The sequence below is a fragment of the Poecilia reticulata genome, chromosome 3 (assembly GCF_904066995.2).
Source record: "Poecilia reticulata chromosome 3, P_reticulata-male-v2, whole genome shotgun sequence".
Classification (NCBI taxonomy): Eukaryota; Metazoa; Chordata; class Actinopteri; order Cyprinodontiformes; family Poeciliidae; genus Poecilia; species Poecilia reticulata.
Window position 1 is genome coordinate 21826365 of NC_088832.1, and position 126614 is coordinate 21952978.

Below are 126614 nucleotides of genomic sequence, written 5' to 3' on the forward strand. Positions count from 1 at the left end.
AAAACAAGCCACGATGAGCCAGGACAGTCAGCGATCGTCTTGGGGAGTGGAGCGCAATGACCCGTTGAGGAAAGGTGTCAGATTGAATCATGCAGGCGAGTCATAAAAGCGCCTTCTTTAAAATGAAAAATAAATTAAATAAATAAAATGAAACAAAGTAACAAAAAAAAGCACATACCCAGGAAGAGGGTTGGTTTGTTTGTGTTAAAATGAAAAAAACGTACAAAACTCTCCCCATCCTTAGGCGCTCTTCTAGTGACCTGTAAGCAATTGGAACTTTCTGTATTTATTTAAAAAATATTGTTAAGCGGTTTTCATTATTTTAGGAGTTAGGATACAGAGAGTGTGTCTTGTAAGAGCTCACAAAATAGTCACCATTAAACAAATCCTTAAAATACAATTTTAGCCATCCAAAATAGAAAATGTGGAACTGCTGCTGCTTTCAAGCGAGTTTCTTAAAACATAAGAGTTGATTTAAAAAAAAAAAGTATTTTGATTTAATTTATTAATACATTTGTGATTATAAAATAAATTAAGCCATGAAATCAAAACCTGAAACATATTTTTAAATAATTAAAAATATATATATGTGTATATGAAACCAAACATTTGACTATTCATCTAATTAATGCATTAGTAGCAGCAGATATAATTATTTTAACAAAAAATAATAATTATATTTTTTTTGATATGCTGTATTTTCTTCTGTTTGTTCGGCCTGAGTTTGGGCCTTACGTGGACCGGTTGTGTATGAGAATGTAGTGAGCGTAGCGTCCAGCCGCCAGAATAACGCATGCTGAATTAAGACATTGTTGTTCCGGATTACGACAGGGAAAGAAATGCAGATTAGGTCCTAGTTAACCCCCAGGAACAACAACGTTTGAGCTTTCGACCCTAAATAAATGATTAACCACTCGGGCCTTTATAGGAAGCCTGAAAGCTACAGACTAACAGGCAAGCGCATTTATAGGGCGATAGAAAAATAAATAACAACTCAATGAAAACCATTTTATTTATACTGTCTAGAGGCAAAGCACTAAGTTTAAATGAGCACATCTTGAATTGTTAATTGCGTACATGTGCATTTTATTTTTTAACGATTTAGCTGCTGACTGATGAGTAACGTGGGTCAATGTGAAGGAATTTGAATTTGATTAATGACCGAACAGCTTATTTGTTAAAACACGTTATAATCTAAAAGTAATGGTGGCCCCTAGCTGCTTGCGTCTTCCCAATCTAGTCTCGGCCTCTACACGCATGTCTATGAGAGACAAGGACTGTGGAGGGAGCCTCCTTTTTTTATCTCCCCCTTTTCCTCCTTTCTCTTTACACACAACACAGCTCCACATGGAGGGAGAAAATGAAAACTTCAGACTTCTCCCTGGCCTGGCCCCCTTTTTTTTATCTGTTCCCCCCCTCCTCTCTCTTTTTCAATGGCTTCTTTACGGCATTTGTCTTTTCCAATTGAGCGCCCCACTGCGCTGTTGTGTCGTTAAAAAACCGCTTTACAATCCGCACCAGCAGCACCGAACAACCACCAAATATTTATAACAAGAAATTACTTTTTTGAAAAAAAAAAACAACAAAAAACAAAACATTTATATCTCCCCACCCTCATCTATGAGAGCAGGGCAAACAAAACCAGCATTGACGCACCAGCGGCAGCGGGGTCACGGCCGTGTGTGTGTGTGTGTGTGATAGAGCGAGAGAGAGAGGGAGAGGAGTGTGTGTGTGTGTGTGTGTGTGTGTGTGTGTGTGTGTGTGTGTGTGTGTGTGTGTGTGTGTGTGTGTGTGTGTGTGTGTGTGTGTGTGTGTGAATGCTCCCGGAGGGGGTGGATTCATGCCTCCGGCTCTTTGTATTAATCTGAACTTGTTGGTGTGTTTTAGTTGCGTGTTTCTAGTCGCGAAGGCCGAGTTTTCACCCCGGAGTTGGAGGTATACGCAGAGAGGAGGGGACGCAGCATTGTTGGGGTAGACCAGCAGGCTTTGTACACCAGCTCTGTACCCCCTCCTGCTCTGTACTTTTGCAAAGCAATGAGGCGAGGTAGACAACGTGTGTCACTGTACAGTTCCTACATCAAGTCTTTTTTTTTTTTTAAGGGAGGTGGGGATGGTGGGATGGGGGGGTGAGGGGTGTTTAAAGGCCTCTTGCTGGGACGATGAGAGCTGATTTCTTTGTTTAAAGCCCCACAAAATAAAAGCACTGAAAGGAAAAGTGCTGTAAAAAGAGTTATAGGCCCACTGGTGGTTAGTTTGAGTTTATTTTGACAGGTGCTGACATGTATGTTGTCTCACGTCAATTACAAGTCATTTGCTTGGCAACCGGATTTAGATTAATTGTAAATAAAGTTGGGGAGGGGGGGAGAGAGAGAGAAAGAGAGAAGGAGAGAGAGTCAGGGGGGAATGTAGACTGTTAGGTTTGAGCAGATCAGTGTAGCTGCTGCTGTGCTAATGTGTTGTTCTGCTCTGTCCTATAGGGAGACATTAAGTAGTGAAAGCGGCAGATGATTGACTAAATTGTTATAGAGTGGACAGTCAACTCTGTTTCCAGGCAAGTTTAATTAAAATCCACATATATGACTATATAAATATAAACATGCACTTAGGATGTAAAAAAAAAAATTTAAAAAATTATTTATATATACATTATTACTTTTGCATCTGTATTTGTAAAAAAAAAAAGGAAAAAGAAAAGAAAAACATATAAAAGAGAACAAGACAAGGCAGCTGCCAAATTCAAATCGACCAAAAAAAAAAAAATGGGAAAGTTTTTTTTTTTTTAATCCTTTAAAAAAAATCTAGAACGTATAAAAACAAGTGAAATGAACATGTTTATAGGACATTCCTAGATAATCTGATGCTAACCAGATTTGTTATCTTCTTGTGATGCTTAGAATACCACAACCAAGCCACGTGGGAGTCTGGCGTAGCCTCAATGATGCAGAACAGTAAGTTGTTTTCATATATCTCCATGTTATTGTGAAAGTTCTCATTACAGCCGCAGCTTCTTAACGTGGTTGCATGGAAGCAACAGCCGCTGACATGTTTGCACTCTCCAAAAAAAAAAGAAAAAAAAACATCATGTGTGCTTGCAGAAATTTGCATGAGGGAAGAAATGTTTGCTATTTGATGCTCGTTTCATTGCAGTTAATTTATTATTTTTGTTATACCTATTTTGCAATGATATGTATAGGCAAAGTTATTATTGAACAAGTTAATCACACGCCATGCCTCTCTAGAGAGAGAGAGAGAGAGAGAGAGAAATGAGGAGAGAATAGGAGGGGGTGGGTCGAGAGGGAGATTTTTTTTTTTTGTTTCTGCTTGAGTTGGTATTAAATAATTGCACAGCCGTCTGCATTAGCGTTAGAGCTGGCTGCCAGGGCTGCATACGAGATGAGCTTCGCAGGGAAAAGAGCCCCGCATGAAACACGGGGAATGGCAATAATGTCTTATGTAGATTAGTCCATATATTTCTGCAGCACAGACAGCATGAACTAGAAAAGGAAGAAGAAGGGGGGGAAAAAAAGTAGAAACGTTCACATTCTAACCGGTGTAGGCTCAGAGAGGGGATAAATAATAAATAAGAATATTGTCATGGGGGGAGGGAAAAAAAAGCAAAAGATGAAGCTGTTTAAAGTTTTATTCCTGGTGTGTGTGAGTATGTATGTGTGTATGTGTGTGTTGAAACATAAGAAGGATAAACATGAAACATTTTCTCTCTTGCTGCTGGACAAGAGGTGTATGACATCTGTGATGAAGGTGTGTGGAATAATTTTATTACATTATTCTCCATATACCTCGATGTCTGTGCTGTAATCTGTGCGCATTTTAATCCAAACATATTGGATAGCCGAAGTGGTGGGATTGTTTTTATTATGATGATTTATTATTTTTCTATTTTGATTTTTTTTTTTTTTTTTTTTCCCCTTGCTTGTCACTTACAAGAGATGATGGGGTGGAGAGGGGGGCCGGGGGGGTCTTATCAAAACTGTGTACAAACACCCCTGCGCTCCTGCTTTGCTGCGGATTGATGTTAATGGGATGCTCCCCTGGCTTGGCGTGTGATGTCTGCTGCGAATTGCCGAGGAGATATCACTCGGCCCGGCCCTTTGGGTTGTCTAAAGGTCGCGGCGGCCTCGCCGGCTTTTGTGCTAATAACTCCTGGGTGTATATGGTGGGGAGCGTCCAAATTGACACCATATGTTTTCCTATTAGTCGACTTGCAATAGAATACAAGGGCGCGTAATCAGCGCCAGCGGGCGAGATCGACTGCGGCCACTTGAGGGAATTGCCGCCATGATTAAGACTTAACCTCAGACTCACAGAGAGAGTTTGATTTTTATGTGACGTCCTTATCTGAGGGTTTTATTGATCCGGAGGATTTATATGATAGGTATAAATCAGAGGTGATGGAGCGGCGGAGGAGAAGCAGCGCAGCTTAATGTTGGAATGGGCCAATTTCATCGTAAGAAGTCTATTAATTCCACTTAATCCTGGAATTACCAAAAGAGCAAGAGGGATGATAATGGATTTACCATCAATCAGATCCACGCTGGGAGATTATTACACGTTGCGGCCAAAAGGGATATGTTGCTCAGTTAAACAGGTTTGCATCCAGTCAAGTATGAAAGGGATATGTGGGGTTTTTTTTGTTGTTGTTGTTTTTTCCTCATAGCATAAATAAAGTCTGCACTCATTGTCGAGTGGATGTTGCACAGCGCAGAGTAAAGACACCCACCGACTGCACACAACAGGACTGCAGTGGCTGTGAGCATTTGTTGTCAAATACAAACAAGGGGGAGGGAATAATAAAATAAATAAAAAACTGCATGTCACTTTTAATATGTTAAGAATCCAGGCGCGCCCTCGTTTGTGTGACCGCGCGTAGCCCCTGGCCACCTTAAAACGAAGTCTCCCTCGGAGGGTAAACGAGTAGCGTCCAATTTTGTCTGAGTGATATCCAAATGCAGACAGAAAGGGTCGTTTTATCATGCTACTATTTGTCGTGACGATGCGATTTTCAAAAGCGGAGCGGTGTCATAAAGTGACATGCCTGCCACAAGTGCTCCAACTGATCTTTTCAATTAGCCTCCCATGCATGATCCGAGGCGACTTCCGCCCATTTCCAGAAATTAAGCTCAAACTTGACGTGCAGCTAGCTTTATTTTAAAGACAAATGTCAGGCAGGCTCATCATATTTTCCCCCTCTTCTATATTTGGAGCTTATTTATTGCTAAGGAGCCTCTGCTCCCGGAGTCAATGCACCGGGCGGCAGCGCAGGGGAAGGGAGCGGAGAATCAGAGCGCGGCGCAGGCACTCCGGGGAGTCAGCTTTCCCATTTGGCTTCAGGTTTGCGGGTTTATTCTTTGCTTACTTAACAGCAGTGCAATAAAAAAATATTTTAAGATTTTTTTTTTTTAAATACGCTATTTTTTATTTTTATTTTTTTTTAGATATTACAACAACAAAAATGTTATTTTGGAGTTTGCATTTAAATGCTTATCATCTTATTTACGCGTCTTTGTTGTTGCTTTTTTTCGTTTTTTGTTTTTTTTTACAACAAAGATTTCGGATTTATCGCCTCTCGTTTTAAAACAAATGCAGCGTTTTAACTGAATTCAACCATCCCGTCATTTTTAAACGACATTGTGAGGGATGTGGATTATCATTTAGAAGGCTTGATATTGGGTGAAGTGCTGGGTTTTTTGTTTGTTTGTTTGTTTGTTTTTTTTTGTGGCAGGATGGAGAAGTTTGCCGGTTTGATAAGAGGTTGGTTCCATTTCCTGCAGGCAGCTGATCGTGCAAATATGACTTCTGTCACCCAATTAAGATGTTTTGGCTTGGTTTTGTGTGACGCTGGCTGTCCTTTGACTCCTGTTCTGCATGTGTCAGCCGCTGTATAACTGTGAGCTCCGTTTGCTGTCAGAGGAGAGCAGCTCTTGAACACCTCGTGTGGGGAAAGGTTTTCTTTCAGTTTTGACCGTGTGCTGCCTTTATGTTGCATCTTTACCTCGGTTATCCTGAACGCTTTAAGCCACCCTGCTCACCATTACATGAAAATCACTGTGCTTTATTACACAGTTTGTTGTTGTTGTTTACCTGCTTATGTTGCCACGCTGCGCCGTGATGTGATGACTCCGACGCTTTTGTCTCCATGTAGGTCACAGTGGCGTAAACCAGCTTGGTGGTGTGTTTGTTAATGGCAGACCGCTGCCGGATTCCACCAGGCAGAAAATAGTTGAACTTGCTCATAGTGGCGCTCGACCCTGTGACATCTCCAGGATACTGCAGGTGAGATTTTAGTTTTTCTTGTGTTGTTGTATTTTTGTGTGTGTGTGTGTTTTTTTATATATATTTTTTCTAAGTATAAAAATGTATCAAATCTTTATGCAGACTGTGTCCACAGTCTGAAAATGATCTCTTGGAGCAGAATGGAAATGACGCAACTCCTAAAAGATCATTTAAAACGCGATTTTCTGTCCCTTTCAAGGCAATAAAATTCTATAATTTGCTCACTGCAAATGTAATTAGACCGCGAACAACGACAACGACAACATCAACAACAACAAAAGAACAGTACTCTGCCTGCTATTATATAGAAAAATGCCTAATGTACAATTGAAGGCATATTTTCTGTGTTTGTAGACCCATGATGAAGTCCAAGTGCTGGACAGTGAAAAGGTGAAAATTATTTGAGCCATCATAGACATTCCATTAATAGTCATAAATAATGTATGTGAATTGTGTCTTTTGTTCCCCGTCCAGGTGTCCAACGGCTGCGTGAGCAAGATCCTGGGCAGATATTATGAAACTGGCTCCATAAGACCGAGAGCGATAGGCGGCAGCAAGCCCCGTGTCGCCACTCCGGAGGTGGTCGCCAAAATCGCGCAGTACAAGCGGGAGTGTCCGTCGATCTTTGCCTGGGAGATCCGCGACCGGCTGCTGTCGGAGGGGATCTGCACCAACGACAACATACCCAGCGTAAGTGCATTGACTGGAAGTTGCGTGCATGATTTAATTTGCCACATGAAGTGACTTTTTTTCCCATGCAGTGGAGGAAAAAGAGATGGGCATCCAACCATTCAGTCTTTATTAAATACACCGCGTTTTCAAAGTGGAGGGGCAGTACAGTATGAAATCCCCCCTACCCCCCTCCCGCCCCCTCTGACATGCGCCAACCGAGCAGGAGCCATTTGTGCGCGTTTAAAAAGCGCAAATTTTAAGATTAACTCAGTGAACATCTTTTTATTTTTTATTTATTTATTTATTGCATTTCCTCCTCTGACTCGGATCCTCAGTTTGATCATATGTAATTTGTCATTCAGGTGTCATCAATAAACAGAGTCCTCCGCAACCTGGCGAGTGAAAAGCAACAGATGGGCGCAGATGGCATGTATGACAAGCTGAGAATGCTCAACGGTCAGACAGGAACTTGGGGGACCCGGCCAGGCTGGTACCCCGGAACATCAGTGCCAGGGCAGCCCAACCAAGGTGAGCCTCATTATCACGCAGTGGCGATAGAGACACCTTGACGCACGCGGCTTCCGCGACTCCCTCTGATAATTACAACGATAAAGCCGGGGCGCTCCGGCTCTTTATTGATGTGGTCAGTCGCTAATATATTTGATTTGCAGCTTAAAATTAGAACGAGCTGCCATGCCGCTCTGTCTGCAGGCAGGTACTGTAAGCCTGCGCCCTCCCTAACAAGTCCATCAATTAAGGGTTTTCTATTAGAGGAAGCTGAAGGCCATACATGCAGACTGAATGCCTCCACTGTCCCAGACATGGATGTGCGTGACAACGGCTTGTCCTTTCAGCAGAGGTGTCCATCCAACAGCCCTAGACTTCCTCCCCTTTTCCACTGATGAAGAGGCGGAGGCAGAGCCGCGGAGCGGTGTGCGCGGATATCAGTACAAAGGAATGTTTTCCTTCACACGCAATGATTGGTTATGGGAACGGCCCGCACTATGTGTAATTGCTCATTAGAGGGGGGCTTTGTGTCTCATTATGGCAACATGCAGGAGCGTGGAGATGGATGGTGGGGCTGCTGTGGAAATGTTCCACTTCAGAGGGCTTCGGTGCTGTTGGGCCTGCGCATTACGGGCCTAACTTTGTGCAGAAAAGATCAGACGTAACAGATTATGTCTGTAAAAAAAAAAAACTAAACTAAAAAACGAACAAATTAAACAAGGAAGTATTTTATTTGTGTTTGTTTCACATGCACCACAAGGCGGAAATGCAAATGTGGATCTGAGAAAATGCAGAGGAAATTAGAATTTATGTAATGACCATTTCAACACGTGGGGCTGTCAGCACGCAGTAAAACTAGTTACTAAACATTATTATTATGAATATTATTATATTATTATTATTATTTATTATTATTATTATTATTATTATTATTATTATTTAGTAGTAGTTGTATAAATAATAAATAGTATTATGTCATATTGAAAATGACTTGAAATGTTTATGTCAAACGTAAGCATACAATTATGTATAAATATCTACTTATAGATTAGATGTCAATATAAAACTATTACCATCATTATATGCCCAACAATGTAATAATAATAATAATAATAATAATAATAATAATAATAATATAGTACGAATTTTTATATTATTACAATAAGTATTATATAATTATAACATTCTATATAAGATATGGCAATATATTAATTAACCTCACTAATAATAATAATAATAATAATAATAATAATAATAATAATAATAATAATAATAATAATCTATGCCGTTCATATTATCACCGACCCTTCAAGTATTTGTCTCAGGGGAGCTAAAATATGTTTTCCATCAGTCAAGCGGACCGAACACACAGAAAGGTTACATGTAGAGTGACAGGGGCCCCAAACAGAAGACAGCTCTATATCCCAAAGACTGACGAATAAAAACCTCGGTGCCGATCTCCCTCTTTCATCCCTTTCTCCTTCTCCTTCGCTGCCTATATGGCTCCAAATCCCGTCTATAGGATTTAGTCTCTCACTTTCTCTTTCAGTTTTAAGCGGTTTCTCAAGAGTGTTTTGATCCAGCCTGAGCAGCTGAAAGGTGCCGCAATTGGTTCGGTATCTCCCTTTTTTTTATTTTTTTTTTATTCTTCTTCTGCTGCTGCTGCTTTTCCGCCTGACTGGTTGAGACACCGCGATACTAAAGAATGAGTTTATTTCCCAGCGCTTTTATAAAGAAAACAAAATCCCTTCCGAGCGTCAGTGGGTCTGGCAGACGGATAATAGCTGCACATTCGCTCTTTTTTGTGGATTATCCGGAGCGAAGAAACAAATAGCGCGGACACAAACTGTCGGTCTATAGATGAATACCTTGTCCATTATGCAGCAGGGGAAATTGTCAAGTAACATCAGATGTCCTCCACTGACTCACATATTGAAACATTTGCTCTACATTCAGGCCCAAGTGAACACGTCAAAAATTTTTGCTTACAGATAATTTTAAATCCATCATCAAATAGACACATTTTATTTGATGTGGCTTGTGCAGGGATGGATCCACACTTGTTCCAACGTCAGTGCAAATAAAAAAACAAAAACAAAAACAAAAAAAAACAACAACAAAAAAACGCACGTCTTGTCGCCAGAGATCCGTATCGTTGAGATATTACATAAACCTCCCTCCAATGGCTCACCCGCTGCTTAATTTCGCATTAACTTCTCGGTGTGATAATGATGTCCAACAACAAGACAGACATTAGTCGATAAGCCTCGCCCTGCATCTGAAGGGGCCTTTGGGCCCACCGCGGACAAGCAGGGGCAGTGAATAGATTGGCCCTATTTCGGGTTGTTCAGGGGGTTGCATGCTCTCTCCTCACTCATTTGTTTCCAATTGAAGACAGAAATCCTGACTGGCGTGTAGCTGGCCGGGGGACGTGATTAATGATGGTAGTGGATAAGGGTTAACACACTGGACTCAAAGCTCTGTTGACTAGGATCCTCGTAACGCACAATGCCGGAGCACTATAGCCTGCGCGCCTCCACAGAGAGAGGATCCTTTTGTCATCTCCCCCTCCCCCCCCCGCCCCCCACATCCATCCTCCTCCCATATATTACACCCACCGAGGGCTCGCTGGTCGTCCCTGGCTGTGTCCATAGTTTAATGGTTCCCCTTACTCCTGGAGGCATTGTATCATTCTGAAAAGCGTCTTCTCCTATTCAAAAGTTGGTGGTCACCTCAATGGCTCTACCAACGCCCATATGGGAGCGACCATTGAAGCGCTGCTCTGTCCTAGAAAACAGAGGGGATGGGTTGGGGAGGGAGGTGGTGGTGGTGTGTGTGGGGGGGGGGGCGCAGAGTTTTGGGGGTTTAATACATTTCATAGGCTCTGAAAAGAGGCTCGCCACTTCTTGACACATTTCTCTTAACCTTTTGAGAACACAAACCATTGTTGGGAGACGATAAGTGCGCAGGGCCATCCTGTTTTTCCCACAATATTTTATAAACACATTAAAAACGGTTGTTTTTTTTTTTACACTAGCCTATTTCACGTAGGCACTCGTCAGTAATCTGGCAACACTAGGAAGAAATTGCAAATAATTCCTCCAATTTTGAATTAAATTAACCATGATGGAGGGAAAGGGGGGCTTAATTAATGATGTAGCACAGCGCTCTGTACAATTAGCTGTAGGCTCATGCAACAAGATAATTAATTATTCAATTAAATGAATGTATATTTCCATTAACGATTTTTTTTTTCCCCACTCTCCCCTTCTTCCCTCCTCTGCTCTCAGATGGCTGCCAGCAGCAGGACGGCGCAGGAGAAAACACGAACTCCATCAGCTCGAACGGCGAAGACTCGGAGGAGACGCAGATGCGTCTGCAGCTCAAGAGAAAACTGCAGAGGAACCGCACGTCTTTTACGCAGGAGCAAATCGAGGCGCTGGAAAAAGGTCCAAAAATCTGTAAATTATTTAGTCAAACTCCCATCATGTGAAATAATGGCAGCCAATATGTTCATGACGACCATAATTTATTCTGAGGTGAAATACAAATAGTCTTATCTTTTAAAGGCCAAAAAACAGCGTTTTATGAACTAATCTCCACGCACCTTTGTAGTTATTTACTCATGCTTTTTGTGTGATTTGTTCTACTACAGAATTTGAGAGAACGCATTATCCAGATGTTTTCGCACGGGAAAGACTAGCGGCGAAAATCGACCTGCCCGAAGCAAGAATACAAGTATGGCCTCCAAACTCTTGATTTTGTTCACTTGTGAAAGCTTGCACATCAGATTCTTCTTTGGGGTTTATGTATTTTGGGAAGAAAAAAAATAGATAGTAATTTATTTATGTACTTTTTTAAAATTTTTATCTAAGGTATGGTTCTCAAACAGAAGAGCAAAGTGGAGGCGAGAGGAGAAGCTGCGGAACCAGCGTCGACAGGCCAACAACTCCTCCAGTCACATTCCCATCAGCAGCAGCTTCAGCACCAGCGTCTACCAAGCCATCCCTCAGCCCACCACACCGGGTAGGCCCACCACACACATCTTCACACTCTTCAATTTTATAAATATTTTAATATTTACCAGGTGGAGTCTTTTTTTTTTTTTTTTTTTTTACTTTAACCTTGTATTCTGCGCTGTGGTTAAAATTCTGGTATCAAATTACCACCAAAAATGTTCCTGAAGATCCACTTTTTAAAATTCCCAACAATCAATCAATCAATCAATCAATCAATCAATCAATCAATCAATCAATCAATCAATCAATCAATCAATCAATCAATCAATCAAATTTTATATGTATAGCACATTTCAGCAGTAAGGCATTTCAAAGTGCTTTACATAATAATAATAATAATAATAATAAAACAGCATGTGACATTGAATAAACAGTAAGAAACAGCATAAACAGTGAGAAAGAAGAATAAAAAGAAATTAATAAATAGATAAAAAGTAAAGATAAAAACATTAAAAACATCAAAGACATCAAAACCTGCACTCTAACCCTAATTTAACCATAAGCAACTCTAAACAGGTGGGTTTTAAGTTGAGATTTAAAGGCACCCAGTATTTCAGCTGTTTTACAGTTTTCTGGAAGTTTGTTCCAGATTTGTGGTGCATAGAAGCTGAATGCTGCTTCTCCTCGTTTGGTTCTGGTTCTGAGGATGCAGAGCAGAACCAGAACCAGAACCAGAAGATCTGAGGGGTCTAGACGGTTGGTACAGTAATAACAGATCTTTAATGTGTTGTGGTGCTAAACCGTTCAGTGATTTATAAACTAACAACAGTATTTTAAAGTCTATTCTTTGAGCTACAGGGAGCCAGTGTAGGGACTTTAAAACTGGTGTTATGTGCTCTATCTTCCTGGTTTTAGTGAGAACATGAGCAGCAGCATTCTAGATCAGCTGCAGCTGCAAAAAAAGTCTATCAAGGAAAGACTACATTTACATTTGTAATTACATATGGCAGCTGTTTCTGCATGCAAAATTGCCTCATGAAGCTAGTTTTTGGTTAAAAATAAGACTCCTAAAGTTGCGAACAAGGACTATCGCAAAGATGTCCAAACTGGCTGACAGAGTAGTCTTGCTGTCTCTTTAAGCTAAAGTGAAATTATAGTTTTCCAAGAAGTTCATGTAGAACTGACAAGACCACTCCAAAATGTTGGGGTTATTTCCAAAACACATACACACTTATCAAATAAATGTCAAAAAAAACATTTACAGTGACACATTCTACCACTTACTAATACAAACCAGACAAGACCTGCCTGAAATATCACTAAACAGTAAAAGAGTCGCAGTCTGAGTGGACTGCTATAGTAAAGGAGGGTTGTACACTTGAAGAAAAGCTGTGCTTCTCTTTTAATGGATGACTGAGTAAAAGTTCACAGCTGACTGTCCGTGTAATTGCAGAATCAGGCAGGAGAGCACACCAGCAGAGCTGAAGCTCATGCTCAACAGTCAGTCACCTGAGAAGTATTGTACAGTATCTCTCTGGGCCCATCAGCATGTTGAACGAGAACACAGACGAGATGATCTCCGTTGACCAAAGGACTGCATGTGTGTAATGTGAGCACAGTTTCTGTTGTTTTTGACTTTTTTTTTTTCCTCTCTCTCCATCTCCTGACAGTGTCTTTCACCTCGGGGTCAATGCTTGGCAGGCCTGATTCTGCACTAGCAAACACCTACAGTGCGCTGCCCCCCATGCCCAGCTTCACCATGGCCAACAATCTACCTATGCAAGTAAGTGCAGAGGAACTTTCAGTTCAGGTTTTGGGATGATGCAGGTTTGTTGTATGTCTGAAAACAAACACACCTGAAGTAAGTCCAAACAGACACCCTAAAAGTCTTCCTAAGAAAAATAAAAAATAAAAAAAAAGAGCAAGAAAGAATGGCTTTTCTGACAGGGAAATATATCAAACTGCAGCATAAAAGCTATTAGAGACTGCTGAGCTGAAAATATGGTTGGCTAAGCTAATGAATAATTTTCTCCTCGTTTTATAGCCCAGCCAGACCTCCTCTTACTCCTGCATGCTGCCTACCAGTCCGCCTGTGAACGGGCGGAGCTACGAAACATACACGCCCCCTCATATGCAGGCACATATGAACAGCCAATCAATGACCACTTCTGGTACCACCTCAACAGGTAGGCAGAAAGTTTATTGTTTACCAACAAACATCCGTATGGGAGCTAATCGCAGCACTGTGAAATATCTGCCACCTCTCCCGTAATTAGGGGGTACTTCATAGCCGTCTCTGATTCATGATCCGTCGCTGCGGCTTTACCTTCCCATCCCGTCTGTTTGAGAGACTTCCATCCTTTAAACGTCCCGGGGTCAATATAAAATCATTTTCTCTCCCTTGCAGCAGTGTGAGCCCTGTTCATTTCATTGCCACTCTAGGCCATCATGTCAGCCCCACGACTCCGGCACATAGTTTAGTTCCACCCCATTAGGGTGCTGTTTCAGAGGGCCATACATACCGGTTATAGTCATGAAGAGTTAATCATGCATAACCACATTTCCTCTGTGCTAAATTGCTAATTAATTTGATTCATTTGCTGTTGTACTCTCTCTGTTTAAATGCCATCGCCACGGCCTCAATTTATCGAGCTTGCGAGCGTTTCAGAGAGCGGCCGTGTGCAGAGCGTTGTGACTCACCGCAGCCCCCCCACCCCCAAAAGCTTGTCCGCTCATTTTTACAAGCTTTTAAAGTACAACACTCTGTCCCGGTGTCACCTCTGACTGCACACGGTGCATGCACTCAGCTACTTACGACCTTTAAAGTTACTTCACCTCTTTGCTGATGGATTTCTGTATTATGTTTTTTCATTTCTTTCTTTCTCTCTCTCTCTCTTTTTGTCTCTACAGGACTCATCTCTCCTGGAGTGTCTGTCCCTGTCCAAGTCCCAGGGAGCGAGCCTGACATGTCTCAGTACTGGTCAAGACTACAGTAGAGAGAAGAGCTACTTCACCCTGTAAGCACCCACTCCACCATCGCCCTCCGGCAGTGCTCCTCACAAATACATGGCACAGGAGAGAAAGGGGGAAGAAGAAGAAAAAAAGGCGCGAGAGGGTTGAGGAAGAGGCAACAGACAGGAGAGGAAAGAACGAGAGGGACTCTGGGAGAGCCTTGGGACGTCTGGGCTTTGTTTCCCCCCCGCTGGGACAGTGTGCTGTTGTGTAGCTCTAGGCACATTCAAACGAGGACTTGGAAGAGAGAGAGACCAACAGTGGAGAGAGACAGAAAAAAAAATATGGACCTCTGTAAAGTGCCCGGTGTTAAATTTTTATGGAACAAAAACTTATCCGTTCTTTTTCTATTTCCAACTTCAGTCATTGTTTCCCTTTTTTTCTTCTGACGTGTTTGTAAATGGCCATTTGTATGTTAATATGAAAAAAAAAAAGAAAAACAAGATCAAGTACTGATAGACGGACTGCTAGAAAACCATGTTGTTTTTTTTTTTCCTTTTTTTTTTTTGCTAAAGGAGAAGCTGAGAGAATCTGCCATGACTATCTTTTAATCTGCTTATATCGAGACTTTCTACCAGCCTTTTGCATGGTCTCTGGACGCATATCATTAAAGACGAAAAAAGCTGGAGGGAAGACTCTTACTGTGACAGAAAGGAAAAAAAAAGAAGAGAAAACTATTTATTGGTCCTATTTTGTTGCGAACGGATATTCGGTGGAGGAAAACTCCAAGTCGATCCACCCACTGAGGCCGCGGCGGTCTCGGCCTCTGATACAAGGCCTTGCATTTATTAGATTGGGAATCCTATCAACAGCTCCAAGCGTGCAAAGACGGCACAGCTTGCAACACAAGTTGGACCTCCTGCTTCTGTGGTTGGATTGATTCTTTAGATTACCACCGAGAACATTACGCGTGGAAAACAGGTGCAGCAAGACCCCCCCCTCACCACCACCCGTCCCCCTCCACGCCTCCCTTCCCCCCCCAAACACCTGTATTCTGTAAATGGTTGACTGCGTCTTCGATATAATCCAGTTTGTTAATGTCCAAATGTAAAGTACTTGTCTTCCCTTTTTTTTTTTTCGGAAATCTTCCAGAAAGATTTCTCCAATAAAAGTCAATTTCAGTTTTACATTCCCAAGAATATTCTATAAATGTTCCATTGCATCATGAAATACACTTCTTTAGGGTCAGGTACAATTTGTCTCTTAGGTATAGTTGTAATATAGTGTCCTATGGTCATAAAAAAAAAAAGAAAAAGAAAATGTGCAACTAGAAATATTTAATTCCTATAATTATGATTAAACATTGCTTGACAGAGTTTTAAACTTAAGTGTTTGGCAGTTGTTTACAAGTACATATCAGATCTAATCATTGTTGATTGTAAAACAGACCAAAGCCTTTGTATTTCATCTAGAACACAATGTTTCTTTCATTCTGTTTTTTTTTTTTTAAGATATTAGTTTTGTGTTGCAAAATTTTGTAAGCACATTTTGTTCAACTACATTGGCTTCGAAGACTGCAGTCGAACAGTCCTTATTTATAATTAAAGACCATGGGATGGGTTTTATTTTTTTGCTTTCTTTTCTAGCGTCATCTGTCGCCATGCTCTTTTTTGAGTTTTGCATTTTTGTTTCAGTGTGTACGTAGAACATGGACACATACCGGGGTTTACGTCTGAGCTTTGCTTCTGAGATAAAACACGCTGTCTCTTTAAATATTTCAATTTAATTTTATTTAAAATGAAGCTTTCTAAATGTATTTTGTGAAAACTATAAAACATTTTGTACAGTAAAAAAAAGTGTCTTAAAGAAAGCCTTTTTTTTTTTTTTTTAATTTTTGCGTGCATTTTGAAGCATGAATCATTCCTGCATTTATAAATAATTCCTAGCGAGGCAGCTTGTTATACACACCGCAACATTTCAAACTCTCACCAAAACAAAGGTGTCCAGAAATAACAAACCTCTCCTGATGTATGGGGCTGAGCCGAGTCGACACAGTCCACACAACAAAACACCACCACACAATGAGAAAGGTCAAGCAATTCACCATCGCTGGCTCTTGTTTTAGTGGAGTTACGGTGGTATGGAAAAAATACAGAGAAGGAAGCAGAAGGGGGAGAGAGAGAGAGAAAAAGGGGGGAGGGGAAAAAAAAGTTGGGAAATAAAGCAGTCAGAGCCTAGAGCGAGGAAGAGGAGCGATTGTGTGGCAGAGTGAGTTATTTTGCTTCACTTGCTGCCTCAGCAGGGGGGGTTATGTGTGTGTATGCGGGTTTAAACGGGTGTGTGGAGAGTCCATCTCTATAAGGCTAAGATACTCAGGAGACGAACGGGGTCAGATAACACACAGCAATCTGGGGCGCCAAATGTCCCACTACAGCGATTCGCTGAATTTACACGTCTCACTCAGTATTTAATAGTCCAATCAGAAGTTGGAGGATTGGAGGTTAATCAGATTTCTTAGATGATCCCCTTACCCGCCCCCGCCCCACCCTCATAATGCTATTTCTTTATTCATTAAATCCACTTTATCTCAAAAATGGAGGAGCAGTTTGTTCAAGAGCGAGAGCGAGAAGAGAAGGCAGAGCAGAATAGCAAGAACATTAATAATTGCAGAGAAAGAAATGGAAGATGGATTCAAAATGCAAGGTCTGCAATTAGTGGAAATCTAAATAATACACATCTTTGGGATGAAATGGTTGAATTGTAATTCTCACTCATTTGTGAAGTCAGTGAGTTTCTTTAAAAAAAAAAAAGTTCTTGGGCTCTTTGTGCTTTCAGATCCATTCTTTATTGAGGTGCGTTCATTTCCAGAGATCTTAACGCGAGTTCAAACCGCAGAGAACAGAAGGCGGCACTTAAGTTCTCTGCGGTCAGTGGGAGCGAGCACAGCAGACAGTCTGTGTAATAACGTGTTCTTGTTAAATATTACAAGTACATAGGTTGTAGCAAAAAACCTGCTACAAATACATGTGGTTCAGCAAAGCAAAGTTCTCAGAAAAACTTAGTTCGGTTTAGAAATGTCGGACTGTGCGCCTTAAGCCAAAGGAAAGCGAGACCCAACATAAAGCAACTTCTGGAAAACAGATTTGTTAGGAGTCAAAAGGACACGGGCAGCTGCTGTAAGGACACATTCATCACCTATTTGAAACTTTTGTTGCGGTTGCATTTCGAAAGGGGTCTTCTTAAAGCTGTGTCTACTACACACAATCTTACAACTCCAATGTAATTTGTGTAATTATTTTTCTTCACAAAAGTTAAAGCACAATTACAGCTGAGCCCGAGATGAATCATACTTCCAAGAAGATTTAGTTTCTAAATTGCTTTCCACTCACTCAACCAGGAAGTTTGTTGTTGAATAGAAATCAGACAAGCTTCAAATCAAAGGAAAAATGTTTGTAAAATGAAAAGACTACTTATTTGTATAACTAGACCTAAAATACTTTGTGGTTATTGATAACAGAACATATGTGTTACATGTGGTGATCTTGTTTAACCCACTGCTGAGCCCTGGAGGAACCAATCAGGAAAACCTTGAAGCTTTACCCGAAAAAAAAATTGAAATCAACTTTACCCTTTATCATGAATAGCGTGGCCATAAATCCAACACGGCATAATTGAAACCATGACTTCATTTAAAAACACATTTAGACTGTGAATGTGGAAACAAGCAAACTCAATATGAGAGGAACGTACGCAAACTGAATGTTACATTTATTCATTGCGGGGTGAATTACACTTTGAATAGCTGGTTGAAAATTGAGGCAATGTCGCTGTGAAACTGGAGCGCAAACTGCCATAAACTAATTTATAAAAAGTTCAAATTAGCCAATGGCTCGCTTAAGGTTGGGGGAAAATACAAAAAAAAAAGAAACAAGACACATGAAGAATTATGATGACTTTGTCAGTGAAGTTGGGTTGCAGCCACTTAAACGTGATGCCAAATCTTCATCACATCAGATGGTTTACATTTTTTTCCTATTCGTGGATAAAAAAACAGATGATGTTTGTTGATAATCTGAAAATCAAAGAACAGCGACCCAGCACAGAATGTTTTCAGGTCAAACAGTGGACCAAAAAGAAGCAAACATAAAAACATTACAAAATTAATCTATTCTCCTGCAATTCACTTTTAATATGTTTCCATTATATGTTCATCCATGCATTCATTATCTTGCGCGCTTAACCCTGGCGTGGTCGCCAGGGTTCAACAGGCGAGAGGTGGGGTACGTTCTGGACAGTCCATCCCAGTCCTTCAGACGCCATTACCAAAATATTAAACAGAAGTTCCATAAAAGTGACCTGTGTGTCCCACAAGCTGCTCTGAACACCAAGTTTCAACAGGCAAAGAGATTCAAAGTGGTATCAACTTCCAACAAAAGAAAAAAAAAAACCTAAAACATTAAATTTTTCATGGTAGTTTAATTATTTTTTTACATTTTTATTTTGTATGTGACCGTTTGACCTAATTTGATCTTTAAAGCAGCAGCTCATCCATCAAACACAGCACATGAGGTGTGAAGCCTGCGCCCCCTCTGCCCACATTCCTATTGTTTCAGCTCTGCCGAGTGGATGTAGACGCCGCTCACCAGCAACGTCTCTGTGGATTAGACTGGAGCTTTTCTATATAAACCTGAAACCAGTCAGGCAGACCAGAGCGCTGCCATGCAGGACGCTCCTCAGAGTTGAACCGAGATCCAACAGAGAGACCGTGTTGGGTTTCGTACAGTTGTTCTCTTCTTTAATTAATTTCACAAGAGCACATTGTTCTGTCCCGGAGCATAAATTGTATTTGCGGACTGATTTAAATGGTGGAGCAGCACAGCAGATGCCTCTTGTTTGTAAAGAAAGCCAAGAACAGAGATAAATTATTCAACGTTTCCCAGGATGGAGAATCTGTAAAGGCTGTAAAATATTTCATGATTACACCGGCGGCAGAGGCGAGCCTTTTTGTGGGTAACAAAAGTGAAAAAAAAAAAAAAAAAACTTGTCTTGTAATGCAACTTTTTATGAGATTTTATTTAACGTATGGACAAAATCATGACAACTTAATATATTTGTGCAAAATAAAAGATTTAATGCAAACAATAAATGTGTTTGCTATGAGCAGAGGTGTTGTGGATGTTTAGGTCTTCACCTCTGGCTGGCCTGGTTGGCAGGTGGTAACGGCTGGCTGCTTCATCCAAGTTGACGTCACCTGAACGAGGCAACACCCCGGTTGCTGCAGCAAAGAGGGCAACGGCCACGGTGATTAAGTCTTTGGTTTCCTGTCAGAAATCCAGGTTTTTGGTGCCGGAAGCGCCGGAGCCACAGGCAGAAGCCACTCCTACAGGCTCCCCCCTGCTGACACGACTCGCCGTGTCGGACAAGTCCGGAGGCAAGTGCAGTCGCTAGGAGAGAGGCAGAGAGAGAAACGGAGCGTTAGAGCAAAAAAAAAAAAAAACAGTAGAAGTACAGTAGATCAGCATACAGTAGGTGGTACACTCCAGTGGTGCTTATTCACAGAGAGCCATGTTGGGTTGAAATTGCATTAGATGCTTCAGCACTCCCTTTAACACTGGCAGCATCGAGGAAATCTGCTACCTTGCTGCTAAATGCTTCAGAGGGCTTTAGGTCTGTTACACCTCACAGCCATAAAACTGGATGTGTACCAGTGTGTCAGATTTTATAGAACAAAAAAAAGATAAACAGAAAAACAGGAGAGAGGGGAGAAAGTGTGTAATCTGGCATTAAAGGGTAATAAGAAACCAGATGGCTTTTTTTTGTTGTGCTGGTAATGTTTGTGTTGTCTTTAATCTGTTGAGTTCATGCCAAAGTTACCATCAGGTGCTTTAGCCATTTTGCAGCAAAGCTTTTCTTACTCAGAGGTTGAGGAGGTACACTCATTTAAAGCACACAGTGGAAGGGCCACACTTCCAAGCTCTCACCAGAATGAAGTAGAAAGGCCACCAACGGACCACGGCGAGCAGAGTACTGAAGGGCTCTCGAACGCCTGAAAGGAGGTGAAGTATCTTCCAAGTCAAGTGTGCCCCTCTCTCCCACCTCCCCTCCCCCGACAATGGTGTTGAGTAGCACGTTGCTCGAGTGTCTGTCAAGGAAGTTAAATCAGAACGCTGCCATTCTTTGGGACAAGAGAGGTTAAACCCTGTAATTTGCCCTGAAAGAATCTGCTATGACATCTGAAACCCTCTGGTCAAAGCCTGCGCTCTCTCCCACCCAATCCCAACCAGCTAAAGCTTCCCTGCCCGCCACATCCGCATCCCCTCCAGACATCCAGCTTTACAGGAGAGCCCTTCCACTCCCAAAGATACTTATCTTCATTCTAAACGACTAGGTGTTTGGGTACGGGGTTTTACTAAGAGATAAATCACCGCCACGTAATGTTCTTCACCCCTTTAGGGTACGCAACTTCCACCCACTATTCAGTTTTGTTTTTGGAAACACCTGAGTTTGTTGTACTATCACTGATGCTATTGTCTGATATGGATGCTTGAGTTCCTAGTGATGACATTAAACAATGTAGAGATGCTCAAATGGTGCTTTTCTTAAACTACAGCATATTTTTGAAAAAAAAAAAAAAAAAAAGACAAGCTGTCATCTTTGTGTGATTCGGTGTGAACTTCACTGCTGTAATTCCTCTGAGTTGTTCAGATAGATAGTTGGACTCCTGAAAGGTAATTTAATGTAAAGATGGAATAATCCTTGCAGCTAAGGGCAGCTTGGATTAAAATATACAAAAGCCAAACAAATCCTTGGAGTTCAGCCGTGGGTAATTCCTTCAGTACCGGGCTCCGACACATTGCTTCCAAACTCAGATTTATAGACATTTTTCTTTAGCTTTTATAACTTTTCTGGAGATTTGAGTACAATACAATTATCATGATTTTGTTTGCATCTTATTATTACCACAAATAATTCTAAAATGCTGAAATTAGCGGTAATTATTTTAAGTGTGGGGTTATTTAACTGCTTTTGTGGCATCGGGGACAAATTTGGTTCAGGTCTTCATGAAAAACCTCCAACTCTTGAAACTAAAACTGAGCGTCTTAGAGTAAAGGCAGATTCTTTAAGACACAGTTTGGAATGTTTACATTCAAAAATTTCCTAAAAAATATTATTTACTTTTCTGTTTAATAACAAAAGTTCATTTGGACTTGAAATTAAAACTCCCTAGAGAGCAGCGCACTGCATTGAACCCCACTGAAAACCTCCCGGTTATTCCACCAAATATTGATTTCTGACCTCTTCCTGAGTTAAAACATTCGTATTGTTGTTTCTAAATTAATGTGAATTTGTTTTCTTTGCACTGCATTTATTGTTATTTTGACCATTTCTCATTTTCTGCACATAAATACAAAATTTTTGCTTGTAATTTCAGAGGCATGTTGTCAGTAGTTTATAGAATAAAAGAACAACGTTCATTTCACTCAAACATAAACCTATAAAAAGTAAAATCTGAGAAACTGATCATTTTAAGTGATCTCTTAATTTTTTCCAGAGCTGCATATGCAAAGAGAGGGATTTATTTTGGGTTTTGTTTTTTGAGAAGCGTTTTGTGGGGTTAGCAGATAGCCTAAGATAACGTATATTTTTGCCAAAGTAGCTTAGAGATTTGGAGAGAACCTGTAATTTATCTCAAGAAAAAGCCAACAAGTGTAAGGCAAAAAAAAAAAAATGAAGATCTTAGAAAGACAAAGTTTGTCTATGATCTTCCCACCAACTTCATTCCAAATGCACACAAACATCTATGGAGTCATCTGGAAGCCCTGCTTTGCTTCCATCCCTGCCAACCCTCACCTGGGTAACCTTTCGTGTCTTCAGCTCACTCGAGTGTGACTGAAAAAGAAAAACAATGCATTGATCAAGCCTGGACTCAGTCCTGCTTAGTGCACTGCAGCAGAAACATGGCACAGAGAGGAATGGGGGAGAAAAAAAAATCAATCACATATACATCACCCTCACTGGGTGAGTTAAAAAATAAATAAAGAAAAAAAACACTGCTGTCTCTCTGCCACGGGCCTGTCTCTCTTTGGCTCTGGGCTTTGAGAACCCACTGAGCATGTGCAGAGCGAAGGTCAAAGCAATCCAGAAGTGAAGCGCCGCTCCTCTAACCTTTTGAGTTCAGGGGCAGAGGGGAACAATCAATGGCAACATCAAAGTTGGAGGGAGGAGCAGACAAAACCAATCGATCGGTTTGGCACACTGAGAGAACAGGGAGCCTTGCAACAGTCAAAAACCATCACATACATCACTGGCAGCCGATGTTACTATCAGAGATATGAAAACTTATTTTACGCTACCTTCCAATCCAGGTGCATGAATTTAAACACCAGGGAACATGAACAAATTAGCATGATCGTGTTTAGATGTTAACACCAAAACCAGGAAGCGTTTTTAACAGAACTACACATTCCCATAGATATAGATCCAATAGATATAGATGAATGGGGTTTAGCAAAAGGCTCAGAAAGACTTTTTGGTTAGAGGCTCTGAGTCGGCTTTCCTGTGACTTGCACACTCCATGATGTAAACAAGGACATCCGGAAAACCCTCAGAGGCATAGCGGGGTGGATGTTTGTGTGAGATCTTTTCTCTGCTGCCTGGCAACCTTAGCGAGGGTGGAGAAAGAAGGGAGAAAAAGAAAAAAAAATGAGTTGGGGGTGGTGGCGGGGCGACGGTGGGTGTCAGATGGGAGTGGACGGCGGGAAAAAGGACCGCTGGTTGTGCTGCATTGATTGAAAGCATGGGTGGGGTGGGGTGAGGGCAGAGAATGTGAAAATGGATGTGTGCCACAATCTTAGTGTGATTGTGTATGTGGTGTCAGTGCTGCCTCACCGGTGGTGGTCAGGGGTATTTCAGCTCTGCTCCCCGGCCAGAGGGGTTCGAGCCACGCTGGCAACAGGGCGAGGGGCGACAAAGCTCCAAACGAGCGCTAAGCACTTCATATGAGCCTCGAGGGCCGGCCCACAGACTAGCTTAGCCTAAGAGGGTTACTGATATCCACAACATGCAATACTTTAAGAGCATCAAGCATAACAATTTGTTGCATACAACAAATCATTATGCTATTGGTTTCTAATATAGCTCTGTTTGTAACTACGCATGACTTTCTGGGCAGCGAAGGTAAAATATTCAGCTATTTTTCCCAACACGGAGCTACAAAGGAGAATAAAACTCAACACCATCAAAGGCATTCCTCTGACGCTAACAGGTTGCTAATGAATGGAGTATTAGGTGCTAATTTAACGAGTCATTTCTTCCATAGAGTTTTGGCCACACGTTCAAATGGCCCGTGTCACTGTACAGCTTAGAAGTATGGGAAACCCAACACCTTGTTGGAACACATGACCACCGCCGTGGCTGTTCCAATCAGATTAGCCGTGGGTGGAACATGCTCATGGAAGTGACACATTTACCTTCAATGCCACTACAACACAATCCCTGCTGAGATGCAGTCACTATTTTCATAAGCGCCACTGAAGTGAGTAAAAGTTGGTGGATTTACACTAGAAATCGTGAGTAAGTGGTTTGGCTCTACAGTGTGATAAATAAAAGGAGAAATGCCTGACGCTGTCCTGATGTATAGAGCAACACAAAGTACAGAATCCTAAGCAGCTTGATTTTTGCCATTTCTGCTTCCCTGAGCGGCACAGCTGCAGCGCAGCTACTGTAAACTAATATGTCTGACCCCGACATTGGGTCAGCGTCCTCTATTTCAAGCCCCATTTCTACAACCAGCTCAGGGTCAAAACAGCAGCAGAACGTTTCATGGCTAAAAACTGGGTAGATATTTCCCAGACTTGCCTCCCCGTTCATCCGCTAAACCAGCTAAATCACCTCCACAGAACCGTAATCTCCTCACACCTCTAAAGTTACACCGCATTGTGTGGGAAATCATTCGCTAAAGCTATAGAGATCCGCAATGGCATCTCACCCACTATGGCACACAACATAATGAGGTAATGTGATTGTTTATTTAAGACACAAACTGTCATTAAATTTACGCTGGCAATTTCAGAAGATACTTCCGCTGCCCTGCCTGAAAAAAAAAAAAAACAAACAAAACAAAACAAAAAAAACTTGGGACAAATCCCAACACTTCTCTGTAGTAATTCTAACCCACCTGCACTGAACAAAGACTGGAAAAACTCTTTGTGGCAACAAAGAGTGAAACACGACCCTCAGCTGCAGCCAGAGAAAAACCTGTTTATTAGAAAGGTCTTTCTAATTCACACTTCAGTCTAAACTTTCTTTCTGTCATTTATCTATCATCATTTACATAAGTTTTTTTTATGAAGTTATTTCTAACATTTGCCCAGGAGCACTGTTTGTCCCCCACCTGTAATAATACATTAAATTGCCAGCTTTGTAAAAAAACCAACCAGAGAATACTCTTTGTCCATACTGTGCAGAAAGTGGTCATGATTTCTCCAAGAAAAGTGCAAACCGACCCAACATGCCAAGTCCAGTATTATGTTAGACAACACGATCTCTGTCCTGTTGGTGCAGGCAGGTGCGACACACTGAGGAGGAATGTCTCAGCCAACAATGTGATCAAAAACTGAACCATGATGGATCAAGGGAAAAATAAGCATCAGCTTTGGCCAATAGAAAAAAACAAAAAAAAAATGAAACTAAAATATTCTGTTTTATAGAATTCAGTTCCCAAAATCTGGACTGTTGGTGCAAAAGATGCAAAGAGTACAGTGACCATACAAATGCATGCACGACCAGTGATTATGACAGAGAAAACTTCAGTGAAGTGACAATATTATTAGTTTTTCTTTTTTTGCTTATTCAAGCTCTGCATGCTCTTTCATTGCTTAGTTTGAGTCCAAATAAAATGGATTTAAATCCATCTATTCCAGTATTTGCACCTAGGCAACAACTCCACCTCATCATTAAACGTTGACAAATGTCACATCTGTCCTACTATGATTTTTATCCTATTCATTGGTTAGTTTTTTTTTTCTTTTTGCAAAATCAATGCACTTACTGTTCCACTACAATCATAATTGTATTTTACCATACACTGTCTAAGGATACATATAGCAAAATCAGGATTTTTAACACCCAATTATTCTCACAAAAATTATGGTTTAAATTTTTGTGAGAATTTTTGTGAAAATATATTACTATATTTTCACCTCCACAATTTGTTGTTGACAAGCCTACCACACACACATACAGTAGAAGCACTTTAAATGCTTTGCTGTTTGAGTCGAAGGAAGAATTGCACAAAACTGCGCTGCAGCTCTTCTAATATTTCTCTTCGGTAATGCGGTGATAGTCACCTGCCCACCAGGTCACCTGCCGCCTGATCCAGGATAATCTGAGAGGCAGGGCACACAGACAGTCAGGCGGACTGACAGATAGACAGATACAGACACAGGCTCCTCATCTCTTCCGCTTCACGGCCTAATGAATCTGACAGAGTAGGCAGCAGGCAGGCAGAAGGATGAGTAAGCATTTTGGGTGTAATTATATTCCCAAACAGAGAACGAAGGGGAAGGGACTAATAAGTGGCTGAATTTCATTAGAAGTGAGCATGTCCAAACAGGAAATTGATTAGCTGACAATATTTCAAGGTTTTTTTTTTTTTTTAATACCTAATGGAATGTCTGTTCGTGTTGCCTTTATTAGGTAGCTCCTCACTTACCCTTCACGCTCCACAGGCTGATAAAATGCAGCATTTGATATTATCTGTCACGTTACTAAACATGACACGCATGGGAATAGGCAAGCTCTGGGTTGTTTCTGAATAACAAATGGACAAACCAGGGCCAAAGTGTAACTGCACTGTAATACAACAACTTGACTTGTTATCTCAGCCATCAGTGTCTTCAACTAAACACTCCTCTGGGGTCCTCGACTTGGTCCTGTCAAGCGCCTTGACAGGGAAATGCAGCGTGGGGCCATTTTGTCTCTTTTCAGTTCTGTTTTGTTTCTCTTTGCAGGGCGGTGTTGGTACAGACCGTGGGCGTTGAAGGGTGGGGGGGCACGCTGACCCTCACAGCAAAGGATAGTAATAGGAGGGCGGTTAGTTGGCATTTTGGATGTGGGCACAGCCATGGAGTGCTGGTTTGCCCCCCTGGGGTGACACGGCTCCTGGGGAGAAAAGGGAGTGGGGTAGAGGGCGTAGAGTACAAACATATCTAAGTGCTGCCTTCACTAGAGATAGGCCCATAGCAAAGAGCACAGCCGCACGGGTTATGACAGCATGTCTGGGGGACCTTTCGTGCCCTCCACCCCTCAAACACACATTTCGGCCCTCAGACCATGACTCTGTTACAAACGTCCTCAGGTTAAGGCACCGCTGACACTTTGTAACAGGTTTTTTACAGTTTTGCAGATGATGTGCTACAAAAATCACACATATAGCTAATCTACAGCCTAAGGGTTATTTGTAAGATAAATAAATGCTTCTTTGCAGGGTTAATTGACATTTTGCTTGGTTTCAATTTGAACCTAGAGTTGGTAAGCTTAGGTTTTGGGTGATAATCTCACTTTGCCAATTTCTAACGCCATTTTATTGCCATGCATTGCCATTTGGCTCACCCTTTGTTCCATTATGTAGCCTTAAACTGTCTTGCACCAATGTACCTAACAATTGCATGTTTTCCTCTTTTCATATAAAAGCATTTAATAAAAAATCTTAAATCTCATACACATATTAATCTATTTGTATTATTTTTTTAAAAAGTTTTCAATATACCCTAGTTCCATTTCTTGTTATTCTTATTCCCATACAGATGAGATTATTCCAGCAAAATATGGCAAATTATGACCTCTGATTATACCACAACTACAGAGTAGCCTGCAGACAGATATTTATCTTTATTTAATGTATTTCTATATGTAAGGTTATAAACAGATTGTAGAAAACATCTTCAAATCATGGGTTGTTAATAAATGTCTCTGAAGTGTCTATGAAAATCTCTTTCAAACCTAAAAAGATGGGTACGACATGGCAAAATAATTATTTCTCTAATATGTAATGCACATTCGACACAAAAAGCATAGTAATACATGCTGCGGTTCCATAGTGCATTATTTTCAGAACTTTTACCCTAAATGTTAAAATATTCCTTTGAGATACCTTCTGCTGACGTGTTCTGCCACTATTACAGTCACAAAAAAGCAAGAACACTACCAAGAATACCTTGTTCATGCATTATTCAACTTTTCTTCTGCATTCAGTCTACAGTGCACACACTCTTGTAGAAAAAAAAAGACACACACACACACACGCCCATTGCCACTCTCCTTTGCATGTGTCACACAGAGAGGTATTTACAACATGAGTGCACAATGCCGGCTTGTACGTTGAGGATTTCCTAAACCCAGCCTTAGCTCCAGTAGAAAGTCCCATTTTTCACCCATCATTTGTCCTGTGATAGAGTTCACACAGTTTACAGGCATAACATTTGGCAAAGCGAAAGGTCGTCTGGAGGTTATTGTGTCGGGCTGGGTAAGTGGCTGACCGCTTGGGAAGGGTGGGAGGATGGAGCGACTCTCACAGAGGAAGTCTGTTGTGCTAGTAGGAGGCCAGCACAGAATGAGATGAGGCAGGAATAAGACGGCAGCACAACGTGCGCCGTGTAAAAGGCTTCCAGTGTCCTCAATGACAATTTTAAAACCGTCACCACAAATATGTTTCAAATGATACCTTTTTTAACTTCCATCCTGCACAGGGTAGTACTGCGCTGCGAGTAACAAGAAAAACACGACTGCATTCCAGATTTTTTTGTTCCCATGTCCAAAACTAAAACCAACGTTCTTCTTTATGTGTCTGACAACATGAAATGTAGATCAAGACGAGAAAAGTAATTATTTACATGAGTTAGGATTGCATCGGTATTGGCTCAAATGTAGTCTTGTAAAAGCCTTATAAAATAAAAAAAGATATAGAAGAAATTAGGTGCATTTCTAAGTAGATATCCAAATTTACATAAAGTGGCAATAAAACATTTCAATGTAAGTGAGGTTATGAATTAAAATTTAACTGCTGTCGCAATAGTTTTGCTGTCACTGAAGGTGTGCGTCTACTTGTGTGCATCAGTGTCTCTAAGTCTGCAAGAATGAATAAAGGGGGTTGGGAATAATCCATCACTAGTTGATAGTCCTCACAAAAAAAGAAGCCCTTTTGCTAAAAGGAAGGCCCTTGTGCGGACAAAGACCACCATACTTGGGACTTCATAGGACCCAGCTGAAAAGGTGTTGCCCAGAGTAACCTCATTCACATTAACAGGCATGCTGGCCAAAGCCAGTCATTACTGCTGACTTGGACCAGCCGGGCCACACATAGACCAGCCTAAAGCCTCAAAGGCCATTCACTTCTCATCAGCCCACAGGCAAACGGCCTGAACTCTGCCACTGAGGCGCATCAAGAATTGTTACTGACCTATACGGGTGTCTGTCTGAGAGACAGGCATCTTAGAGAATTCAATATGTGCAGTCTTTATGGGAATATACATATATATCATGTTTAAATAGTTGAATTGGGTATGTATGGATATATGAATGGACGGATGGACAGACTTCTCTGCCGTCCCTTGACCGACTCAGCTGACAAAAGTCTCAGAACCCCGTGTTCACCATTTCAGAGAACCAGTGACAAGAATATGATACTGGAATGTTCTACTCAAGGTCTGAGACCTAAACTAGTTCTTAAAAGTGAACACAAGAATCCATCCATTTTCAAAATCTTAGAGCTTTAAATTTATAGGACAATGTCTGAATTCAAACAGCATTTACATTTTATAAAGTATAAATATTTTATTAGATCAAAACCAATGATTTAGGTTTCATCTAAATGTATTTTCAAGATTAGTTTTTGTTCTCATCTTCATACTTCCATATTGGTTCTTGGCTTCCAATTTTCAGAAAGTAATTTTCTATTTACTTTTATTCTATTCCTGTTTTCTTTCTATTGCCTTCTTGTCTTGCACAACCAAACACTTCAATTATTTGTAACACTGCAACTGAAGTCATTTTTGTTGTTTTAGATAAAATTCACATGCAATATAAGGCCTTAAGTTCATAAGGCATTATATTGTTCATAAACAAAATTAAATAAACTTTATTTTTAAAAATACCTTAAATAGGCACATTTAAGTGAAAAAAAATGGTGATCCTTAATTAACCAATGACAGCTTTTTACATTGATTTTATATTTGTCCTTCAAAATAAATTCAATAAGTCAATTTTTTTAAATGACTTTCTGAACAGAGGTTTAGATTGAATATTGTCAGGATACAAACATAAAAACTTTGTGTCCTTTTCAGTTAATGCCAAAAAATATTAAAAAATTCATTTGGCTAAACAAAAAAAAGTGCAAATTATTAATTATAACATCAAATAACTAAAAGCATAGTGGAATTCAAAAAGTTTAAGCTTTCAGGTTTTGTGCTAAACTTAAGGTGCATTTGGTAAATTGCATTAGGATACCAGGAAACATGGCAAAAGTGATGATGAGTCTGTGTTTCGTTTCCAAGAACAAACAAGAGTCAGTTACTGAAGAAAAAAAGATATTACATACTGAAACTTCCAGTAACTAATCTATTTCTATCGTGGTTATGAACCCAGTGTTGTATCTCTGTTACAGCAACATGGTCTGAAAAGGTGTTGCCAAAGAAAGCGGAACCAGGTTCAGCGCAGAACAAATTGACAAGAGCGATCTTTGAGGTAGGCGCCGAGGGTTCACTTCCTGAACTTGAGATGTTTGCAGCACGTGTAAATATTTGCAAATGTTGGATGCTGAGGTACTTTTGACACAAATATAGTATTAATGTGTGTGTCTACGTTAGTGTGTGAAAGCACAGAAAACACGAGAAACCTTTCAAAATGAGAGCCAACATTTTAACATTGCAAAGTAACATTCGAAAAGGTATTTTAAAAATCTGCATTACAAGAACAATAAACGGCACATTATGATGCAAATGTATGTGATTATGGAGGAAATGTGCAAAAAAAAAACAAAAAAAAAAAACAAACAGCATTGTAAAGCAAAAATAAACCAATACGCGCTAAACTTTTCCTGCAAAAGTCGAGCACTAGTTTTGTATTCTGTACACAAATAGCAAAGAGCATTCAAAGTCACCGTGTACATATATTTCTCTCTCTCCACCACATTTACCCTCCCTCTCCTCTCCACCACCTCCACCTCTGTGTTGCTCTCCAGTACAATCCCTGTGGGCAGGTGGTTGTGTAAATTTAGCCACAGCTAGGTGAGGTGCTTCCTGGGCAGACTGTTGGCAAAGCCACCTTTAGGGTGTTCAACATGTCAGAGGGAATGAGACATCACCTCGGCTGCCCTGTCAAAAAATTCACCACCTTCCATTTCCTGCATAACCCCTAGGTCCTCGGAGCAATCGGGGGTGATGGGGGAATTCTTGTTTTGTGTTTTCTAATTTAGCCTGAAACACACCAGCCATTACCTAACCCAGAGCGCTGGCTGAGTGTTAATTGTGAAGCATTACGAAAGCTATTAAAACAGTGAGCCAGGGCCTGGGGAGAATGCACGCTAATGTCAAAAATAAGGGAGCCAGCACTAAATGCATAGTGTACCTTGATTGTGACCCCTTTAAGAGGTAAAACAGTGGAGAATGTTTAAATAAGCTGGAATCACACAAGGATAGTAATAATTCAAATTTAAGTAATACAAGCCTATTGTGAATAGCAACGAGGTATCACATAGCAACAAGTTTTCATTTGCAAATGTGGAAAAAAGTGAATAAAAAAAGTCTAAACATTCAATCTATTTACAAATGTATAAAAATCAAGAATCAGCAGGACTTTTTATGAATGTCACAGTCTGTGTGTTTTGAACTGGCTTCTGTCTCATTATAAACTGATTTGATGCTCAGAAAAGTTTTTGTAATTTTAGTATAAAGACTAGATTCTGAATTAGAAATCTACTAAAAAATCTAATAGAGGTGACAAACGTTTGTTTTTGTGAGAACAATGTTGATTGAAGAAATTATAAAAAGTAATCCCGAGTCACTGCTTTATTTTGTTGCAGAGATTTGGCAAATATTTGTATTTGTAATGCAATTTGTAACACATTTCCAATGTGCAGAACTAATTAAAAATGCAATATATTAAATAAACAGATTATTAAATGAATGAGAGAAACTAAAACCTACGACATAGCTTTTTCCTACATTTAGTGCTTAATTGTAAAGTGGAGGAGTAAAAGAAAGTGTAAGAAAAGAGATGGATACAGAACATTGATGACATGTACAGAATAACAAAACTGGAAAGCGGTTCAAATGTTACCATCAGCTTCTTCCTTCAAGTTGGGCATTTTGCTGGGAAATGGGCGGTCTGCCAGATTGGGGCCAAGTCAGAGTTGTCAGGGGATTACAGTTCTGCCTTGCTCACTGCAGGGGGTTCGGAGTGGGCCTCAATTACCCTGCAGCGGCGTGTTTGATTTGGCCCGGCACATTTGGGGACAGACCAAAAGCTGAATAATGCACCATTAGCAACTCCAAATCCTAGCCCAAAATGAGTCCACTTATGCATCACATACAGTAATTGTGTGTCTATCAAAGGCTGGCAGGTCCACACCAATTACCCCCGACAATAACAACAAGACAATGTACGCGTCATATTATCTACAGAACACCTGTAGGCAACCACACACATGCAAGTCTTCCTGCTTAAAACTTTTGAGCTTCATTCAAGATCTGGCATAAAGAAGTGGCAACTGGGCGCTCAAAGAACCAAAATGACACAGTCTGAAAATATGAGAAATGAAGAAGTGAGGGAGAAAGAGCACGTGGAGAGAAAGAGCCGTGGAGTTCCCCCTTCTTTGGCTACAGCAGAGCTGTGCAATTGAATTTCACAGGGTATAAGGCAGCAAATGGCATGTGAAGGCTGAAGCATCAGACGGTTCCTGCCACACACACGCAGACGGATGAGGGAGGTGTAAGTGACATCATTAGGTAACACTGCAGGATATCGGGGGCAGTCTAGGACTGGCAGGAGGCTATGGGAACCAAAGGTCCTCCTTGAGCTCCTTTGAACAGCCACTGGGTCTGATATACATGCACTCACAAACGCGCAGGGAGAATCACTTCTGCAAACACTGGCTGCAAGACAAACAAGGACTCGAGGAAGAGACAAGAGAACGACCGAGCACTGTTTTCACTCCCCGCCCACAAACACGAGCACATCAGCACACGCAGACGTGCACGCATGTACACAGCACTTCAAACCGCAGACGCCTCATTGAGGTATCAGCCCCAGCAATTGTGTTTGTCCACCTGAGTATGAAAGAGCCATTCTGGCTGGCATTGAGGAGGCAGTAGTGTGGTACCTCTCAAGCCGGAGCCCAGCAAGGCTACGTCTGTCTCAGGCCTCTCAGGGAGGGGAGCAGCCAAGTGTGGATGCACCTCATTACCTCACTCATCCACACACCAATTACCCCTAAATAAATACACCCAGCCCACAGGCAGCAACAATGACATCTAGCCTGAAAGGGAAGAAAGGATGCTGTTCAGAAAGCATTTGCACGCACAGAAAAGTGCTGCTGGATAACGATGAAGAAAAGAAGTAGAGAGAAAGGAAGCAAAAGGAAGAACATGCAGGGGGGCTCCGAGTCTTTTGAAGAGCTCAAAGACGAAAAGTAGAAGGAGAAAGAATGAAACAAACACAGAGCAAGCAGAGTGAAGTGATTCAGAAAATGATAATTTCTTGCTAAATTTCACCCAACACATCCGCAAATTATTGTTGCGGCGGGGGAGGAGCAAAGCTGAATTGTTTTAATGCACACAGCCATGAGATAGCTCTGCAGCAGACTAAAATGGTGATCGCTCTTAGAGTCGACACATATTTACATGCAAGACGGACGGCTTGGGGCAATGGAAAGTGTGATTTGTCCAAATAACCCAGGCTAAAAAGAATGCAAATGGTTTAAAACGAAGGCCATTTAGGAGGCCACGGCAGGTGCTATGAAACAAAAATGCAAACAGTTGCAAACTAAATAAGAAAACTTTGTGTTGTAAATGGGGAGCGAATCCTAGCACCAGAGTGCGAAGGTGATGTTCCTGTAAAGGTTTGTGGCAGAGAAAGAAAGACAGATGTGTTTTCTAGGAAGGGAGGTACAAATGAGGAGAGGAAGCCAAGAGATCCTTCATAGCCCCTACACTTCCCTCCATGTGGGTTCCTTCTGCATGAGTGACTCAGTCATACCTGAGGGACAAAATGGTCTCTCTCTCTCTCTCTCTCTGCTTGTCTCTATCTCTGCCCCAGTTCTACCCTTCTTCTCCCCCATCAGTGCTGTGACTTTTATAAGCTAAGCCTGGCTTTTATGTCTGCCGCCATGTGGAAAACAATTCAGAGACAAGACTTTAAGATGTTCTCTGTACCAACTTCTTTAAAAATATACAATAAAAAAAAAAGCTGCCACCAAGTTGAGCTTGTTCGCCATATTTACTGGACTCCACCAAAGCTGCACTTCCTGGGTGCCTTCCTTTCCCAGGGGACATCTGGGTTTTCCTGTAGGAGTTGTTACCAATAGACCTGACTGCTTAATAAGCATTTGAGGACAGAAGAATGGCTGGATTGAGGAGTATCTGGTAAAGATATGGAAAAACTTCTTCATAAAACACCTGAAAAATCAGGTGATGGGTGGGACTGTATGGATCTGGTGGGGTGTGTTGGGTGCGTGCCTCGATATGCACTTCCTGATAGGCGGATTTCCCCTCAGCAGAGTGCCAGAGCACATCCTCAACTTGAGCACAAGTAGGGCTGGTTTACCAGACCAGAGGCAGATTCCTGATTAACTGAAACAACGGCTGGGAACGTGTCGGTTTTCCACCCTGTTGATTCGATGTGATGAACAGAACTTGATGGATTGAATGGAAGTGAAGGGAGCAGGTTTATTAGGATTCCTTCCTGTTGGAAGGCTAATTGATAGAGAACTCTGCACAGGTCGGGTGCCACAGGTGGGTGGAGTAGCACTGACATGCCGTGGCAGCATAGTCAGGATTCCTCAGCTCTTCACTGGAAGCAAACTGCATGGGAAACTTAGGTTCTGTCACATACAACAAAACAGGTAAGGCCTGTGAAGACTTTCTACTAATTACTTTGTCTTTTGTATATATATATATTTTTTCTGTTCCTGGGATTAATACAACGCAGGCCCTGTATTTTTCAGTTTGCTGGACCACAAAACACCACACCCTAAGCCATGCAACACATATTTTCTATGGGGATTTTGTATTCTGCTACTGTTTGTGATCATTTTTTTTGTGCGCAAATTTTCAGGTGATTTCCCCTTATTAAAACTCAAAGATAAAGCAAGTGTGACTTGCTAGATTTCACACACTTTGCCTGAGGACTGCAACAACACATCTACTAATACTTCCCAATCGTTACCAATGAAAAACATAAAGCTACATAAGGCATCATCTAGCTTTTGTCTGTAATTGCTAAAACATGCTAAGTGTGCAGGATTTACAACTCCAAGTAATATCTTCCTAGAACTGTATGGGAAGAAACCATGGAAACTTTCCAACTCCTGCTCTTTGAAAATAAATCAGACAAACCTTTGTGGAGGTGCTGGAAACAGAAACATGTTTTTGACTATTGTACTGCTATGCACTGGTCAAACCATATCATTTCTTTCTGTGCAACTTTTGAAATCCATACGCTGTTCCTGTAAAAACTTTGGTATCATTTCAAGCACATTTGTTAATGATAAAAAGCTTCAAAAATATACAACATATGATATCTTTAAGATAAGATTTAAACTGAAAACGTTTTTCTCAAGATTGGAAAAGCATGCAGTCAATTGCATTCTTTTAAAAATAATAAAATGCCTCTAAGCTAGAAATAAACATAAAACATTAAATGTTGTGAATTTTTAGATCTAGAGGAAGAGTGAAGGTTAATAATGGGAACACGATTTCCTGCTTGGCCACTGTACAATTGTAAAGGCAGATAGTAATATGCCAATCATCATGGGTTATGTTTCTATGGGAACATAACCCAATAGAAATTTTAAACTTCTTTAACAACTTGCATTCATCCAAAATGATTGCAAGGTTTTGCAAGACTGTGATGTCTTAAACAAAATAAGAGAGAATTTTTGATTTCTTGACATTTTTTTTGCAAAAAGCAATGCATAAAAAACGTTTAATTTACATCCTTGCATGTGACAGGCATAATAGTTTGACTTTTGTTTTTGAACATTTAGGAGAATGGGCTATTTCAGATTATTGTTCTCAGAGCGCAGTTAGCATTCTGAAAAGCTAAATGTCAACCCAGATATACATCAAATAGCCTAGATATTTGTATACACAAATATAATTTTTTTTATGTTTGAGTGGAACAGCACAAGTTCATAGCTTTTATACAGAAAGCACGCAAACAGAAATGCAACTTGAAAATGTTCCAATGGTTAATTTATTCACTGAATACATTGTTCTCTACAGTTATTGGCAACCTCTGATAAAGATTTGTACAAACCAAAAAATACACTGTTGCTAGGAAGTTAACGATGCCTCCCTTTCATTCAGGTTTTACAATGGTTAACTTTAAGAGTTTTTTTAGTTACCAATAATCAATGTGACAAAGATAAACCTGGGTCCTTGTCCAACTGTGTTTGTCATAATTCTAGTTGTTTTAAATGTATAAATCTTTGCTCGGGCTGGAGATATGGACACGTTTGGGCAGATGGATCCTTTCCTACATTTCTTGACTCATATTAATGTTAACACATAGAAAATTACAATGCTTATTACAAAACCTGCTTCAGTGAGAGGACAAAATACAAAAGCGGCAAAAGTTTTAAACGATCAGTTTTTTTAATTTTTTGCTTCCAAGAAGCCAGACTGGTTAATTTCATTAACATTCCTCAAAGATCTATCAAACATTTTTCGACTGCTCTGTTTAAACACATTTTTTAATATTTTGAACAGTGTTACATATCAAAACGACATCATATAATAGCACAATCTTCAATAAGCAACACTAAGAAGTACATATTCCATTTTATATTGGCAGCATCCAGTGGCGAACACACTTACTTCATCGGCCAAATCCCTAAATTAACACCTTTTTCAGTAAGAAGGCTCAATTTGGAACACATCACACCAACACCACAGCTGGCATTCAAGGGTAAAATTAATTACTTCAGATACATGTGCTTCCTCTCAAAGTGGCAGACTTATTTGCATTGAGGAACATTCAGCAGAAGTAATCGATGCACACACAAAATACGGCCACCCAAATGACCCCGGCCCCCATCTCAAAGTCTCCTCCCCATCCCCAAAGCCCTGACGGCTCAGCCATGCGTGCAGGAACAAACACAGGTAGTGCGAGCAAGTCTGACTGCAACCAAACACAAAAACATGAATGGGAAGCACTACAATGACAGGCTGGACGCAGGACAATGGGCCCAGCATTAAACAAACGGCAAATCCCACGACGGGCTGCAGGAGTATGATACAGATTACAGGCACCTAGTCCCCGATGGGGAGCAAGGGAGAGCAAGAAAAAAGGAGACAATATTGCAATCTGACAGCTGACGTCTTCATATAAATGTATGAATTTACATTCCAATTAGAGGAAATTTACATCTTAATCACAGCGAGCAGTGTGTTGGTCCCCCGGTTAGTGTGCTGCTACGGTAATGAGGTGGGATGCCGCTGTGCTCTCTCATCCAGACACCGATCTGTCAGCAGACGACACCTCCCCGTTATGAGGAAGCTGTACTCTTAAACGCAAGCGCCACCACAATACGGTAATATTCATTGAAATCTGTCTTAAATACCAACAAGGTGTGGGACGCCACCCGAGGATAATGTGCCAAATATGGAGTTTGAAAAACATCAAACATATCTTAAATACAGCGCACTGAACCAGGAGTGTCTTTAACTGTCACTCAAGTGACAAGCTTTCAGTATGCTACGGTATTACATTTCTCATTTCCATACTAATAATGGGTATATTATCTTTAATGGCTTGACTTTGTTTTATGGCATTTGAAATGGATCATGAAGGAGTGTGCAGAATAACTTAAACATATCATGTAACAAGATCAGATGTTGCTAGCAAAGACAATCTGAATGTGTGATGTAGTGCAGTCAAACACCTTAGATTTGACTTGCCACCTAATTTGAATGTTTTTTTTTAACTAGGTACCTCTAAAGTGTCCGTACCAGACCTTTAGATGTAGCCAAAACAACTTGCGAAATAAGACGCTCGTGGTTTAGAGCCAGGAGTGATTACAGGGTAAGATTTGATCGCACTAAATGTTTTTATTTGCGTCATACACTTTGCAATATTTGTCTACTTTTGTGTAAAGTTCCTGCAAGATTTTATGTAGTTTTTCATTCACACTATACACTTGTGCTCAGGATCACTTCGTAATATCCTTTAACAGTGTCACCTGGCTTCATCTCCAGACAGAGGAGCTTTTCAAGCATCCAAAAAGCCAGTGCCAAATGAAACGAGGATAACCTGCCTGTGTCAGAGTGACCCGTGGAAGACAGAGCTCCTGTTGGAGCTTAACCAGAATATTTATCCAGCCAAGAAAGATACCTAAGTAACTTAGCCGTCTGAATAGAAATGCAAATTGTTTTTTTGTTGGCATTCCTTTAGCCTGATCTCAGACTAAAGTAATCCATTCTTACCAGTTTGCCTCCCCTTTCCAAGATGACTGAAATACATAAAAAACCTCCTTGCTTCTTATATTAGTAACAACACACTGCTAAATAGCTATTTAAAATAATTTATCCTTCAGATTGATCCTGAAGCAATGTGACTGAAGCAATCTATTGGTTTAATAGAATTAATGAAGCCTAATTCTACGGTAAGATGATTGGATTGAATATGTGTCAGTATCAACAATGCACAGTTTTCAGTAACATTGCACAAATAAATCCTACAGCCCAACTCTGTAGTACAGTGACTACAGCATGTAGTCACTGTACACGCTGTACAGTGACTCAATGTACAGCGTGTCTGAACTTGCGGGAAAACAAGTAAAGTAGGCCTGCAGGAACGGTTGAAAACAAAGGGTAACACCTGCTGAAAGAAGTTCTCAGTTAAGGTCTTAAAGTCTGTTTGTTGACATTTGTTGTGGTTTTTTTACTCAATTAGTAGACAAGAGAGGCTGAGGTTTGAGGTTTGGAAATCAAAACCACACAAACAAGCCTAAGGCCCGGGAGGTTAATCTTTCTTAAACACTTGCAAGAAAAAAAAAGAAAAAAAAAAACTTGTACACTGACTGTAATTGAAACAAGCCACAAAGAGAGCCCCTTAAATTTTAACGCTAGTTTTCAAACTTGCTTGAAATAACTTCAATCGAGTGAAATCAGTTCCTCAAATGGAAGCAGAGCTGATTGCTGACAATGCAATCAGGAAGAGCAGATTAGCCACAAACCAAACAGAGGAGCGCATAAATCATTTTAACACAGTCCTTCACCATCTTCATGCTTCACTTTAATACAGAGATATGTGAACAAAAAAATTGGAGGGAAATGAGGCATGGCTTCTTTATCAGCTACCTCAAAGCCAATCAGACCCCTCTTGCCAGAGACACCGCTCTAATGGCTGATATCTACGGGAGCAGCCTATTACTGGATACTGCCTGTAATTAAGACAAGTCAGATTACACCAGGGCAAAGCATCTTCTCTGATATGTAGGCAGCCATTAAGTCCTGAAGAGGTAAAACACTTGAATGCTGCAGTGAGAAAAAAACAACAAAAAAAACACATCTCAGTGAATGTGTCCCCAAACATTCCATGGGGTCATTTGCAGGGCGGGGCTGAGATTCCACTTTTGGCCGCAGGGTTTTTCAGAAACGATGCCAGAAAGCTAAACACGTCCCTCTGGCCCTCTTCTTGCATATTCTGACATTTCAGATGAATTCCCAAAGCATCTATGTTGCACTTCCATCTGAACATCCAAACAGGCTGCCCGCCTTTTTGTTTGAGCACGGCACAGGGTGTGTGTGCGCAGCTCTAATGTTCACCACGATTACAAGTTCTTAAAACAGGGAGCAGCCTATAAAGTGCCAGGACGAATTTGTGTCTGCAAGCAAATGAGGTAGAAGTAGAGGAGCGCATTTTAGTTGAGTTCCTGAATGTTGAAGGAGCAGTGCTTCTAAAAAGATAAATGTAATTAAAAAGAGGAATGGAGGGAGGAAAGCAACAGCGAGTGAAAGAAAGACAGAGGTAAGAGTTGAGATGGGACCATGCTCACAAAGTAATGTTTGGCAGACTCACTGCTACACATTTTATTTTGAAATACTTGATGTAAATACATCTTTCTTGCTTTCTACGTCTAATGTAGCTATTTGCGATAAGCTGAGTGTATAGGTCTCTGCAGAACTTCAATTGATGCCACATAAAGGATAAGTAGTGACTGCTGGACCGTAGAAAAAAACAAACTTTTCTATAATAAACCTTCAGGAACAGTGAGAAGAAAAACCAACATCTCTTAGACTTTTCTTTCAACAGACTAAAAAATAATGTACTATACAAAATTCTGCCATTTTGTTTCACAGACAAATATTTTCATTCTATTTTAAAAATAAATAATACATCAAATACAGCTTGAACACTGATTAAGTTAGTGTAATATATACTTTATTTAAAGTACACCAACAAAATCGATCACTTTAGGAAAAATTTATTAAAAGATCCTTTGAAATTAATCAATCATTTACTGAAAAAAAAAAATCCTTCCTTTAATTTAGTTTGAGTGGGAAAATATTCTTAGATACAGAAACAATTGTTTTTCCATACATGTGTTGTACAACAGTAGCCTGCCTAGTTTTGGTTATGAATAACGATAAATACTTGCTTACAGCAATTATTGATAAAATTAGTAACTTAGATTGAAACTGGTCGGGGCACCACTTGATTACCAAGAAAATAACTAAATAGTTCACTTTCAATGATTGTTTCTGAATGCGTATCTGATACATGCTTCAGTTTTAAAACAACAGATGATGACTTACTGTTATTTGAACAGCAAGATGCTACACATGTATAAGATGAACACAAAGAATCCAGTGTTTTGCTGTTTAAACAAAAAGTATTGTTTACAAGCATCAGCGTTTCACTGCGACTGACAACACCAGCATGAAATAGCTGTGTTTGTAGTACTTCAGCCGTCATGTAACTTAGTGGCATGAAAGAGAAAGAAAATACCAATTAAAGAGATAAGCTCAACCTTACTAGACTTTTGGCGTTAAAACCTCATTTTCCCCAAAATGAGACTGTACAAAAGCTGTAATTAGCCTTAGCTGCAGCACGCATGGCCTGCTTTGTTTGGATTACTTCTAAGTTCTAAGCCATCAAGTAAAGCAAATGTATGATAATACTCTCTGTTTCAAAATGGCTACAAAGAAAAAGCAAAAAAAGTATTTCTTTCTAACAGACAGAAAGGGAAGTGAAAAAGAAATCTCCAAAGCAAAGGGTGGATTTTTGTGATTTTCAAGTCCCCATAACAATCAGAGGGTATTGACTAGTTGAAATGGATATGAGGAGAAAAGCTGTAGTTTGGTTCACACAACCGAGACTTTAACTGGCACTGCAAGCTTTGGCCAAATGAAACTGACTTTTTCAGCAGCAAATACACTAGTAAGGTCTGGAGTACAGCACTCTGTGATGTGGAAGGAAATGGGATTTTTCCAAAGGCCATGGGCCCCTCATTAGAGTGCAATAAATCAATTGAAATACCAGCACATTTTAGATAAAATCTGAGGATTCCATCCCAGAGTTGGTTGTCATCGTGTTATAATCCAAAAACACTGCCAAATCAACACAGCAATGCTTCACCAAACACTTCCTCTGTCCCCAGGCCTGAACCTTTTAGAAAAGAAATCAGCTGAAGGGGAGAACCTAAACATTTCAGTTTGAAATTAGGCGACCTCATTAAAACATGACTCAATTTTGATGGTGTTTGCCTGACTTTTCCAGAAGAGCTAATAGCTGTGAAAGCAGCTGTAAAAACAAAACTGCCAGGTATAAAACCACCATGTATGCATGGGTTTAATTTGAGGATATCCTAAATGCAAGTACAGGAGCATACAAAAGCAGGCAACCTGATGCACATTCACAGAGGGCGATGAAGCAGGCATACATGACATCCCCATTCAAACAGTCTGTGTAAGTGAGCGTACAACATCAGGCTATCAGATCACTTCCCTCTCCAAACACGAAGCCTTTAATAGATGTGAAACTGCAGGCCCTGAATCTTTTCACACCAGTGGGTCACAACCCACACAGACAAACAGGAAGCAAATGGTGACAGTGCAAAAACAAAAAAAAGGCAATGAAATGAATTTGACAGAAAGAGTAAATGTATTTATAATGAAAGGATCAAGATGATATACATTATATTTTGATTTTGTTTCGTTCAGACAATCCCTTCAGAGTTGACAGAGACTACAGTCTTCTGAATTTAAAAAACATAAAAAAATAAAATAAAACAGACTCATAAGAATCCTCAGACTAACATATGAAGTAACCTTTGTGGCCTTCCGGGACTTGGTGGTGGTTCGACAATTTTGCGGGGGGGGCGGGGGGTTCTAACGCTCCAAGGACAGTAGGCACGCTAGGGAGAGGTGAGCTGTCACCCCCCATTACGATCATCGCCAGACTTCAGAAAAGGGGGGAAGGGGGAGAAGAGCTGGCTACAAAAAAAAATCCAAATAAAAATAGAAAAATACTGGTTCCTGACTAACTGCCGTCTAGATCCGTCTCCAGGCCACAGAACCCTCCACAACTGCCCCCTGGGAAACACTTGCATGCGACCCTTAGTCCCTGGTTAGCAGTAGGGATATGTGTGAAGGGGTAGAAGGAGGGTGTTGTGCCTTAACTTTGGGTGTGTGAGCATTATGTATGTGTTTGGGTAACAAAGGGAGAACGGCACATGCTCTCCTCGAGTCAGCATTAGCCGAAAAGCTGATACTTAAGCAGCAACTCAAAAGCAATTCAGACAAATCAATATTTAAGGCAGCTTTCTTTATTTAACCAGGCAAAACCCCACTGAAATCCAGATCTCATTTGCAAAAAAACAAAACAAAACAAAAAAAACACAACTGATGTCATTAAGGTTCTTAATTGAGAAAAAGAGAGTTTTCAGGGTTCAGGTAGAGATGTTTTTAGACAATAAATTATAAATAAAAAAATATACCAGCATGATACCCTGAACCCAAAGACAAACAAAATATTGTAGCATATTATGTGACATGTTTCAGAGTGAAATAGAGTTTGTTGGCGGACAAGAAGCCTGCCTCAAATTTGACCTTTTGCTGGCTTTTGTGTAAGTCTGGGTGAGCACTGCTTAGGCACATTCTGTTCAGCAGATCCCACCGCTAACACCCCTGTCACTCATCATCACTCATCATTGTTAGGGACAAAAGCAAAGTTTGGTTAAGCTACACAGTGAAGAATTCTCCCACCCTGGTCACCCCCATGGCCGCTACCCTCTACCTTCACACATTTACGTACGGACAGCGCAGACACGCATTATAAAACCCGTTCCATCTTTGCCGCATAAACACAAACCGATGAGTCAGACACGCTCCTTGACTCAGAGATGGGGTCGCAAACTTTGCATCACCTTGCCCTCTAACTTTCTTTTTGAAGTGCAAGCTTGGCCTTTGAATGGCCCTTTGGCTCATCAACTGTGGTGTAATTAAAGCCTATTCAGAGCTCTATATGCGTCTTCGCTATCCTCCATCATCATCTGGCCGGGCCTTTCAATAGCCACCTGTGAACTGTGAAGGGATGGGACACATGCGACCCCCCCCCCTGTAAAATTCACGACCACTAAATCATTCAGTTGCCGGTTAACTTCCCTCAATGGCCAACACCGCTTTAAACAACTGTGTGTTAACAGTTGGGTGAATCCTTAAATGCAGCCGTTTACACTGATGTCAGGTTTCAATAGCTCAACTAATTACATAAAACAAGTGTCTTTACGTTGTGAGAGGAATCTGCATTGGAGGAATGAAAAGTATTTACAGAAGAGTCTGATGGATAGATGATGCAACAATCACATCCAATAATTGCACAAAGGAGCAGCGAATAAAGTGTGGAAATAAAAAATTATAATAATGCGGCTTGGATTTGTATGCAATACTTATCCAAAACTGGAAAATACCTCAATCAATACTTGTGATCAATACTGTTTGAAAATCTTGATGTTTAAATGTTAATATTTACAGACAGATGAATGAGGAGCCATCTTTCTGCTTTTATGATTCTCACATTTTAGCAGTCAATGACAGACTGCAGTGACTTTATTCAGGAACACCGCTCTGTGTGAAGCATATGGAGCAATGTTGTTGAGTCTTTGAACGAGCAGCTGAGGTAACGCGGTCAAATCACTGAGTATGAAAGAGAGGGCTAAATGTCAAAATGAGACTCTGAGAAAAAAAAAAGAAAGATAATTTTCCCTCAATAAAAGAAGCAATTACCTAAAGATTAGTATTGCAATGGAAATCCAAACCTCAGGTAAATTAAGTAAACCTTTGTAGCCGGAATTTGATCGAGAATTTATAACCACAACAATAATACAACACATTGGAACAATGACAAGCAAGACAAAAAATACAAATACATACTCCTCTTCCTGACCCCCCCTTAGGACACCAAGCAGAGAGAGTGTGGGAAAGTTATTTTTAGGAACCATGCAGAGAGCCTTCCCGAGTTGGATGCTCCTGTTCGGGATCAACATTCCACCTTTGAACCGCTCCGACCGCAGAGCTGTTTGTGCCTAGGATGGCAATTTTTACTTTTGTTGTGAATCAACAGCAATGACAAAATTGTTACGCTGCGAGTTGAACATTTTAAATTTGAAGAATCTATAAAACGTCAAATACAACAAAACATGTTTACACAAATTGTTCTTTAAAATGTATAACTGTGGTGATGTTTTTAAGACACTATTTCACTGGGTTTTTCACAAAAGCTTACTGGAATTTTTGCCCATTCCTCCTAACATAGATTACATAGAATCAGGTATGTAGGTGCGCATCTTTTAAAATCATGGCTTTGGGATGGTTGCTCTAAAACATTGAAATGTTTCATCCTTAAATCATCTTATGACAAATTTTGCAGTATGCTTTGGGTCACCGTCATTTAATAAATCTCATCTGTGGCCAAGCTTTAACTTCCAGAATGAAGGCTTGAAGTGTTTCTGAATTTCCACATGATGCCATCTGTAGGAAAACACCAACCACAACATGATGCTGCCACACTTGTGCTTCACAGCTAGAAGGACGTTCTCAGGCTTTCCTGTTTTTCTATTTTCCTACAAATTTAACAATGGACATTATTAACATTTAAATTATAGCATCAGCTTCTTCACAACATATTTTAGAACAACAGTCTTTCTCCCTGAGCATATTTACAAAATGTAATCTGGCTTTCTAGCATATTGTTGGCGCAAGACTGATTTCACCAGCTCATGTAATAATCTTCACAAGCGCTTTAATCTTTGCTGTGTAGGTAATGTACACATACAATGACATATGTTAATTTCTAGGACACAAAAACATGTCTCCTCCCTAAATGGAGTCCAATAAAGTTTATATTCCAATATATTTTTTTAAAAATATGAATATAACACATTCAGGAATCTGGAAATTGTACCAAAAGATGAAGCAAGGTTGTGGACGTCCACGATTCTCTGATTTCCCCGTGATGTCACACAAGGATGTGTGCCGAAACATCCACATGTGTGAATCATCACCCAGACTTTTGCAAATTGTTTAAAGGCACAGTTATCTCAGTGCATGTAAACTTTTGACTCTTAAAAGTTGAATATTCTGGTAATCCTGACTGCTGGAAAAAACCAGACATGCTTAAAGTGGTTCTGTCTTTGTATACTGTGTAAATATCTGTTTTCAATTGTATATTTCAACCTCTAAGCAAAAGAAGTTCTGCCCAAGGTTTACAGTGTCACTCACAGTTTGTGACACATGAACAGAGACTGCATAAACCTAAGGCAAAATTATACACAACTTTTTACAAAAATCTAGCAAATATCAAGAGAAATACATCTGAGGCACAATTTGTAAGTACCAGGGGACCTATGGTTCTCCAGTCACTATCAATATGCTAATAGACGCCTTATCTGAGCAGAATTACATGTACCCTTTAGTGCCACAAGACCCCACAGATGTAGAATGGCTTGCACGTTATAGCCTCTTTTCTTTTCCCTAATGGGAGCTGAAGACAACTGGGGCTACTTTAATCAGGTCTGAGTCCAATGTGGCCAGTCTGGCCTGATGGGAGCTGAGTGGTGCATGGACTGCGTTAAGGGTTCACTGCTCACTGATGAAACAGTTTCACTTTCAGGGTGAGTTCAGGCAAACCACGGTCTTACACAGTCTGGCAGGAGGAGCAAATATGCCCTGTTTTGTTTAGCTTTAGGACTGTCTGCTTGAAACAAACGTTTGGGCGTTTTGTTCATATAGCGCGGACGGCAGTGCATTTGGTTGCCACAAATATTATTTTGCCCAACTTTGAGTCAACTACCGCAAACAAAACCACAGCTGCTTTTCCATCCAGAATATTAGTAAGTAAATGGAAAGTCTTACAATTGCGGTCAATGTTTACATCGATTTTTAAAACTTGGCGTCATTATTTGGTGAACGTTAACTTGAACCAGCCAACACTGAGCTTAAATTAGCGACTTGTGTCACTATGGAGGGTTACGGATGCATTTTCTGTTGTGGATATCTTGGACTGTATCTGCTTTTGGAAGATTAAGAAGAATTTAAAACATGCATTTCTGCCTTTGACCCGAATCACTTAAGGATCTTGCAAGTACCCCAGCAGACGCAAACATCCCCCAACACATTCAGGAGTCAGCACCAAAGCATGCACGCTTGTCTTAAAAAATACACACGCGCATTTCCAGAGTAGATAAAATGCATGTTCAATAATGGATGCAAACCTGATATATGTAGAGAATTGTTTAGCTGAAGAGTTTGATAGCGTGCCATGGACTGGCCTGAACAGAGCTCGCTCTCTCTTTTTTGCCATGCACACACAAACCATATGCACACCTGAACACCAACTGCAACTGTGGATGCGCACCGAGGGAGGAAGCATGAATTATTTAATTAGAATATTATGCCAAAAAGTCCATTCCCAATTGATTGTGACTTTCTTGGCAAAGTATAAATCAAAGTTAGGTGTCGTTAAAAGGTTAAATGACTTCCTCGGTTCAGGACGGTCAAACAAAGGCATAATATCTTAAATGTATTTCATTTCCCAGAAAATAGTTGCCATCATCTCTAAATGAATTCAAATAGTCAGCGACTTTCTTCAAATGAGTTCTTTTCAGCATTGGCCTCTCCCTGATCTTCTGTGCCAAACATTATTGGACGCAGAGAGAAAGAGAGACAAACAGGCATGTAAAGCAAACAAACATTAAAACAAATGCAAAAAAACAAGCCCTTAGGAGTCGGTCCCTGTCTGACTCGTTCTGCATTTTGCAACTCCTCCTTCCTCCCCTTTTCATTTCTCTCTCAATAAGACGCTTTGGTGCCTCTGAGGAGAAGCCCTCATTTTAATTAGACCTGACCTGAGAATCACTTAACTGCTCCTCTCCGCTTAAGCCTCCCCCTCCCTCCTCTCCAAGACTCTCGCTCTGTTCCTCACATAGGTCCATTAACACCCTTCCCTTGGCACCCACAGGCTTCAACAGGGGGCAGACACAGGCGTTGTCTTAAAGACGTTTTGAGGACATGCCAAGAAACATTAAACTACTCTATACACCTCCTTCGGACTCTTTCAGTTAGTTTCCTCTTTCTCTTGAGTCATCTTCTCCTCAGCATCTCCATCTGTATTTGTGTTTCATATTTGTTTCACCTTTACTCGCCTTGGTCCAAAACTACGCAACTATTAGAGTCATGTAGAAGTGAGAGGAACAACTTGAGATGTTTGTAGGAGTGAAAATCTGGTTGTTGGGGCTGAAACACCAACATGTTCTTGATTACAGGTGCATTTTCTTTAAAATCACACTTTCACACACATTAGAATGAGCCTGTTTAAGAACCATTTGTAGGCGATCACCCAGACCAAAACAAGGGCTGAGCACCGAAACGCTCAGCCATTGTTCTGTTTCAAAAATTCAGCTTAATGTACCAAATTCTCAAATTTAAGAACATACTAAATCTTCAACACCCAAGTCTGCACATATGGCCTTGGATCAAATGTTTTCATGTGTTCACGATCGCTCCAGATAATCTTCAGTAGAATCCAGTTTAATATAAAGTTCAACTCCTAGAGCAAGATTCAGACAACACATTTTGCTGCATGCATGTTTTGCAAATGACCAAAGATGTTTGTTGTAGTTTTTCAAATAAACTTTCGTAAAGCAAGCACTAGTACACCATTAGGGTGTGGACTTTTCATCAGTATCAGTACGGTTGCCCCTCCCCCGTTTGTTGCTGCACACTGTTAGTTAGACATCACTTCCGATGACACATCTGAATACCACTTATATTAAGGTATCACTTTTTTATGAGACAGTGCAGTTGCCAAGTTGAGCGACGCATGTTTATTAAACATCCAACTGTAGGCCGACTAATCAAGCCAATAACCACATGAATTAACCAGCTGATATCAGCTTATTATAACTGTGCAGTTTTATTTAAGGTAGAATGCCAAAATAGGGAGAATAATCTGTGCAAGAATTAAAAAATGTCCACTATATGACTACACTGGGTGTTTATTTAATGTTATTGCTCGTGCATGTTATGTATCCTTCTGATATTGGGTTAAAATTTGACACTGTGATATAAGTATTTATTGTATTGCATTTAAAGTTAAGATTATCATACATGAAAATCTCAAGGCTCAAATCCATACCTTACTTTTGTCTTATCCAGGATTTTCCCCAGTATATTATAAGCCTGGCGGGCCACTAGGCTTTACTTGTGCCCCCACCAGGCTAAGCATTACTTATTAAATTTTTTTTTTTTTTTAAATGCTTGCATCTCTTAAGACTTTATAGTTGGCGTTCAGGTATTAATCTTCCAATATTTCAATAACACATAGTTATCAAGTGATATTTTAAAATTTTCTGTAAATTTATACATTTTTTAAGGTAAGATAATTTTATTTATGTAGCACATTTTCAGCAACAAGGCAATTCAAAGTGCTTTTAACTCAAAAACATGACGGCCGCTGGATGAATGACTGTACTAGCACCCAACCACTAGGCTTAGCAAGTTTTCTGGGGGAAACCTTGCTCATGCCTGTTTTAGAATTGAATAGAAGAATAGAAATAACCTGTATTGTTCATCAGTGGGGAAATTCAGGTGTACCAGCAGTGAAGTGACAGGCAAGTCAAAGCAAGTAGATTCATTCAAATATAATGAAAGCAGCAAGAATAACAGACTGTTAAGTATAGGCAAATTTGTTTCATAAGAAAAAAAATACTGTTCAGTAACAAAAATAGCTTCAGGAGATTGCAGAAATAAGCATCTGAGCAGGGACATTTTAAAAAATGTACAAATTGTGCATAAAAATAACGAGAATTTACCACAAGTGAAAATCAAACTGTGCAAATAACAGGAATGTGATAATACCAGCACTACTAATGATAATTTGCCTTTGTGCACTTGGTGCAGCAGTCTGGCACTGAAGGAGCTCTCCAGTTCAGTAACACTGAGAATAAAACAAGCAAATATTGGCTGGATAATTAGATAATTAGTCAGGGTTTCGGTTTGGTCTGCAGCTAGAAATGTTGTCTTTGTTGCTGGCAAAAGTCAAGAGTATGTAACGTCTTCCAGCCAGCTGAATACTGTGTGCAAGTCTCTAGCACTTTCATCAGCATTTCAATAAAAGGGCATGAATGAACTGTAAAAGTTTTGAAACCGTAAAATATTAAAAACTTGATATACCCTGACACTGGGACCAGTCTATATCTACAGGGAGCTGAACAATTCCCTTGTGCAGCATACACAGCTTCAGTGACATGAACTGCATGTCCAACAAAAAACACCTCCAAATAGGTTCTCTATTAGAGGACTAATTTGACACAAATCCCTTTCTTACACTGTAGTTGACCTTTTGACCTGCTTCTGGCACCCCGGTTCCCCAAAGGCACATTGCCTGTCAGTTTAAAGGGTCAAGCAAAGGTAAGGAGAATGTAATTGCGTACCATCTGCATTCTTCAGAGCTTCATCCTCAAGCATCTTGCTTTGTGGAACGTGTGACGAGAGCATGGGCGGCGTAAAATGAGTGACTACAACAACTCTCACGCACAGAGCGAGTCACACAGAATTGTTTTCGCGCAAGCAATTTGGATGTGTCGTCGCATCAATGTCAATATATCGATGTATGAGAGCAAGAAATGTTTGCATATATGAATGAGTGTGTGTTAATCCTGTCCAAACACCTAACACTCCCCTACCTGCTCAGACAGGGCCATGGGTTAATTCTGGCCTCAGGCGCCGCGGCTAATAACTGCTCATCAACCGTAGCTTGAACTCTCAGTAAGTCAAGTGTTGCTGGGGCAACCTCAACACCAAGAAAGTAAAGCATTGATGAGATAAGTGTGGGATTGCGGCAAGTCCTAATAACTTTTTAAATTTTTTTTAAAAAGATAGGATTTATTCGATTTAAATAAAACTGTGTTCAGTCTCCTCATTCCTGAAGTGCTTGACAATCGAGGGATGAGTCAAGCAGCAGTTAAAATATTAGTTACTAGCACAAATCCACACGTAGCTGGGATGGCATGCAGCTGCCTGAACCAGCTGGTGAGAAGCTGTTCCTGTCAATCAGCTGTCATTCAGCACCACCACCCACCCACATATTATTCCTCATAGAACAAATGCTGAGAGCTCTCTGATTTGCTGATATCAAAACAGGAAAAATCTACTAAAAGTTGAACCTACATCCATCTCAGCAGGTCATGAAGCACAGTGAAGGGAATGCTGTCTCTTGTGGCTTCAGGGGAAAAAAAGAGTCTTATAGCCTGAGTAAATGAGACGATGACCACTGCAGTGACTTGTCAAACAAATTCAACTGTCATCTCATATGTCAATCAGCTGTCCACAGAGTCAGATGACCAGCGATACGGCTGTTAACCCAACGGCAGTCCAGCCTGTGATCCGACAGTCGCATATGTCTCTGTAGCCTTTTTAATGTTTACTTCCCAGTAGATGCACAAATCAATAACAACAACCAACATGATAGGGTATCACAATGACAGACCCATGTTATAGCTAATTTGATGCGTGACTATGGATACAACACCCTGTGGGAAATTCCCAGACAGGTACGAATGTGTCATAGCCAGGGATTATGATTGACAGGTTTGATTAAGTGCGGAGTGCAGAGTCAACAATGGCAACTATTTTTGGGTTGTCGTCTCATGCTGGTAGAACTAATTTTCTTTGTCAAAGCAGAGCCAGAATATGATTCTCACTTAGTCAGTAAACATATCCTTAAAGAAGGATCACATATTTTTGTTAGTAATGGTCTCAATGCTGACATCATATCCAGATATGACCATTTATAAGGTAGTCGGGATTTAGACACTCTTGGTATAAAGTACTACATCTGTACAAGCGGATGGAAACGATATGAATGGAAGTTTAAGTGGATATTGGAGCTGCACAGGCTCCAGTATTGACTTAAAAAGTCAATATCACAGAAATATTTTTAAAAAATCAATACACCTGAAATATATTGTACGTCATGAACAGTGGGTGGCATGCTGCCATAAAGCTGTAATGCTAAGTCCCTCAAATAACATTTTATTAATTTATCCTTCTTTTTGTGATCTTAGCTTTAACATACTTTCAGGACTCGTGCTTTGTAAGATTTTTGTGGCTACTGATAATCAGTAACACAATTACATTTCTTTAGTCTTAAACCAATATCACTTTTGTTAGCTGAAAATGTATTTTTGTGTAGCCTTATTTTCCTCATAGGTTTTTTCATATTTTCATTTATTTTGGTCTCATACTTTTTCAATCTTATGTATATGACTTCATGTTATCAAGGGGGCTTTATGTTTAAAGATCAATGAATTAACTGATTGATTCCTTGGTAATACTATGAGCTTTGCATTAGACTTACCAAACTTGCTAAGATATAAATATCATATTTCAATATCAATGTAATTCAGCTACCTGATAGAAAAAGGAAAACTCAAAAACTTTATTATTATTACCAATCTTGATAATCCAACTCTGAGCCTCGAATAATTTGTCTTGAGAAATGTTGAGAAAGGGAATGGAAAGGAAAGTCCAATCTTTCAGTGTTGGATAAAATATTGCTTAAACATATATACCGGTAATTGGCTTCCTAAACACTGTCTCCATAATGTCCTTAATGCTAATAATATTTAAATTTATCCACCCATTTAAAATTTCACCATTCATGAAAATTAAAAGGTTATTATGCTGATTTTGTATTTTGTATTATTCATTGCACGGAGGACAGTCAATGAATTGTTCCTTAAAAATTTGGCTGTGTAATAATAGGAATTCACAAAGCATTCAGCAAAGATTTTCTTGCAACATGCAGATTTCAGTCTGCTCCGAGAATGTTGTTCCTTGTTTCTTTCAAGCATACCCCTCAATAACTCAGTCTCACCAAAAATACACAAAGCTACTGAAATACGCAACATTTGATAAAGAGAAGATCCAAGATTGCACGGATCTTGACATTTGTCTTGAAAGATTAGCTCTGGTCTAAAAACAAGCACAATCATACAATACAATCATACAGACCTCATAATCTGTGCAATAGAAGCACATTAGGGGATTCAATGAAATGAAGAGAGAGGGTTAATTAAGACAGAAGAAAGGATTAGAAATATCATCAAAGGTGGCACAAAATGAGAAGACGGTGACCGTGGAAATTTGGGGGTAGGGATGGCATTCCGCTCCTCCCGTTCGAATCCTGGCTGAGACAATAGGACTCACTAAAGAGCCGAGGAGCAGAGGGTGTGATAAGGTAATGATAATGTAATGAGGACCAATCATGAGCCTGAGCTAAGTGCAGGGCCTCCTAATTTGTCTCCAGAGTAGCAGTTCAGTGTCAGATTTGTATCTTTTGGAGAGAGGAATAGTGTGAATGAGGATGAGAAATCAAAAATCGAAATGTATGTCAAAAAGGTGAGTCCAAAATAGGCATCTGAAGTGCATATCTGTCACAAGTTTAAACTATATTTGAATTTTAAAAATAACTTTTCAAAAAATGTGGAAAATGCTAAGCTTATAAGAAGGGCGATATTTACTGACTTTTTGTTTCCATATGTCACTCCTCTGTGTCTGGCAGTGAAACTGGATTTCCATTGGTAAATGCTTGCAGTGCACAGTTTCAGGTGAAGCCACACTAACATTACATTACTTACTTCCCTCAAAGCTGTCGCAGTTTGTTTTTTGTTGAGCCACTTCGCAGTCCAGGTGACTATGCATTTGAAAAGTAATCATACAGAAGAACGTATAAGGGCACCTGGAGACTTAATACGAATTACATGCATCAAAATGTGAGACATACCACTTACCTGAACTTCAACTGTCATATTTATGGAAATAGATATTTTTCTCACTCTCTTGCCTCTTGACTTTACACTGAAGAAACTGTGCCCGCAAGTGTGCATAATCAATAGTTTCACCTTCCTTCAGTCACTCAATAGCAAAGCAAAGTAAACAGAGCTTGGTGGAGTTTTGCTTATGAGTGAAACATCTCTTTACTTACAGTTTCAATACAGGAAAACAAATTCCACCATAAAAATATTGATAAAAAAACAATACATTTGGACAGAGTGTGCATAAAAAAATGATCTTATTACTACCAGAAACTTAAGTCCATAATGGTCAATGGGAGGAATATTATTTTTTAAAATAAAAATGGGAAAACTATCTGATGAAAAGTCACCTTTTCATCAGATATCGGGTTATTAGACTAACCCGATATTACGGGTTAGTCTAATAACCCGAAATATCATCCAGTGGCAATGGTCGGTCTGGAGGAGCTGCAGAGTTTCACATCTTAAAGTTTGCCACCAGATGTGCAGGGGACGCTGGAATCATTTGGGAGTTATGGTGAGATTAAATCAAAACTGAACTTTATGTCTTTCGTGCAAATGCATGTGTGGCAGAAATAAGGATAATTGTGTGCTAGAATGGCTCAGTCAGAATCCAGACCTAAATCTAATTTATATTTTGTGGCCAGACGTTTCATCTAGTCTGACTCAGCTTGACCTGTTTTGAAAAGTCAATTTTAACAAAAGGTGCATCTACAAAAATATTGAGTGCAGAGGCCTAAAAAGATATGCGTGGTAAGATTTTCAGTTTTTTGGTGGTAAAATGACAAGATACACATATATTTCTTCCTTCCACTTGACTATTCTGCATTACGTTTTGTTGAAATCCCAATATAATCCACTGAAGTTTGTGGATGAAAAACTTCAAGAGGTACGTATACTTTGCAATTCAGTCAGGGCAAAGCTAAGTCATAAAGTACGAACAATTATCAACTGATAGATATTATTTATAAAATAAATAAGAGAGCGCCAAAGATTAAAGCTGGAAACATACCTCAATAGTAAACTGTTTCCTCTTGAGCTTAAAGGCCAGATCCTTGTGGTCAGGGAGTTGCCTGGCCAGACAGTTCAGGTGAGGCACCTGGCGCACAAACAGCAGGCCTACAAAGGACAGAAGAATCAGATTAAATGTGACAAAAAGTCAATAGAAATTAATAAATAATCAAAAACACACTCAACAAAAATTACATTAATTTGTGTTTCACTTTGATTATTAAAATCTGAACTTGTTTTACACTAATACACTAAATATCCAAAATTTTCTTTAAATTAACATGTAACAAAATTGTTCTTTTAGCAGAACATTAATGATGATTTTAAGTGAACATTAAGTGAAACTAAAAGTTTTTTTTTTGTTTTATTTTAATGTTGCATAAAGTGGATTGGCAATTGCATAAGCAAAATGTGGACTTTCACATAAATGCACAGAGCATTGAAGAGACAGGAAATTAACAGAACTTGCTCACACGTGATTATGATGAACGAGAAAATTTACTTTTGAAATAAGTCATTCACAACTTATTGTTCCCATTGCTTTTCTCCTCTTGTTTCCTTAAAACTAAAGAGCTGGTATTTTCTCCAACGATTACTGTCATAATTTAAAGATAGGCTCATGTAATAACACGAGGAAGAGGTGTGGAATTTTTTCCATACTTTGAACTCCCCTTTTTATTTCATTCCGGCACAGTGGCATTTCCATAAAACTGTACAGCACTGTAGAAGTGGGGTGGTACAAACAAGCGTGACACAGAAAAGCAAAAGATCGAGGGAGTAATGGAGAAAGGAAGGCAGACAGAGAAAGTGGGGGATGGTGGGTTCTCTCCTCTGTGCACTTGGGTGATTTCCCTCTGCCTGATTTGCAGTGACAGGCTTCCCAGCATGCTTTGAGCAGCCCTGAACTGCTGCCGCAAACACGCATACACACACACATGCACGCGACAGCTACACACACTCTCCTACTCGCACCAGATGCGTTGGCACACATCAACACACATCAAAACAATCATACAGTACACATAAATGTGTTTCAGAAGCCCGCACCTGAATTAGTTAAGTAGGAAAAGTATGGGATTTTAAAGGGACTTCAAACAATATCAACACTAACAGACACTTTCGCAACTCAGAGGCAATTAAGAAAGTGACGCAGTGCAAAACTCACAAAAACAAGTTCTGGATTTCTAGAACTCGTTTATCACAGCATAATGCGTTTAAAAAATGCTGTAAAGGATCTAGGAAATGTTCTGGAGGAGGATGCAAAATCTAAAACTGAATGTTTATATGTGTCACAATCTAAAGGGTTGAGGGATGGTGGCCAAATGCGAGGAAAAGCAAAAGAGTGAGCGGGAGAGTTTGGGAGGAACTGCTAAAAATACCGGCCTCACTTATACTGACCTTTATGTGTGGAGAGTGATAGAAAAGAGAAAAGCAGGGAGGAGAAGGAGAGAAATGATAAAACTGTGCTGAAAAAAAAAAAAGTGATGGTGAGGACCGGGAGAGCAGAAACAAACTCTGCTCTGCCCTCCCCTCCCCTGCCTTGGTTTCTTTCTCTCCACACGTCTCCTTACCGGTGTCCTGTCTCTCCACTGAAAGCTTTGCCCTCCATTTATTAGCAGAGCATGCTGGCCACGGAGACATTGAGCGAGGGATGGAGAGATGCAGGCAGAGAGGAAGAGAGAGTGATGGTGAGAATATCGATTCCCCAGTGTTGGTCTGCGCTGCTCCAGAGCCTCAGGGGTATGGGACCGGGGATGGAGAATGGGCGAGGCGAGAGGGAGAGAGCCTCTGCTGGAGGTGGAGGGGGGGAAAGAGGGAGGCGGTGAGGCAGGAATGGAGGGAGGTGAGGGTGCGAGAGAGAGAGAGAGAGAGGGGGTACGGCGTGGCAGCTGAATCCCCCCCGGCCTGTCTACTGAGGAGCACGTCTGATTGAGCAGCAGCACGCTAACGCACACTGACAGCCTGGCCTGCAAGGGGGCTGCCCTGCCTCCATCCACAGCCTAACTCCGGCTTTAATGCACTGCCTCTGTACATGTGTGTGTATCCGATAGAAAAGAGACTGAAAGATAAGCGAGTGTGTGCGTGTGTTTGTACCGTGGTAGTCTTTGTAGAGAGGGTTGGTCTCTCTCTCAGAGCCTTTGAATGATTCCAGGGCGATGGCATTGTCACACAGCCGGGTTATATTGCCCATTAGAGCTCTGTCCTGTAGGGTGGAGAGGGATCCAGAGTGAAGAACAACACAAGTAGGTAATTAAAAGCCTCCTGACGGGATGCCACCAAGTTGCGATTAAATTAGGTCGTCATTTCCTGCCTGCGACCAGGTCCTCTCTGACCATGACTTATCTCAGTGCAATGAGCTGGAGAGGGTAAAAGAGTTGATTGGAGTCACACAGTTGACCCGAGGGCAGGCACCTTACATCAGCCATCTATCCACATGTACAAAATGGGATGGAATTCAAACAAGCAACATTTTGTCACTATTTCAATTCATAAAATATGCTTGAGAAACAAAGTAATGGCTGCTGCATAAACCAAAACCTGTGAAAAGCAGGGCAGGTCAGAAAAAAAAAAAAAAATAGTTAGGCAGGTTCGATGAGGAGAGCTCCCCCTACTGGTTAGGTCAGTGACAGATAAGAGGTGAAGACAGAAGATGGTAAAAGGAATGCAGGGAAAAAAATATCCAGAAGGTTAGATGGAGAGAGGGAAGGGAGGAGAGAAAGAGAGGGACATTGGGACACAGGGAGAGGGGGAGTCCTGCATTATTAATCCCTTTCCCTCCTGAATCATTCACATCCTTCTCTCTGTGTTGGCTGCCACCGCCTAATGCAGTTTTCATGCCTTCATGTCTTTTTCCCTGCTCTTTCTTCCTCCTTTTCGTTTTTGTCCTACTTTTAAAGTATGCATATCCTAGCAGTCGGTACCACAGACGCAGAAATAAAAGTGCCTTAGTTGGCTTTATGTGCAGCAGTGGTAGAGCTCTTAACAGTCTGGATGAAACCAGTTGTTCTAAAAATTAAAAGATACAGAGCAACCAACAATGGCAGAAAAAATATTGTCTATTCTTTCCCTGGAAAGTAAAATATAAGTAATTAAAAAGGAGCAACTTAACCTGATTTAAATATTTTAAAGTCAGAGTAATGAAAGTGTTCGTGGAAGCAGCTCAGTACAGTCGCAACAGGGCAGAATGAGGTCACTAAGAAATGAGGGAAGTCAACAGCTCTTGGCTTTTATAAAGGCGGTCAAGTCATCTCAGTTGCAGATCAATTTTTAAACCTTTTTCAAATGGCTCGAACAATGATTTATATGGCTCCTCATTACTGTTTAAAACTGCTGAATAAACTTAGACACACCCAGAGTGGATACCTTTAACAAACTCTCTGCTAAATAAAATTGAAAACATGAGTCAGGCAAAAATGCTATAAAAAAATTTGATTTCACGCGAGTAACATAACATAATTAGAAAAAGCAAAAAATGAAAAAAAAAATAGTTGTGGAAAGTGCAGGAAAGACAAGGATGTGAATTTATACTTATAACAACATAAACAGAATTTCAATAATTATTATAATAATGGTAATTAACAGTTTATTAATTACCATTAATTACCAATTAACAGGAATCTTTAAAATATATGTATGGTATGGGTTGGACTGAATATCTATTTCTAGGGAATCTCCCAAAAATATTTGTCTTCAGCCAAGAGTCTAATAAAACTCTGTGGAGCATTTTTACAAGCCAAAATAAACATGTCAGCGTAAAACCGAGCCAAAATGTTTGCATATTTTAAAACACCACCAAGTTTTAACCATTGGTGGTTTTATTTTGTATTGGGTTTTTTTTCCAATAAGATAAAAAAAATTTACTAAGATGAATATTGACTTTAAAAACAAAAAAACAAAGCAATTACATTCCTAACCATCTTGCCTTTATTTCAATAGCAGAAATGCCAAACTATTAAGATGTCTTGCACCCGGTAACAGAATATATAATAATATCAAAAGATTCAACATTGCCAAATGGAGAAATGTTTTCATCAAGCAAACATGGAAAGTGATTAGGACACAGAAAAAAATGGGAACAGAGAAATCCAGAACGACGCCGAGAAAAGTTGTTTTCCCAAATATTAATGCCCAAGAACACAGGAAATGCTCATTGGGAAGTCCTGCAGTATAGATCTGATAATTAAACAGACCTTTGGAAAGATCTGAAAACAGCTGTGGATTGACATTCCTTGTTTAATCCTATTCAACTATTTCTTCTTGTGCACAACATAAACTTTGAGAAGGATTGTAATTATTGAATTATTTAAAAAATCCTATATGTGTGTCTTAAACACAAATATTCTGTAATTTCTGTAAGTATTACAGAATTCTGTAAGTATAGCAATACGGATTATTCAGTAATTTGGATTTAAGAGGGTTTTAAACAAAAAACAAATACACACACACACACACATATATATATATATATTTTATTTTATTTTATTTTATTTTTTTCTTTAAGCACTAAAAATCTTTAAATTTGCAATGTACACAGGCATTTTTGGGGACCTGTATTTTGTATGTGTGAGGACTGGGTGTGGCTTCAGGATATTGTATGATCGAGGGGAGTCTAATTAATGTTTCAGATGGACTGTCGCACTTGGGCTGCTGTGGGGAGGCTTTCAGTGAGTTGCTCAACTTCCTAAGCTGCTCAATAATAGATTAAGTATTGTAGACTAGTAGCAGTAGGCTAACTGTCTGTGACCACAATGTTTCAGTGAGTAGAATCCACTGATGTTAGTCTAGACCAGTGTTTCTCAACCCTGGTTCTCAGCGCTCCCCTGCTCTGCATGTTTTAGATGTGCCTCTATTCCAGAACAGCTGATTCAAATGATTGCATGACCAGCAAGTACTGCAGAAGCCTGTTAATCACCCAGAGATACAATTCAGGTGTGAGGCAGAAGGTAAATATCTAAAACATGCAGGACAGGGGGGCAGTGAGGACCAGGGTTGAGAAACACTGGTCTAGACAGTCTTCGAAAGGCCGTGCTCTCTCATCTAAACTATCCATCTATGCAACGCAATGTCAGAAATAAAGTCTATTAACTGTTTCAATGAGAACAGTCTTCACACTTTGGTGATATTCTTAAGACAACGGCGCAAAGTGAGATTTGAAACGGTAAGTTGATCACATGGTCATAACATAACAGCCGCTAATTACCTCCATGTTGGCTTCGTCACCAAACACCTGATTCAGTCCAAAATTTCCCCCTCTCTCCTCTTTTCCAACTCATTCACTTCTCTCCCCAGGGTGGAGAAGGGGGAGGGGACAGATTAAGGGTTGGGAAGCCTGGCCAGAGTGGGACAGGAGGACCGCTCCCACCACAGCTGACATCTGCTAGTTAGCCACTACCTTTTTTTGACTAGGCCAAGCCGCCTTGCACAGTGCGTACAGGCCTGGAGCCAGAGCGTGTTGTGACAACACAGCTGTTCTCTGAGCTAGGCACTGACCTATATCTTTGAATAAGGAGATCACAAACAACACAGAGTCAGTGCTCTTCAGGACGAGTCTCTTCAAGAGGGATTCAAGAGTGGTCAGGCTAGGTTGGTGTGTAGACGGCTTTGGAGACAAGTGTCCCTCTATGGTTGATAGTCTAGGGAAGGGTGGTGGTTTGCCATATGCCTCAGCAGATGACTCCACCTTCACACTGAGAGGCCAGACTGGACACAGACTCATAGCCCACCATGCAGCCCCCCCTCCCCACCAATATACAACTTTAACGAGCATTACATATAAGGCCGTGAAGAGGTTTAAACTCTTTGTGAGTGCAACTTTAAGTTGAATTTGTTTGCAATACTGGATTGAACAGAGTATACATTTCTCTACAAATATTTGATGTGATTGACTTTCAAGTAAGTTGAATTTCATAAAATCGAAAAGTTTGAAGACTGAATACATTGTGAACCATGGTAGGTTGAAAACAGACTGATGTAAATAGGGAGAGGGCCCCAGTGAACCTGGACAGTAGAAATGATTATATGAACACTGCAGAGGGTGATCCCGTCCTTTTATTGTCTGGTGCACAATGCACAATATTAGCCTAATAAGAATGAAACCAGAGGTTTTAGCAATATTTTTAAGGAATGCACGAATCCCACGTTTTCAAACACTTCACAAATTCAAACAGCAGTTTAAGAAATCATTGAAAAATCTCGGTTTTGGGATTTTGTTTCATCTAAAGATTGCCAAAAATTGGCCCAAAAGGATCTTCTTGATTTCATAAACAAAGTACAGGTTTAAAAATACCATACCGAGTTTAAAATAATCTTTTTTCAACTTAGAATTATTAAGTTCATGATTGGCCAAGCTAGACTTTTAAGATTTTGAACTACAGGAATCTGAAATGCATCTATCTTAAAAAATATTTAAAAAAAACTTAATCAGTGAGAGATGGTATGCTGTCATTTTTTCTTACTCCATCCGTACTAACAGTCTAAGACAGCGATCACAAACTCCAGTCTTTGAGAGCCAGTGTCACATATATCCCTGTTTAATATACCGTATTTTCCGCACTATAAGGTGCACCAGATTATAAGGCGCACCTTCAATGAATAAACTATTTTAAAACTTTTTTCATATATAAGGCGCACCGCATTATAAGTTAGGGTTGCCTAACTTATAATGCGGATGTGGATGTATACTAATAAAAAAGAGGTCCAGAGTACGTTATATAGTAGGTTGCCCCAGTCATTGTTTCACTCACGGTGTTGGTGTTGCGATATTGTGCCCAACTGCTTTCTGGGTAATACAGACCAACCGACACGCTGTCGCCGCAGTCTCCGTCTCTCTTCCCCCGACTCCCCCGGCTTTAAATGTATAGGGGCTGGTCCCTTGGTAACCCTAGTCGAAGCACCCCAGATGAATATCTAAAGCCACTTTGTTGACATAAAGAATGTCAACAAAACAGTCCGACTCCGGTCGGCGAGGAAAGCCTTCCGCGACTGGGCCGAGGCGTGGCAGGACGATGGCCACCCTTCTCCGTTCGCGCACAGCATGTTCGTGGAGAACATGGTGCTAAATGACCTGCAGACGACCTGATTCTAGATGGTCGGTAGGTATATAGGTCAGTCAAACTTTATTAACAAACCAGCGTTCTGACAACTATCCCAGCATGCTTCTTCTTCCACGGGTGAAAATGAAGTCAGCGGCTGCTTACCGTAGTTGCTTGACCTGTTGTGGCTCAATTTTGGTCCATATATAAGGCGCGCAGGATTATAAGGCGCACTGTCGGCTTTTGAGGAAATTGGAGGTTTTTAGGTGCGCCTTATAGTGCGGAAAATACGGTACCTGAATCAAATAATCAAGTCATTAGCAAGACTCTGTAGAAACTTGACTGCAGGATTAGAGAGCAATCCAGCCATTTGATTCAGGTGTGATGGACCTCTCATACATCAAAAAGTTGCAGGACACAGGAATCTGAGGCTCCTTTTCTAAGAGAATAAGCAGCTTTGGAGCGAAGCTGCCAATAACTTCGGTTTTTCATTTCTCTTGGCACCCCTGGTAGAATAACATCCTAGAAGGGGAGCCATATTGCTCATATAAAAAAAACCTTCATCTGCGCCTGAGTCAATCATGAGAAATAAAAAAGGAGCACATTGGTTAAACTTCAATATTAACCCCATCAGTTTATTCAGTGCTCTGGCTGAAATCCCAAATGGTTTAAGACACCAACACTGAGTGGAAGTTCAGAAGCACATAACACAAACAAGATAGTATGTGTCAAACACCATATTACCTGGATGAGATGTGAAGGTAAGGTTACTACGGCAACTGAAAGCGATGACCTCAACAATGCACGGAGTCCATACAGAAAGGTAGTCAGGGCGTGGCCATGTCTAGGTTTGTCATGGCAACACATGTCGTCCCCCCACAGAGCTGAGCCCAGAGAGTGAAGCCCCACACGCAGGATGTTACGTGACTTTGACTGTAAGAAATGCAAAGAGGGTGAAGAGTGCAGTTATGTAAACATAAAAAAAAATTTTAAAAAATCATAAAAACTTATCAAATGTTGCAGAAGAAAATGTAAACTACAGAAAGTCAGTGGAGGGCACGAATCTCAGTTTAATCTGAAAACTTGGGTGCTGCTGTTGTGGGCCATGCTTCCAAACGTTGGGTGAGAGCAACTGGACAGACTGCTCAGCGGCACAGACGATTGGAACACAGAGCCCAAACGTGACTGGACACAACCGCCCAATCACAGAAGCCATCTGACACATGCACAATGGACCTGTCAGACAGGCTTCCAATATGGCCGCCACCCAGAAAACCCCAGCACATTCTTGGCACAGCGGTGATGCTCTGCAGCCAAGGGGGGCCTGGGTAAGGGTGGAGTGCCTTGCCTTAAGCCCCCCATCCCACCGCTTTACCCTCCCGACTCCATCCCATCCCAGCCCACCCCAAAGGATCAACTGAAACCAACTATGTTAAAAAAAAAAAAGTGGGCCAAACTGTGGTATATATCACTGCACCACAGAAAATGGAGAAGCCTATCAAACTGTGAGGGAGTTTTACTCTTACATACAATTGCCTTTCATGTGGCCTTTCTAATAGGATGGTTCAGGATTATTGGGGTGAGAGCCAACATCAATAAACAAAGGCCTGCTTTAAAATCTTCTCACTTTTTAGTCAGTCTTCTTCATAATTTAAACCTCCTCCAACTCTTCTAAGGTCTCCTCAGCCCAATTTCTCATAACTTCCCCACCCAACTGCCTGACCTAGACTTTTTTACGGATCAGGATCAGCATTGAACAGATCTAAGAAAAATAAACGCCATTGTCTAACTTGGTTTTTCAAAGCTGCCTCATAGTTTCCAATCAGACTCTTTTCTCTCCACAGCGTACTCTCAGTCTGTATCTCAGCCTGCTGTAGTATTAGCATTCTGCACGTGTGGCGTAGTCACAATAAGACATGCCCTTCCTTTGTTCAGTGATGTTTTCCTACACAGGTTTTGAGAGCAGCAGAATCAGAAATCTGTTTCTGTGTCTGACGCCCCGCAGGAGGTCACTGCGGTAACACGACTGTTGCTGTGGCAACATCAGGATGCGACGACAAACTTAACTCCTATAGCTTAGCCTATAGAAAAATCAGGGAACATTGCCAGTAGGGTCCAGCCAAAGACCAGAAGCCAGCCATATAGACTACAACTAGTCTGGGATCAAAACCCAATCAGAAAGGAGTCTAATGAGACTCAGAAAGACTCCGGTTTGAATCTTCTGAAAAATCTTCCCAATTATGAATCACTTCGGCAGAGTTCACTTTAAATGTTGAAATACTTGACAATGTCTGAGGAAACAACAAGAAGAAGCAAATCATCCAATCCACACTGTTGTCCATACTGGGGATATTTTGTGCCAGCGCCCATGTCGCTCTGTGCCGGTTTGCATTCCTGGACTGTGCCAACAGTGTGTCAGGTGGTCCTGCTGCTTTAATGATGTCAGCAGTTAATCTGGTGTTTGAATGACAGCTCTGGGGGGAGAAAATCCCATGTGTGAGTGACAGGAGGAGAGGTGGCTCCAGGTGACGGGCACAGGGTTCACAGAAAGTAGGTGAACAAGGCATAGATACTGTTTATGTAGAGAACCACTAAAAAAAAAAAAAAACATGTATTTTACGGTCTTCTATGTGTCAGATCATTATGCAAAAACTGTATTTTGTAATTGCATTGAGATGGCTAGTCTCTAAAAGCTGGATATATGGCAGCTTTGAGATTTGAAAACGGTCATATAAACTCTCTTTGTAAATATATTGAAAGATGATCAAATTTAGCTTGAAGAAACTGATGACCTTCAATTTCATTTGATATTTTCAAATGAAATATCAATCTTGGTTTTCGAAAAACCAAGATTGATAAAGGAATCAACATTTTTGTGCAATCTTGATTATAAACCTTGATGCATCTGCAATGACAAATTATTTAATATGCTGGACAGAACAACCTCTTATTATCAGTTTAAATATTAGCAACTTGCTAGTAGGCCCATTACTGCTCTATTCTCCTATAGCTATGAATCAATGCAAGGTCAGAGATGACTCTAAGAAGAACAAGACCAAAATTAGTAAGGCACAGGATCCTCCCTATATATGTATCATACCTTTTAATAAAAAATCTAGTGCCTCTTTTTTATTTATTTTTTTTATTTATTGAGCTTTTTAAGTATCAGAAAATTCAGCATGTTTTTAGTAGCAGTAGTATGTTTAAATCCAAAGTAAAATAGAATATACCATTATCCCCTATTTGAACCCAAAATAGTACATTAAAGCACATACTGTTGACTGATGTGTTTATAGACTGAAAATTGCAGGTGTTCTTTGCATTCATGTATTTGATGGCAAAAAAAAATATTCAGCATGATTTGATTCATCAATAACCAGAAAATCACCTGATTCCAAACTCTGCCTCACTAATTTCTGCTGTCAAGCAACAGATATGTGTGTCTATGTGATTAAGAAATAAGATTATTGTGCTCCTAGCTCTAGAGTGACTAATAATGCATCCTAACAAAATGTTAAATTGGTTTGTGGTGAATAACATTTTTGAGAAAATAAATGTGTTACAATTTGATTGAAACAAAAACCAGAACAGTGGTTTGGCTCTTACCATGGGGGTCGCCAAATCAAAGCCCTCTCTGTGTATGACCTCTTGGAGTGACTTCAGTAAGGCAGAGTAGGACTCAACCCTGGCACTGGAGAAAGAATGAGACACATTTGACACAGTACAGCACAGAACTTGCATGAGAACACAAAAAGGGGATACCTAAAATCTGCAATCCATCGCCAATAGTATCTTGACAAATCTGGGCCAAGCTGATCACTGCAGTAGCCTAATCCTCAATGACTGCAGTCTGCTACTCCTGACTGTGCTTTTCTGGAGCCACCGAAGCAGACAGATGATCCATATCAAGAGATCCAATTAATTTATTTGGTTGATTAAATTACAACATGACTGGTTCACTGTCAGCTCCCCGAGGATCTGATTGTGCCGAGACAGACAGACAGATGAGGTGCACATATGCACAAAAACGTGCGCACAACGGAGAAGAGATGAGGGATTAATGGGCTGAAGGCTAAAACTAACAGAGAACAGCATTTTGGTGTTTAATCAAGGGTAAGATGTGCACCACTGACAGGGGCCATGCAGTACCGTCGAGCAACATTTAGCGACAGTCAAGGGATGGATGGCTGCTGAGTCCTTTATGAGTTTATGGGATCACCAATAATAATGTTAACCCCATCTTTTAACACAGGACCCTCCACTTAGAAACACCTCACTATTGTAATGACCACTCTGTGGCAGCTCACAGTAGGCTGCTATGTCAGCTGTCGGTTCAACCTGAGAGCCACAAAAGCTGATACACATAGGTTGGTCACACGCCAGACCCCCACATAAAGAAGAGAAGCACACACTTGTGTTGATTACACTTGGCCAAGTATATCAATGAACTCTATTTCAGTTATTCAGCTCAACAATGGTGCCTCCTGACCCTGCTGTGGCTAATGATAGAGCTGCACTGGTGAAAGAGGGACACCTACCCTCCACGGCCTCTCTGCCCATGCCCCAGCTCTGAGGTGGTGGGGGGTGGGGGGGTGGGGACGGTCTGACGTTCAGTTGCATGCAGGAGGTTGCCACTGGTTGGCAGCCATTGTGGAGACCAGCATTGTGCTTTAGTTACCCCTACTGAGCACGGCTCATTCAGGTACCCAAAGAGGTCTAGGTGCGTAGCTACAGGGGCTAGCGCGTCGGCTAATTAGGATCATGCACCAGGAAGCGTCTTTATCTCAGCGTTCCTCTTTCAGCAAGGGAAGAAAGAGTGAGGGAAGGGGGATGCTTGGTCTTAAACAACAGGATCTGTATCACCTAGAGAGCAATTTGTGCCAATTATGCCTTCAAGTGAAACGGAGCAATTTAACAGCTAGGGTATCAACATGGGGCAGCGGACACGTGCAAGGGGGAGTAGCTTGCTTTCGAGTTTGTGTGTTACACGAGCGTGCAAGATGTGCACCGAGAGTGTGTGCCTGTATTCTTGTCAGTACTTGGGCGGGCCTTGGGGCACAATGGTGCTGTGCAGGTGTAGCTTCCAGCTGTCAAAATGCCTGTAAGATCTATAACCCATTCACACTCTACAACAGCACCACTACGTCACCTTCACTCAAAACTGCACAAACCAGGGAGATTTTTCCTCCAACACTCTTCACATTAACCATCATTACGTTGTGCAATAATAGCTAACCACACTCTTTCTACCTCAAGCACCGTGCTCATGAAAAATGTACATTTTAACCTGAATACCTGCAACATTTAATGTGTTTGTACGGGCAGCATGTTTACCGGCGGTCTCTGTTTGCTGATAGAAAGAATGAGGGATTCTCTACAGCCTCCTCCAGCATCCACTGCACTCCAGATTGCTGTATTTACCCAGCTCAAACGAGTGCGCCTTCGTGTGCCCGTGTGTGTTCAGCAGCACTCTCTGGGTAAAGAGCCTGTGCGACCTCTGAACCCTAAGTACACTCAACGTAGGAGAAATCAAACAGACGCTGAGCAAACAAGACCCTTATTTGAATAGACATATGCAACCTTTTTCCAAGAGGCTGAATGAACCGGGCCAGTGGCAAACAACGCAAAACAGGAGGCGACGCAGGCGGATATTTAGCCGATTTGTATTAGTTGCAAAAATAGTGATTATAGTGTTGTTCTTAATTGTAATTATTGCTTATTCATAAATGGAGCATTTTTGAATAAGTGTTTTATTTGAACTCAATAAAAAACTGCAATTGTTTAAATAAATTGAATAGAAGAAAATAATTTAATGATGCATGATCATGTAAATTATTAAAACGTGAATTCCTACTTTGAATCAACAAAGTGAATGTTATTACGGTAGAACAGAAAGATTTTTCTTTCTGAAGTCAAAGAAAAATCATTTTATTGGAGCTGAAAAAATTGTTTGATTAGTTTGATGATTTCCAGAATAATGATTAGTGGCATCTACATCACAAATTTAACTGATGCATTTCACTTCAGGCAAAACAAATACCAATTTATTCAAGCATCTATAATTTTAGCATCTATTCAATACCCATGTCTCAGACACAATTCAAATGGATTTTAGCTTTTGTTCAATTTTGAAACATTTCCCCATCATAACGTGAACAAGGAACCTGAACTAATTCAACTAGAATAAAACAATCTCATCTAATGAAGCCCAGTCTTCTCAGCCTGGTCATGTTGTTTACTAGGATTATTTACACAAGATGTGCTCTTTAAGTTCTGCAGCTCTGTCTCGCTGCATTATTGGTTCACCTGTTCCTCCACGAACATTGCCATGTTTACTCACATGCGTTCTGCGGAGGAAGTCGTATTTGTACAGCCCTGTTATGTGGATGATGTCGTGTTTATGCGCCTGTGTTCGTCGGGTCGTGTCTCATTGGTTTTGCCTGCATTTTGAGGACGACGTCTTGCTGTTCTACCTGTGTGCTGCTGATGACGGGGTGATGTGATCCGGAAGGTAGAAGCGGTGGCACTTGGCCGCTTGGCGAATCTCTGCCTCCATCGTCTTTGAGACATCATAGTAGTGTCCGAATCGAGAGGAAGATGCCAAAGCACTCTGTGATATACAAGGATAAGAATTGTAATTTTTTCTAACATTACTGTTTGCTCAAATTCTTTTAAACAGCCTGCATGACTTTAATATTTAAAACTAACAATACATACAGCATAACAACCTTATTTGTATTTCTAAAAATGCAATACTATGGCAATGCAATTGCATTGTTTATGGGTCATTCCTCAACTTTTCTACAGCGAAGAAGTTAAATAAGCACTATGACCAGCCTCTTAATCATTTCTTCACATAAATGTCCACTTCTGGCTGTGAAAGCGAACATGTCAGGGAAGCAGGGAAGGCGGATGTTTTCCTGCAGCTGAAAGAGAGAGTTTTAGCTCTTCTTTCTCGGTAAAACCATAGACTCCATTGTGAGAGGGGCCCTTAATCTACTCCTAATCTGGATTAGGGCCCCCGGTGTGTCCCTCTCCCGTCAGAACGCGGGGGTCAGAAGGGGCAGTGGGGGGGTCAGGGGCTCATCTTCTCTTTGTGAACCAGGCAACCCGCTTAGCGTTCCATCCCCGCCCTGACGGCCTCACCTTTGATCTGATGTCTTCATCAAGAGAGCGACACAGTGGGCCGTGCCAGGAGAGGTGTGTGTAAGGGGAAAGTAAGCGTTGACTCTCGGGGTGAATTTGGGATGCAAATCCTCTGGCGGGGCTTACTAGCGGTTTGTAAAGACGATTTTACAGGGGATGGGGGAGAGGTGAGGAAAGGACACAGATATAAAGAAGTTTCCAGGGAGAGAGAAAGAGGGAGAGGATCCCTAGGGACACACTGTGTTCTGCTAATCCACATAGCGATATGGATTATAGACCAACGGGGGTGGACTGCAGAGAAGAAGAAGAAGAAGAAGGGGAGGGTCTCCTCTCCTTAAAGCGGAAGAAAGAGTGTAGAGCTGCCGACCCTAGCAGGGGGAAAGGCAGGGATTTGGGGGAAGACGGAGGCGCAGGTCTGGGTCGTAGGGTTGAGCGAGCAGACATGTCAATGCGCTGCCTGCATAGTACTCTTGTTTCCCAGGCTAAGCAGGGGTGCCAACGTGTGTGTGTATGTGTGTGTGTATGTGAGCTGGGAGAACAGTGAAAAGCCTACCTATTGCCAGCTAAGTGTGAGTAATCTGCTGCAGCTCTGAAAAGAGAGGCCGAGGCCTCATTCACTCCACAAAGGAGTTTAGAGGTAGATGGATTTAGTGGTCGAGACCATTGTCAAAGGACTAAAAGCAGCGATTCCAGTACCGTGCATTCTCATCCTATCATTAAGAGAGACATATGTTGAACTTTCACCAAATAAAGATTTAAAAATTGCCTCTGATCGACTGTATAGGGAAAAACAGTTGCATTAAAGAGGACCCGCTGATCGATCACCTGAACTTTAGGCAGGTTCTGATAGCGCCAGGCAATCGTCATGGCATCCAAACTGTCCTGGGGTTCACCAGTCGGTCTGGGCTGATCCACGGGTTTAGGAACAGCAACATCATCCAAGATAGGGGCTGGAAGCTCCTAAGCAAATCATGTACATGAAAAATGATGTCTAATCAGAATACGATATTGGCAAACATAAAACAGCTTGAAAGTTTAAACTTTTCAAACATCAGACAGACCCAAAAAACAAACTATTTTGACAGTCGCATGAAAAAGACAGCAACTTTTGTTTTGCTATTTAATTTTCTCCATCTCATTTTCTTAATCTTACTATTTTTTTTTAGAATTTTGATGACACAGATGAAAAACAGAGTTATTTTGTGTTAAAAGAAGGGTAAAAATGGCTTTGAAACAATAATGAAACATGAATTATACACTTGTACAATCCTGGATTTATATATTATTTGAGCGCAGAGAAACATTCCAATGGATAGTTCAATAAGAAGAGAACTGGATTAGATTGAATGGTTCAATTCTAATCCTAATCAGATCTACAATCGAGTCAAAGAAAATAAATTCCATTTTTAAGTCATATTTCTAAAAAATGTAGCCTAGATTTCCTCTTCTACTATAAAATGTGTACTGTTGTACTGAAGGACATGACAAATACACACAAAGTGGATCAAATATTTCTAACCCAAAACAAGTTGAATTTGTTGGAAATTATCTATAAATGCACTTCTTTAAAAGAAATACACATTTACTTCTTTAAAGTAAATTAATACATTTGGCTTCTTTAAAGTACTTGGTGTGTATGTTTCTTTTCCCCTAAAACTTTACGTAGACAAAAATCTGTGGATGAGTAAATAATGTTTTTCTTATCTGTATAATAAACAAAATAAAGTTGAAAACATAAAAGCTCTTAAGAAATTTACAGGAAATCTGGTCTTTGAGCAAATGTCACATGAAACTGCCACAGTGCAACTTTACATCCACAGGAGTTGTGGACATGCGTCTTTGTTCATGCTAATGTAATACATAGTGCAAGTTTAACATCTGGAGATTACCATGCCGCAAACACAACAGTGGAAAATACTAAATAATTTTGATATGTCCCCAGCAGGACTACCCCTCTCTTAATAAGTCTTTGATATGCAAAGAGAGGGTGAGCCGATGAACCCTCCCACTATCAATCAGAGGGAGAGAAGCACCCCTCCTCTTTGCTGTTTGGCAGGCAGCTTCTGCAAACTATGGTCCTGTTCATGGATTGATATGCCGGGAAACATTTCAACAATGCCAGAACCATACCACTCTCGACCTCTCAGATACCCCTGTTGACCCTGACACATGTTGGAAAGAGCTGCAGCTCTGAAAGAAAATACTCAAGAAGTAGTCTCTGAGATCTTCACTTGAGTAAACGTTAAACAATGTGGATTTTGCAAGTTGTACTGTTCTAAAAAAAAAAATAAATAAAAAAAGCTAATCTTGTATCTTATAGAAAAAACATTGCAGGGTCAGAAACTTCCTCATTTAAAAAAAGCATGGTGTCTCATCGCCTACCTGTAGGATTTCATCAGGGTTATCTTGAGCTGTTGCCACAAAAAGTTCATGCCGACACACCACTCCCTCTGCCAGAAAGTACTTCAAGATCATGCGGGAGTAGCTGTCAAATCGGTCCTCCTCTGACAGAGAAACAAAGACAAGAACCATCAGATTATCACACGAGAATGACAAAGTCAACAAAGTCAAAGAAAAACATAAATAGCTTAATCGGGTCACGTAGTCTTCCTCTTTATTATTCTGAACATCTCAGCCTAAGTCCAGCAGTTCATGCTCACATCAGCGCTCCTAACTGTAATCGATGTAAGGACACCTTCTACCTGCCTTTTGCAGGCAACACATGACGTAGCAATCGACATGGCACATGGGTGTAGTTTTTACACTGAGGTTTGACTGTCAATGTAAAAATTCACATCTTCACCCCGCATGACAAAATATTATAGTATCCCTGTCCACTTTCACCAATAATGTCCCAAACTGGCTGCGCAGAGATAAGGGCAAGTGGAAGACACCTGCCTTAAGCATTTACCTGGCTCTTCCCGCACAACAGAAAGATACCTTGGTGGTCAGGGCAACTGCCAAGAAGAGAAAGAGTGTGAGGAAGATGGCAGTTGTCATCAAAACAGCTCCTGACACCTGGTTGCTTTGAATCTCTCCATTTTTGGTTGGATTCTAATGGCAGTGGCATCCTTTTCACCTCTGTACTATGAGGGTCATTCGCATAAACTCTTCTTGAACTTCCGACAAAGTTATATTTTTAGAAGGCAAATCCCAGAAGAAATCACATGACAGCATGTAAGAAGTCTGTCTGAGCCATTAAAAGGAGAGGTAAAATCCTATAAATGTTAAAAATTACCTACACAAAGGTAGTCTTTGTATAGGCTTTCAACATGACAGCCCCCCTAGCCCCTCGTCAGCATCATCATTATTATAGTCAACAGAGGAGGGCACATAGCTCTACCCAGTATGCCACTGGTGTTTCCTGTCACCATCACTATTTTGTTAAGATTCCATAGGCCTTTCCTCACAATGGCAAACAGTGGGCACACGGACAAAGACAACAGTGACAGCTGAGGCAATGGGCATACAGCTGACAGCTTGGGAATGACATCCTGATGTGTCATCCTCGGACATTTGGAGAATTTCCCCAACCTCCCTCCCACGTTCCCCGAGCCGCGTCCTCACCTACGGACTTCGGATGGCCCAGGAAATTCCACGGCTCTTCAATTTGTTGTCGGCGGGGCTCCCTGTTCTCTTATTGATGGGTTTTTAGGTCAGCAGGCCTTTGTGGCTTTCAGCAGGCCCCACAAAGACTCCCAGATGGGCCCTCTCAAGATGGGGCCTATTGTGGTTGTGTTTCTATGGGAGCCTTACAAATGAAACCTCCAGGAGTCATTAGGCTGTTGAGGCAGGGGGTATTTGGAGGGGGCTGGAGGTGGTGGGGTGTAGGAGCAACAGGGGGTAGGGGGCGGTTGTGTCTTTGAGGTAGATCGGTCACTCTGGACAGTCATAGGATGATTCCCTTCACTTTTTTGCTTCTTTTTTTGCTCTTTTCTGACTAAGGTTGCATAAAAGCAGGATGTCTGTGCTTCATTTGCCTTCAGACAAGGATGTGGGAGTGCAAGTCTCATGAATCATATCTGCTAGAGCTGCAGGGCAAAGAGACAAAAGATCTAGGTCAGATGTTTTCCTCTTATATGTCTTAGGTCCATGAGATATTATCTTTAAGTTACAGTATAAAAAAAGTGAAGGGAATAAAAACCGATTAGAAATACATTTTACAAATTGTTCCCACTATAAACTCTGCTAATGCCGTTTCACTTCAGTAATGTTTATTTTGACAAACTTAACTCTCAACAAAAGTCACCCGGACGGTTCAGTTTAGTACAATATACAACCCATCTCAATACAAATGAGGGATTTCCTAAAGTCGAGGTCAATGATTCAAACTGGACTTTTCAATACTTAATAACAGCAGCTTTCTATGGACTACTCTGCTGTCTTTTTGTTATTTTTTATTGGGTTTTTTTTTTTTTAGATGAACCAATATTTCATACGCTGACTGCAATTCTGAACAGTTCCTTTAGTTACTACACACTCTACCTACGCTCACTGTCACATCCCTGTAACATTATGTTGTTTTCATACTGATTCATCAATCATAGCCTTAAACAAATATTTGACAAGGATTCCCAAGATCAGATGTGATTAGAAATCAACAGCTTACAGAAAACTGAATTTCTATTTTTTTTTTTATGCATCAAAACATAAAATCACAAAGGCATCAAAAAAGTGCATCAAAAGCTCAAAAATGTAATCTTGATGCACTTTGCAAATTAAGTAAAATATTTGGGAAATATGCTTTGGTGCATATGTGCAGCTAATGCTCCTTCATTTATTGAGGGATTCAAAACTACTGGTTCTACCAAATATTCTGAATTTCTTCCTTTTTATGCATTTTAACCCTTAAGAAAAAAAACAGCAAAATGTCTAAATCAGAATCGGAATATTAGATTAGAAAACAGCTGCCTGGTGAATTTCTAATTAAAACTAACATTTAATTTCTTTTTAAAAAACAATTGCAAATCCTTTTGTTAATGTCCGTACACTGCTAAACAATCTGTAAGCCATCTCTGTGTTGCTCATAGAACTGAAATAAAATAACGCAAAAGAGCTTGAAGTCACTGAATAAGGTGGCATTTAAATCAAAGAAGCATTAATTTAACAAAGGAATAAAACCATAAATGGTCAACATAATACAGACTAGGCAGCTTTGTTTCTCCACTTGCAGAAACACAAGAGATCCTTAGACAGTGGCCATACTGAAGAGATCCCCCCTCTGGGTGACAAATCAGGACAGACAGCTCAAGACACTTCAAAGGCAGACAATGACCAGTCTGATAATTTTATGTCTGTGTCTCACAAACAGGCCATCACGGCTAAAGGGGCAGACTGCAGCAGACGACACAACACAAACAAACACACACTCCAAACTCCCCACACTCCGCCCCACTCCACCCAGGAAAAAACACACACACATCGTGCACATATGCCACTCTTTCAGAGACAAACACAAGAGAGTGCTCAACGCACACACACACGCATTTCACCTTTACTGTGTCTCTCATTACCAGATGAAACCAACCGTACATTGATTCACAAAATGGAAGGGAAGAACGCATTAGTGTGTAATCACTGACTCCTGCATCGATTGGGGGGATGAATTAAAGGGCAAAGCAATATCATCAGTTGGTATAGGCCTTGGCTACACACAAATTACAGCTTCAAGGGGAAACATGACTACCTTAACCTCACTGTCCACCAGTGCATATAGCCTAGCCTACAATGAATGATAATAATAATAATAACACAGTGGAAGACATTTAAGCCCCTAGAAAACCCACTTGCGATTTATGTTATTCTGAAAACTTCTATAAAACATCTGCAGAGGAGCATATTAATGAACAAGCAACCAAAAAGTGTGAACACCTGGGAATCTAACGGGAGACCTTCAGCTTATTAGTCCATTTGTCAGTCTGCTTGAGAGTAACACACTTACCGCAGAGCCTGTGGATGATTCCTAAATCGTTGCCAATTTAGGTTGCAGGAATTGAGCCAATGTGTTGCTGAGGTTTTAAAGACTTTTATGAAAATGAATATGTATCAAAGTATCATCACAGAGAAAGCTATAAGGGGCTACAAAAAGGAGAGCAGAAAGCAATTCAAACAATATGAAAAAGTAATTGCCCCCTAGGCCTTATAACAGGTTGTGCCACTCTTGGATCAACATCTGCCATCAAGCATTTGCAATAACTGCTGAAAAAATTGTTTGTCCCCTGTTTTCTGCTATTGTCGATGACAACGGAGGGTTTTGGGCCTGAACATTCTGTTTAAGAGGATACAACAGCATCTTCATGAGATTTTTGGATAAATCATTCCAAAACCTATTATCTTTTTTTGAGCCGCAAAGAGGTGGACTTGCTGATGTGCTTCTGATCACTGGTATGAAAAATGACTTAAGGGGCCAAAGTTTAAGATCACAAACTTGTTGTCAAACACTCTTCTTCACAATATTAAGAATTTATGGTTTTGTTGATTACGTAAAGCCATGCAAGTCCAGAAGTAGCAAAGCATGCTCTAACCACGACACTGCCATTACCATCATGCTTTTCAGTAAGTCTCATGTTCTTTTTCTAAAAACCGTGTTACGTTTTGTGCCAAATGTAATGGAACACACGACTTCTGAAATGTTCTACTTTTGTAGCATCAGTGTGCAGAATATTTTCCCAAAGATTTTGGGGATCATCAAGATGGTTTTGATTGCAAATGTTACAGAAGTCTTTATTTAATTTTTTGGCCCTAATGATCTTTATTTTATGATGAAGTGACAGGAAACTGGGTCGTGAAAGAGGGAGAAGGCAAGTGGCAAAGGTCATCAGACCAGAACTTGAACCTGTGTCGGTTGCATCAAGGACTGAGGCCGCTGTACAAGAGTCACTCAAAGAAATCTTTAAGTTATGAAATTCTCTAATTGGATACCATTTTTGCTCGGTCACAGTTTCACCACTGTTCTGTTTTTCCTTACCATATTTTCCATACTATAAGGCACATAGAATAGACGCTTCAGTTTGGGTTGCCAGTTTGTTCCGTACTCTATTATTACACATCCACATTGTAAAGAAGTGGTCCTAAAGTGCTTTATATAGTAGGCTGCCCCAGTCGTTGTTTCACTCACGGTGTTGGTGTTGCGATATTGTGCCCAACTGCTTTCTGGGTAACACAGACCAACCGACACGCTGCTGCCGCAGTCTCTATCTCTCTTCCCCCGCCTCTGCGCCCCCCTTGGCTTTAAATGTATTATCAAACTGACAACTATCCCAGCACCGCACACTTCTTCTTCTACGGGGGAAAATGAAGTCGGCGGCTGCTTACCGTAGTTGCTAGAAGTGTTGTGGCTCAATATTGGTCCATATATAAGGCGCACCAGATTATAAGGTGCACTGTTGGCTTTTAAGGAAATCGAAGGTTTTTAGGTGCACCTTATAGTGCGGAAAATATGGTACTTTTTGTTTAATTCCACTCACTGTGGTTTAATGGAGTCTGAAAGTCTTAAAAATTACCTTGTGACCCTGTTCAAACGAACACATTTCAATGCTTTTACTATCCATTCTTGGGTTTCTTATCAAGAATGGTTAAGAAATCCATTCTTATACATTTGCTGAATTATAAAATTAATTTAATTTTTTCTTATGATTTCGAATTTCTATTAAACTCCATGTGTTTTCATCCTCAAATTAGCAAATTGTTCGTGTACTAATGTGCATATCCTCTGTCTGTGATAGACTGCTTATTGTTTTTACTATAAGGATCTATCACACCTTAGTCATAAAACTCTTTTCAAACAACCAAGTGTAACACAAAGGGCCAGGATGAAACGTGAACCAACAACATAATGTCTACTTAATGTATGTCCAGCTCCAGTCTCAGTGTCATTACGGTTTTAAAATGTGTCTGCACCAACACACCTGACTCAAATGGTCTAACCCTTCCTCAACATGTTAAAATTTTGCAGAGGTTCTGCTAGTGAACCATCATTTGATTGAAAAGAGAAGAAGAACAAAAACATGCAAGATATTGTCACTTGAGAACTGGTTTACTTGAGTAATGTGTAAGCAGTGAAATGGCATTATTTGCAATGATAATAAATTCATTCAACTAATTCCAAAGTTTAGAATAGTCCAAGGTCCAGACATAATTTCACTTGATATTAATATTAAAATGTGTGTTAATACCTGCAAACTGGAGAGTTGACATTAAAAATGTCAGTCTGTAGATACAAAAGTCTTACTATTTACACTACAGTGAGATTAAGTTCTACAAAACATCCATTCAGTGGACGTCAAAACAAATGCAAGCAGTACTTTATATGTTTCCCTGGTTAAAAAAATTAAAATCATGTATATTTTACTTTTATGTCCTTCACAATGTCGGTCTATCATATAAAATTAATTAAGATACACATTAAGGCATACATGTCATTTTTAACATTTCAGGTACGGAAAGAGATCCTAAATGTTCATACGGTTGTACGGTAAAGGATATTTCTATTTATACTCTGTTCCTTCTTTGGTGTGAGTAGCCTATTTCACTTCCAGCTAAAAAAAATCTATATAAATTATTGCAAATACTTAACAGTCCAAAGACAAACACATTTATAGCTCATGTTTATTTGAAGTGCTAAGTGAAGGTTTTATCTTTTTAAAATGCCTTGAATAAAGCTAAAAATGTTTTTAAAAAATCTACAACAGGCTAAGAAATACACATTGTTTCCAGGAATAAGAAACATAATGTGTAGACTGTAGACAATACATTGTCTGCTTGAAAAATGTAAAGAGAAAGACTCACCAATGAGAAGCACTGTACCAACTGCTAATCCACCACCTGTAGGGAAGGAAAAATATAAAATTATTAATATCTTTCTTTCTATATGCAGACATAATCAGAAAAATCACATTTCAATTCTGACTTGTACGAATATTATTGTCGCCAAAAAAATATATATCTAAACAAAAGTGAGGGACTGGATGCGGTCTTGATTAAGTTATTCAACAGTATAACATCTGACATTTGTGGTTTTATGTACTTTTATTGCTGTTGTTGTTTTCATTGTTACGTCCTTTTTATTGTTGTACTGCAGTTTTTGCCCCTGCTTCCATGATAAATTTTTCCTATGGGAGACTAATAAATTATCTATCTATAAAAACCTCCATAAGAAGGGTTTTAAAAAATATTGCATGACACTAGTTTGGAGAGAGAAATACCTCAATGAAACCTTTTTTATTATTATTTAACAAAAAAAAAGCTCTGCAAGAGATAGGGATAATGCAATACGAACACTTTTGGTTCCGACAAAGATCCATATTAATGCTTTTAACTCGTGATGTGTTGAAAATGTGAAGGTATGTTTGCAGTTGAGTGTATTCACTCTACCCAACATTGCATTATAACGACTTTTAGCCTATGCAGCAGCGGGACACTGACCGAGCAGGTAGTCCAGCGACGTGACACCAGTCGAAACTAAGAGCTGTCCGTTTTGGACCGAAGGTCTCGTCCCGGGTATGGAGATCAATTTACTTCTTGTTTTCTTCTGAAAGCTCGTACAATTAACCTGAAAACGGTCACCAGAGGTTTTACCCACACTGTTCACGGGAGCTGCCATATTGCTACTGGTGACGTCAATGTTGTGGAGCATGTTATCCAATCAAAGAAAAGTCTGGGGCAGGTCGACCAATCACAATCTTGTTTGTTACTTTGCTGTTTCAGGAAGCTGTCAAGGGGAAACTGGAATTGTTATTGTGAGTGCATGGTCGCACTCAGCGTTGAGCTGTAATCAGAAAAGATCCACAGATATCTGTAAGTTTACAGCTGCTGCTGCAAGTTTATCAATATTTGCTTTAAATTATGTTGAGTTTATGCGTTCGTGGCAATTCCTGGAATCTAGTCAGGGCTTAAAAGTGGCTTCTCACTGCAGGTTTTGAACAGAAAATAGTCATTTTCGGATAGTACTTAAAAGATTTTGGTAATCTGTGTTTATTTTATAGAGAGTCCATTAACAGGTAAAAGAAACAGAAAATTGAAAAATGTTTTAGAGGATTTCAGAACAATTCGATTTAAGAAAAAAACGTTTTGATTTGGGATATTCGCCCAGAAAATGGTTTATTATTGTTGTTTGTAGTAAATTATTTTTAATGAAGTAGGTAAAGTAGGCACTACAAAGAAGAATAAATATTGATGCCAAATACCTTGCTTTTAAAGTAAAATATGCCTATTTTGAAACAGGAATTTTAGAAGACACAAGAAAACATAAAATATGGGGAGATTCACAGGTAGACTTTATGGTGTGCTTTGGATCATTTGGAGTAGCCCAAGTTTCTTTGAGCCTAAGGTCAGCTCATGTCCAGACTTTGTTGTCCATAATATTCTTGTAAAGAACAGAATGTATGAGCTGCATGTCACTCAGGTCCTAACGTAACCTCCAACACACTTAACACCTCCATGTTTTACAGTCAGAATGATGTTCTTTTTTTCTGAAATGTTTCTAGTTGTACCCCAAATGTACTGCGACATGCATCTTCCATAAAATCTGCACCCCTCTCTCACATCAACGGACAAAAAATGTATTTTAATCTCCTGTGCATCACAGCTGGCACTGTGGTTTTCTGACATGCAAAGGGCTTGATTTTGTCAATTATTGTTTCTCATTTGTTCTTTAATGTGTTTAGAAAAGAACGGTATTAACATGTTTTAGATCTATTAGTTTATTTAATGTTGTTGAACAGTTTTTTGAAGAGATTTTTGGTTTCCACAGGTCTGACAGTCAACAGACCTAATTTAAGCTCTCAAAAACATATTTAATCACATTCAATTTATGTTTTACACAAGTGACAGTCATGTTTTTGTATTTACACCCTGTTTGATAGGAAATTTAGTTTGAGGACCTGAAGCATTTAAGTATAACAAGCAAAAAACAGAAAAAATCTCTAAGGAGACAACTACTGAGCTGAGCTGATAATGAGGTATGCAGCAATACATTTATGTTAAACATCAAAACTTCATTCATCAACCTCTTGGTGAAATATATTAGAACACTTCTAATCCTCCGCTTGTGTTTTTGGTTTTCTTAGACAGATTCCAAGGACATAGTTTTGGAGAGGAGGGCCTCAGGTTTTGGAACTTTGGGGTCTCATCTTTGATTTTTTGGCAGATGATGCGGTTCTGTTGGCATGTTTAGATCGGGACTGTCTTTACTGTTCTCTGGAGTAGTCTGCAGCCGAGTGCAAGGTGCCTGAGACGAGAGTATCTTGGTGTCTTATCCTTGAGTGATGGTTGAATGGAGAAGGAAATAAGAAAATGGGAAGACAGACTGAGACCTTGTATGCGGTAAGGTGGGTGCTGTTCCAGTCTGCTGAGCCACATGCAAAGCTCCCGACTTACTGGTTCATCTCTGTCCTTGACCTCACAGATGGTAATGGATCTTGAGAAAGAGAACAAAGTCCCGGATACAAGCAGCTGAAATAAGCTTTCTCTGTCGGGTGGCTGGGCTCATCTTTAGAGATGGGGTGAGCAGCTCCGTGTTCTGGGGTAGAGCTGGGAATAGAGCTGCTGTTCTTTTGCATCAAAAGGAGTCAGCAGAGGTTGTTCGGGCATCCAGTCAAGATGTCTTTTGGGTGCTTCACTTTGGAGGTTTTTTTCAGGCACCTGAGCTAATAATTGGCAGACACAGATCTCACTGGAGAGACTATGTATCTCTTTTGGCCTGGACATGCTCAGCCTGAAATGGAGAGTATTTAACTGCATGTTGGACCTGCTACCATCATGATCCGATCGCGAGTGAGCTAAAGATAATGGCTTAATGGATTGAAATTCATTGAAGGTTTTACTTAGTGTAAGACAATGAACAGATCTTGTATCTATTTCTACAATAGTATCAAAAAACAAAAAGCCACGAAGATTATTATGCATAAAATTACTTTTATTTATTCTTAGACCTCCAAAATATACTATTTAGGACAACCACTGTACAATTTGAACATTACATAGTCCACTAACATTTCTTTTGGAGTCGAGACTGATCAGTGACATCCTTAAGACAGCTGTAAAAAGCTTTGTGTAGCAGAGAGGCCAGAGGCCATGTAGGATCGCAGGATGCTGTGATTCTCCCGAGGAAGCAATCGCCCAACTGCTCACTTTACAAACGCTCTCAGCAGAGACAGTCCTGCTGTTTTGACAGCGCTGTTGAGACTTATGCATGTTGACAGGAGGCCAAGGGAATATATCATGACTGACAACGCCGGGCATTGTGGAGAGACTATACGAGCAAAATAAGATGCTCTAACCGGCCTGAAGAGGAGATTTGGCTTCAGCAGAACAATAAATGCAGGGATTTCTGCTAATCTGCACAGTATTGAGACTGATTAACAAATCTCTGCTGGACTTTTACTGTGCAGAAATATGTTTAGTGTCTCCACAACAGGCTCGAGTAATTGTACAAAAATAACACACCTTTTCAAATCAGGATCTAGCTGTTTTCTACTCTTATTATGTCAGCTGCTGTATCTGATTGAGCTAAATAATAGCAGCAGTCATAACATGTCAGACCTTTTCCTGGTCTGACTGTTTTGCTTTCTGCAATGTTGCTCTGTCATCAGTGTGGAATTGCTGTAAGGAGTGCTAACTTTTTGCGTCCAGAGGATGCCAGATTATTATCAGCATGCACCAAATTTGTTTTGTTAACACTGAAAGAAAAGCAATAGTCTAACAGGGCAGGCACAATAAGCACAGGGCAGGTTTTGTTTTCAGTTAATTTTATCCAACGATTTCCCCCGACCCCCCTTTTTTTTCATTTATTCTGTGTCCCATATCTTGAATTGCTTCAGCCTGGTTTTCTCAGATGTTTTTGTTTGAGTCATATGATGTTTTGACATATTCAAACACATCCAGAAACAATCGAAATACAAAACATGTTCTCTCGTAGAATTGAAAAAAAAAATTTGCAGTCCAAAAATTGTGGGTGAGCTAAGATGTCTTTCACTAGTCAGTATTAAAAAATAGCAGCTAGTGTTGAGCTCGGGGCCGTGGATAACCCAAACTCCTTTGTAAATCTGATACAAGCACAGATAAGATCTCTGAATTCTTTCAACACAGAGCCAGCACCACACAATCTCTTGTGGTCAATACAATAAGGCTTAGTGACTGACTTTCCACTGAATGTAATTGGCTGGGGACTGTGTCAGCCCGCACTTCCTTTCACTTCGCAGCAGTTGTATTCATATCACTTGGCTATTATTTGCTCTGACTGACCCTTTGATTGTAGGTATAAACCCTGAGCTCCTCAAATAGCAACCTCGCTCAGCTGTTTCACGGCTGCGTTGCCGTTAGCAACAATACAAAGAGCAATATGGAGATCAGCCTTTTCAATTAAACCTTTGATAGAAGGCAGGATCCGGAGGGACGGGGATTTTGTACAGACACTGTCCTGGGACTTTTACATCTGTCACTCCCCATCCAGCCAGGTGTCTGTGTTTAATTCTTCAGGATTAACTGTGATTGCAGTGATAGTTGAAACAACTTGCCCTCACCCTTACCCCCCTCCCCACACACACACACACAGACACCCCTTGTTGCCAAAGCTCCTCCTTTTTATATCTCACATTAAGATCAAATCAAGCCATGCGCAACAGGACTCATTCCCCACCCTCCCCTGCCTTCTGCTGTCCAGAGAAAGACATCAGAGGTGGGATTCGTCCCCACTCTGGTGTGGCTGCTTCTCCAGACTCCCTTCCATCTGTGATCCTCGGGGAGAAGAAGAATATCTGACAAGGGGCTCATAAGCCTCTTAGCCCCCCTGTTGCCCAGTTCTCTCTCAGCCCATGTTTTCCTAATTTAGTTGTGTAAGAAGTCCGCTGCAAGGCCCTTGTGTGCTGTTTGGATTGAAATTCGCATTGTGGTCCTAATAGACTGGTCATGTATATCAATTAACACTACTCACTCATGGCAGGGTCAAACCTCTCGAGACCAGTAGAGGTAATTCTTTCTGACTATTTCCTTATGGCTTCAATGATGTGCGTTTAATTAGGTATCACTTTTGGTGGGTTATTGACTATGTTTCATTTTAAGTTCTTGCAGTAGTTTTTGTTTTTAGCTTTACGAAGAATTGCACTGGAAAACACAGTTGGGTCCAATCAGTTGGCCTGTAGATTTTCCATTCATCATCTCTGGTGTTTGATTGACTAATACGTTAGTGAAAATTTAGATTTTGTGGCCTGTTCATCGATTTAATCAAAGCTAATAAGTATTGACTCTATCAAGTGAACCCCAGTGCATGTTTTGCTTTGTAGTTAATGTTGGTTAGATAAAATCTCAACAGGCATTTCAAACCTCAAAGAAAACCAGCAATTGATAAATGAGTAAAATTAAGACTTACTTGTGTGGATCTAACATTCACCAATTCAAGTCATAATATGAAGCCTTTTCCTTATAAATATCATAGAACTGGACTCTCATACATTGATATCAAACACTTCCAGTTAATTCACAATTTAAGTTTAGCGGCAGCAACTTCCAAACTGCTCAATTTTTTCTCCTTCCTGCTTTTCTATATGCAGGTATCTCTTTGTTCACCTTAACGCAAATGACAGAAAAACACCAATTATTTTCTATCCTCAAATATTTTTAATCCCTCTTAATGGAGCAAATTATTTCTCAGCATTTTCGCAAAATGGGCATTTAACATTGGGCATTAAAAACATTCTGATGATTCGTCTAGTTTTGATTGCTTGAATGAGTGAATTTGGGTTCCCTCAATAAGAGGATCACAAAGTCAAACACACAATGATATAATTCCATCTGCAACTATTCATTTGAAATGGCCCTCTCATCCTGACTGTAGCGCTGCGAGGTGACAGCGGGAGGCCAGCGGTCACAGATGGTTCTGCAGGGAAGGCTCCTTTGACTTTCTTCTCCTGTTGTTGTTTTCTCATGAACATGTTTGCCCTGTAATCCAGGATTAGCAGAGAGATTTTGTGTTAGTTTACAGCTGTAATACAACATGCGATTAATACCCTTTGCCCATCCAACATCACACACACACACACACACACACACACGCACACACACACACACACACACACACACACACACACACACACACACACACACACACAAACACATGCAGGGGGGTATTCGAGCTGAAAGATAGCATTGGTTGCTTGATTCTTTGCCTGAGGGAAATTAGATCTAATAGATATTTAATTAGAAGTCTCTGTGTATGTCCACCTCACTCTGAGTCCCAAGAGTAACTTCAGCTCATATGTTACTCTGTCTATGTAACATACAGGTGATGCTTTTGTCCGTGGATATGAACACACACAAACGCACACTATCAGTGACAGAGGGGGACTCAGAAAACCAGGCGGCTGCATATGGACACTTGATATCAGTCAGTGGCCGTGTGATCTGGTTATGCAAAGTCTCCTAATCCTTACCTATGATGAATGCATGCTGGAATGGAGGGGAGGGGGCGTGATGAAATAGAGATATGAGGGCAGCTGTATGGGAGGCTGTCCACTGTGCTCTGTGAATGAGTGCTAACAAAGATTCCTGATCCCTAGTCTAGCAGAAGGAGGTGAACACTGGAGATCATGTCTAAGAGTGCATTGCAGTACCACAGAGATGGAAATTCAGGTGAAGCAAGCTGAGAGTAAGAGGAAGAGGCATGAACATGCTGCCTTATAGCGCAGAACAGAGATTCACATTAACCTTCAGTCCACTTTCTTGCCAACAGAGGAATTAGAGGGCCAGAGGTGTTATTGTACCAGCTGTGGAAGTACTGAGTTTGCAGAAGAAATAGGAGTATGCAGGAAGTGCAAAGGGGGCCTTTCTTTAGGGTTCCATGCAGGGTATCTATATATCCTCCTTCACCTGCTTGAGCCCTGCTATTCACAGTGTTTTCTGGAAAGCGCAGGGTTGTCTGGGGTGACAGCGGAACAGAGGGAAGAAGTTGTGGGGAAGTGAGAGGATGGAGTCTATCTTTTTGGGATCAAAAAGGATGGCGAATAGGCCAAAAAGACACATGAAAGAAAAGATGGAGAGTTTAATAGTTGAAATTCGGTTGGAATGAATGAGAGGGACCTGTGCGTATAACAGAGAGAGAGAGAGAAGAGTGGCGGGGGTAATGGGATTAGGGGCAACACCTTTGGCAGGACCCACAGAGCCACCTGACACCCGGTCTGTTGGGAACCTGGGGAGAAACAGGGGGTGGGGGTGGTGGGGTAAGGGAGAAATTGGGGGTCCTAATCCTTGTCCATCTTTGGGAAGTCATTCCCAGAGCTCTGAGGATTTGGGACTTTGGTTTCCGCTCTGCTTGCTTTGGTTAATAATACCCTGGGAGGGAGAGGAGACATGGCGAGAGAAAGAAGGAAAGAGACAGAAGGAATAGAAGAGATGAAGAAAAAGATTTCTTTACCCTGTGGAGGGCTAGCAGGACAGCAGCCTGAGAAAAAAGAAAGTGACTGAAGCAAGCGCTAACATCTAAGCCCAGCCGTATACAGTTCCTGTTTGTGTATGTGCAGGTGTGCAAGAGCTTTTCTACATATAGAGCCTGCTGGACAGTGTGTAAATACTGGCTTGCTTTCTTCAGTTCATCCCGTGGGTTGAGTAAAAGTCAATAACCCAAAAGTGGTTGTGATGTTTGCTCAGAAGACCTATTCCTTGTGTGTTTAAATGACAGTGTTTGCAAGGCTGCTGTAAGTGTGCCCGGGTGTTTTTGTGTTTCTATGGTGCCGACAGGAGCTGATAACAGCTCTAATGATCATGGCAGCACAGTCAGGGACGTGGCTGTAGACGGGGCAAGGCTGCCTGGCTGGACGTGTCACAGTTTCTGTGTTTGTCCATCACCTGAGCTCAAGGTGTTGATAGGTCCATCGTCCACAGGGTCAAAGTGCGGGACAGTTTTCTGGTGTGAACTGGCCACTCAGCCCCTGAGAATGAAACACTAAAGAATGTGCCATCTTGGCGGTAGGCCAACTGTGACAACCTTGTCCACACCTCCAGAAATGAAACTCCTCACAGCTTTAGTTTTTTTTTTTTTTTTTTTTAAAGAAATTTTGTAACTGTTCTCTTCCTTAGGTGGAGATGTTCCGTCATATGCTGGGGAAAACCCTGGGCCTCTTGGGTTACACCATCCAGTACGGTTGCATTGCACACTGTGCCTTCGAATACATTGGCGAGTTTGTGGTGGTTCGTATTTACAAGTTTACATCACTGATGCCCCTTTTTCCACACGTTTTTCTACGCAAAATAATAACCTTTTTTTTTGTTTTTGTCTTCATTCAGTGTTCTGGTCCTTCTATGGAGCCCACAATTGTAAACCACGATGTTGTGTTCTCTGAGCGTATGAGTCGTCATCTATTTAAAATAGAAAAGTAAGTAGGATGGATCAGAGATTCTGTTTGCTTCACTGAAAGGTTTGGGTCTGGTATCTATCTTGATCAAACCTTTTGACTCTGACCTCCCATCCCCAAAAACTCTTTGCTCTTGTGCCTGTTTCAGCTGGCTTGTGGAATTTTGTGATCTAACTAAAATAACATCTTCTTTATAAAAACAAAATATGCAAGTTTCTCAAAAGAATGTGTTTTATTTACCTTAATATTGTAATGCTACCATTGTTTATATGAAGGTCGTCTACCACTGTATTTGACTCTTAGATTTCTCTAACCAAGAAAGGCAAGGAAATGAGGTGGCAGAACCATACAGCTCGAGAGGAAGTGGTTCCAAAAAAGTAAATAAACTCCAAAATAGACATTAGCTTTACTGTTCTTGGACAGCAGTGTTGATATTTCTCTCCAACTAGTCCACTTCCACTACATGGTTTTTGTAGCTGCATCTTGCTGTGTCAGATAAACGTTTGAGGAACGTTCATCTGACACAGAGGAAATATTTATGTGGTTCTTCAGTAAATATTGTTAAATGCATAAAAACTTTGTATGGAAATTGCACCGTCGTTGTCCATAGAGGCTGTGACAGTTTGTGGGAACCCCAGAGGGTTGAAGGGTGACGTATACTGAAGCGGTAGGGGCGTCCTCAAGGTGTCCCTCGTCGTTGTGTTAAAGATGTGTACAAAACCAAACAGTCCACAACCATGCAACTATGTGTCGACTGGGTTAAGTATGTGGGAGCGTTTAAGTGTTCAAATTAGACCTTCGATATGATCTTCCTCTTTACATTTGAGAATTATACTTATAATTGATTAGTTCTAGGGTTTTAATTCACTTTAAAACCAGCTTGTTATAAGAAACAAGCTGGTTCATTTAAACTCTTAGTCACAAAATAGTGTAACTTACGGTTAACTATTTATCTTGCTTATTTGCTTTGTTTATTAGTTAGTTACACTTAATTAGGCTTGATTTGTTATCTTTCTTTAGCCCATTAATAATACAGACTGCTGGATTAACATTAAACGTGACTTCTTCTGATTGGTTAGATATTCCATGCTTGCTCTTTCATATTTATTATAACATTTTATTTATAAACTATTTTGCTGATTTGATTTTGATAAGTAGTGAGATTGGATTGTTTCTGGCTTGTTTCTTTGAAATTTGCACATATCTGCTAGAGCTGGTTTTGCAAATATAACTGATAGTATTCGAGTGACTGTGTCATGCATTGTGTGTCATTACATGAATATTTGCATTTATTTGTTTTCAGGGGGGACATAGTAATTGCAAAAAGTCCATTCGACCCACAAATGAACATTTGTAAAAGGGTTATTGGACTGGAGGGGGATAAGATCTGCACCAGTTCTCCGTCAGATTTGTTCAAGACCCACACATATGTGAGTATCTATTTACGTGTTAGACACTGTCTTCCCGCAAACAAGCACAATTCAGAGTTTTTCCCAAAAATGAGGAAAAGGTACAGTTAAATAGAGAGTGAATGAAAAATGTGTTTAGTACAAAACACTTGATAGTTTCTCTCACCCTAAAATGAATGCTTATGCATAATGCAAAACTGTGTCTGAGTCGTTCTCTGTGTGACTATCGCAGTCTATAGGCTTTCAGAGTTGTTTACATTTTAGACCATGCACATCCATTTTATGTCAGTGGTCAAAATATCAGCTTTTGACAACACCTATATTTCCTAAGAATGGTGATAAAACCAGAGAATGAACAGGGTTTCTGCTGCCAAAACCACTGTCATTGCTTTTCTATTACTGCTCCCCCCACCCCCCCAACACCCACAGCTCAGACCCGCAATCTCTCTGAAGCCTGTTAGAGTTAGTGCCAGCCGAATGGACAGACTGATGGGTGGGAGGAGGGTTATCTGAGTGTGTGTTTGTGTGTGTGTGTACGCATGTGTTTGTGTGTGTGTGCGTGTGTGTGAATGAGTATATGACAGTCCACAAACCAAAGGTTGTGTTTATGTTGCATCTCTTTGAATTTACTTTGTATTTTATAGACTATGGGCAAACGCCTGAATAAGTTCAGAAAAATATAGCACAAGGCCAGGCCTGCAAGTGACATTCATCAAATGACAAAGTAAATACTTACTTCTACTATCTTTACCTCCACATAGAAACGATTGAAAAGTGTATCATATTTCAGTGAAAATCTTTCCACTTTAAGTCATTTTAAAACTTTAAACTAATTTATTTTTCTGTTCAGGTAAACTTTTTCTTTGAACACCGTGAACACACTCTGACGCTGATGTTATGTTTTCCACTCCGTCTTTAAACCAGTTTCAAACAGAAGCAGGACTCTTATGATGTATTTATCAGCAACTTATATGTAGCTAAAGACTAGAAAAGTCCCCTTGAACTACCACAATGAAATTAATTTGCATCTATACCACATAAATAGCTAATTATTCATTTAAGTACTGTCTGTAATTATGGATAAAACAAACATCTGCAAGCTATAGTTGTTGGTGAAGCAAATTTTGTCATTGTGGGTAATAATGGGCAAAATTAACCCATTATCCTTAATGTATTATTGAACGCACTCACTTTTATAACCCTATTTTTTTTCACATCCCAAGACTGTATAATTAATTTGTGAATTTTAAAACATGTTTGTAGTGGCTTAAAGCTGCTACATTTCTAACTTCCTTCAGAAACTAGCTATGCTGCAGGGGAAGCTACCAAAAAAGTGCTGGTTTTAGCTGTACATATTTAACATAGCTTGTGCATAATTCCCTAAGATGCATTGTATTAAGGAAAAGCCGAGACATAGTATGATGTGTTTTGGGGTTCAAATCTGTGTTTGTAGGCTCTGATTTCAAAAGGATGCAAGCTCAGCTCACGATGGAGACAAAATACAAGTTAAAGCATGTTGTAGCTCACTGCTTCTTTACATGTATTATGCATCTTAGTAATAGCGTAATAGATACGTAAAGCATTTTAATGCCGTCTATCATCAAATTTGTGGTGTCGTGAATTTATGCATTTCAACTCCTAAGAATATATCAATATTGTTTACCAGCATCTAGTCTAACTGAGAAAATACCTCTTCATATAAATGTCCTGTAATATAGTTTTTTCCTCTAGTGCAGAGAATCTATGTCCCTGTGTCTGGTTATTATGTTGGTGTGAAACATTATATGTAGGCCTGTAAAGATGATTTTTGTAAGACAGTGTTAGACCCTGTCATCACCTCTTTTCTTGTTCAGACAGATAGGCAGACCTGTCTCCTCCACCCCCAGAGATCCAGCAATGTACTAATTGCTCTCTCACCTTTTCAGAATCATTTCTATTGTGTCAAAACAATACCGGTTGATCTCTAATGTTACACCAGGGGACAGAGAAAGACATGCGAGATGAAACGTCAGCCATACTTTCTGTTCTCTGCTGTAAAGTTAGACAGAGAGATATGGCTGGAGATGAGCTGAATATTTATACACACTGTATTAGTGGAAAGTAATTCCTCACCCCAATCATGTTAAAATAATGAACAGTGTAATGGCAAGGTTGTTAAACAGCCGTCCTCCACAGTGAAGAGAGCTCTGGCTTCAGCTCTGCTCGACACATCTCTGACAAGCGCACAATGCCTGGCATGGACCCAACCTGCTACCGCAAGACCGCTGCTGCCTTCCCCATCCATCCTGCCCGGCAGTCCACCGGCGGATTAAAGGAGCTCCATGTAGAAACACTTTCAGCCTGTGTTGAACTTGATATTTAGAAATGCTTGTCGAAATGTGTTCAAAGTCAAAAACAGACATTGATGTTCATTGAAGATGGATGACAAAGTACTTACTAATCTGCCTAATAACAGGGTTTTGTGTATCATTTTCTGAAAGAGAATACAAAAATAAGCATCTGAGTCCAGTTGTGTTTTCAATGCTGAAGTTTTCCTCTGGCATTTTTTTTCTCTTTTTGTGACTTTGTGAAGATAGTTTCTAGCTTTAGTTTCAATTTGCCATGATCTTAAAGGCCAAGTTTCAAAGATTTCTGTTTAATCACTTTTTAAATTACTGCCTGGTTCATCTTCCAAGTATGCTTGTATATACATTTTTGCTTAGATGGGAAAGTGTTACCAATTAATAGTTTATTAGATGAGATCCTTTGTTTAAATAATTCTAATTGGCTGAAAAATAAATCAAGAGAAATTACAATGATTGATCTTAATTAGACTAAAGAAAAAAAACACCTGGAATACAATTATTCAAACCGCTTTACCTTTTCCATATTTTGTTACACTGCAGGCTTATTCAAAATTTAATTAAATTAATCTCTTTCCTCATACCAAATATTACAATACGGATATTGCGAAAAGGCCCCTGATGGACTCTCAGATCATGAGAAACAAAAATAAAACCCTGGCACATCTCATCCCTGCAGTGAGGCATGATGGTGGTGGCATCATGTTATGGGGATGGTTTGCAGCAGTCGGACTAGTGAGGTTGGAAAAAAGATGGCTACAGCATTGTTCAGAGACATCCGGTATGAAAACCTGCTCCAGAGCACTCTTGACCTCAGACGGAGTTGACTGCTCATTTTAAATCAGCACAAGGACCCAAAGCACACTGCCAAGATGTCAAAAAAGTGACATGAGCACCGGTCTGGGAGTCCAGATTTGAATATCACTGAACATCTCTGGAGAGATCTGAAAATGGCCATAAATCATCCAACCTGAAGAAGATTGAGAATAACTGCAAAGAGGAACGGGCAAAACTGTCTAAAGATGGACAAATTAAGCTTGAGGCATCATATTCAAGAACAACACGAGACTGTAGTTGCTTCTAAAGGTGGATCAGCAAGGTATCCATCTTTGCTGATTTGTATACCTGCATAAGTACCTGTGAATACTTGTGTATTCACAGCCTTATATAAGGTTATGAATTTTTAAAAAAAAATTTAAAAACTACACAATAAAAGGAAAATTTTAAATGCGATAACACAATAGACCATTTAAATAAAATGTCTGTCTTCATCAAATGCCTGTGCTGGTACACCGAATGTGTATTGCTCTTGATGTGAGGTTGAGGCTGAAAATAATTTCAAAAAGAAGTGTTGGACAGGCCCTTGACATTTGTTGACCAAAAAGCTATGTTTTTTTTTATGGATAAACAGAATTAAGAATAAAAAATAATAATAAAAAAAGCCAAGTTATGATTTGGCAGATGATGATTTGGCAGATGACAAACAGTAGCGTTTCTTTTTCCTGTGCTTGGGAGCCAGCATATGTTACCATGTTAATGAGGTGTAATGGTGAGAATCCAGCATGTTGACATATGGTTCTCAGATGACTCCTTTAATGATATTCATTTGTGTCGTTGTTAGTCAGCGAGTTGTTTACCTCATGTTAGGTCAACGTGTCACTGGCTTGTGATTATGTCACATCATCTGTCTCAATTATCAAATATGAAATGAAATGCAGCGTCCCGCATTATGACTGGGGAGCAATCAGAGACCGGAGTGATAGGAGGAAGGAGCTGGAGAACAGGAAAAGCCATGACATCACTGCACTGCTAGTTTCCCCGTTTCCTTATTCGCGTTTTTCCCCTTTCTTCCAGAGGACTTTTGCCGTTAAAAAAAGTTGGGCAACACAAAAATAGACTCGTGGATTGTGATGCCCATTATGACAATATAATGTGTTGTTGATCCTGTCTGCACATATAGGGGGACAGCACACTTAATTAGGGCCTTGACAAGCCTACTCTCCTAAAGTGATGAGATTAATCATAATTGGTGTCACTGTGAATTAGAGCCTGCTTGGATGACTGCCCCACTGGCAGGTCGGACCGCGGTGGAGACCCTTGGACGCTGCTGCTAGCCGCAGCTTAGTTCGCTCCCTCTTTCTCCCTCTGTCCAGCTATCTCAGGCCCCTCTCTGGCTTTGCCCTCCCTGGGTACGAGGGGCGCAGATCTCAGCCAACAGCCTAATGACCCTGTTTGAAGTTCTCCTAAGTCTCCATCTCCCAACCCGGTTTGTTACCCATGACCCCTCTCCTACGACGACAGTGCGGTGATAAAGAGGGATCGGCAAGTTGACGTTAAGATACGCGAAGAGGGAGGGATAGCTGAGGGGACTCCATGTGGTGAACGGGACGAGGTTTACTTAGAGTTACACTACATTGTGAGAATAACTCACTTTTATGCAGTCTTGAGGGCGGGTGGGTGGGGGGGAATTTAATTCATGTTTTACTTTGGACAAGTGTACATGTTAATCATTTTGTCAATATTGTGTGTGTAATAATGATTTTAGGTTCCAATGGGCCATGTATGGCTGGAAGGGGATAACCTTAGGAATTCCACTGACTCAAGGAACTATGGCCCAATTCCATATGCCCTGATCCGAGGTCGTGTTTGCTGGAAGGTAACACACGAATTCAACTTTAAAAAGTACCTTGGTTTGTAAAACGTGCATAAAGCCTTGATGATCCATTTTCTTATCTCGGGTTGAAAATTAGCAAAGTGTTTGGAGTTGAGTCACTTTGCACTTATTGTTCTCCAATAAATCCCTCCATTATGACCAAGTACTAATCAGAGATTATAGTCAGTTGGAAGTTTGAAACAAGTGTGTGTGATTGGCCAAAGCCTGGACAGCATATTGTCTAGCTTTCCATTCTGCTATGTTGTCATGTCACCGGATGTCATCGCAACCATGACCCTGGAAATAGGTCAGGCAACCTTCTGTCCATCTGATTGGATGGCAGCACTCCACTGGAGGCCCTGCTACGACAGCTGATGAAATAACAGGATTTTTAATGAGGTCAAATGCATCATTAAAAGCTGTATTAGGGCGTGTGTCCAAGATGTGAAATAAAGTGTTTTTCTCCCTATAATGGCTTTATTTTTGTATTAATCAAATCTTATTTCTCCTTTAACTCCTTGTTATTCTGCTTTTTTTCCCCTTCACAGCTCTGGCCGCTGCATAGTTTTGGCACTCTGAGTGAAAGCCCAACCAAACGCATCATTAAAGCTCAGACGGACTCGGACTCGGATTGACAAACTCAATTGTTTACTTTTCTGTACTTAGTATAAACCTCTTTTTAATAAAATGGCTGCATAGCCAATTTTCTTGTTGTGATTTTTTTTTTTGCTTAATTGTGGTCAGACACGTTTTAAATGCAGGTTTTCTTTTCTTTTTGGCAAAAACACTTAGTGTTCATACATACTTGATAAATGGTACTGCTTTAGAAGTGCCGGAGCCCTTTGTCATCTGGGGCATACAGTGTACTTATGAGAGTGGTGAGCAGTGTGTAAAACTGAATTCCTGTGGAACAACACATGCAAGAATTTACACAGGTAAACCCGAGTCACGCAATCATCAATATGCCTCACAAATGGAGAATTACGACACAGATCTGTCGGTTTCAGATCTCATCCCACTTAGCATTGTGTAGATTTCTTTATATTTAATTGCTATGTAAAATACACCCAGTATACCAAGACTACATAATTATGCAGAAATGCTGTGCTCACTTTTCTACAAAACAATATATGTCAAAAAATTAATATCACGCTTACCCTGTCTTGGCATTATGATGAAACACACAAAGCCCCTTCTGCTTAATATTTTATTAAGGCAGAAAAAGCAGTTGGAAAATTTAACTATGCAATATTAATATGTACTTAGTAAATCCTGTCTTGCTACTGAATAAATTTTGTGTTGAACTTGGTAAAATATCTCCAGACCTTCTTCATATGTAGCTTTATAGATGTAATTCCTCATTGCCTATTTGTTGAAGGCATAGCCAAGACAAAGTCACTTTTTAAATTGTTCATATTTATGGGATTTTTCACCGAAAATGCAGGTCATGGGTTTAAAAAAGCAACAACTTGCTGAAAATATTTATATGACACATTTTTGTAAATAAAATGTTTACTTTATCCCTTAAAATCTTACAGTGACCAACATTAAACTCTTATGCTTTTTTTATATCCCAAAACATTAAATATCCATTTTTAAAACTATCCTGGTTGAGAGAGAGAGAAAGAAAAATACCACTTCACTACTACACATTTGCAAGTCTTGTTTCTCCTGCTCAGACCTTCCTGGGCATGGGGACACAGAGCGTTCACATACTGAGCTCAGCTGGTCATCCTCCGAGGCAGAGAGGGGACTCTTCTCTTTGAGCTCCCCGAGGGAAGTGAGTTCTGGGCAGCCGTGGGTCCCTGTCCAGCTGCTTCATCTGTCTGGAGGGAACCAGAGGGTCACAGACAAGGCTCTCTGTGACACTGAATTATCTGCCTGAGTGTGATTGTGCCTGCTGGGAGAGACACTCAAGATAATATGAGTGTGTGCTTATAAAAAAAAAAAAAACATTTTTTTTCAGGGATTTGCTTCCAGCGCATCTTCGTTCTCAAGGTTTTACATTCATCTGTTGCATGTCAACACTATTCTGCTGTTTAGCTGAAATGCTGACACAAGCAATCTCAGCACGTGCCCCTTAAATATACTTGCCTATAGAGGGAGCCATGGCTGTTTACTGTAGTAACTCCTAGTGGAGTTCAAGGAACGATAAGGTTGGGGATTCAGACCACCATTGGTCTAATAGGACATGTTTGTCATTCCCCCGGGACAGAGCCCTACCCTGGGGAGAGTTTGACTGTATTAGAGTAAAAAATAATACTGTAAACTGTTAAATATATTTTGCGTTGTAGCTCTTCACAATACTATGAGTTGAACCAAAGTTCTGAGGAAATGACAGAGGTGTAGATCAGTCTGATGCTGAGTGGGCACAAAGCCGGGAGTGAGGCTGGAGGAGGTAGACATCGGAAGAACCAGACAACAGACAGCTGTGCTGAGCTATGCAGCACCGCACAGTCAGGCTGTGGGCTGTCAGCGAGGCTGAGGTGTGTCTGCTCCCTACATAGGAGACAACAGGGACAGAAGAAAGGTGTACCAATCCCGTGTCATTTCACATTATGGATGTGCCCAGTAAATACAAACAAAGGTACTTTATAATTTCTATTACAGTAAAACAAACAAAAACAAAAAAGATTGAAAAGACATTCCTCTATATCATACATGATGGTAGTATTCACTTTTAGTTTTTATAGTCTTTTTGCATTTTTTTTTTACCTAACAAGTATACTGTATCTACAGAAAATAAAGACTATTTAATCAAATCATTTAATTGTTAAAATTGCATGATAGCAAGATCACACCAATAACCACTCATTAATTCAGATCTATTACCTTCCAAACAATAGTGTACGGATTTTTATTTTACATGCGGTTATCTTTCTTTTTTTTCTTTTTTGACAGCGGTGGTCAGGAATGTTTGATGAGGCCAGGGTTGATCGGCAATGCTCCCAGTGTGTTTTAATGTCCCTGTTCATGTTTGGTTGTGGAGTTATTGGCATTCATTTACTTGCTGTAGCCAACTTCAAACAGACCGGTAGCCTTGTTTTGTTTTGTTTTTTTGTTTTTTGGCTCAAAATGTTGACTGTTTCATCTTTTTTTTATAAACTGTGCAAATTATGTTTTGTTTTGTTTTTATTTGTCCAAAAGTTCTATAGCTCATTTTTGGAGTGATCAGCAAAGGGAAAACATCATCCTGATTTGTTGCTATAAAATAATACAGTCTAGTAAATTAAATTCTGTTTCAAATATTTTCTTATGATAGCACCCAATTAGAAGGTGATTGAGTTACGTAATTTAAAAGTGGAAGTGGTGGGTTCCAACATCCTCTGGGTATATCGTAGTAGTGGCAAAACAATACAAGATCTCTAAACAATGACTGCAGTGTGTTTCATTCAAAACATACTGCTTGGTTTAGTTTGATCAAGTCCCAGGATAAGAACTGGTTATGTCTGATCTGTCAACTTCATGTGGTAGGGCATTAAATTAACTATAATCAGGGGATATTTAAAAAAGTAAACAAGAGCCTGAAGCTCTCTAATAAACTTTGTAGGTGTTTGTAATGCAAACAGATTGACATTCAGAAACTGACTCTGCCTTCTTCAGAGTTTTTTGGGGTTACAGTGTTTGTCTGATGGATTGCATGTTTGCACTTTACAAAGCTACAATCTCAAACAACAAGCTCCTGTCCTCCGTTGAGTTTTAGGAGTTTTTTCCTTTAGCTTTAAATCTCCCCTTTCTGCAAATAGGTGCTCCATTTTACAATACACAAGTACACCCTGGACAAGTCGCCAGCCCGTTATTTGGCAACACAGACACACGCAGGACAAACACTGATACCCAGGGACAATTTCATAGAGACCAACTCTTTGCATAAACTGTTTGCAGTATAACAGATTTGCTGGCTGAAGGGAATCATTTTTGTAGGACTAGAATCAGTGTCTTTGTGAGTGGAAGCTGATTGGAAATGGTTCTAAATTGTTTTCTGTTTAGCTATTTTAATATTTTTAAAAATCCCAATTTAATGCAAAAAAAAGGTTCCTTCAAAATTTGGGATTTTCATCTTTTTTTCTCTCAATTTTCACTGTTTAACATATTTTCATACTACAGGTCCAATAAAAGACCTAATAAAGATGGTACAAAGTGGGCAAACAGGACAAGAAATAAGGACTGTGAAGAATAGTGTGTAGACAGACAGCATGGGTTCATTTCATGTTAACTGGATCCTTTGATAGTGCAAAGACATGTGAAACAACAAGAACAGGAGGTATGGGCAAGGAGAGGGCTGTCACAAGTAATAGGCAGGTTTGTTTGTGTTTATATCCATGTTGGAAAATGTGACCCAAAAGCAAACTTAGGTCAAATGCAGCAGCATTGTTCCGACATCCTAATGTCTCTTGCGCTACCTCCAAATCAAAAAAATATCTCAAATCCGAATGCATGCCATGTAGAGGGTACTAATGACAACCTGTTTCACTTTTATGGCAACAACTGCGACTTGTAAAAGTTTTTATTTCGATAAAGTCATGTCACTTTTCTACATGGACTCTTTCCATTTTTCTGTTCTGTCGTTGCGCCCAGCTTTCTTCCATCACTTCATCTTTACAGGCTCCCCTCTCCCATCCACTTATGTTGCCTTGTGGCCGATGGGGAATTGCTCCTTTCACTGATGGATCCTTTCATTCTCCCCTTTTAATCAAGCCTGTTAGTACTTCTTAATTAAGACATCACAGTCGTGTTTGATCAGTCGTGCTCCTCTCTGAGAGGAGGGAGGGAGAAAGACAGTGAAAGAGATCATGAAAAGGAGCCCATATACCCTACCGGTCGCAGTTTTCTGTGTGTGAAGATGACTGAACAGCTTCAATTGTAGCAGATTCACCTCCTCCGACTCTTCTCTGCCAGCCCTTGAGGCTTGCGGTGTGTACTTTTCCCAAACCAACAGGCGTCAACCTCCAGAGATCCATACCAGACAGATGGTATTGGAGGCTGGGTGGGATGGCTATCGAGCTCCCTACTGTCAGTTTGTTCTGATGATCACACACACCAGGCTGTCGATACTCACAGTCTACTAATCAAAGAGTTAAAAAAAAAAAAAAAAAAAAAGCAGAACACAAAGACTCTTTAGAAACGTAAACTTTGCAGGTTTTCATTTAGGAAGTGAGACTCCGCACTTCAAAAACAGTAAAAGTTACACTGTTGTTTTTGCCTGCCTTATGCCAGGATACTGAGTCTGAAGGTTCAACATTGGCTTTGGATTACCTCTGCCCTCTATGTTAACGCTGAGTGGGATCTGAGGTGATATGGTGAAGATACTTCTCTGTGCTTACAGTAGACTTGTTGTGGGTTTAGAAGGAAAGCTTTGGGAACTCTGTCCTCAGGCGAAAAACGATGCTGAAAGAGGGGGACACAAAAAGCACCGTAAGTGATTGAATACTTTACAAAATCATTCTGACCTATTTGCCCTTTCTTTCAGTACAGACAGAGAAATAAACAGCACTCATTTGTAGTTTGGGGAGCTCTTTAAGGAACAGAGTAAAACTTTAACTTGGTGTGGTGGGAAGTACCGCGGTTGAATGTATTAAGACTGAATCCTGTTTCTAATGTCCCACACATAATTCATATAATGGATGAAATACCCATCTGATAATGGGATATTTAAAGGAGCTCATACAACATCAGTTCTCCTTGATTTCATGCACATAAACAAGCGTGGCATAATATGACATTCGGAGTTGTGTAGAAACCTACTAATCATTTATAATACAGACACATACCGTAATTTATTAGGAAAAAAATCTAACATAAAACAAATATATGTGCCAAAATAGTGGACTTAAGTATACTGATATGCACCACAATAAGGTAGGGCACCCAGGAAATGTACTCAAGTAAGAGTAGCATCACTGCATATTTCTACTTAATTAGAAGTAAAAAGTAGTAAAGTAAGTGTAAAAAAGTATTTGGTAAAAATGTAGAGGTAAGGAAAATATCCTAGATATCTTTAGATCTGGCACTATTTGTGATCTTTTTGGCAACCTCACATTTTCCCAGAAAGGTTCAATCTAAGTGGATGTTATTGGCTTTGCAGAAATCAGATTTTGGTGTCTGGATAAGCTCAATAAAGAAATATGGTTAAATTACAATTTAACAAGAACCATTCATGACATCTTCTCATACAAGTTGGATATCATCTGCTTTTTTCTTAACAAATTCATAGTTTATTTGTATGTTATCCTTGACAAAAATAATAAAATGCAAAATTAGAAATTGCAGCTAGGTGGACTCTTAAAACTGTCATCTCTACCTTCAATTCATCATTTCACATGAAGAAGTTGTTTAATGTTGTTTCTCTACAGGAAATAATCTTATCGCCTTCAACTGTATCTATTGTTTCTGCAATAGATATCTCTCTACTGCTTACATTCTGCTGTCTAAATAGTTTAATATTAATAATGTAGTAATGTAAAGATTGAACATATTTAAAAAAAAAAATAAAAGCAGCTGGTATATGTGCGCTAACCTTAATTCTTAAAGCATCTTGCTGCTTCCTTCACCGCTGTCTGCTGGTCAGTGAATTAGCCTGTGAGTCAGTGTGCTACTGAGTCAGTGAGATTAAGGTGCAGTCTGCGTGTTATTTTCACTGTGAGCTCGCCTGTCTGCATATGTGGCTCCCCTGTCCTGGATCCCCGTAGCGGGACGCGCAGCCATTTCTGCCTGGTTAGCTGATGGGGGCTGTTCTGCTTCCAGACAATTTAGCAAAGGAAACTCCTGCAACAAACATAAACAGACAGAGACTGATCCAGGCAATGACAGCCACAAAGATATCCCACAAACACAGACAGGGGTGGCAAACGTGCGGAATGGGAAGCTTGTCTACTATTCTGGGGGAGATTATTCCCAAGTTTTTTTGTTTTGTTAAGTCTTCTTCCATGAAAGTCACTCTGCCTGTTTGGAAACCATCTGCAAACAGAAGGTTCCTATGGCTGGATTAGGGCTTGCAGTCTCTTTCTCTCTGTTTCTGTGACGAGAAGTCCATTTGCCCCTAAGGTAAAGGATAGAAGGGCCAAATAAAAGGAGGATGGAAGCGGAGAATAAAAGACAGCCAGAATGGATAACAACTTAGATCCTTGGAGCGAGGCATGGGCCCGAGTGGAGATGGAGAACTGGCATGGGGAATCAGAGCATTGCGTGCGTGTGTGTTTGTGTTCCTCTTTGGTCAGTCTAGTTCAAAAGCTGAACTGCGTCCAAGCCGTGGTAATGATGCAGGCAGCCACATCAGACCACAATAACCAACAGTCTATCGCCGGCCAATTACTGTCTGCCACAATTATATTTCCAATTCAGAGGTAACAAGGGAAAGTGGCCCAACTCAACTAATCATTTCAAGCAATTACTTTTAAAACTAATTAGAATGTCAGGTTTGGCTGTGCGTGCTGAAGCTTGGGGAGGGATGCGAGGAGGGGAGCTTTGTGTTTGTGTTTTTGTTGCTGTTTTCACTTTGTCAAATGGATGGACTTGAAAGGAGAGACCAAAGGGACGGGGCAATATCAACGAAAGTGCAAGCCAAACATCGTTCACAGCCACAGTTTGAGCGACTTGGTCATTATGGAAGTTTTAGTTGGTTTGGGGGGAATCTGTTGTACAAAAAGGAAAATGCTGTGTTGGTTTTGTTGATGCCAGGCACTTTGTAAAATGAGTTCTTGGTAGTGTCAGCTGAAGTGCTGTGAGAAAGCAAACTGACCACATTTCTCTTGGGCCCCTGAACTGATTAAAGGAGGATACAACGGAGACCGAACAACAGAGAGGCAATTCAGAAGGGTTGCAACAAAAGTAATTTACACTTTATACACAAAGAATGATAACGCAATGTTGCTGCATATACACTTTTCAGTTTGTTTAAAATATGTTTTGGGCTGCAAATATTTGCACACAATTAATGGAATGCACAAGTTTTATGACATGTTAAAGCAACTCAAACATAACCCATGAAGCTGTGGTGTAAGACCGTGACTCTTATTGTAATTATTTTTGAATTTCAAAAAGGCTGCAGAGTGTATTTGCATGCTTTGTAGCTTCCTACTGCGTCTGGATGCTAATTTGTTGAAGCTTGTAGTTCTCTCATTCAACAAGTATAAAATATGAAGCTGAAAGAAGAATAAGAGGTTTTACAAACCACAAGGGAGATGTTACTTAGGTAGATTGACAAGCCGATGGTGTCCACCGGTGGTGGGACATTCGAATAGTCTCTGTGCACATCAAAGGTTCAATATTTCAATATTAGCCAGTTGAGAAAGCAGCAACAAATTTAACTACCATCTTGTGAAACTAATCCACATAATCTGACATTTAATCTCTGTTAATACAACGTTTCTGGTGTAATCCATGGCAGTGCTGGCCAGGTCATGCTGCAGCAAAACATACCCAGGCAATGACAATTTCACCTCCTTGCATAACTTTTGGTAGATGGCCCTTTTCCCCCAAACATGTCCACTGTTCTGGTGTGTAACTAATTACATTTTACACTCATCTGTCCAAAGAACACCATTGCAGAAACTCTGGCCTTTGTCTACAATTGTATGTAGCCCAGCCTTGGCGTTTTTGTTAGAAATCAGAGTGGACACTAGTTTTTATAGAGTCCATGGTTTACCTTGGTGAAGAGATTTATTCAATCATGCACTGAAATTACGGCAAAATTATCTATCTTTAAACATCGAGGAGCACAGAAGCTCATCCTGTGGGATATACACAGATTTCTTGGGGTTTGTGTGAGCCGTCACTTCATAATGCAGTAATTATTCCTCTCTACTTCTTGCCATTAATATTTCCATGTCCATCACAGCAATTGCACTTTAGGCTAAACAATTAAAACATATCTTACAAATTTGCATGTTTCAGAGTTGGCTTTGGGTCACAAGTACTCAGACACTCGCTCACACACAGACACACAAGAAGATAACGCAGGAATAAACAAAAACACACTAAAATGCCTCTAGTAGTTGTCATAACCGACCGCCCCTGATGGAGTGATGCCTCATTAATAGGCAGCTTGCAGCAACAGCATGGCGTTACCTCTCCCACTTTTACAGAGCAATTGTGACAGCTCTGATTTTATCAACAAACTCAGTGGACGTAAAATAAGTCAGTAAGTTTATGGAAAGTATCAGGACATAAAATATACTTGTAACGATTTTTTTTTTTTATTTCATCTAAATCTCTCTGAGTGAGTACTTTTTTACTCTTTTGGTGAAAAGCTTTAGTGATCTGTAAAATGCAAAAAAAAAATAATAATTCAGATATGTTGTTTGTTTAATCCCTGTCTCTGAATCTGCTCAGTTAATAGTCCTGAAAGCTTCGGGCATGATGTCGACAATCAACATTTGTTAAACCGCTCCAGAAATGAGAGCAATACCTACCTACTGGCCTGAAATAAGCATGTTTCTGAACTGCAACCTAAATAAAAATAAATATTGATCTCTTATTTAACACAGTTCAGTCCATTTATATCGATCTATTTACTTTCCACCAAGAAGAAAATCTGTTTGGAGCTGGACCTTAAAAACAGTCTACAAGATAGTAATAGAAATAGGGACATTAAAAGCCCTGAAACAACAGAATTCATCCTATTAATACATAAGTAGATGCATTAGTCTACTTTCAGATTTCTTATGTTTTGATGTAAATCATCAAGTAAATTTTGGGAAAAACTGAAACAACCTGACTAAATACAACATCTAGTTTCCGGTTGATGATTTTATAAATTAAAACACTTAAAAACACCTGACAACAATGATCAGGTGAAAAGATAACGAAATACATCTTAATCAAAAGCACATTTGACGCACATAAGTCATTTCTAAGGTTTTAGGACTCCAAGCTACAGCGAATTGTTCCAGGAATGGCCAGCCTTCCAAAATTATTCGAGTTTGTCAAAAGCTCATCCAAGAGGTCGCAGGAGATCCCAGAACACCAAAAACACTTCAGGCTTCACTTGTTTTATTAAATTCAGCAACAAAGAGAACAACCTGCCAACCTGGTAAATTTTCTTAGCATTGACAAGACAAAAGTAGGCATGTTAAAAGGTTTGCAACCTATTCCACTTGGCATTAAGCTAAAACAAAAATTCAAATTAAAAAAATCCCACTAACAATCAAACATTGTGGTAAAAACAGGATGGTCTGAGGCGGCTTTGCTGCTTCGGGACCTGGAAGTGTAAATGATGAAACAATGAACTATGATCTCTGCCAGAAAATCTTTACAGACAAAACCCTGGCCTCAGTCTGTTAGGTTACCCTCAAGAATACTTGGATTATGCAGCAGGACATTGATCCAATTCACACTAATCCAACTTTTGTTCAACTCACATTATCTAGCTCAACAGCAAATGGCTCCAACAAACCAAAAAATGAAAGTTTTGAAGTGGCCTAGTCAATGTCCAGACCTAAATCCAATTGAGAGTCTGTTGCATGACCTAAATGGGCACATCATGTTTGAAAACGCTCCTGTGTGGGTGAGTTAGCACAATCAGTAATTATATTTTCCCCACAGGGTGGGGTTCTTCTTGGTACCTTTTTTCAACTTGTTAAAAAAAAAAAGCATTCTTTGAAAACAGCTTTTTTTGTTTACTCAGGTTATCTCTTATCACTTCAGTGCTTACACTGTAGATTTATTTCCTCCACACAGTTTTGTTTGTTTGTTATATTTTTTTTGCCATTTGCGACTGAACGATGGGTACAAATTACACAAACTGAAAAGGGAGATGCTCATAGCAATGTTTCATGCTATTCCACATTTGAGTAATTATCAGCACGCTAATTACTACTCAGGTAACCAAACGGGGATCGGCAATTGTTACGTTTTTTTCTGTCAAGTGCACACTTTCAGGGAAGAATTTCAAATTATTATTCAAGTTTATTCTTTGTTGTCCATGCTGATCACCCTGTAAGCACCCTCCTGGTGTTCACCTCTCCGCATCTGGAAGTGATGCTCGTCTTGGGTTTGTTTGACGAGCCCGTGCCAGAACATTGAGCCTGTTATGTTCACTGTGAGGATCTCCAGGCTGCTGATTTGGTCCAGAATTATTTTTCAGTGAGCACACTGTGACTGAGGGGGGGAAAGAGTTGGAAGACAGGGAGAGAGAGAAGGAGAGAGAGAGAGAGAGAGAGAGAGAGAGAGAGAGAGAGAGAGACAGGGCTACAGAGGAGAAGCAGTGGTGACCAAAAAGTGAAAGAAAAAAAAGAAAGAAAAGAAGAGAGGTACTGTGATTGACAGTTGTCTGGCCCCGTGCCTGCTGAGGTTGTTCCCCCCGTCGACTGCTATTATCAGCAAAAGGACTTCCCCATCGGCTTGGCAGCAACTGCGTCACCCCTCTCCCCTGGAGGATGCTATCCCATTTGGGAGGAGATGAATAGGGGTCCCCTCACCCTGTATGAGGTCTCCGTGGACAGAATCTTTACAGATGGGACACCAAGAAGTAAACAGACTTCATGTCAACACCTCTCTCTCTCTCTCTCTCTCTCTCTCTCTCTCTCTCTACCTTGGTCTTTCTCCCTCTCTCTCTCTGTACTTTCAGTCTAAATCATTTTGAGTGAAAGAGTGTTTGACTTTGCCTCAGCTTCACAGACTCGCAGCCTCGCAGTGCGAACAATTTGAAACAGAGGTTGCATTAACTGTTTGTCACTGTGTGTTTTAGCTCATAAAATATGACATCTCATTGTTCTTCTTGGAATTAATTTGCGGAAGGTAAGGCGCTCCGCATTCATCTGCGCTGAATGATGAATCGTTGAGGGATACATTTTAAATGATTTTTAAAAGGCCTTGCATTAGTCATTTGCTCATGTTAATTGAAAACTAAGTGATTCTGGCACGTAAATGATGGAACAGCCCGTCGTGACGTTTGTCCCCACTTTAGCATCCGGAAGCTGCAAGTCTGAGAGTATTTTTGGCGCGCGGTTAATTGCCAAAGGAACGCAGACGACACACGGACACCTGCGCTGCGAGGTGATTGGCGTGTTCAATGTGCTATGTGTAATGCACGCAAATCCTTCACTTTGGCAGGTGTGTGAGACAGAGATATATAGAGAGAGAGAACACCGCGAGATATTGAAGGAACGAAAGAAAGAATGGGAGCATGCGCAGGTGTCGCGGCCAGGTTTATTAAATTGTGTTCTTTTGACAACATCCCTGCAGCTGCGGGTGTGGGGAGCCCCTTGACTCACCCTGTAAAATTGGCATGAGCTTTTTTTTTTTTTTTTTTTCTTCAGATCAGCTGTTCAGCAGGCCATCAGGAGAGAAAATACGAGGCAGGCAACATGACAGTGCAGACGGCTGCAGTTTTGAAGTGTGTGCCTAATATTATCCCACATATGATTCTCCTCTATTAAAGAGCCATCTGGGTAAATGGTCAACGCTTTTATCAGCAGGATTGTTGCCTAATGCGGGCGGTGAGTGTGATAAGTACAGAGGACGGTGTCCCCGGTGAGAATCTATAGAGATGTTTTGTTCGCCTTGTGTGCGCCGTGACACCTGGACCTCCTTCACCTCCTGTGTCAACCAAACTGTCAGTTCATGCCAGCCCTTTATCTGCCCCACAATGTGATGATCCAGAAACATTTCTACTGAACACATGTAAGTGCATCTCAATAAATGAGAGTATCACTGAAAAGTTTGCTTATTTATGTGCATCATTGTTTCAGTTCAAAAAGCGAAGCTCGTATAGATTCATTCTAAACAGGGTGAGAGAGTTCAAGTGTTCCTGTTTTTCTTTGAGGATTGTGACTCACATCTCAAGGAAATCCAAAAGTATGTTTCAAATAAAACTTTAATGTCATATAAGACAGATAAGAAGGATGTGAAAAGGAAATAATTTCATGTTGAACATCCATATTGTGTCTACACAACATTGGTTAAGATTGCTAACTGGACAGTTGACAATGACACCCTCCACAATGAGGATACGCCTCAAAAGTCATACCCAAATCAGTTGGATGTTCTGTTCAATAATCTATCCAGGCATATTAATAAAAAGTTAGGTGAAAGGAAAAACTGTGTTGAAAAAATGTGCACAAGCAACATTTCTAACTGAGGCCCATCTAGCCTAAAGTCCATTTATCTGGCATAACGACTTTGTTAGAATGAGCATTTCGGTTTTACAGGAAATTTAACTTACATCATACCAGTAAAACAGTCTTATGGCTCACACTGTTAAGGGCTGTGGACACTGGCACCTTCTACAAGGAGGAGAAGTTACAAAGGCTAAAGGAGCTGTCTGTTCGCATATGCTTTCTCTATTCAAGCATAATAGAAGATTGAGTGGAAGGAAAACATGTGGTAGATAGAGGTCAGGAAATTTTAGATCTCCTGATACCTTGGCAAGCTTTATGGAGATACTTATATCATTGTTCTGCAGCACCTTATACTTATCTGCACTGCCAAAATTACACATTTTACATCACTATTTAACTCCATGGGCCAGCAAACACAAAAACGTTCACCCCAAAGAGAATCTATGAAGTGTTGTCAAGAATTATACGAAAGAGAGCAGAACTGCAGACAACTGGTAAGTCACTATTGAAGCACCCTGGGCTTCTTAAGCAGAGCCTCAGGCTGATTGCATTCATGCTACGATGTATTGATTAATTCATGAAAAACAATCTTTAAAGTACTGCCTTTATTGTACAGAACACAGGAATACATTGCAATAGACTGAAAATGATGTGTTACATATTTTTCATTGCAATATTAAAGTTTTGGAAATAACTTAATTTTAAGCTGAAATTCTCAAAAGGAGTACAAATGGTTGAAAAACGTTTCCTCTTGTGTTATGAATTTAGAATTTCAATTTTATGGCTTAATTGTAGCCGGAATGCAGTAACGACCCTGTAACGTTCTAACTTATTTTTTCGATCCACCTGTACACTGATTCACCCTCTCACACACATACGCAAACTTATGCTTTCTTACTGTCAATTTAACCCTAGCGTGTGACGGGGCCCATGGTAAGCTTCCTCGCGGGTGTTAATAGCCAATGGAGCAGATTTTGTAATGAGCGCTCAATCTAGTTGCTTGCCGTCACTGCAACACATTAGCCATTTATACAAATTCAGTCCACTTGCCCAAGCAGAAGATCTGGATGCATATTTAATGTTTATCTTCTACAGATCTGGTTTTAGCCAATCTGTTCCTGAAGCAGCGTCTTTTAGAAAGGTGACGAAACCCCTGCCTCTGAGAGCCAAACAAGTATGCCATGGGTCTTCCCTCGTCATGATTTCCTCGTGACGTGATTATGTTTTTATGATTATTGTGATTTGATTAAATAATTGCACGATTAGCACTAAGTCTTGGATAAGGTGTCATACATCAATTAAAGGACAATGAAATGGTCTCGGTGGATGGAAGAGTGCTGAAGCATATATTGTCAAGATGGAAAACGGCGGCGTCCCTGGGAGATCCGGAGAAGGAACGGTTGCTGAGAGTGTCTGCATTTAAGTACCTCAATCATGCACCTGTCACTCCGCTTCCTCACATAGACGTCAGTGTTTACCGAAATGAGGGCTGACAGAAGACATCAGCGCTGGTTTGTGTGCAAACAGCTTGTGTGGACAGCCTCGTGAAGCCAACCCCGTCCTGCACACTCATGCATTTCTTCTAGTTCACGGGAGATAACGCTTCAGACGATCCGAGGCAGGAGAACTGTACACTTGTTAGGATGTAATTTTGTGTCACTTTGCTGACAGTACATGTGTAGGAGACGCTGTGTGTGGAGCCCAATATTTACGGTCCTGCCCCTTACCATTCCATAGTGTCAGGCTAATTGTCATGATTATCTCAGGCCAGTGAAATGCAGTCAGAAAACACATTAAGCATCTCTGTGCGTTAAAATAACCTTGAATGCATTTGCAATGGATCCCCTATTTGGAAAAAAAAAAAAAAAAAAAAGCTCAACAATTTCAGCATTGCGTATTCCAAGTCACCCGGACAAAATCTGAATGCAGGTTTCAGGCAAGGTTGGGTCCAAATCAACTGTGATAAATGGGTAGATAAGACAATCAGTGCACGCTGTGACATAGGGCAATGTTAGCTGTCAGAGCAGTGCTCTGCTGGGGAGTTCAGTTGCACCCACAATTCTGCAGGAAGGGGAGAGAACTGCACAAGAAGGGGAACTGTAGCCTGTTTGCATGCCTGCTCTTAACTTTTACCTTTCGCCTGCTTATGTCTGCGACGTTATGCCGCTGCGCACCACAGAGGCCTGCAAACATAGGGATGACCTTTTCAGAGTTATAACAAGACAGTCTGTTAAGGACTTGTGTCAACTGATGCAGGAAATCACACAATCCCCAAGCAGAAAGAAGAAACTGCAGAGAGAGCTGAGGAACTTGTTCTATCTACATCTACTGTCAGTTGCTCATTATTGTACTCTCCAGCCCTCAGGCTTAAATGCTTACAGAAGAATAAACATACATTTAATTCTGTTTTCAAACAGTGGCATGTTACAGCACAGAGTGCCCCACACTCCGCTTGACTCATTTCCAGGACAAAATAATAACCCTGATTGTTCGGTACTTGCTTGATCTACACAAGCATCTTCCACAAATCCCCAACTTACAGCTTTACATAATGTTGTAAAACAATGAAAAGTGTTTTATCATTTTTTTTATTACTCCAGCACAGCCATCCCTTTCCCCCCTCACCTTCACACCACACCTGCATCTGATCATCAGATTAAATATGATCAGTTTTCCCACTTTGGACCATGTTTAATGGTGTAGTGAGGCTTAAGTTTTCATTCAAACAACATTAATCATCAACACATAACTGCAGCAAAGGAAAAGTGTTAATGTTCAACTATATGTTATATATTTAAAAGAAAAAAAAAAAGAAACAACACAACAAATATGGCTTTTGTACAGGATCAAATGCTCCCAGAATAAGAATGAGCCAACTCCTGAGATGTGAAACATTTTTTGCAGATTTTAATATTAAGTCCAGAGTTGAGAGTGAGGAAGGTATATAATCACCTGTCTGCAGGATTGGTAGTATTTCTCTGTGAATAGGGAGAGTTTTTATTCAGAGATGTGAAGGCTGGGACAGAGAGTCCAGTTTAAGAAACGTTGATATGACAATACTGCCACCTAGAGGCATTAAGAGGAGCAAGACAAAATTACTGCTATCACTGCTGGGTTGCATTACGATTAATGACAGTTTTATATGAATTTCAATTAATCAAGTCCAGTTTATTTGTATAGCACATTTCAGCAACAAGGCAGTTCAAAGTTCTTTGCATAGAAAACCACAAACAATTAAGAAAATCAGTACCAAGTGTTACATTTTGACAAGTGCCATCTCCAAAATCATCAATACATATCAAATAAGTTGGTCCGTGTTTGATTTGATGGTTGAAAAGCAACTCTAAACTAATAGGTTTTTAAGTCTTGATTTGAATGAACTCAGTGTTTCAGCTGTTTTACAATTTTCTGAACGTTTGTCCCAGATTTGTGGCGCATAGAAGCTGGACGCTTTGAATCCACCACATCATTGGAATACTAACAACAAGAATTTCTTTACCAAAAACAACTTCAAAGCGTTTTACTTGCTTCGGAGCACCAGCATGAATTTTTATGTCGTGACAAAAAAAAAGAGAAATTCTGGCTACCTTCTAGTTACATCAGGTGGGTCAGCCTGTGAATCCCATCTGCCCTGCAGAAGTAACCCCGGCAAACGGTGACCTGCTCCCATTTGCAATCAAACAGAGATGCGTGATGCTGCTATTTTTCTTAATTGAAGAGAAAGGGCTCACCTGTGAACCAGAAATGGCCTGTTCAGGTGGGACCTGTTTTGACCTGTTGCCTCAGGGACCTCAATGTACAGGGTTAGGTGGGGGAGTGGCCATCTGGTGTCTGTGACTGTTTATATGTCAAAAAGGCAATAATGGGCCAAGGAATTTCTCAACAGCTGTCACTATGAGATCATGACAATATATTGGGCAATTTAAAATGGTGCTTTGACACCATTGTGTTGTTGTCTTGTGTTGTTTTAACTGATCGCCTTGCAGCGACAGTTTTGATCTTTTTTAGCTCATTTCACAGTGTATTGGATCTTTATACATCAAAATATCATTGAAAAAGCATTTTGGTAATTCAGTTTAAACTGATTTCTAGTCTAATCTAGGATCACTAATGAAAACTATTGAAACCACATTAAATAAACTAGTAAAAATTTCAATTTCTTGTAAAATTGAAATATTTCAAAACACCAATAACAAGAATTTAAAATGAAAAACAACGGCCTGCTAAAAGGCATGTCCATGTGTTGTGTAGCTTATGCAGTAACTCGATACATGGTGAGGACTTTGTATGAATTACATCCATGATGAGACGTATTACAGTGATCAGCCTTTAGGGGTGCAAAGGTAGACCAGATTGGTTTGAGTCTTCAGCTCCTCTGCATTGTTTGGTCTTGTGTCTTACAGCTTGCCTAATTTTTTTCCATTGCTAAAAGCACACCTTTTATCAATGGACACATGGAAGGTGCCAGTGACTGTCTACTGCGCAACTTCTAATTATGGGTGTGGAGGCTAAAACATTTTCCATCCATGACACTAATGTTTCACTCTGTGTGCAATGAATACAAATAATGAATGAGTTTCACCTTTCGAACTGAACTGCTCTAGTGCATTTTTTATGATACTCTAATTTATTGAGCTCACATACGTTTGACGTAGGAAGTATATTGTTTTAACACAAAACCACATCTTTTGCTGCGTGGCACGAGATAAGATACTGAAGTTGTGAAGTGTTTCACTGGGCATAGTGCAAGGCACAAATCAAGAAAATAAAAGGAAAAAAACTTATTGTATTGTCTCAGCCTTCCCAGGAATATGCAAACATTAGGATTTTGAACTATTGTTTCTTGTAATTCCTTGCATGCTATTTATACCTCAACGTAAAAAATAATCCTCTGACAATGACTGTGATGTGATCTTCTGTTTCTTATAGTCAAAGGTCAGTCATTTCTACAGTTGCAACACTGATAGTCAAAACAAAATCACACACAGTAATCGGAACAATAACATACACTGACTCAGACAGGGAATGACCTTTGCTGTTTATGTGGAGGAACTGGTTGCCTGACGACCCACACTCTTGCACGTGTGTGTCTCTCGCGGGAGCATTTGGTTAAAAATCAAACTGGGATTCTAAATTGGTTTTAGGCCTAAGGGCCTTCTTTGAATCTGTCTCTTGTTTCTGTCTTTCTAAGGTCATTTAGAAAGTGCTTGTTTAAGGATGAGTGATTAACAGGGATGTCCAGGGGCTTCAGACTCATCTGAGTCTTCCTGGAAAGGCAGGACAGACCTGCTGCTGAACAGTTAAGGCTGGAGGGCTTTGCCGTCCAGGACAGTGGTAGTTTCATCTGCAGCCACAAATCAATTTGTGTTCAATTTGTTTGCATGATGCAAATTTACACCGGTGTGTTTTTTCATTGGGGTAATTTTCTAAACCAATCTATTTCTACAGTGTTGCGTTCTCCGACCTGGACCCTTTAATATCAGGAGACAACATGTTAGAGACAGCACATCCATGCTCGCTAACAGACAAGCACTGGATGCAACAAAGTCCTCTCCTGAACCTGACATCCAATTTAACAAACACCAGTTTAAAGTCCTGTTGACAAGAAGCAGGAAGCGAAAAGCGAAAGAGGATATGACATGAGGAGAAATCGGCTCCTTCTGTTTCTTGTCACTCCAGATTATTGAGAACCTACCCAACATGCACCTGGGGGAATCAGTGTCTGTCCACGCAAGTCTCTCTGTCTTATGTTGCTTTGCCTCTCCTTTTGAGAAACATACACACACACACACACACACACGCACACACGCACACACACACACACACCCACACACACACACACACATGCGCGCACATTTTTTCTTTCTTTGTCTTTTTTCCCTTTACGGTCTTTATCCAAACAAGCCATCTGATCCTTTACAACCTCATTTAGATTTTTGTCCTGTTTTTCTTTTGAAGGATATTCTTTTAAATAGAATTTACATCTTTTGTGTCCTAAAACGTCCGGAGTGCGCATGTGCGTCTGCCTGCGTGTGTTTCTACATGTGTGTACATGTGCGAGCAGATGTTTGCTCGAGGCGGCCTCGCATGTCGCTCCCTGATATCTCAATGGGGAATGTGGGACAAACTTGGAATCACAAAAGAACTTTGCATGGAGATGTATTCGGCAAACACACACCGAATAAATAATAGAAGCGCCCAGATAAGCTCATCTCCATCACATCGAAACCGCCGCTTTTTGGGCCCTCTGTTCATTACGTGACAATTTATTATAATTTGCATTATTTCTACGTGTTCAAGGAGGGGGAAAAATACATCTGTTAATAGCGCGAATCCCTTGATAACGTCCCCGCAGAATAGGCTCCTGCTTCCCGTCCTGTATTAATAGGTCTCGGAAACACAGCTGTAGTTATTACAGTTATTTATACATTTTACCTCACAAAGCCCAGCACACCTCAGTGAGCACTAAATATATTTTGTCAAACTCTTTAATGGTAACTTAATGAACCGTGACCTTAGGATGACAATTAATGCCAGATGTATTCCCACAATCTTCATTTATTACGGGGCTAATTTTACCTTGCCTGCGTTCTCTCCTGTGCAGATATTCATGGAAATCGTGTTTAAATGAGATTTTCCTCATTAGTTTGCCTCACCAGGATAAAGACTTCCCCCCGTCTACTTTTTGGAGCTGCATTTAGAAATGCAGCTATCAGTTCTTAATGAATATGTTTATGAAAGCCACGGGTTGATATACCGGATGACCTTCTATTATCAGTTGTTTTGATAAGACTCAGGTATAGTCCACAGGTTAAAGCTGAACCGACATGAAAAACTGTTTCCCCTTAAAGATTCCTTCAGAGTTTTTTTTGTTTTTTCCTGTGTGATGTTATTAAATTTACAGATTACCACAAAAAAAATGTAAATCAAAGCTGACCTAACTAAAAACTCAAAAGTTGCAGATGATTCCTGCATTTAAAAATTGGCTACAGCCTGGACTTGTTTGAATGTAAAAGATTTTGAGCTCTAAAACTTGTAACTGGATGTGCCACCATTTGTGGCAATAATCTCCCATTTGGATGTGTCAGTGATTCTTTTATATTGCCACAGAGGAATATTTTAACCCCTTTCCTGTGCAGATTTGTTTTAGGTTAATCACAATTGGAAGGTTTCTGAGAATAAAGTCCTTGGTTAAGGCAAGTTCAATCAGACTGAACTCTGGTTTCTGAGTAAGGCACGTCAAGACCTTTAGTTTGTTTCTTTGCAAATGTGGATTTGTCTCAGACTTTTGAAGAACTGCATGACTTTAGTCCTCCTTAGCATGAGGCTTATGAAATGATGGTCATTTAGTAAAGAATATTCCTTGTTTCATCAATTATGACAAGTCATGCAAGTAGTGAAATTGTCAAACAGCCTCAAACTGTCGCACTATCATATAGTGAGTCTTGCAGTGTTTTAGATGTGCTTGTCAGTTCTTTATGACCTGCTGGATGAATTGTCGATTAGCTTTTGGAGCGATTTTGGGAGGTCAGCCATGCCGGGAAAGATTCATCTTCTTCTATGTTATCTTTGGTGGACAACGGCTCTTGCTGTTGCTCGCTGGACTAACCATTGTCAGAATGGTAAATGTTGGTGTTGTGAATTCTGATGCCTTTTGCTCTAAGGCACGATGTGGCGTTTTTTTAAGATTTCTTTTAGGTTACTTCATGTTGTCTGAACCCGATCAACGGAGGGTTCTATTTAACCCATCAGACCATCAATTTTATAAATCACACACACACACACACACAAAAATGTTAATATGCACACATGTGCAACCCAACTGGACCGCGCACAGAGTAAAAGAACTTGGTGAGTCTAATGGGTGTGGTTGATCAAATTGAATCTAAAAATTGTCCGATCACATTTAGCTAATAAATGGGAACAATTATTTTTCCGTATGGGGTTAAATCTTCGATAAAAATATAGTTGTTTTTTTTATTTACTAGGATGGTCTGTTTCTGATATTAAAATTAGTTTGATGATCTCAAACATTAGGATGAGTGAAAAAAGTAACAACAGATGAAATCAGTAGGGAGAATAATTTTTTAAACATTATATTTAAACATATTTCTATTGGGTACCTCTTGAGTCTCTCAAGTTTATAAGCCTTAACACAAAAAAACAAAACAAAAAACAGTCTGGAAATTATTTTCCCTTAATCAACTGAGACAACCATCACAAGATCTTAAAAATATCTAGCTTCCTCTTGTTTCTGTTCTTTTTTGCTCCCCAGCCCTCTTTGCCATGTTTCCAGTCTATCATACATCCCCCTCTTACTGGGATAAGTGGGGCCATCACGCGCGCACCTTTGATGTCTACCAGAGTTAAGCCGGTTTTGAAGTCAGATTAGTGAATTGTAAACACCCTTTTAGACCTTTCAGTCTCTCCCTGCAGAACGAGGGAGAGAGAAAGTCAGAGTTGCAGGATTAATCCATGCACAGCCAAAGATTTCTTACAAAAACCACAAACCAAACAGTTAGACTTATTTGCTCTCCGTCTTCTCTCTCACCTCTTTTCGAACGGCTTTATTTTAAATCGGCTACGATGGGAGCAGACAGCAGACATGTGTATGAAACAAGCACACGCACGCACACACACGTATGCATATGCACACGTGTACGGAGAGAGGGCAGTGTTTTTCAGACGAGAAGCCCGTCTGTCTCTTTCACATTCCATTAGTTCCTGGAGCTACATCAGAGGGCAGAGAGAGCGCACAGACATTCCTGCAAGACGCAGATGTCAGGATCAAAAGTCAGGCTGACTCCTGTACGCAGCAGGGGAGAAAGGCAGAGATGAAGAAAAGAGAAACAGTGAGTGAGGGGGGAATTAGGCTGGGTCGAGGAGAGAAACGCCAGTTGTCTTTTCCTCCCAACAACTATTGGAGAAACCCTCCAAAAAAAATAAAATAAAATGTTCAGTCCTTTAGAAGGCAACCGGTTTTAGAGCTGTCTGTTGCCTCGTGTTTTTCCTCATGCACCTGTAAGGCAATCTGTATTTACTGTTCTCAGGGCTGCTGTTACCTTTGTGACTTTCCACTCTCTTGCTGCCAGGCTGTTGGGAAACCATGCACCATGCTGCCTACATCTTGTGCCTCGTTTCAGTTATTAAAAGGCACGGGACCAGATGGTGTGTGGTGTGTGCGCACACGTACTTGTAAATGTGTGTGTGTGTGTGTGGGTGGGGGGGGGGTGTGCGCGTGTGTGTGTGTGTCTCCAGGTCTTTACTTTGGCTCCAGGCTCTTCCAGAACTGGCACAAGCCCAACTGGGTCATCCATGCAGTATCTCTCTTTTCTGTCTCCTCTCCTCCTCCTCCTCCTCTTCTTCCTCCTCTACCTCCTCACCAAGAGTGCATCTGTGTAGGCCTTTGCTTGGGGAATGTTTGTGTTTGTATGTCTCTGTGCTTCAAGTAATGTTACAGTATGCATTATGGAAAGGAAACTAGGTAAAGCTCAGTTCCTCCTTGATAAAAACCTATATTCTGCTCTGCATATGTCCATTCATCCTCCTCTTATATTCTCTAATCTCTCTTTTACTTTTCATCTCTTCCATTTTATCTTCTCCGGACAGGAGAGAGGTCAGTTGAACGTACAGTCAAGAGATTTAGCAAAACTATTTTTGCAGTTTTTGAAAGATCTATTATATATAAAAAAGAAAAAGAATCAACCAAAAAAGAGGTGATACATTGTCATATTTATATTTTATGTATTTACTATTTTTAATAGACACAGACGTTGAATGCTAGCCAGCATGACTTCTTTCACTATATTCAAGTCTAAATGAAGATATTTTCATTTAGATGTAATTTAATACACAAATAAAATCAAGAAATGTGTACCCATATAGAGAATACATCTGCAACATGAAAACCCCTGTCCCGCATTTTGTGATATTTAAATATTTACTGCCTATTGTGTCACATTGAAGAATTATGCTGACGAAGGCCACAAACATCTTTTCATAATCATTATATTTCAAGCTTTGTTTAAGTTTTTATTTCTCCAGATCTTTGTTCCTCTCAGTGCCCTTAAGAAATAGGTGAAGTTGTGCAACAGACATTTGGATCTCTAAAAATTTGCACTTTTTCAATAAAGGATTGTGTTCGTCATTAGAAGTGTGCACCAGGATTATACACAGAAATCTTGGACTATTGAATAAAAGGGACACTTGTGATGTGTGGTAATTAGATTCTTCACCAGGGGGCATAAGAGAAGAAATGGATTCGAAACAGCAGGTTTTCAAGAAGGGCTGGTGACACAGTGCTAAGCCTTGTTGTCTTGACTTACAGCAAGAAGTTATTTCTGTATAGGATGTGCGTGTTCTCCCTGTGCATAGGTGGGTTCTCTCAGGGTGCTCAGACTGCTTTTTCACTCACTCTCTCTGCAATCCTGTGCAGATAGAGACAGGAAACTGAGAGAAGTGGATGGGTGAAGATCAACAGAACTGTCAAACCAAAACAGCCTCTTATAATGTTAGAGATGTACTAGGTCTTTGTGATACAGGAACAAATAATGCAAATAGCTTGTGCAGAATTGTAGATCATCCTGTAGTTAATCATTTCATTTATTTCCTGTCTTAACAATTAAATAAATGAATTTAAAAATGAACTGATTGTAAACCATGCTTACATCTAAAGCATTTTGTGAATGGATTTTGTTGTTGCCTGTCAAACTGAGCGGTTCTTAGTATTTTTTATTGATTGAAATAAAGAAATAGGAACTGATTGCCTCTTTTTTTTACTAGTTGCCTGTCTATCCAGCTACTCATCATTTGTCTCAAAGACAAACAGTTTATCTATGTTTTAGGCAAACCAACTGTTGAGCAAAACTACATTAAAAAATCACAAGAGAACTTTGCTCCTTACAGGCAAATGAGGAAACAATTGAGGATAGCGCAACATTTTTAAGACCAAAGTGACACAAGATTAGAGAACCAACGATTAACTGGGAAGTAAAAGTAAAGAGGTCGTTAAGAAGAGATGCGAGCCAGTATGCTGTCAAGGCAGCTAAAAAGCTGGTGAAGCAACAGACTTGTCTGCATCTGGGCTTGTAGAAAAAAAGAAGAAGAAAAAAATAACTTGTCTGAGCTCACAGTGTTGCGTTTGGGATTTTACACGTGTCTTCTAACAGACATCCCCTGTTATTTTCAATATGAGCTCAGGGATCCTTCTCTAATGTTTACATGTCACCGTTACGTTAAGCAGACTTGAGACAGGACGTCGTACATTCAGCTCAGAGCTGTGCTACGAATCTTCCAGCCATCACACTGTGTGCACTTCACTTTGGAAACAAGGGTTGAAATTTGACGAGCGGGCGATCGTCTCTGCATGCTGTAAGCAGTGCTTTCACTCTGTTTAACCTCCAAGAACAAGAAAAAGTGATACTTTTTTCCTTTTTATTTTTTTTGCATTTCAATATATGGAGCTGTGCAGACCACCTCGTTGTTTACACCTTGCATGGCACAACATGTAAGTAAGTAAGTGCTCCCACCTGCCTTCCTGCTGATCTTTCTCCACCTGCCTCTGCAGCGTCTGCAGAGGGCACTGATTACATTAGTCCTCAAAGGGCTGCCTGGATCAATAAAGAATCAGTGTTCAGTCCGCTGGAATCACAGCCACTTGCTAATGAGACGGAGGAAGGTCCAGACACAGATAAGATAAAGCAACAGAAGAAAACTGACGCCTTCTAAAGATTTGTCTATTTTGTTTCTAAAACTACCACCTGTCATTGATCAATACTGGGTGAAGATTTAATCATTTACTCTAGGAATGAGTCATTCACAGGCATAAGCTATTTTACTGGTGCATGTGCTTTATAGGTCTTCTGTGCCCCATTGAAATTCTTCATTAAAATTTCAACAATGCATGATTACTAAACAACAAAAGCATCTGAAGATTCATTTTAAACATTAAAAGTCCAACAGTTCATAAAGAAAAAGTAATTTAGAGACTGTTTACAGTAGTATTTTGATTGAATGTGTTTTCCCTGCAAACTGCACCTCTGACATCCATAAAAGGCCAACATGAAGCTCTCCACCAACTGTAACATGACAATTAGAAGTGAATCAACAAACACAAGAAGAAGAACTGGATTTCTTCTGAAAGCATTTTTTTTTTAATGTAGAACCGTGATACTTTGTTTTATTATCTTGTGTGAGATGCCAAACTTCTTGGTTGAATTAAAAATAACATTAAAATGAAATCTATAGGGATGAATTTTGAGCTTAGCTCTCTCTCTCTTTCTTTCTCTCTGTGTCTCTTTCTTCTCTCTCCCTCCACACACACACACACACGCACGCACGCGCGCGCACACACACACACACAAACAGGCACACATATTCACATGGATGCTGTGCCCCAGTGTGGTTTTATGTCTAGGAACACCCCTGGATCTGTCCCCATCTTTCCTTTAAATCAGGTTCCCTCAAAATGAAGAGCCATTCTGTTGTCTTTTTAGGTGGGAGGGGGCACTCTTTCTTTTTCTTTCCCCTCTTTTCTATGACTCCATCTTTCTCTCTCTTGCACATCGCTGTTTAATGATGGTAATTTTCCACCCAGGTCCGAGAGTGAGCTGATGTGGCGAGGCTCTTGGCCCCCCCGCTGTTCCTGATGAGGCATGATGGGAAATTACCCAGAGCTCTCTGTTGTCAGATAGTAACTCAGTGTTTGGTTGTAATAAGCAGGCAAACCCCTATATGCGCACGCAGGCGCGCACACGCACACACACACACACACACACACACACACGCAAACACGCACATTCACACTCTCGCACACACACATTCGCAGACACCTCTGATTGTGTGCATTAATTGCACTGTGTGAGATCACCGCAGTGACCACAGCTGTGCGGGCTATGCCTTGCTTTCCGGGTCACTCGGGTCATCGGCTCCCCTATAACAGCTACAGCACCTTCACTGTCAGATCCGACAGAGCATAATGAGAGTCCTCCTTGCTGCGCTCGCTGTTCAAATATCACCGAAACGCTTTCCTCCACCTATCAGGCCAGCCTCGTCAACATTTCACTGTTGTCAGTACACTGAGTGTGCTCATGCGTCTGTGTTTGTGTGACTTCCTGAATATTGACTGGCATGAGGGAGGTACAGGCCTCCCTCATGCTGGTGAGGATGGGCCTGGCGTTACTGTGTGTGTGTGTGTGTGTGCGTGTGTGTGTGTGTGTGTGTGTGTGTGTGTGTGTGTGTGTGTGTGTGTGTGTGTGTGTGTGTGTGTGTGTGTGTGTGTGTGTGTGTGTGTGTGTGTTAGTTTGAGAGGGCAGGGGGGTGGGCAGTGTTTGCCCCTGTCACTGTGGTGTGTCACCTTTGCAGTAGAGCTGTCACCAAACAAATGGGGCTTTAGTGGAACCCTGTAAAGAGAGTCCTGCTGGGGTACTGTTAGAATCAGCTTGGGACCGGCTGAGGACTGCAGGGTGTGTTTGATCAACATCAGCGGATGTTGGGAGAATGTCCACTGCCAGTTTACCTCCAGATGACCATTCACAGTCAACAGACAGCAGGGGTCTATCATAATAATATAATATTTAAGCAAGGTTGAGAGCGCCACAGGTAATGTCCTACGGTATAATGAGCTTTTCCTAAGGGTTCATACTCAGAGGAAGTGTGTTATTTGGGTTAAGTTTAGACGTACAGATTGAAACTTCACATGTTTAATCCTCTGTCTTGGATGTAACGTGTGAGCTTTTGGATCGAGCCTGGTGCATTGTGAGCTTTGTACTTTAAATCAGACTCAGTGATATTCAATAAATACAATCATGGGTTTTGCATAATTGTATCTGGATTTAGGAAGGATTGTGGAGCTGGGGTAGAGCCAGTTTTTGTGCCCCACTCAGGTGTCTTTCACACATTGGAAATTACTATACACTCATTGTCAGGAACATGCTGTATGAAAAAAAATACTAGAAAACTGATCGCACTTTTGCTGAGGATGCCCCACATTTGTGGAATAACTTACCATTAGGTAACCACACTTCTCACACTGTAGACTTATTTAAAAGTTAACAAACAAAGTATTTCGCAGAGCATTTGACTGGACTTCATTGTGTTTTCTATTTTCTAAAAACATGTTGGAGTTTTTATGCTCTATTTATGTTATTATTTTTTAAGTATTATTTGAAGCATTGTAGATAGACATTTCTTGTTTTTTATTGTGGTATACAAATTAATTTGACTATGATGTTGTTTCAGCTTAAAAATAGTATTCCAAGTTATGATTTATTTTTCTTTGAATTAAATGACAACATAAGTTAAGTGAATGGCAGTTATTTGTCTGAAGTTATTTTTTTGTGATTTTGATTAAATAAATATTGTGTCAGGTTTAGTGTTGGTTTGGGTAATGCTAGGCTATGCCTTTTTAGCAGTCATTTCAACTTGAAACTAATTTAGCCCAAATAATCTGCCCCAATTAATTAGTTTGTCTCAACTTTGATTTAGCAAAGAATTAAATTAAATTGTTTTACCCAACTTCAATTTTTTTGTCTTTTTCTACAAGAAAAGCTGTTTTTTGTTCTCCAGTTTGTCTGATTTAATCTTTATATTTAGCATTTCTGAATAGTTCCTTTCAAATAATTTGCAGAAATTTCTTCACCTGGCTTTTGGCCTTTCTAAATTGTACCTCGCTGCACAAGGATGAAGACTGTCATTTTGTGTTCATAGTTTAATTAAACCCTCCTCCACTCAGCTCCTCCAGTCTAGCAGCAGCAAAAATTAGCAAACACTTTGGTGGAGCTGCACATCTGCTGAGCTTATCATACAAACTGCACTCAGTCCAACGTTCCTAAAACTTGATTTTAACGAGTCACTTACTGACAGCAACCACCTTTCCTGGATGAGCATGTGGTGTCAGTGGATAATCACTTGCATTGTGTTGTTGACTTTGGAGCAGTCCCTCAAGCTAAGCATACATGTGGCGACAGTGGAGAGGAAAACTCCCATTTAACAGGAAGCAACTTCTAGCAGAACCTTGCTCAGTAACAAAAAAATAACTTGTCAACAATAAGTTTGAATGGGGAGTGTGTAAGATTTATTACTGTTTCAAATGTGCAAGTTTAAGAATTTAAACTAACCTCATAAATGTTCAACTGGAAATCTTTATAATGTGGTAGTTATGTTAACATTCAACAATAAATGTGAAAAACTTTTATTGTTATGCATGATGTTACCATTTTCAAATAGATCTTGACAAATAAGTACCACGAGTGCTTTTAAAAAAACAACCAATCGAATGTGAGCCCCCTTTTTCATGACTTAATCAAAACTAATTATTGTGTTAAAAATCAGTACAAAGACCATGACTGCCAGACTAAATGATAGGAATACTCATATGGTAGCACAATTGATGTTTGCAGCTTTTCCATGCATTACTACCCACAAAAGGCTTCTTCTAACGTATATCTGTCAGCGTTCCCGTTATCATAGTGCTTCTGGTTTAATGTGGCCAAAATGACATGGCCCAGCGAAACCAGTGTTACTGAAAATGGTCTCAGATGAGGCAAAATCTATCCAACACGATCTTCCTGTCTTTCCCTCTCCAAGTCTTTCACACACAAGCCAACACAGAGAGAGAGAGCCAGGGGCCAGGAGCTTACAGTAAATAAAACCAGAGTCTCTCCTTAATTAGCTCTTTGCTTCAGGGCGAAAACACAGGGAAAGTGTGTCAGTTGCTGCCTATGTTGGACACTGAAGGGACACCCAGTCTTTCTGACCAAAGAGCCAAGAAAATGTGCATTTTTGCACTCAGATTTCAGCTGAGATGCAGTTAAACATCATTATTTTTATTGAACTATAAGGGCATGTTTTAAAACTCGTCTCACAATTTTCTATATTTGTTTTTTAAGTTTCATCAATTCACTCTATAAACACTCTATAAAAGAAAGACAACCTTATTTTCATACATGAGTTGCAATTAAAATTCATAATAAAATTTAAAATTAGGCCACAGTCATCAGAAGATACCCAAATCCGCTTAGGTGGAAATGATTAAAAGCTGATTAAATTTAACAATTACAAATTAATGTCAGTATTTACCGTTGCGCCTGAGTGACGGCTCAGCCTCTTACCAGAACCTTCATTAGGATTTTAAAAATAAGCCTTCATGAAGCAGCGTAGCTCTGAGTTAGTGACCCTCGCACAACGCCAGCATGAGATATACGCTTGAAAGTAATCTTTTTTAATAGTGTGTCCTATTTGGCTATTTTTTTCAAGGAAATCTGATATTTATAAAAACTACAAATGAAAATGAGTTTATATATTTTAGGTAAGAAATGCTGTCTATGTGGATGCCTGTCTTTTACACAATTGATTTTTAATAAGCTCATCAGCTGATGGTAAGAGCAGTACACTACTGACCCCTGGTGGTGAGATATTTTGGAAACGGAGGATCAACCACTCAAGTGAACTTTATCTGCTTACGTTGACTGCACTGCAAAGTGATTTTTTGGGGGCGACGTAAAACACACAATTTCTAATTAACGTAAATGTTAGGGTTCTATTCCCTGAACATTACGTGAAATATGATTAAAAAAAATAAAACAAACTCACCACCCTGCCTCCAACCATCACCACCACACGCACACAAACACACATTCCTGGTTACATATGATCAGCTTTTTTCCATAAAAATTATTTTCCTCATAAATATTTAGAATGGTTCCTCCTTGTGAGGTACTTGAGAGTATACCGGTAGAGTATACTGGTGTACCTGTTCTGATTTACAGAACATATTTTAACTCTTCTCTGAAAAGGGATACGTTGAACATTTGTCCCCCATCCAAAAGCCTCACGTGTCACACCTGACTTAACAGCGATAAAGAGCAGCGGATTTACACCTCGTTGCTCATTTGATGTCACTAAGCTATGGGTCAGAGTGAGGAGAAGAGTGCTGGTGAGTAAGACCTCTGGGTGAGAGCAGCTTCAGGAGGTTAAGTAAATCTTGTAGTGGACAAAGGCTCAATCAGATGGAACACAGAGGGGGCTTGTTGTGACTCAAATCGTCATTGAGCAGTAGGAATAGGGGCATGCAGTGAAATAATACACCTGCTTGAGACTCGCAGAAACGTACATTTGTTTAATTGAAGTCTTTTTTTTTTCTCCCTATAGCGCTGGGAGACAGGCTCTTGTTATAGAAAACTGGTAAGTGCTTCAGATCAAACATGCACAAAAACATGCATCAGTAGATGCACATATCAGTGGCCCCTGGAGCCGTAGCTCACTATGAGTGGACTATCAGTCACCACTGAAGGAAAAGCCCAATTAGGAGCATTAATTATGCTTCCCTGCCACATAACTCTATCATTCTCTGTTTAGCCCGAAGACTATTTGAGTCTGTAGCTGCATGCTCCATCTTGTGGCATAATCCGATCTAGCTGAAGAAGTTTGCCACGTTTGGCAGAACTGGACTCTGGGACGGGAAATCGAGATGGACAGAGTGACGACATTCAGCTCATCCACAGGGAGAGGGGTTTTTAGTGTCGCAGTAAATGAAGTATGATCTCCTAGACTAATTCTCAATCCTGCGAGATGTTCCCCAAGGCACTATAAAGAAAAAGCTGTTAGCAAAGCAGATGCAACATTTTTAAGAACTCAAATATATTGTAAGCAATACTTTTTTAGCAGATTGTGACTTGCAAACTGTCTGTGCAGTTAGGTAGGTCATGATCTGTGGTTCATGACCTACCTATTGATTACTGGACACAAGCCACAGGCAAATGAAACTTTATTAGATTTAACAAGTCATTTAACCTAAATATTCAAAATGCTCAAAAGGAAGAAGAAGAGAGTGGAAAGTGGTGTTTCACTGCTGACTTCCAAGCAGCAAAGCTCTCCATTTTTTTCACTCTTCAATTTTGCTTTCAGTCAGTTTTGGTCAGATATCCAGTCAACAATGGCTTAGATTTTGTAATATCTCAGAAGAAATGATAATGGTGATGCTCTCAGCAAAGCAGATGACAAAGGTAAATGTTGCCACCTTGCAGTTTCTTTGTTGGAGCACTGCAAAATTATGGACAAACATTAGTTATTCTTCTAAGACAGGCCGAGTGAAAGAGCTTCTTTAATGAATTTTATCAGATCATAATCAGTTAATGAACATGTAGCTATAGAACCAGCAAGTTTCTGTCTCACTTCAGCATTTTCACACATTATATTATTTATGGTAACAGGCTAACGGTGAGTTCACCATTGGGGTGGGGAAAAAAATGCTTATGTAAAACACAAGCGTCGTTTTATGTGCCTGCAAAAGTCGGTCTCTTTATTAATCTTTATGTCCATGTCCCGACCTGCGGCTTCCAACCACACACACAACTTGATCTGCTCATCCTGCTCTAAAATATCAAGAGATTACCAGACCTGTTTTCATGGCCAACAGAACATTAGCATGCTTATTGCTCGCGCCGATTATCCTCACTATGTACGGTACATTAGCGAACTGTACGATTGGCCAACCCCCTGCCTGTGCAATCAACAGAGAGCGTGAATGAATGATCAGCCATTAGCAGGTCGGGTGTGAACTGTGAAAATGGGCTCTCACACCAGTGACTGCAGGAGGCCTCGATTTACTCTAGCCTAGCCTAGCGAGGCTGCTAGCAAAGGCCCGGCGCTTGTTGCTCCGTGTGGCAAGGAAATCAGCCAGCTTTGGCCTGCCTGCCCAACGTAATGCAGTGGAACACAGAGAAGTGTAGCGTGCTGAAGCCCAGTCTAGTGAAGTGCTGTGTGCAAGATCATAGTAAGACTCCTTGCTAACATATGCTTGTGTTTAATGCAGCGACCTGCTTCTGCATGGTGGGTTTACACATACCCTGCAGTGAAGGTACTGTGCATGTGTGTATGTGTGTATAATATCAGTAATCAGTGTACCTCACACAGCCAGAGTATATCTAGGCCTGGTGTGGTGAGAGGGCTGGAGACCAGCTCTCTGCTTAAACCTGGTTTAGCTGGCGTATTTGCATTTGTGCTTATGGATGGTAAAACTGGAGACTCGAGATTCAGACACCAACAAGCCAACCAAGACCCCAAAGGTCCAGGTAATAGGAAGACTATGTCCTTGTGGGTTGTTTGCTCTTCATGGCCTGTCTTATTTTGTTCTTTAGGACATCCTTGTGACATCTATGCGTGTGCATGCCTGTGCATTAATTCGTTGATGACCTTTGAGCATTGCACACGAGAGGAGAGAAGAGAGAATCCAGTTATCAGAGTTTCAGGGATGCTGAGGAAAGGGTACATACAAATCTCAGTGGAGAGAAGTGTGTATAGGTGTGTATAGGTGTGTGGGGGTGTGTGTGCGTGGGTAAACCAGTGTTAGTCTGGTTGCTGTGGAGAGGAAGCTATTAGAGCTGCCAGCATGAAGGCAGCCACATGTTGAGGGTCAAAAGAGTATTACAGACAGGAAAAGAGAAGTATCAAGAAGATGGCCAAGTCAGTCTCAACTATACTTTGTCAATGTGTAAAAGAAATTACAAAATTAAAAATTACCCTTTGGTGTGAAGCTGCTGGAGTTTGATCATAATTTGATTATTTGCACTTTTTTTGCATTTGTCGCCTTGACATAAAACAAAGTATGTTGCAAATGTAGAAGTTTAGCAAGATTTACACAACCTACTTATCGCTGTCTGAATGCATGTGCATATCTATTCAAGTTATAGCAGGGTGTGTTTCGACAAGTGGGACAGACACACAGCACATTAGTCGCAACAAAGTACCCCAGCCACTTTTGATCATGTACAATTTTTGCCTTTATGGAGTTTGACAGGGTTGAATCCTGCGAACACGAGAGGCGAGAAAGTGTGATTCTGTGTTCCAGCCTCATGCCTGCTTGGTTTTTCCCACCTTCACACCCCGCTCTAATTTCACGGCACACGATCCAAGTCGGCCCAGCATGAAGGTTCATCGTCCACCCTTGAGTCAGTGGACCAGAGCGGTCCTCGGGCTGCGGACCGAGCCTCCGGCTAACCAGCGTCGGCTCAACTTCCAGACGCCCACGTGTGCACAGATAATGTTATTGTCGCTTATGCGTGTCCCGACGGATCCAGGGCTCGTTGTTTTGCGGACCGGGTTTTAGTTCCACTCGCTTGTCAGAATGCACTGCACATGAAAGCTGATGTGAGCTTTCTCTGCGAGAGATTCATGTGTGAAAAGCAGAAAGTCCTTTGGTGACAACATTAGTGTGGCCATGTGAGTGATGGACATTTTTCTCAATTTGGGTCAAACCATTTGCATAGATTTTATGTTTTTTGTTTTTAAGCTGAAATACTGCGTTTCTCCTATATTAACAAGTGAAGTTATTGAAAAGTAATATGAGTGGATAAAGCTTGATGTGGTGCATATTTTATAACTTTCCTAGATTTTACCAGTGTCATGCAGTTCAATATGGGTGGATGCGAGACGATAAACACACTCAAGATCGCACACTGAGTAAATGATGACCTTTCTGTTCCTTGTCACCGAGCAGCTCAAGAACCATCAAATTCCTTTCCCATCGTCATATCCATCATATCCACTGTTCACGATTTCAGAAAATTTAATAAACACTCTGTTATTCCTCTGGCAAATCACTAACTCATCTTTCAAATTCTAGAATTTGGGCATGCATTTGAATAATATCTTCCCAAATTTACCCACATGTGAAGATGTATGCAACCTAAGGTCTTAAAGGGGCTATCATGTGGACGTGGCCAGTGGGTGTGTGATAAGGAGGCTTTGTAATGAGTGAGCTTCAAAGCAAATAATTGCTAAGCTTTATATTAAATTCACACACTGAGGACTTTTAGATTAGTGTCGCTTTTTTGATTTTATACCCTTACTTCTGTCGCACAGACTTGGATGTGCGATAACGAGCAACACGACGCCACGAGTGACTGGGATAAACACTGGAGGCACGTTACATTAGGTGCAAACAGTTTTAACCAAATTCACCTGATTTGACCAATTACTGCAGCAATGTTTGCAGCCCTGTTAGTTGTTCACTGATCATGCTCATCATAAACTCTAATTCAATTGACCTGGAGATAAACATGTGTTTATTAGGGTATAAGGCGGAGAGTTAGGAGGCTGCTGCACTGAGACGTAGTGATTTGCTGTAGCGTGAGGAGTTTTAGCGCAACGCCTCAAAGTGATAGTGTTAAAGTACAGGAACAGCAATAATGTAGTAATTGTCTGGGCAATGCTTTAGAACAGAAGGAGGGAGAAGGGGGAGGGGGCAATGGAGACCCAGCTAGTGTCCCATGCTTACTTGGGTGTAATGACCCATCAATGGCGACATCTTGTTTCATCAATTTCTGCTTCTCTTCACTTGTCTGTCTGGACCAGGTCTCTTCCTTTCCTCTGCCCTTCTCCCCTTCTGCCTCCTGAAATCCATCTTCCGGTGTGATTTATTTAGTTTTTTCCCCTTTGCATCCTGTCGCTCAATCTCTGCTTCATAGATGTAAAGAATAATTCTGTGCCATATGGTGAAAAGCACATGTAGTTCCAGGAGTAGTGCATGTTGTTTCAGGAACAATTCCAGTTTTATACATTGTGAACACAGATGAACGCTAACATTGTTATTTATTGAAAAAGATAGACATTGAAAAGTACAAAAGGAAATTTAAAAAAAAAAAACTGAAA

General features: G+C 40.3%; 3 protein-coding genes across 16 annotated transcripts in view; 2 read left to right on the plus strand and 1 right to left on the minus strand.

The window, feature by feature from the left end:
• Positions 1–16006, plus strand: part of pax6b (paired box 6b) — a 22806-nt gene extending 6800 nt beyond the window's left edge. For 3 of the 10 annotated variants that reach the window (XM_081605232.1, XM_081605238.1, XM_081605237.1), the window contains 12 exons: positions 2895–2948; positions 3736–3759; positions 6161–6291; positions 6646–6681; positions 6766–6981; positions 7326–7491; positions 10761–10919; positions 11126–11208; positions 11346–11496; positions 13100–13212; positions 13474–13615; positions 14340–16006. In XM_081605232.1, the coding sequence (XP_081461358.1) occupies positions 2895–2948; positions 3736–3759; positions 6161–6291; positions 6646–6681; positions 6766–6981; positions 7326–7491; positions 10761–10919; positions 11126–11208; positions 11346–11496; positions 13100–13212; positions 13474–13615; positions 14340–14425 (1361 nt within the window). In that variant the 3' untranslated portion in view covers positions 14426–16006. Of the gene's footprint in view, positions 1–2131; positions 2552–2894; positions 2949–3735; positions 3760–6160; positions 6292–6645; positions 6682–6765; positions 6982–7325; positions 7492–10760; positions 10920–11125; positions 11209–11345; positions 11497–13099; positions 13213–13473; positions 13616–14339 lie in introns of those variants that run through there. The other 7 variants (XM_081605239.1, XM_081605240.1, XM_081605241.1 and 4 more) reach the window with 7 other exon arrangements.
• A 2122-nt stretch (positions 16007–18128) lies between these two features.
• On the minus strand, positions 18129–77811 carry elp4 (elongator acetyltransferase complex subunit 4). Of its 5 annotated transcripts, none has more exons than XM_081605243.1 (11): positions 77586–77811; positions 76950–76985; positions 70545–70666; positions 68988–69122; positions 67490–67626; positions 64623–64707; positions 61761–61949; positions 56080–56188; positions 53987–54093; positions 22233–22271; positions 18129–19825 (listed from the first exon to the last, which is right to left on the minus strand). In XM_081605243.1, exons 1-11 carry the CDS (start codon positions 77794–77796, stop codon positions 19706–19708), a joined length of 1290 nt encoding a protein of 429 aa, XP_081461369.1. In that variant the 5' UTR covers positions 77797–77811; the 3' UTR covers positions 18129–19705. The 5 variants fall into 5 exon arrangements, 4 of the variants coding, with proteins under 4 accessions (XP_081461369.1, XP_081461370.1, XP_081461368.1 ...); XR_014086925.1 differs by lacking the exon at positions 22233–22271 and adding an exon at positions 20363–20523 and having other exon boundaries at positions 19714–19825; XM_081605244.1 differs by lacking the exon at positions 22233–22271.
• Positions 77812–79518: 1707 nt separating this feature from the next.
• Positions 79519–92611, plus strand: immp1l (inner mitochondrial membrane peptidase subunit 1). Its single transcript, XM_081605246.1, is given in 7 exon segments — positions 79519–79571; positions 79573–79663; positions 85230–85340; positions 85437–85525; positions 86808–86934; positions 91801–91911; positions 92457–92611. Coding segments are annotated over 7 exon segments (669 nt in total). The 3' UTR covers positions 92544–92611.
• Positions 92612–126614: the final 34003 nt, after the last annotated feature.

Coding starts and splice junctions, on each gene's coding strand:
- elp4 (XM_081605242.1), bottom strand. CDS start 77,796: ATGCTCCACAACATTGACGTCACCAGTAGCAATATGGCAGCTCCCGTG. Junction 56,189..61,760: donor TACCTTCACATCTCATCCAG/GTAATATGGTGT, acceptor TCCACCCTACAG/GACAGAGCTCTAATGGGCAA. Junction 54,094..56,079: donor TCTCTACAAAGACTACCACG/GTACAAACACAC, acceptor TGTCCTTTGTAG/GCCTGCTGTTTGTGCGCCAG.